Genomic DNA, 144179 nt, shown 5'->3' on the forward strand with positions numbered 1-144179 from the left:
GAAGCTATGTCGCCGAGTTAAGGCACTTTGCAGAACATTGCGAATTTGAAGGACATTTGGAGCACATGCTCAGGGACTTCTTTGTACTTGGCGTTGGCCATGAAGTGATACTTCGCAAACTGTTGACTGTAGAGACCCCAACCTTGAGTAAAGCCATAGCGATAGCCCAGGCTTTCATCGCCACCAGTGACAATACCAAACAAATTTCTCAGCACACGAGTGCTGCTACAAGTACTGTGAACAAAGTAATGTTGTTTTCGAATCGTAACGTACAGGGCAGGCCTCACATGCCTGCAGCTGCACGTTCGCAGATGTCTCAGAGTGCACCATCAAGTGTGATGAATGCTAGGCCATTAACACCTTGTTGGCGCTGCGAGGGTGATCATCGTTTCCATTCATGCCGCTTCAAAGGATACGTTTGCAAGGACTGTGTAACAATGAGACACCTCCAACGTATGTGCAGGCGAGCTGAAAATCCTGCTAATCCTGCAAACCACCATGTTGCAGGGGAAGACAGATCCACGGTGGATCACGACGAACCAGAGCCTCAGACCGAGGAGACAGAGGTATATGGAGTGCACACATTTATCACAAAGTGTCCCCTGATAACGCTGAAGGTTGAACTAAATGAACTCCCGGTGTCAATGGAGCTGGACATGGGCGCGAACCAGTCCATAATGAGCAATAAGACTTTCGATAAATTATGGTGCAGCAAGGCCTCAAGGCCAGTCCTGATTCCAATTCACACTAAACTGAGAACTTACACAAAGGAACTGATTCCCGTAATCGGCAGTGCTACTGTAAACGTCTCCTACGATGGAGAGGTGCACAAGTTACCAGCCTGGGTGGTTACGGGCGATAGTCCCAGGCTGCGCGACAGGAGCTGGCTGGGGAAGATACGCTGGAACTGGGATGAGGTCCGGGCGCTTTCGACCGTCGACGACACTTCATGTTCCCATGTCCTAAACAAGTTCCCCTCGCTCTTCGAACCGGGCATCGGGAAGTTCCAGGGAGCAAAAGTGCAGATCCACCTGATTCCAGGGGCGCAACCCATCCATCACATGTCGAGAGCAGTACCGTACATGATGAGAGACAGGGTAGAGATTGAACTGGACCAGCTGCAACGAGAGGGCATCATTTCGTCGATCGAATTCAATGAGTGGGCCAGTCCGATTGTTCCAGTCCTCAAGGAAAACAGCAGCGTCAGAATCTGTGGTGATTACAAAGTAACTACAATCATTTCTTCCTGCAGGATCAATACCTACTACCAAAGGCAGACAATCTATTTGCAACGCTGGCGGGAGGAAAAACGTTCACGAAGCTGGATTTGACCTCTGCCTACATGACACAGGAGCTGGAAGAATCATCGAAGAACCTCACCTGCATCAACACGCATAAAGGGTGCATAAAGGTATCTTCATTTACAACAGATGCCGCTTGGGATTCGATCAGCTGTGCCGATTTGACAGAGGAAAATGGAAAGCTTACTGAAGTTGGTCCCGTGCACCGTAGTCTTCCAGGACGACATCTTGGTTACATGTCGGGACACCATCGAGCATCTGCAGAACCTGGAGGAGGTTCTTAGTCGGTTTAATCGAATGGGGCTCAGGTTAAAACCCTTGGAGTGCGTTTCCCTGGCACCTGAAGTGGAGTTCCTGGGGAGAAGAATCGTGGCATATGGCATCAGACCCACTGATTCGAAAATGGAGGCAATCACGAACGTATCGAGACCACAGAACATTGATGGAGCTGCGGTCGTTTATAGGACTCCTGAACTATTTTGGTAACTTCTTACTGTGTCTTAACTCACTGTTAGAACCATTGCACTCGTTGCTGTGTAAAGGAGATGAATGGGTATGGTGCAAAAGCCAAGAAAATGCTTTGTAAAAGTTAGAAAACTGTTATGCTCAAACAAATTGCTTGTGTTTTATGATCCATGTAAGCGTTTGGTACTAGCATGTGATGCGTCGTCATACGGTGCCAGGTGTGTATTGCAACAAGCTAATAAATCTGGGAAATTGGAATCAGTTGCTTATGCATCCAGGAGTCTGTCTAAGACTAAGAGAGCCTACAGCATGATCGAAAAAGAAGCGTTAGCATGTGTTTATGGGGTAAAGAAAATGCATCAATACCTATTTGGGCTAAAATTTAAATTGGAAACCGACCATAAGCCGCTTAAATCCCTCTTTTATGAAATTAAGGGGATGCATCGGCCAGCATCCAGAGATGGGCGCTCACATTGTCCGCATACAACTACACCATCCGCCAAAGGCCAGGCACAGAAAACTGCCAATACTCTCAGTAGGCTGCCATTGCCCACCACGGGAGTGGAAATGGCACAGCCCACAGATTTAGTTAAGGTAATGGAAGCATTCGAGAGTGAGCAATCACCTGTTACCCCCCGACAGATTAGAACCTGGACGAGCCAGGACCCCTTACTGTCCTTAGTAAAAAAAACTGTGTGCTCCACGGGAGTTGGTCTAATGTCTCATTAGAAATGCAGGAAGAAATAAAGCTGTACCAGCGGCGTAAACATGAAATGTCGATACAGGCAGACTGCCTTCTATGGGGTAACTGGGTAGTGGTACCAAAAAAGGGCAGGATCATTAGTGATCCACAGTATCCACCCAGGCATTGTAATGATGAAAGCGATAGCCAGATCCCTGGTGTGGTGGCACAGTATCGATGTAGACTTAGATTCCCGCGTGCACAAATGTAACACATGTTCACAGTAAAGCAATGTACCAAGGGAGGCGCCGCTAAGTTTATGCTCTTGGCCCTCCAAACCGTGGTCTTGGGTCCATGTCGAGTATGCAGGCCCATTCTTGGAAAAAATGTTCCCAGTGGTTGAAGATGCTTACTCCAAATGGATTGAATGTGAGATAATGTCGGCTAGCACGTCCGCTGCCACCATTGAAAGGCTGCGGGCCATATTTGCCTTGCATGGCCTGCCTGACGTCCTTGTGAGTGATAATGGCCATGCTTCACCAGCGCCGTAATGAGATCAAACATGTCACATCTGCCCCATTTAAACCAGCAGTGCCAGTGCAAACAATCAAGCTGAGCTTGAAGAGGGTAACTGAAGGCTCACTGCAGATTCGCCTATCCCGCGTCCTGCTTAGTTACCGCCCGAGACCCCACTCGCTCACTGGGGTTCCCCCCGCTGAACTGCTCATGAAAAGGGTACTTAAGACAAGGCTCTCGTCAGTCCACCCTGATCTACCCGAACAGGTAGAGAGCAGGCGGCTTCAACAGAATACACATCATGATCGCACAAATGTGTCACGCAAAATCGAGATTAATGATCCTGTATTTGTGTTGAACTATGGACAAGGTCCCAAGTGGCTTCCCGGCATTGTCGTGGCCAAAGATGGGAGTAAGGTTTTTCTGGTCAAACTTTCAAATGGACTTACCTACAGGAAACACTTGGACCAAACCAAACTCAAATTCACGGACTATCCAGAACAACCCACAATAGACTCTACTTTTTTCAACCCTCCAACATACAATCCAGTGGCAACCGACCCAGTGGTTGACCATGAAGCAGAACCCATCACCCGCAGCAGCCCAGCACGACTCACCATTCCCAGCAGTCCAGTAAGGCCAGCTGAGCAGCAGCCCAGCAAAGGCCCAACAAACGACTCACCAAAACCAGGATTCACACCAAGACGATCAACCAGGGAAAGGAAGGCCCAAAATCAACTCACCTTGTAAATAGTTACACTATTGACTTTGGGGGGAGTGTTGTTATGTATGTAAACCTGTAAATACCTTGTTTAAACACCATTGGAGTCCCAAGGGATCCCACAATCCCTTGGGAGCTCCTGTGCATAAGGAGGCCTCACAGGCTGGAGAGACACTCTGGAGACCCATAATAAAGGACTATGGTCACGCCTTACTTTGAGCTCAAAGTATCTGGTCAGACTCTTCATTCAATACATAACAACTTCTATACATGGTCCATGTCTCTGAGCCATACAGGAGGGCGGGTATTACTACAGCCCTGTAGACCATGAGTTTGGTGGTAGATTTGAGGGCCTGCTCTTCGAACATCTTTTCCTCAGGCAGCCGAAGGTTGCACTGGTGCACTGGAAATAGGAGCAGGAGTCGGCCATTCGGCCCCTCGAGCCTACACCGCCATTCAATAAGATCACGGCTGATCATCGACCTCAACTCCACTTTCCTGCCTGATCTCCATAACCCTTGACTCCCCTAGATCCCAAAAATCTATCCATCTCAGCCTTGAATATAGTCAGAGACTTAGCCTCCACAGCCCTCTGGGGCACAGAATTCCAAAGATTCATACCTTCTGAGAGAAGAAATTCCTCCTCATCTCAATCCTCAATGGCCGACCCCTTATTCTGAGACTGTGACCCCTGGTTCGAGACTCCACAGCCTAGGGGAAACATCCTCTGTGCATCTACCCTGTCAAGCCACCTAAGAATATTGTATGTTTCAATGAGTTCACCTCTAGAGAGTATGGGCCCATTCTACAAAATCTCTCACAAGACAGTCCTCTCATCCCAGGAATCAATCTAGTGAACCTCCATTGTACTGTCTCCAAGGCAAGTATATTCTTCCTCAGATAAGGAGACCGAGACTGTGCACATTATTCCAGATGTGGTATCACCAAGAACCTGTACAGTTGGAGCAAGACTCCTTTGGGAGGCCATCCTAGACTGGGTGATGTGTAATGAGAAAGGACGAATTAGCAATCTTGCTATGCAAGGCCCCTTGGGGAAGAGTGACCATAATGTGGTAGAATTCTTTATTAAGATGGAGAGTTACACAGTTAATTTAGAGACAAGGGTACTGAACGTAAGGAAAGATAACTTCAACGGTATGAGATGTGAATTGGTTAAAATAGACTGGCGAATGATACTTAAAGCATTGACGGTGGATAGAAAATGGCAAACATTTAAAGATCACATGGATGAACTTCAACAATTATAGATCTCTGTCTGGAGTAAAAATAAAACGGGGAAGGTGGCTCAACCGTGACTAACAAGAGAAATTAGGGATAATGTTAAATCCAAGGAAGAGGCATATAAATTGGCCAGGAAAAGCAGCAAACCTGAGGACTGGGAACAATTTAGTCTTCAGCAGAGGACAAAGGATTTAATTAGGAGTGGGACAATAGAGTATGAGAGGAAGCTTGATGGGAACATAAAAACTGACTGCAAACGCTTCTATAAATATGTGAAGAGAAAAAGATTAGTGAAAACAAATGTAGGTCTCTTGCAGTCAAAATCAGCTGAATTTATAATGGAGAACAAAGAAATGGCAAACCAATTGAACAAATACTTTGGTTCTGTCTTCACAAAGAAAGACACAAATAACCTTCTGGAAATATTTGGGGACCAAGGGTCTAGCGAGAAGGAGGAACTGAAGGAAACCCTTATTAGTCAGGAAAAGGTGTTGGAGAAATTGATGGGATTGAAGGCCGATAAATCACCAGGGCCTGATAGTCTGCATCCCAGAGTACTTAAGGGAGTGGCCCTAGAAATAGTGGATGCATTGGTGATCATTTTCCAACATTCTATAGACTCTGGATCAGTCCCTATGGACTGGAGGGTAGCTAATGTAACAACACTTGTTAAAAAAGGAGGGAGAGTGAAAATGGGAAATTATACACCGGTTAGCCTGACATCGGTAGTGGGGAAAATGTTGGAATCAGTTATTACAGATGAAATACCAGCGCATTTGCAAAGCAGTGACAGAATCGGTCCAAGTCAGCATGGATTTATGAAAGGGAAATCATGCTTGACAAATCTTCTGGAATTTTTTGAGGATGTAACTAGTAGAGTGGACAAGGGAGAACCAGTGGATGCGGTGTATTTGGATTTCAAAACGCTTTTGACAAGATCCCACACAAGAGATTGGTGTGCAAAATTAATGCACATGGTATTGGGGGTAATGTATTGACGTGGATAGAGAACTGGTTGACAGACAGGAAGCAGAGATTCGGAATAAACGGGTCCTTTTCAGAATAGCAGGCAGTGACTAGTGGGGTGCCGCAGGGCTCAGTGATGGGACCCCAGCCATTTACAATATACATTAATGATTTAGATGAAAGAATTGAGCGTACTATCTCCACGTTTGCAGATAACACTAAGCTGGGTGGCGGTGTGAGCTGTGAGGAGGATGCTAAGAGGCTGCAGGGTGACTGGGACAGGTTAGGTGAGTGGGCAAATGCATAGCAGATGCAGTATAATGTGGATAAATGTGAGGTTATCCACTTTTGGGGCAAAAACACGAAGGCAGAATATTATCTGAATGGTGGCAGATTGGGAAAAGGGGAGGTGCAACGAGAGCTGGGTGTCATGGTACATCAGTCATTGAAAGTTGTCATGTAGGTACAGCAGGCGGTGAAGAAGATAAATTGTATGTTCGCCTTCATAGCAAGGGGATTTGAATATAGGAGCTCGGAGGTCTTACTGCAGTTGTACAGGGCCTTGGTGAGGCCTCACCTGGAATATTGTGTCCAGTTTTGGTCTCGTAATCTGAGGAAGGCCGTTCTTGCTATTGAGAGAGTGCAGCGAAGGTTCACCAGACTGATTCCTGGGATGTCAGGACTGACATATGGGGAGAGACTGGATCGACTGGGCCTATATTCACTGGAGTTTAGAAGGATGAGAGGGGATCTCATAGAAACGTGTAAAATTCTGACGATACTGGACAGGTTAGATGCAAGAAGAATGTTTCCAATGTTGGGGAAGATCAGAACCAGGGGACACAGTCTAAGGATAAGGGGTAAGACATTTAGGACCGAGATGAGGAGAAACTTCTTCACTCAGAAAGTTGTTAACCTGTGGAATTCCCTACCGCAGAGAGTTGTTGATGCCAGGTCATTGGATATATTCAAGAGGAGGTTAGATACGGACCTTACGTTTAAAGGGATCAAGGTGTATGGAGAGAAAGCAGGAAAGGGATACCGAGGGAATGATCAGCCATGAACTTATTGAATGATGGAGCAGGCTCAAAGGGCCGAATGGCCTACTCCTGCACCTATTTTCTATGTTTCTATGATACACACCTCCCTATCTCTATAACCCCCTCCAGCCTCTACACCCCTCCCTATCTGTATAATCTCCTCCAGCCCCTACACCCCTCCCTATTTCTGTAACCTCCTCCAGCCCCTGCACGCATTCCTATCTTTGTAATCTCCTCCAGTGCTTATGCCTGTCTCTAACTCTGTAACTTCCTCCAGCCCCTACACACCTCCATATTTCTATAACCGCCTCCAGCCCCTACACCCCTCCCTATCTCTGTAATTTCCTGCCACCCACACATCCCTCCCGATCTCTGTAACCTCGTCCAGACCAACACTCCCTTTCTCTGCAACCTCCCCCAGCCCCTACACCCCTCCCTATCTCTTTAACACGCTCCAGCCCCGACAGCCCTCCCTATCTCTGTATTCTCCTCCACCACTACACCGCTCCCTATCTCTGTTACATCCTCCAGCCTCTACACCCCACCTATCCCTGTAATCTCCTCCAGCCCCTATAACCCTCCGTATCTCTATAACCTCCTCCACCCGCTATACACCTCCCTATCGCTGCAACCTCCTCCAGCCCCTACACCCCAGCCTATCTCTGTATCCTTTTCCAGCCCCTAGAACCCTCCCTATCTGTGTAACATCCTCCAGCCGCGACACACCTCGCTAACTCTGTAAACCACTCCAGCCCCGACACCCCTCCCTACCTCTGTAATCTCCTCCAGCCCCTACAATTCTCCCTGTCCCTGTAATCTCATCCAGTCCCTACAGCCCTCTCTATCTCAGTAACCTCCTCCAGCCCCTACACCTATCACTTTCTATGTAACCACCTCCAGTTCCTCACCCCGCCTACCTCTCTAATCTCCTCCAGCCCCTACTCCCCTCCCTTTATCTGTAAATTCCTCCAGCCCGACGTCCCTCCCTATCTCTCTAACCTTCTCCAGCCACTACACTCCTCTCTATCTATGTAACCTCCTCCAGCCCTTACACCCCTCCCTTTCTCAGTAACCTCCTCCAGCCCTCACACCACTCCCTTTCTCTGTAACCTCCTGCAGCCCATACACAACTCCTTATATCTGTAACCTCCTCCAGCCCCTACTCCCTTCATTATCTCTGTAACACCTTCCAGCCCGTACACCCCTCCGCAAGCTCTGTAACCTCCTCCAGCCCTTACACCACTCCGTATCTCTGTATCCACCTGCAGCCCCTACACAGCTCCCTATCTCTGTAACATCCTCACGCCCCTAAACCCTTCCCTATCTCTGTAGCCACCTCCAGCCTCTACACCCCTCCCTATTTCTGTAACCTCCTGCAGCCACTACAACCCTCCTGATCTCTGTAACCCCTTCCAGCCTCTACACCCCTCCCTATCTCTGTAACCGTTTCCAGCCCCTACAACCCTCCCTATCTCTGTAACCTCCCCCAGTCCCTACAACACTCCGTCTCTCTGTAACCCCCTCCAGCCCCTACACTCCTCCCCATTCCTGTAACCTCCTGCAGCCCCTACACAGCTCCCTGTCTTTGTAACCTCCTGAAGCCCCTAAACCCCACCCTATCTCTGTAACCTCGTCCGGCCCCTATACCCCTCCCTATCTCTGTAACCATCTCCAGCCCCTACACCACGCCCTACTTCTGTTACCTCATGCAGCCCCTACAAGCCTCCCTATCTCTGTAACTTCTCCAGCCCCTACACCCTTCCCTATCTCTGTAATGCGTTCCAGCGCCTACACCCTTCCCTATCTCTGTAACCCCTTCACTCCTACAACCCTCCGTATCTCTGTAACCTCCTCCAGCCTCTACACCCCTCCCTATCTCTGTAACCTCCTCCAGCCCCTACACCCCTCCCTATCTCTGTAATCTTCTCCAGTCCCACAACCCCCCGAGATATCTGCGATCCTCTTATTCTGCTCTCCTGACTATCCCTGATTATAATCGCTCCACCATCGGTAGCCGTGTCATTTTTGACTGGGCCCCAAGCTCTGGAACTCCCTCCCTGAACCTCTCCGCATCTCCACCTCGCTTTCCTCCTTCAAGATGCTCCTTTAAACCGTTGTCTTCTCCCAGCTTTTGTTTACCTGCGCTAATTTCTCCTAGAATGATTGGCCTGCTTCTTTGCTCTTTCAATTTCAGCAACCACTTGCATTGAAATAGCGCCTTTAGCCGAATAGTACATCCCAAGGCATTTCACACAGGGTGATTATCAAACAATATTATAATCAGGGATGCTAAAGAGGCTGGAATTGGCAGGGGGCGGGGGGGGGCGCGGTTGTGGGGCTGGAGGAGATTACAGAGATAGGGAAGTGTGTAGAAGTTGGAAGAGGTTACAGAGATAGGGAGGGCTAAAGGCCTTAGAGGGATTTCTAAACATGGAGGAGAATTTTGAAATCGAGGCGTTGATTAATTACACCCGGGAGGTGGAACGAGACTGCCTCCTGTTGGTGAGTTATTAAATTACACCCAGGATATGGAGCGAGGCTGCCTCCTGGTGGTGAGTTACTGAATTACACCCAGGACATAGAGCGAGGTTGCCTCCTGTAGGTGAGTTACTGATTTACACACGGGACATGAAGCGAGGCTGCCTCCTGGTGGTGAGTTGTTGAATTACACAAGGGACATGAAGCGAGGCTGCCTCCTGGTGGTGAGTTGTTGAATTACACAAGGGACATGGAGCAAGGCTGCCTCCTGGTGGTGAGTTACTAAATTACATCCAGGACATAGAGTGAGGCTGCCTCCTGGTGGTGAGTTACAGAATTATACCCAGGACACAGAGCGAGGCTGCCTCCTGGTAGTGAGTTACCAGAGGTGAGAGGAGAGGGGAAAAATACGCAGCAAAATGTTGTGATTGGGAATGGGCTGCCTTAAAGGGCAGTGGAAACAGATTCAACAGGAAGTTTCAAAAGACAATTGGAAAGTACTTGAAAAGGAAATAATTGCAGGGCAATGGTGAAAGCGCCGTGCGTGAGGGTGATGGGGCTAATTGGAGAGCTCCACCAAAAGGAGCATAGGTGTAGTACAATAGCTCACCACCAGGAGGCGGAATTCATCCAAGTTCTGGGTGTAATGCAATAACTTACCACCAGACGGCAGCATTAAACTACGTTCTGGGTGTAATACAATAACTCACCATCAGGAGGCAGTATTAATCCAAGTTCGGGAGCAGCGTGAGTGCGATGGAGAGGCCTATAAAAAGGCCGTGAGGTCGGGAGCTGCGTCGCTGAGTCGGGAGTCCGTGAGTCGGAGAGGCCTATAAAGGCGTGGGTGCTTGTGCAGCTACAGGGAGATGGCAAAAAAGAAGTAGAAAGAAATAGAAAAGTGATGTCAAAGCCAAGGGGGTAAGTGATTGGCTGGTGATTGGTAAGTAGTTATTTATTTTTTCTCTTCGATATCAGTGAGTAACTTTTTACACTGGTGTTGCCAATTTAAGTTAATCCAAGGGTTAAGTCATGGCAGGAGAGCTTGGACACGTGTTACGCTCCTCCTAAACCATGTGGGAAATCAGGGACACCTCCGGTGTCCCTGAAGACTATATGTGCGGGAAGTGTATCCGCCTCCAGCTCCTGACGGACCGCATTGTGGAATTGGAGCTGAAGGTGGATTCACTCTGGAGCATATACGATGCTGAGAATGATGTGAATAGCACGTTTAGTGAGTTGGGCTTACCGCAGGTAAAGGGTCCACAGCCAGAGAGGGAATGGAAGACCAACAGGAAGAGCAGTGCAAAGAAGGTAGTGCAGGGGTCCCCTGCGGTCATCCCCCTGCAAAACAGATACACTGCTTTGAGTACTGTTGAGGCGGATGACTCATCAGGGGAGCGCAGCAGCAGCCAAGTTCATGGCACCGTCGCTGGCTCTGCTGCACAGGAGGGCAGGAAAAAGAGTGGGAGAGCGATAGTGATAGGGGTTTCAATTGTAAGGGGAATAGATAGGCGTTTCTGCGGCCGCAACCAAGACTCCAGGATGGTATGCTGCCTTCCTGGTGCAAGGGTCATGGATGGCTCGGAGCGGGTGCAGGACATTCTGAAAAGGGAGTATGAACAGCCAGTTGTCGTGGTGCACATTGGTACCAACGATATAGATAAAAAACGGGGTGAGGTCCTACGAGACGAATTTAAGGAGCTAGATGCTAAATTAAAAAGTAGGACCTCAAAAGTAGAAATCTCAGGATTGCTATCAGTGCCATGTGCTAGTCAGAGTAGGAATCGCAGGATATCTCAGATGAATACGTGGCTTGAGCAGTGGTGCAGCAGGGAGTGATTCAAATTCCTGGGGCATTTGAACCGGTTCTGGGGGAGGTGGGACTAGTACAAACCGGACGGTCTGCACCTAGGCAGGACCGGTACCAATGTCTCAGGAGGAGTGTTTGCTAGTGCTGTTGGAGAGGAGTTAAACTAATATGGCAGGGGGATGGGAACCAATGCAGGGAGACAGAGGGAAACAAATTGGAGACAGAAGCAAAAGACAGAAAGGTAATAAATAAAAGTGGAGGGCAGAGAAACACAAGGTGAAAAACAAAAAGGGCCACTATGCAGCAAAATTCTAAAGGGTCTAAGTGTGTTAAAAAGGCAAGCCTGAAGGCTCTGTGCCTCAATGCGAGGAGTATTCGGAATAAGGTGGATGAATTAACTGTGCAAATAGCAGTTAACGGATACGATGTGGTTGGCATCACGCAGACATGGCTCCCGGGTGACCAAGGCTGGGAACTCAACATCCAAGGGTATTCAACATTTAGGAAGGATAGACAGAAAGGAAAAGGAGGCGAGGTGGCGTTGCTGGTTAAAGAGGAAATTAATACAATTGTAAGGAAAGACATTAGCTTGGATGATGTGGAATCGGTATGGGTGGAGCTACGAAATACCAAGGGGCAGAAAACGTTAGTGGGAGTTGTGTACAGACCACCCAACAGTAGTAGCGATGTTGGGGAGTGCATCAAACAGGAAATTAGGGGTGCATGCAATAAAGGTGCAGCAGTTATCATGGGTGACTTTAATATGCATATAGATTGGGCTAACCAAACTGGAAACAATACGGCGGATGAGGATTTCTTAGAGTGCATAAGGGATGGTTTTCTAGACCAATATGTCGAGGAACCAACTTAGGGGGAGGCCATCTTAGACTGGGTGTTGTGTAATGAGAGGATTAATTAGCAATCTCGTTGTGTGAGGCCCCTTGGGGAAGAGTGAACATAGTAGAGTGCAATTCTACATTAGGATGGAGAATGAAACAGTTAATTCAGAGAACATGGTCCAGAAGTTAAAGAAGGGTAACTTTGAAGGTATGAGGCATGAATTGGCTAAGATAGATTGGCGAATGATGCTTAAGGGGTTGACAGTGGATGGGCAATGTCAGACATTTAGAGACCGCATGGATGAACTACAACCCTGTACATCCCTGTCTGGCGTAAAAATAAAAAAGGGAAGGTGGCTCAACCGTGGCTATCAACGGAAATCAGGGATAGTGTTAAAGCCAAGGAAGTGGCATACAAATTGGTCAGAAATAGCAGCGAGCCCGGGGACTGGGCGAAATTTAGAACTCAGCAGAGGAGAACAATGGGTTTGATTAGGGCCAAGAAAATAGAGTACGAGAGGAAGCTTGCAGTGAACATTAAAACGGATTGCAAAAGCTTCTATAGATATGTAGAGGAAAAGGTTAGTAAAGACAAACGTAGGTCCCCTGCAGTCAGAATCAGGGGAAGTCATAACTGGGAACAAAGAAATGGCAGACCAATTGAACAAGTACTTTGGTTCGGTATTCACTAAGGAGGACACAAACAACCTTCTGGATATAAAAGGGGTCAGAGGGTCGAGTAACTGAGGGAAACCCTTATTAGTCGGGAAATTGTGTTGTGGAAATTGATGGGATTGAAGACCGATAAATCCTCAGGGCCTGATGGTCTGCATCCCAGAGTACTTAAAGAAGTGGCCGTGGAAATAGCGGATGCATTGACAGTCATTTTCCAACATTCCATAGACTCTGGATCAGTTCCTATGGAGTGGAGGGTAGCCAATGTTACCCCACCTTTTAAAAAAGGAGGGAGAGAGAAAACAGGGAATTATAGACCGATCAGCCTGACATCGGTAGTGGGTAAAATGATGGAATCAATTAATAAGGATGTCATAGCAGCGCATTTGGAAAGAGGTGACATGATAGGTCCAAGTCAGCATGGATTTGTGAAAGGGAAATCATGCTTGACAAATCTTCTGGAATTTTTTGAGGATGTTTCAAGTAGAGTGGACAAGGGAGAACCATTGGATGTGGTGTATTTGGACTTTCAGAAGGCTTTCGACAAGGTCCCACACAAGAGATTAATGTGCAAAGTTAAAGCACATGGGATTGGAGGTAGTGTGCTGACGTGGATTGAGAACTGCTTGGCAGACAGGAAGCAAAGAGTAGGAGTAAATGGGTACATTTCAGAATGGCAGGCAGTGACTAGTGGGGTACCGTAAGGTTCTGTGCTGGGGCCCCAGCTGTTTACATTGTACATTAATGGTTTAGACGAGGGGATTAATTGTAATATCTCCAAATTTGCGGATAACGCTATGTTGGGTGGCAGTGTGATCTGCGAGGAGAATGCTACGAGGCTGCAGAGTGACTTGGATAGGTTAGGTGAATGGGCAAATGCATGGCAGATGCAGTATAATGTGGATAATTGTGAGGTTGTCCACTTTGGTGGTAAAAACAGAGAGACAGACTATTATCTAAATGGTGACAGATTAGGAAAAGGGGAGGTGCAACGAGACCTGGGTGTCATGGTACATCAGTCATTGAAGGTTGACATGCAGTTACAGCAGGCGGTTAAGAAATCAAATGGCATGTTGGCCTTCATAGCGAGGGGATTTGAGTACAGGGGCAGGGAGGTCTTACTGCAGTTGTACAGGGCCTTGGTGAGGCCACACCTGCAGTATTGTTTACAGTTTTGGTCACCTAGCTTGAGGAAGGACGAAAGGTGAGGAAGAAAGACTGGATCAACTGGGCTTGTATTCACTGGAGTTCAGATATATGAGAGGGAATCTCATAGAAACGTTTAAAATTCTGACGGTTTTAGACAGGGTAAATGCAGGAAGAATGTTCCCAATGCTGGGGAAGTCCAGAACCAGGGCTCATAGCCTAAGGATAAGGGGTAAGCCATTTAGGACCGAGATGAGGAGAAACTTCTTCACCCAGAGAGTTGTGAACCTGTGGAATTCTCTACCACAGAAAGTTGTTGAGGCCAATTCACTAAATATATTCAAAAAGGAGTTAGATGTAGTCCTTACTACTGGGGGATCAATCAAGGGGTATGGCGAGAAAGCAGGAATGGGGTACTGAAGTTGCATGTTCAGCCATGAACTCATTGAATGGCGGTGCAGGCTCGAAGGGCCGAATGGCCGACTCCTGCACCTATTTTCTATGTTTTTATGTTTCTATGTTTCTGGGTGTAATGCAATACTTCTCCACCAGGAGGCAGCATTAATCCCAGTTCCGGGTGTAATACAGTAACTCACCACCAGGAGGCAGGATTCATCCATGTTTTGGGTGTAATACAATAACTAACCCATGCTGTACTTGCCCTGTCAGCCGTGTCACAATGGGTAGCACCCTCGCTTCTGAGTCAGAAAATTGACGGTTGAATTCCCACTCCAGGGACTTGAACATAAAAATCCTGGCTGACACGCCCAGTGCAGTTCTGAGGGAGAATCACACTGTCGGAGGGGCAGTACTGAGAGAGTCCTGCACTGTCGGAGGGGCAGTACTGAGGGAACGCTGCACTGTTGGAGGGGCAATACTGAGGGAGCGCCGCACTGTTGGAGGGGTGGTACTGAGCGAGCGCTGCACTGTCAGAGGGGCAGAACTGAGGGAGCACCGCACAGTCAGAGTGGAAGTACTGAGAGAGTGTTGCACTTTCGGAGGGGCAGTACTGATGGAACGCCACACTGTCGGAGCGGCAGTACTGAGGGAGTGCCGCACTGTCGGAGGTGCCGTCTTTTGGATGCGACGTTAAACATAAGGCCCCGTCTGCCCTCTCAGGTGGATGTAAAAGATACCAGGGCACTATTTGGAAGAGCAGAGGAGTTTTCCCCGGTGTCCTGGGACCAATATTTATCCCTCGATCAACATCACAAGAACAGATGATCTGGTCATTGTCACATGGCTGTGTGTGGGATCTTGCTGTGCACAAATTGGCTGCCGCGTTTCCCTCAATACAGTTGTACAGGGCCTTAGTGAGGCCACACCTGCAGTATTGTTTCCAGTTTTGGTCACCTAACTTGAGGAAGGACGAAAGGTGAGGAAGAAAGATTGGATCAATGGGCTTGTATTCACTGGAGTTCAGAAGAATGAGAGGGAATCTCATAGAAACGTTTAAAATTCTGACGGGTTTAGACAGGGTAAACCTGAACACACCCCAAAAGTACGTCATAGTCCGTAAAGTGATTAAGACGTCCGGTGGCCGTGAAAGGCCCTATATAAATGCACGTCTTTCTTTCTTCTTGTATCTAACCCGTGCTGGACCTGCCCTGGGAGTGTACGGTAAAGGTGTATATAAATGTAATTTGTTGTTGTGTTTGATGGGAGCCTGTAATACTCTCCCTCGCCCCGTAGGCGGCGCTTTATACTGCATCCATCGCCTCAACCAACGGCAGCAGGTCCTCAGCTTGATGGGCAGCCGTCTCAGCCAATGGCGAGCGCCGCCGGCAGTGAGGGACTCCGCCCACTCGGCTGGGTGATGGACAGCTCCCGCCAGCCAATCACAGGGCTGCTCCAGCACCCAATACGCCCCCGTTCCAGCGTCATTGCGCTTATGGCCATAGCGTCCGGTCTCTGGAATCGACCTGAAAGCGGAGCCGCACATACGCGCAAATTATGGTTGCACAACTATAATTCAATCCAGGCCTCATTAAAGCGGGAACGGGATTGTGGAAAGTCAGTGGTGGGAGAGAAGGTGAAAGGGGACAAAGAAATGCAGGGCTAGGACGATAGAAGATGGAAAAGGGAGAAGTTAGTAAGGAAGAAGGAAAGAGTTGTGTTTAGATAGCACCTTTCACTACCAGCGGACGTCACAAAGCGCTTTGCAGCCAAAGAAATACTTTTGGAGTGTGGTCACTGTTGTAATGTGGGAAATGGAGAAACGGAGGAAAGGAAGAAATACGTCACAGAATTTCTTTCTATCGCAAAATGATCATAGGCGGACCCTCCTATCAAGGATGACAGGTGTTTCAATGAAGGAACTAATATTCCGGATCCCGAACTACATTCTGAAGGGTGGAAGATACTTGTGTGTCGATTGTACACCAGCCACCACGCGGGCTTGACAGAGCGAGGTCTTGGTTCAGTGGCAAGGATTAACCAGGACCATTGGAGACCTGCTCTGCTGCACCGATAAATCCCTCCATGACCCTCGCCCCTCCCTATCTTTGTAACCTCATCCATGACTCTGCCCCTCCCTATCTGTGTAACCCCCTCCAAAACCTACACTCTCCCTATCTCTGTAACCATCTCGAGCCCCCACACCCCTCCATATCTCTGTAACTTCCTCCAGCCCCTACACCCCTCCCTATCTCTGAAACCTCCTCTCGCGCTTACACCCCTCCCTAGCTCTGTAACCTTCTCCAGGCCCTGCACCCCTCCCTATCTCCGTAAACTCCTCCAGCCCCTACACCTCTCCCAATCTCTGTAACCTCCTCCAGCCCCTACAACTCTCCCTATCTCTGTAACCTTCTCCAGACCCTACACCCCTCCCTATCTCCGTAAACTCCTCCAGCCCCAACACCTCTCCCTATCTCTGTAACCTCCTCCAGCCTCTACACCCCTCCCTATCTCTGTAATCTTCTCCAGTCCCATAACCCCCCGAGATATCTGCGATCCTCTTATTCTGCTCTCCTGACTATCCCTGATTATAATCGCTCCACCATCGGTAGCCGTGTCATTGTTGCCTGGGCCACAAGCTCTAGAACTCCCTCCCTGAACCTCTCCGCCTCTCCACCTCCCTTTCCTCCTTCAAGATGCTCCTTTAAACCGTTGTCTTCTCCCAGCTTTTGTTTACCTGCGCTAATTTCTCCTAGAATGATTGGCCTGCTTCTGTGCTCTTTCAATCTCAGCAACCACTTGCATTGAAATAGCGCCTTTAGCCGAATAGTGCATCCCAAGGCATTTCACACAGGGTGATTATCAAACAATATTATAATCAGGGATGCTAAAGAGGCTGGACTTGGCAGGGGGCGGGGGGGGGCGCGGTTGTGGGGCTGGAGGAGATTACAGAGATAGGGAAGGGTGAAGAAGTTGGAGGAGGTTACAGAGATAGGGAGGGCTAAAGGCCTTAGAGGGATTTCTAAACATGGAGGAGAATTTTGAAATCGAGGCGTTGATTAATTACACCCGTGAGGTGGAGCGAGACTGCCTCCTGTTGGTGAGTTACTAAATTACACCCAGGACATGGAGCGAGGCTGCCTCCTGGTGGTGAGTTACTGAATTACACCCAGGACATAGAGCGAGGTTGCCTCCTGTAGGTGAGTTACTGATTTACACACGGGACATGAAGCGAGGCTGCCTCCTGGTGGTGAGTTGTTGAATTACACAAGGGACATGAAGCGAGGCTGCCTCCTGGTGGTGAGTTGTTGAATTACACAAGGGACATGGAGCAAGGCTGCCTCCTGGTGGTGAGTTACTAAATTACATCCAGGACATAGAGTGAGGCTGCCTCCTGGTGGTGAGTTACAGAATTATACCCAGGACACAGAGCGAGGCTGCCTCCTGGTAGTGAGTTACCAGAGGTGAGAGGGTAGGGGAAAAATATGCAGCAAAATGTTGTGATTGGGAATGGGCTGCCTTAAAGGGCAGTGGAAACAGATTCAACAGGAAGTTTCAAAAGACAATTGGAAAGTACTTGAAAAGGAAATAATTGCAGGGCAATGGTGAAAGCGCCGTGCGTGAGGGTGATGGGACTAATTGGAGAGCTCCACCAAAAGGAGCATAGGTGTAATACAATAGCTCACCACCAGGAGGCGGAATTCATCCAAGTTCTGGGTGTAATGCAATAACTCACCACCAGACGGCAGCATTAAACTACGTTCTGGGTGTAATACAATAGCTCACCATCAGGAGGCAGTATTAATCCAAGTTCGGGAGCAGCGTGAGGGCGATGGAGAGGCCTATAAAAAGGCCGTGAGGTCGGGAGGTGCGTTGCTGAGTCGGGAGTCCGTGAGTCGGAGAGGCCTATAAAGGCGTGGGTGCTTGTGCAGCTACAGGGATATGGCAAAAAAGAAGTAGAAAGAAATAGAAAAGTGATGTCAAAGCCAAGGGGGTAAGTGATTGGCTGGTGATTGGTAAGTAGTTATTTATTTTTTCTCTTCGATATCAGTGAGTAACTTTTTACACTGGTGTTGCCAATTTAAGTTAATCCAAGGGTTAAGTCATGGCAGGAGAGCTTGGACACGTGTTACGCTCCTCCTATACTATGTGGGAAATCAGGGACGCCTCCGGTGTCCCTGAAGACGATGTGTGCGGGAAGTGTATCCGCCTCCAGCTCCTGACGGACCGCATTGTGGAATTGGAGCTGAAGGTGGATTCACTCTGGAGCATACACGATGCTGAGAATGATGTGAATAGCACGTTGTGAGTTGGTCTTACCGCAGGTAAAGGGTCCACAGCCAGAGAGGGAATGGAAGACCAACAGGAAGAGCAGTGCAAAGAAGGTAGTGCAGGGGTCCCCTGCGGTCATCCGCCTGCAAAACAGATACACTGCTTTGAGTACTGTTGAGGCGGATGACTCATCAGGGGAGCGCAGCAGCAGCCAAGTTCATGGCACCGTCGCTGGCTCTGCTGCACAGGAGGGCAGGAAAAAGAGTGGGAGAGCGATAGTGATAGGGGATTCAATTGTAAGGGGAATAGATAGGCGTTTCTGCGGCCGCAACCAAGACTCCAGGATGGTATGCTGCCTTCCTGGTGCAAGGGTCATGGATGGCTCGGAGCGGGTGCAGGACATTCTGAAAAGGGATGGTGAACAGCCAGTTGTCGTGGTGCACATTGGTACCAACGATATAGATAAAAAAACGGGGTGAGGTCCTACGAGACGAATTTAAGGAGCTAGGAGCTAAATTAAAAAGTAGGACCTCAAAAGTAGTAATCTCAGGATTGCTATCAGTGCCATGTGCTAGTCAGAGTAGGAATCGCAGGATAGCTCAGATGAATACGTGGCTTGAGCAGTGGTGCAGCAGGGAGTGATTCAAATTCCTGGGGCATTTGAACCGGTTCTGGGGGAGGTGGGACCAGTACAAACCGGACGGTCTGCACCTAGGCAGGACCGGTACCAATGTCTCAGCAGGAGTGTTTGCTAGTGCTGTTGGAGAGGAGTTAAACTAATATGGCAGGGGGATGGGAACCAATGCAGGGAGACAGAGGGAAACAAATTGGAGACAGAAGCAAAAGACAGAAAGGTGATAAATAAAAGTGGAGGGCAGAGAAACACAAGGTGAAAAACAAAAAGGGCCACTATGCAGCAAAATTCTAAAGGGTTTAAGTGTGTTAAAAAGGCAAGCCTGAAGGCTCTGTGCCTCAATGCGAGGAGTATTCGGAATAAGGTGGATGAATTAACTGTGCAAATAGCAGTTAACGGATACGATGTGGTTGGCATCACGCAGACATGGCTCCCGGGTGACCAAGACTGGGAACTCAACATCCAAGGGTATTCAACATTTAGGAAGGATAGACAGAAAGGAAAAGGAGGCGAGGTGGCGTTGCTGGTTAAAGAGGAAATTAATACAATTGTAAGGAAAGACATTAGCTTGGATGATGTGGAATCGGTACGGGTGGAGCTACGAAATACCAAGGGGCAGAAAACGTTAGTGGGAGTTGTGTACAGACCACCCAACAGTAGTAGCGATGTTGGGGAGTGCATCAAACAGGAAATTAGGGGTGCATGCAATAAAGGTGCAGCAGTTATCATGGGTGACTTTAATATGCATATAGATTGGGCTAACCAAACTGGAAACAATACGGTGGAGGAGGATTTCTTAGAGTGCATAAGGGATGGTTTTCTAGACCAATATGTCGAGGAACAAACTTAGGGGGAGGCCATCTTAGACTGGGTGTTGTGTAATGAGAGGATTAATTCGCAATCTCGTTGTGTGAGGCCCCTTGGGGAAGAGTGAACATAGTAGAGTGCAATTCTACATTAGGATGGAGAATGAAACAGTTAATTCAGAGAACATGGTCCAGAACTTAAAGAAGGGTAACTTTGAAGGTATGAGGCATGAATTGGCTAAGATAGATTGGCGAATGATGCTTAAGGGGTTGACAGTGGATGGGCAATGTCAGACATTTAGAGACCGCATGGATGAACTACAACCCTGTACATCCCTGTCTGGCGTAAAAATAAAAAAGGGAAGGTGGCTCAACCGTGGCTATCAACGGAAATCAGGGATAGTGTTAAAGCCAAGGAAGTGGCATACAAATTGGTCAGAAATAGCAGCGAGCCCGGAGACTGGGCGAAATTTAGAACTCAGCAGAGGAGAACAAAGGGTTTGATTAGGGCCAAGAAAATAGAGTACGAGAGGAAGCTTGCAGTGAACATTAAAATGGATTGCAAAAGCTTCTATAGATATGTAGAGGAAAAGGTTAGTAAAGACAAACGTAGGTCCCCTGCAGTCAGAATCAGGGGAAGTCATAACTGGGAACAAAGAAATGGCAGACCAATTGAACAAGTACTTTGGTTCGGTATTCACTAAGGAGGACACAAACAACCTTCTGGATATAAAAGGGGTCAGAAGGAGGAACTGAGAGAAATCCTTATTAGTCGGGAAATTGTGTTGGGGAAATTGATGGGATTGAAGGCCGATAAATCCTCAGGGCCTGATGGTCTGCATCCCAGAGTACTTAAAGAAGTGGCCTTGGAAATAGCCGATGCATTGACAGTCATTTTCCAACATTCCATAGACTCTGGATCAGTTCCTATGGAGTGGAGGGTAGCCAATGTTACCCCACCTTTTAAAAAAGGAGGGAGAGAGAAAACAGGGAATTATAGACCGATCAGCCTGACATCGGTAGTGGGTAAAATGATGGAATCAATTAATAAGGATGTCATAGCAGCGCATTTGGAAAGAGGTGACATGATAGGTCCAAGTCAGCATGGATTTGTGAAAGGGAAATCATGCTTGACAAATCTTCTGGAATTTTTTGAGGATGTTTCAAGTAGAGTGGACAAGGGAGAACCATTGGATGTGGTGTATTTGGACTTTCAGAAGGCTTTCGACAAGGTCCCACACAAGAGATTAATGTGCAAAGTTAAAGCACATGGGATTGGAGGTAGTGTGCTGACGTGGATTGAGAACTGCTTGGCAGACAGGAAGCAAAGAGTAGGAGTAAATGGGTACATTTCAGAATGGCAGGCAGTGACTAGTGGGGTACCGTAAGGTTCTGTGCTGGGGCCCCAGCTGTTTACATTGTACATTAATGGTTTAGACGAGGGGATTAATTGTAATATCTCCAAATTTGCGGATAACGCTATGTTGGGTGGCAGTGTGATCTGCGAGGAGAATGCTACGAGGCTGCAGAGTGACTTGGATAGGTTAGGTGAATGGGCAAATGCATGGCAGATGCAGTATAATGTGGATAATTGTGAGGTTGTCCACTTTGGTGGTAAAAACAGAGAGACAGACTATTATCTAAATGGTGACAGATTAGGAAAAGGGGAGGTGCAACGAGACCTGGGTGTCATGGTACATCAGTCATTGAAGGTTGACATGCAGTTACAGCAGGCGGTTAAGAAATCAAATGGCATGTTGGCCTTCATAGCGAGGGGATTTGAGTACAGGGGCAGGGAGGTCTTACTGCAGTTGTACAGGGCCTTGGTGAGGCCACACCTGCAGTATTGTTTACAGTTTTGGTCACCTAGCTTGAGGAAGGACGAAAGGTGAGGAAGAAAGACTGGATCAACTGGGCTTGTATTCACTGGAGTTCAGATATATGAGAGGGAATCTCATAGAAACGTTTAAAATTCTGACGGTTTTAGACAGGGTAAATGCAGGAAGAATGTTCCCAATGCTGGGGAAGTCCAGAACCAGGGCTCATAGCCTAAGGATAAGGGGTAAGCCATTTAGGACCGAGATGAGGAGAAACTTCTTCACCCAGAGAGTTGTGAACCTGTGGAATTCTCTACCACAGAAAGTTGTTGAGGCCAATTCACTAAATATATTCAAAAAGGAGTTAGATGTAGTCCTTACTACTGGGGGATCAATCAAGGGGTATGGCGAGAAAGCAGGAATGGGGTACTGAAGTTGCATGTTCAGCCATGAACTCATTGAATGGCGGTGCAGGCTCGAAGGGCCGAATGGCCGACTCCTGCACCTATTTTCTATGTTTTTATGTTTCTATGTTTCTGGGTGTAATGCAATACTTCTCCACCAGGAGGCAGCATTAATCCCAGTTCCGGGTGTAATACAGTAACTCACCACCAGGAGGCAGGATTCATCCATGTTTTGGGTGTAATACAATAACTAACCCATGCTGTACTTGCCCTGTCAGCCGTGTCACAATGGGTAGCACCCTCGCTTCTGAGTCAGAAAATTGACGGTTGAATTCCCACTCCAGGGACTTGAACATAAAAATCCTGGCTGACACGCCCAGTGCAGTTCTGAGGGAGAATCACACTGTCGGAGGGGCAGTACTGAGAGAGTCCTGCACTGTCGGAGGGGCAGTACTGAGGGAACGCTGCACTGTTGGAGGGGCAATACTGAGGGAGCGCCGCACTGTTGGAGGGGTGGTACTGAGCGAGCGCTGCACTGTCAGAGGGGCAGAACTGAGGGAGCACCGCACAGTCAGAGTGGAAGTACTGAGAGAGTGTTGCACTTTCGGAGGGGCAGTACTGATGGAACGCCACACTGTCGGAGCGGCAGTACTGAGGGAGTGCCGCACTGTCGGAGGTGCCGTCTTTTGGATGCGACGTTAAACATAAGGCCCCGTCTGCCCTCTCAGGTGGATGTAAAAGATACCAGGGCACTATTTGGAAGAGCAGAGGAGTTTTCCCCGGTGTCCTGGGACCAATATTTATCCCTCGATCAACATCACAAGAACAGATGATCTGGTCATTGTCACATGGCTGTGTGTGGGATCTTGCTGTGCACAAATTGGCTGCCGCGTTTCCCTCAATACAGTTGTACAGGGCCTTAGTGAGGCCACACCTGCAGTATTGTTTCCAGTTTTGGTCACCTAACTTGAGGAAGGACGAAAGGTGAGGAAGAAAGATTGGATCAATGGGCTTGTATTCACTGGAGTTCAGAAGAATGAGAGGGAATCTCATAGAAACGTTTAAAATTCTGACGGGTTTAGACAGAGTAAACCTGAACACACCCCAAAAGTACGTCATAGTCCGTAAAGTGATTAAGACGTCCGGTGGCCGTGAAAGGCCCTATATAAATGCACGTCTTTCTTTCTTCTTGTATCTAACCCGTGCTGGACCTGCCCTGGGAGTGTACGGTAAAGGTGTATATAAATGTAATTTGTTGTTGTGTTTGATGGGACCCTGTAATACTCTCCCTCGCCCCGTAGGCGGCGCTTTATACTGCATCCATCGCCTCAACCAACGGCAGCAGGTCCTCAGCTTGATGGGCAGCCGTCTCAGCCAATGGCGAGCGCCGCCGGCAGTGAGGGACTCCGCTCACTCGGCTGGGTGATGGACAGCTCCCGCCAGCCAATCACAGGGCTGCTCCAGCACCCAATACGCCCCCGTTCCAGCGTCATTGCGCTTATGGCCATAGCGTCCGGTCTCTGGAATCGACCTGAAAGCGGAGCCGCACATACGCGCAAATTATGGTTGCACAACTATAATTCAATCCAGGCCTCATTAAAGCGGGAACGGGATTGTGGAAAGTCAGTGGTGGGAGAGAAGGTGAAAGGGGACAAAGAAATGCAGGGCTAGGACGATAGAAGATGGAAAAGGGAGAAGTTAGTAAGGAAGAAGGAAAGAGTTGTGTTTAGATAGCACCTTTCACTACCAGCGGACGTCACAAAGCGCTTTGCAGCCAAAGAAATACTTTTGGAGTGTGGTCACTGTTGTAATGTGGGAAATGGAGAAACGGAGGAAAGGAAGAAATACGTCACAGAATTTCTTTCTATCGCAAAATGATCATAGGCGGACCCTCCTATCAAGGATGACAGGTGTTTCAATGAAGGAACTAATATTCCGGATCCCGAACTACATTCTGAAGGGTGGAAGATACTTGTGTGTCGATTGTACACCAGCCACCACGCGGGCTTGACAGAGCGAGGTCTTGGTTCAGTGGCAAGGATTAACCAGGACCATTGGAGACCTGCTCTGCTGCACCGATAAATCCCTCCATGACCCTCGCCCCTCCCTATCTTTGTAACCTCATCCATGACTCTGCCCCTCCCTATCTGTGTAACCCCCTCCAAAACCTACACTCTCCCTATCTCTGTAACCATCTCGAGCCCCCACACCCCTCCATATCTCTGTAACTTCCTCCAGCCCCTACACCCCTCCCTATCTCTGAAACCTCCTCTCGCGCTTACACCCCTCCCTAGCTCTGTAACCTTCTCCAGGCCCTGCACCCCTCCCTATCTCCGTAAACTCCTCCAGCCCCTACACCTCTCCCAATCTCTGTAACCTCCTCCAGCCCCTACAACTCTCCCTATCTCTGTAACCTTCTCCAGGCCCTACACCCCTCCCTATCTCCGTAAACTCCTCCAGCCCCAACACCTCTCCCTATCTCTGTAACCTCCTCCAGCCTCTACACCCCTCCCTATCTCTGTAATCTTCTCCAGTCCCATAACCCCCCGAGATATCTGCGATCCTCTTATTCTGCTCTCCTGACTATCCCTGATTATAATCGCTCCACCATCGGTAGCCGTGTCATTGTTGCCTGGGCCCCAAGCTCTAGAACTCCCTCCCTGAACCTCTCCGCCTCTCCACCTCCCTTTCCTCCTTCAAGATGCTCCTTTAAACCGTTGTCTTCTCCCAGCTTTTGTTTACCTGCGCTAATTTCTCCTAGAATGATTGGCCTGCTTCTGTGCTCTTTCAATCTCAGCAACCACTTGCATTGAAATAGCGCCTTTAGCCGAATAGTGCATCCCAAGGCATTTCACACAGGGTGATTATCAAACAATATTATAATCAGGGATGCTAAAGAGGCTGGTCTTGGCAGGGGGCGGGGGGGGGGCGCGGTTGTGGGGCTGGAGGAGATTACAGAGATAGGGAAGGGTGAAGAAGTTGGAGGAGGTTACAGAGATAGGGAGGGCTAAAGGCCTTAGAGGGATTTCTAAACATGGAGGAGAATTTTGAAATCGAGGCGTTGATTAATTACACCCGTGAGGTGGAGCGAGACTGCCTCCTGTTGGTGAGTTACTAAATTACACCCAGGACATGGAGCGAGGCTGCCTCCTGGTGGTGAGTTACTGAATTACACCCAGGACATAGAGCGAGGTTGCCTCCTGTAGGTGAGTTACTGATTTACACACGGGACATGAAGCGAGGCTGCCTCCTGGTGGTGAGTTGTTGAATTACACAAGGGACATGAAGCGAGGCTGCCTCCTGGTGGTGAGTTGTTGAATTACACAAGGGACATGGAGCAAGGCTGCCTCCTGGTGGTGAGTTACTAAATTACATCCAGGACATAGAGTGAGGCTGCCTCCTGGTGGTGAGTTACAGAATTATACCCAGGACACAGAGCGAGGCTGCCTCCTGGTAGTGAGTTACCAGAGGTGAGAGGGTAGGGGAAAAATATGCAGCAAAATGTTGTGATTGGGAATGGGCTGCCTTAAAGGGCAGTGGAAACAGATTCAACAGGAAGTTTCAAAAGACAATTGGAAAGTACTTGAAAAGGAAATAATTGCAGGGCAATGGTGAAAGCGCCGTGCGTGAGGGTGATGGGACTAATTGGAGAGCTCCACCAAAAGGAGCATAGGTGTAATACAATAGCTCACCACCAGGAGGTGGAATTCATCCAAGTTCTGGGTGTAATGCAATAACTCACCACCAGACGGCAGCATTAAACTACGTTCTGGGTGTAATACAATAGCTCACCATCAGGAGGCAGTATTAATCCAAGTTCGGGAGCAGCGTGAGGGCGATGGAGAGGCCTATAAAAAGGCCGTGAGGTCGGGAGGTGCGTTGCTGAGTCGGGAGTCCGTGAGTCGGAGAGGCCTATAAAGGCGTGGGTGCTTGTGCAGCTACAGGGATATGGCAAAAAAGAAGTAGAAAGAAATAGAAAAGTGATGTCAAAGCCAAGGGGGTAAGTGATTGGCTGGTGATTGGTAAGTAGTTATTTATTTTTTCTCTTCGATATCAGTGAGTAACTTTTTACACTGGTGTTGCCAATTTAAGTTAATCCAAGGGTTAAGTCATGGCAGGAGAGCTTGGACACGTGTTACGCTCCTCCTATACTATGTGGGAAATCAGGGACGCCTCCGGTGTCCCTGAAGACGATGTGTGCGGGAAGTGTATCCGCCTCCAGCTCCTGACGGACCGCATTGTGGAATTGGAGCTGAAGGTGGATTCACTCTGGAGCATACACGATGCTGAGAATGATGTGAATAGCACGTTGTGAGTTGGTCTTACCGCAGGTAAAGGGTCCATAGCCAGAGAGGGAATGGAAGACCAACAGGAAGAGCAGTGCAAAGAAGGTAGTGCAGGGGTCCCCTGCGGTCATCCGCCTGCAAAACAGATACACTGCTTTGAGTACTGTTGAGGCGGATGACTCATCAGGGGAGCGCAGCAGCAGCCAAGTTCATGGCACCGTCGCTGGCTCTGCTGCACAGGAGGGCAGGAAAAAGAGTGGGAGAGCGATAGTGATAGGGGATTCAATTGTAAGGGGAATAGATAGGCGTTTCTGCGGCCGCAACCAAGACTCCAGGATGGTATGCTGCCTTCCTGGTGCAAGGGTCATGGATGGCTCGGAGCGGGTGCAGGACATTCTGAAAAGGGATGGTGAACAGCCAGTTGTCGTGGTGCACATTGGTACCAACGATATAGATAAAAAAAACGGGGTGAGGTCCTACGAGACGAATTTAAGGAGCTAGGAGCTAAATTAAAAAGTAGGACCTCAAAAGTAGTAATCTCAGGATTGCTATCAGTGCCATGTGCTAGTCAGAGTAGGAATCGCAGGATAGCTCAGATGAATACGTGGCTTGAGCAGTGGTGCAGCAGGGAGTGATTCAAATTCCTGGGGCATTTGAACCGGTTCTGGGGGAGGTGGGACCAGTACAAACCGGACGGTCTGCACCTAGGCAGGACCGGTACCAATGTCTCAGCAGGAGTGTTTGCTAGTGCTGTTGGAGAGGAGTTAAACTAATATGGCAGGGGGATGGGAACCAATGCAGGGAGACAGAGGGAAACAAATTGGAGACAGAAGCAAAAGACAGAAAGGTGATAAATAAAAGTGGAGGGCAGAGAAACACAAGGTGAAAAACAAAAAGGGCCACTATGCAGCAAAATTCTAAAGGGTTTAAGTGTGTTAAAAAGGCAAGCCTGAAGGCTCTGTGCCTCAATGCGAGGAGTATTCGGAATAAGGTGGATGAATTAACTGTGCAAATAGCAGTTAACGGATACGATGTGGTTGGCATCACGCAGACATGGCTCCCGGGTTACCAAGACTGGGAACTCAACATCCAAGGGTATTCAACATTTAGGAAGGATAGACAGAAAGGAAAAGGAGGCGAGGTGGCGTTGCTGGTTAAAGAGGAAATTAATACAATTGTAAGGAAAGACATTAGCTTGGATGATGTGGAATCGGTATGGGTGGAGCTACGAAATACCAAGGGGCAGAAAACGTTAGTGGGAGTTGTGTACAGACCACCCAACAGTAGTAGCGATGTTGGGGAGTGCATCAAACAGGAAATTAGGGGTGCATGCAATAAAGGTGCAGCAGTTATCATGGGTGACTTTAATATGCATATAGATTGGGCTAACCAAACTGGAAACAATACGGTGGAGGAGGATTTCTTAGAGTGCATAAGGGATGGTTTTCTAGACCAATATGTCGAGGAACAAACTTAGGGGGAGGCCATCTTAGACTGGGTGTTGTGTAATGGGAGGATTAATTCGCAATCTCGTTGTGTGAGGCCCCTTGGGGAAGAGTGAACATAGTAGAGTGCAATTCTACATTAGGATGGAGAATGAAACAGTTAATTCAGAGAACATGGTCCAGAACTTAAAGAAGGGTAACTTTGAAGGTATGAGGCATGAATTGGCTAAGATAGATTGGCGAATGATGCTTAAGGGGTTGACAGTGGATGGGCAATGTCAGACATTTAGAGACCGCATGGATGAACTACAACCCTGTACATCCCTGTCTGGCGTAAAAATAAAAAAGGGAAGGTGGCTCAACCGTGGCTATCAACGGAAATCAGGGATAGTGTTAAAGCCAAGGAAGTGGCATACAAATTGGTCAGAAATAGCAGCGAGCCCGGAGACTGGGCGAAATTTAGAACTCAGCAGAGGAGAACAAAGGGTTTGATTAGGGCCAAGAAAATAGAGTACGAGAGGAAGCTTGCAGTGAACATTAAAATGGATTGCAAAAGCTTCTATAGATATGTAGAGGAAAAGGTTAGTAAAGACAAACGTAGGTCCCCTGCAGTCAGAATCAGGGGAAGTCATAACTGGGAACAAAGAAATGGCAGACCAATTGAACAAGTACTTTGGTTCGGTATTCACTAAGGAGGACACAAACAACCTTCTGGATATAAAAGGGGTCAGAGGGTCGAGTAAGAAGGAGGAACTGAGGGAAATCCTTATTAGTCGGGAAATTGTGTTGGGGAAATTGATGGGATTGAAGGCCGATAAATCCTCAGGGCCTGATGGTCTGCATCCCAGAGTACTTAAAGAAGTGGCCTTGGAAATAGCCGATGCATTGACAGTCATTTTCCAACATTCCATAGACTCTGGATCAGTTCCTATGGAGTGGAGGGTAGCCAATGTTACCCCACCTTTTAAAAAAGGAGGGAGAGAGAAAACAGGGAATTATAGACCGATCAGCCTGACATCGGTAGTGGGTAAAATGATGGAATCAATTAATAAGGATGTCATAGCAGCGCATTTGGAAAGAGGTGACATGATAGGTCCAAGTCAGCATGGATTTGTGAAAGGGAAATCATGCTTGACAAATCTTCTGGAATTTTTTGAGGATGTTTCAAGTAGAGTGGACAAGGGAGAACCATTGGATGTGGTGTATTTGGACTTTCAGAAGGCTTTCGACAAAGTCCCACACAAGAGATTAATGTGCAAAGTTAAAGCACATGGGATTGGAGGTAGTGTGCTGACGTGGATTGAGAACTGCTTGCCAGACAGGAAGCAAAGAGTAGGAGTAAATGGGTACATTTCAGAATGGCAGGCAGTGACTAGTGGGGTACCGTAAGGTTCTGTGCTGGGGCCCCAGCTGTTTACATTGTACATTAATGGTTTAGACGAGGGGATTAATTGTAATATCTCCAAATTTGCGGATAACGCTATGTTGGGTGGCAGTGTGATCTGCGAGGAGAATGCTACGAGGCTGCAGAGTGACTTGGATAGGTTAGGTGAATGGGCAAATGCATGGCAGATGCAGTATAATGTGGATAATTGTGAGGTTGTCCACTTTGGTGGTAAAAACAGAGAGACAGACTATTATCTAAATGGTGACAGATTAGGAAAAGGGGAGGTGCAACGAGACCTGGGTGTCATGGTACATCAGTCATTGAAGGTTGACATGCAGTTACAGCAGGCGGTTAAGAAATCAAATGGCATGTTGGCCTTCATAGCGAGGGGATTTGAGTACAGGGGCAGGGAGGTCTTACTGCAGTTGTACAGGGCCTTGGTGAGGCCACACCTGCAGTATTGTTTACAGTTTTGGTCACCTAGCTTGAGGAAGGACGAAAGGTGAGGAAGAAAGACTGGATCAACTGGGCTTGTATTCACTGGAGTTCAGATATATGAGAGGGAATCTCATAGAAACGTTTAAAATTCTGACGGTTTTAGACAGGGTAAATGCAGGAAGAATGTTCCCAATGCTGGGGAAGTCCAGAACCAGGGCTCATAGCCTAAGGATAAGGGGTAAGCCATTTAGGACCGAGATGAGGAGAAACTTCTTCACCCAGAGAGTTGTGAACCTGTGGAATTCTCTACCACAGAAAGTTGTTGAGGCCAATTCACTAAATATATTCAAAAAGGAGTTAGATGTAGTCCTTACTACTGGGGGATCAATCAAGGGGTATGGCGAGAAAGCAGGAATGGGGTACTGAAGTTGCATGTTCAGCCATGAACTCATTGAATGGCGGTGCAGGCTCGAAGGGCCGAATGGCCGACTCCTGCACCTATTTTCTATGTTTTTATGTTTCTATTTTTCTGGGTGTAATGCAATACTTCTCCACCAGGAGGCAGCATTAATCCCAGTTCCGGGTGTAATACAGTAACTCACCACCAGGAGGCAGGATTCATCCATGTTTTGGGTGTAATACAATAACTAACCCATGCTGTACTTGCCCTGTCAGCCGTGTCACAATGGGTAGCACCCTCGCTTCTGAGTCAGAAAATTGACGGTTGAATTCCCACTCCAGGGACTTGAACATATAAATCCTAGCTGACATGCCCAGTGCAGTACTGAGGGAGCATCACACTGTCGGAGGGGCAGTACTGAGAGAGTCCTGCACTGTCGGAGGGGCAGTACTGAGGGAACGCTGCACTGTTGGAGGGGCAATACTGAGGGAGCGCCGCACTGTTGGAGGGGTGGTACTGAGCGAGCGCTGCACTGTCAGAGGGGCAGAACTGAGGGAGCACCGCACAGTCAGAGTGGAAGTACTGAGAGAGTGTTGCACTTTCGGAGGGGCAGTACTGATGGAACGCCACACTGTCGGAGCGGCAGTACTGAGGGAGTGCCGCACTGTCGGAAGTGCTGTCTTTTGGATGCGATGTTAAACATAAGGCCCCGTCTGCCCTCTCAGGTGGATGTAAAAGATCCCAGGGCACTATTTAGAAGAGCAGAGGAGTTTTCCCCGGTGTCCTGGGACCAATATTTATCCCTCGATCAACATCACAAGAACAGATGATCTGGTCATTGTCACATGGCAGTGTGTAGGATCTTGCTGTGAACAAATTGGCTGCCGCGTTTCCCTCAATACAGTTGTACAGGGCCTTAGTGAGGCCACACCTGCACTATTGTTTACAGTTTTGGTCACCTAACTTGAGGAAGGACGAAAGGTGAGGAAGAAAGATTGGATCAAATGGGCTTGTAGTCACTGGAGTTCAGAAGAATGAGAGGGAATCTCATAGAAACGTTTAAAATTCTGACGGGTTTAGACAGGGTAAACCTGAACACACCCCAAAAGTACGTCATTGTCCGTAAAGTGATTAAGATGGCCGTGAAAGATGCTATATAAATGCATGTCTTTCTTTCTTCTTGTATCTAGCCCGTGCTGGACCTGCCCTGGGAGTGTACGGTAAAGGTGTATATAAATGTAAGTTGTTGTTGTGTTTGATGGGACCCTGTAATACTCTCCTTCGCCCCGTAGGCGGCGCTTTACACTGCATCCATCGCCTCAACCAACGGCAGCAGGTCCTCAGCTTGATGGGCAGCCGTCTCAGCCAATGGCGAGCGCAGCCGGCAGTGAGGGACTCCGCCCACTCGGTTGGGTGATGGACAGCTCCCGCCAACCAATCACAGGGCTGGTCCAGCACCCAATACGTCCCCGCCCCAGCGTCATTGCGCTTATGGCCACAGCGGCCGGTCTCTGGAATCGACCTGAAAGCGGAGCCGCACATACGCGCAAATTATGGTTGCACAACTATAATTCAATCCAGGCCTCATTAAAGCGGGAACGGGATTGTGGAAAGTCAGTGGTGGGAGAGAAGGTGAAAGGAGACAAAGAAATGCAGGGCTAGGACGATAGAAGATGGAAAAGGGAGAAGTTAGTAAGGAAGAAGGAAAGAGTTGTGTTTAGATAGCACCTTTCACTACCAGCGGACGTCACAAAGCGCTTTGCAGCCAAAGAAATACTTTTGGAGTGTGGCCACTATTGTAATGTGGGAAATGGAGAAACGGAGGAAAGAAAGAAATACGTCACAGAATTTCTTTCTATCGCAAAATGATCTTAGGCGGACCCTCGTATCATGGATGACAGGTGTTTCAATGAAGGAACTAATATTCCGGATCCCGAACTACATCCTGAAGGGTGGAAGATGCTTATGTGTGGATTGTACACCAGTCACCACACGGGCTTGACAGAGCGAGGTCTTGGTTCAGTGGCAAGGGTTAACCAGGACCATTGGAGACCTGCTCTGCTGCACCGATAAATCCCTCCATGACCCTCGCCCCTCCCTATCTTTGTAACCTCATCCATGACTCCGCCCCTCCCTATCTGTGTAACCCCCTCCAAAACCTACACTCTCCCTATCTCTGTAACCATCTCGAGCCCCCACACCCCTCCATATCTCTGTAACTTCCTCCAGCCCCTACACCCCTCCCTATCTCTGAAACCTCCTCTCGCGCTTACACCCCTCCCTAGCTCTGTAACCTTCTCCAGGCCCTTCACCCCTCCCTATCTCCGTAAACTCCTCCAGCCCCTACACGTCTCCCTATCTCTGTAACCTCCTCCAGCCCCTACAACTCTCCCTATCTCTGTAACCTCCTCCAGCCCCTACACCCCTCCCTAGCTCTGTAACCTCCTCCACCCTCTGCAACCCTCCCTATCTCTGTTACCTCCTCCACCCCTACACTCCTCCCTATTTCTGTAACCCCCTCCAGTCCCTACACCCCTCCCTATCTCTGTAACCTCCTGTAGCCTCTACAACCCTCACTATCTCTGTACCCTCCTCCAGCCCCCACACCCCTTCCTATCTCTGTAACCTCCTCCACCCCCACACTCCTCCCTATCTCTGTAACCCCCTCCAGCCCCTACACCCCTCCCAATCTCTGTAACCTCCTGTAGCCGCTACAACACTCCCTATCTCTGTAACCTCCTCCAGCCCCCACACCCCTCCCTATCTCTGTAACCTCCTCCAGCACCTACAGCACTCCCTATCTCTGTAACCTCCTCCAGCCTCTACACCCCTCCCTATCTCTGTAACCTCCTCCAGCTCCTAAACCCCTCACTACCTCTGTAACTGGTTACTGATTACCAAACCGAGAATAAACCATTTATTCCGACTCTCTGTTTTCCGTTCGTTACCAATCCTCTATGCATGCTAATATATTACCCCCACCCACATGAACATTTATCTTGTGCAGAAAACTTTTATGTGGCACCTTGTCAAATGCCTTCTGGAAGTCCAAGTACTCCACATTCACTGGTTCTCTATCCAACTTGTTTGTTACATCCTCAAAGATTTCTAGCAAATTTGTCAAACATGGAGATAGGGAGGGGTGTAGGGGCTAGAGGAGGTTACAGAAATAGTAAGGTGTGTAGGGGCTGGGACAGGTTAGAGGTAGGGTGCGGTGTAGTGGCTGGAGGAGGTTACAGAGAAAAGGCGAGGTTTAAAGGCTGGAGGAGGTTACAGCAAAAGGGAGGATTGCAGGCCTTAGAGGGGGTTACAGAAATAGGGAGGGCTGTAGGCCTTGGAGGAGGTAACAGAGATAGAAAGTGTTGGAATGCTGGAGGAGGTTACTGAGATAGGGAGGGGTGTATGGGCTGGAGGAGGTTATAGAGATAGGGAAAGCTTTAGGGGCTGGAGGAGGTTGCAGAGATAGGGACGGGTGTAGGGGCTGGAGGAGGTTACAGAGATAGGGAGGGTTGTAGGGACTGCAGGACGTTACCGAGATAGGAAGGGGTGTAGTGTTGCAGGAGTTTATGGAGGGGTGTAGGGGCTGGGAGAGGTTACAGACAGGGAGGGGTGTAGGGTCTGGAGGAGGGTACAGAGCTGGAGAGGGGTGTAGGTTTGGATGAGGTTAGGGAGGGGTGTAGGGGCTGGAGCTGGTTACAGAGATAGGAAAATGTGTAGGGCTGGAGGTTACAGAGATAGGGAGGAGTGGAGGGGCTGCAGGTCGTTACAGAGATAGGGAGGGATTTGGAGCTGGAGGAGATTACAGAGACAGAGGAGTGTAGGGGCTGAAGGATGTTACAGAGATGGGGAGGGCTTGAGGGCTGGGTGAAGTTATAGAGATAGGGAGGTATGTAGGGGCTGGAGGAGGTTACAGAGATAGGGAGTGGTGTAGGGTTAGAGGTGATTACAGTGATAGGGAGGGGTGTAGGGGCTGGAGGAGGTTACAGAGATAGGGAGTGGCGTAGGGCTGGAGGTGATTACAGAGATAGGGAGGGGTGTAGGGGCTGGAGGACGTTACAGAGATAGGGATGGGTGTAATTCTGGAGGTGCTTCCAGAAATAGGGAGGTGTTTAGGGCAGGAGGAGCTCATAGAGAAAGGGAGGGTGTGTAAGGGCTGGAGGAGGTTACAGAGATAGGGAGGATTGTAGGGACTGGAGGTTCATTATAGGCGGTCCCTCGAGCGAGGATGACTTGCTGCCACAAGAGTTCACAGATGTTCCAGTGCTGAACTCCAATTGAGGCGGGTGGGAGATGCCTGTGCGTGAATTTTTTTAACGTGTGGTGACCGTTGCTCATCAGCCACTACACTGGCTCGACAGAGCTAGACCTTTATCCAGGGGCAAGGGTTAACCAGGACGAATGGAGATCTGCACTGCTCACGGACCTAGTGTGTAACATATTGCAGTGTGGGCTGGACCGTGCTGCTCTGGGCCCCGAACCCTCATTCGCCGCAACTTTGCCCATGATGTTCCAGGAGGGGTGTATGCCTTGGAGGAGGTTACAGAGATAGAGAGGAGTGCAGGGGCTGGTGGAGTTTACAGAGATAGGGAGGGGTGTTGGTGCTGGCGGTTACAGAGATAAGGGGGGGGGGGTGTAGGGGCAGGAGGTTACAGAGATAGGGAGGCGTGTAGGGGCTGGAGGAGGTTGAAGAGGTAGGGAGTGATGTCGGAGCTGGAGGACGTTACAGAGATAGGGAGGCTTACAGGCTTTAGAGGAGGTTACAGAGATAGGGAGGGTTCTATTGTAAGGGCGATAGGTAGGCGTTTCTGCGGTCGCAATCGAGACTCCAGGATGGTATGTTGCCTCCCTGGTGCAAGTGTCAAGGATGTCCCGGAGCGGCTGCAGGGCATTCTGTATGGGTAGGGTCAACAGCCAATTGTCGTGGTGCATATAGGTACCAACGATATAGGTACAAAAATGGGTGAGATCCTATAAGCTGAACTTAGGGAGCTAGGAGTTAAATTAAAAGTAGGACCTCAAAGGTAGCAATCTCAGGATTGCTACCAGTGTCACGTGCTAGTCAGATCCGGAATCGCAGGACAGCTCAGATGAATACGTGGCTTGAGGAGTCGTGCAACAGGGAAGGAGTCAAATTCTTGGGACATTGGAACCGGTTCTGGGGAAGGTGGGACCAGTACAAACTGGACGGTCTGCATCTGGGCAGGACCGGAACCAATGTCCTAAGGGGAGCGTTTGCTCGTGCTGTTGGGGAGGGTTTAAACTAATATTGCAGGGGTATGGGAAACTATGCAGGGAGACAGAGGGATATAAAATGGGGGCAGAAGGAACAGATAGAAAGGAGATTAGTAAAAGTGGAGGACAGAAAATCCCAAGGCAAAAATCAAAAAGGGCCATATTACAGCAAAATTCTAAAGGGAATGTTTTGGATCGATAATAATAGACACAGGTTAGGGATCTGGATGAATGTTAAATAAAAGACAGGACAAATGAAGTAAAGATAAAACACCGTTTACTGAGAGAAAAGAAACATAATACAGTTTACGAAGAATGGAGAAGTATGATAAGATGCAACAAAGCTCACAGCCTTCGGCCCGTCGGGAACTCCGCAACGACGGCTGGTCAGGAGCCTTGCGGTTCCCGGCACCGCTCGCGAATCAAGGTCCAAGGTGAAGTTCAAGGAGCTACTGGACAGTTCCGTTCTTTTATACTATTGAACAAACATAGGTGCATGTGGCTTATGGCCAACTCCTAATCAGTAAGGCCCCAGCTGTTCTTCCACAAAGTATGAGACCTCGAGGCGCCGACCATCCCATAAACAAGATGGTGTGTGCATCAAGGTATCTCTCTCTCTTTCTCTGCAGCAACAACATTCCACGAGGCATGAAGCAGAAAATAAACTGTCAATGTCAGAATATCATAATTAACCCTATGTGATTAACCCTATACAATACAGTCCACCCTTGATATTTAGTCATTCTAAGTAATATAATCGAGTTGAAGGCGTAATGCATCAGTTACATATTGAGTATGCACAAGCAACACTCTCAATCTACACCAAAGAATACATGCGAGCAGTAATATCAGTAATAACACGATGAGTAAAACAACGATAGGATGTTTTAACAGCTTCAAAGCGGCGGATGTTTTTGGGGACCATCCGCGAAAGATGCCCCACCAATGGTGTACTGTAAGGTCAGTGACCGTTATCGCAACTCTGACCAAGGTGCCTTCACTGTAACTCGTAGCAACTTGCAGAGTATGAAGAGTACGCCCTCGTTTGCTCAATTCGTCAGTGACCTTTTGGTTATCTTTTAGAAATTGAGCTCAACGAGTTAGGTCTACAGTGGGAGGAAGGTTAGTAATGCCTAGGATGGTGCGATGGCGCACAACATTTTTCCATCGTCCCAATCGATATGACCTGTTAGAATAATATAATTGCTTGATGTAATGTTGCAGGCCCAACTCCTTATCCATGTGACGTTGTGCAATAACGACACATTGGCGTGCACATTGCATATCATTGTCATATCTTTTGCCACTTGATTGATAACGTGACGCTGGCCCCCGTGCTTACTGTTAATAGCACCTATCCTGAGTAATGCTCCAGTGTCCTATAGTGCAGGCTTGCCCGGAAGGACAGGTAAAATTTTCTTGCGTAAAATCAGTGTTAGATAACCGCCACCCTATATGGCCATCCCATACTGTGTTTGAGAATGGAAGTAGAAGTCACAGATAACGAGATACAGCGACTTGCCAGCACGAGTTGGTAAGTCGCCATTTTGGGCAGAATTCCTGTGGGAGGAAGCATAATTATATTAATTCAGCCCCGTTTAGTCAATTTACCCTTGTCAACACAGAGAGGAATATCTTGACCAGTCAGGAGCACCCAATAAGTGTTTCCTTCTGCTTTCGCTAAGGTTTCCCCTGCTTGTAAGGGTTTCTGGGGGTACTGCACACACACTTGTCCTCCTTCACAAACTGTGTCCCGAGTCTGATTTTCTTTTTCAATAGTAGGGACACTAACTATGCCTAACATGTGGTTTATGGGAGTTCCCCCCCGCAATGGTCGGTGATTCAGATTGCGCACTGCTTGTGGTAAGACCTTTAACCATCTTTGCAATGTGTTAGAGGGAGTTAATATTTTAATCTGTTGCTTAAGTAGTCCATTCATGCGTTCTACTAACCCTGCAGCTTGCGGACAGTAAGGTATCTGAAACATCCATTAGATCCCGTTGTCTACCGCCCACTGTTGCACTGTTTGACCTGTGAAGTGCGACCCATTATCAGACTGTACTTCTGCTGGCTCACCATAGTATGTGATTAAATTCTCCAGTCCATTAATCGTACTTTGTTGATTCGCTTTTGTCACTGGATAAGCTATCAAAAGTCCAGTGAGCAAATATTGGAACCGTTGTTGCAATGGTAAAGATCCTACATAAACAACTTGCCATATTTGTGCTGGTTGAGTCACTCTCTTAATATGGGCACCGGGTTGTCGTTGTAGGGGAAAATGCATCACCGTTTGACAAATTTCACAGGGGTTTATGATCTGTTTAACACCGTCCATAGTCAAATGTAACCCCCTATTTCGTGCCCATTGTATCGTACCCTGAATGCCCAAATGTCCAGATTTGTGGTGGGCCCACTTGCCTATGCCATCTTCTTCCTCTTCCGCCTCTTTGACAGCCCGTACTCCGGCTATATTATCAATGGTGTTATTATGTTCAGATGTCTTTGAAGTGTTTTTCATGTGAGCGTCCACATGATATGGTTCTTTTCATATTCTGGCCTTTGGACCATATTTGTTCCCATCGATGCTTTCCCCAGAAGTCTTTCCCAGTTATGTTCATGCCAGTTTCGCATCCAGCTCGCCATGCCATTGGCTACTGCCCATGAGTCAGTATATATGTGTACTTGTTGCTATTCCTCTTCTAACCCAAACGCTACCGCTGCTAATTCTGCTAGCTGGCTGGAGCCCCCCACGCCCTCATCATGAACAATTGTCTGGGTTTTTGGATTGAAGGCAGCGGCTCGCCATCACCGAAGGCCGTTTCGCCAGATCGCTGAGCCATCTGTGAAACAGGCATGGCTACGTTCTTCAGGTGTTAACTGTTCAAAAGACAAGCCGCAGGAGATCGGTGACTCTTTGGTTAAACTGACAGACGACTGCGCAAGTTCACTCTCAGCTGTTTGTGGGTATTCAGCCACATGCTCAGGTAGTCGGGTGATTCCTTCTTTTCCTTTACTTGCTCTGTCTGTGATATACCATTTACAGCACACTATGGAGCTTTGCTGCTCTCGCCCGACCTTGTGTGTCTCATTTTCTGAGAGAACCCAGGATAATATGGGTAGGTCTGGTCTTAAACTGCCTTTGTCGTCCCCTGTCTGTCCTTCTGTTTCTGTTAGGGCCCAATATCATGCTAATAATTGTTTCTCAAATGGTGTGTAATGAGTAGCAGCATCTGTCAATTTTCTAGACCAGAACCCTAACGGTATTCGAATGCGATGTTGAACCTGCCACAAACTCCATACTGCAGTATCATTGGTAATGGATACTGTAGCTCAAAAGGCTGCCCAGGCACTCACAGGGCTAGAGGTAAAGCTTGAGCTATGGCTTCTTTGGCTGCATCAAAAGCCACCTGCTGTTCCTTTCCCCACTCGAGCCCTTTTTCGTGTTACGGCATACAGCGGTTTTAATAACATCGTGAGGTGAGGTATGTGTCTCCTCCAGTAACCCAATAGTCCCACAAATTGTTGTGTCTCAGTTATATTCGTGGGGGTTGCCATTTCTTGAATTTTATTCTTCACAGGCTCGGGTATGATGCGCTCACCCCGAGACCATTGGATCCCCAGAAACTGTACAGTCTGGCTAGGACCTTGCACCTTCTTCGGATGTATTCCCCAGCCCCTGTCTCGCATGTGTTGGACTAAAGTAGCTAGGGCTTCTGACACCACTGCCTCAGTGGGACCCCTTATTTGTACATCATCGATGAAGTGTGCCAGTGAGACATTAGGAGCCAACGTGCACATGTCCAGGTCCCGGGCCAGCAATCCGTGGCATAGGGTAGGGCTATGAAGGTAACCTTGAGGTAGGCGTTCAAACATTTATTGCCTCCCTTCCCAAGTGAATGCAAACTAGTCATGGGATTCTTTCGCTATTGGAATGAAGAAAAAGGCATTGGCCAGGTCGATTGCCGCATACCACTCCGTACCTTCTTCAGACTGCCGCTCTGTTATAGTTACAACATCTGGGACAGCGGTTGCCAGGGGAGGGGCAAATTTGTTCAGTTGTCGGTAGTCCACAGTCATCCTCCAACTTTTGTCGGGTTTCTGCGCAGGCCAAACAGGGCTATTATAGGGGGACATAGAAAATAGAAACATAGAAACATAGAGAATAGGTGCAGGAGTAGGCCATTCGGCCCTTCGAGCCTGCACCGCCATTCAATGAGTTAATGGCTGAACATGCAACTTCAGTACCCCATTCCTGCTTTCTCGCCATACCCCTTGATCCCTCTAGTAATAAGACTACATTTAACTCCTTTGTGAATATATTTAGTGAATTGGCCTCAACAACTTTCTGTGGTAGAGAATTCCACAGGTTCATCACTCTCTTGGTGAAGAAGTTTCTCCTCATCTCGATCCGAAATGGCTTACCCCTTATCCTTAGGCTGTGACCCCTGGTTCTGGACTTCCCCAACATTGGGAACATTCTTCCTGCATCTAACCTGTCTGAACCCATCAGAACTTTAAACGTTTCTATGATGTCCCCTCTCATTCTTCTGCACTCCAGTGAATACATGCCCAGTTGATCCAGTCTTTCTTCATTTGTCAGTCCCGCCATCCCAGGAATCAGTCTGGTGAACCTTCGCTGCACTCCCTCAATAGCAAGAATGTCGTTCCTCAAGTTAGGAGAACAAAACTGTACACAATACTCCAGGTGTGGCCTCACCAAGGCCCTGTACAACTGTAGCAAAACCTCCCTGCCCCAGTACTCAAATCCCCTTGCTATGAAGGCTTTTGCTTTCTTAACTGCCTGCTGTACCTGCATGCCAACCTTCAATGACTGATGTACCATGACATCCATGTCTCGTTGCACCTCCCCTTTTCCTAATCTGGCACCATTTATATAATAGTCTGTCTCTCAGTTTTTACCACCAAAGTCGATAACCTCACATTTATCCACATTATGCTTCATCTGCCATGCATTTGCCCACTCATGTAACCTATCCAAGTCACTCTGCAGCTTCATAGCATCCTCCTCGCAGCTCACACTGCCACCCAACTTAGTGTCATCCGAAAAGTTAGAGATACTACATTTAATCCCCCCGTCTAAATCATTAATGTACAGTGTAAACAGCTGGGGCCACAGCACAGAACCTTGCGGTACCCCACTAGTCACTGCCTGCCATTCTGAAAAGTACCCATTTATTCCGACTCTTTGCTTCCTGTCTGACAACCAGTTCTCAATCCATTTCAGCACACTACCCCCAATCCCATCTGCTTTAACTTTGCACATTACTCTCTTGTGTGGGACCTTGTCGAAAGCCTTCTGAAAGTCCAAATATACCACATCAACTGGTTCTCCCTTGTCCACTCTACTGGAAACATCCTCAAAAAGTTCCAGAAGATTTGTCGAGCATGATTTCTCTTTCATAAATCCATGCTGACTTGGACCTATCATGTCACCTCTTTCCAAATGTGCTGCTATGACATCCTTAATAATTGATTCCATCATTTTGTCCACTACTAAGGTCAGGCTGACCGGTCTATGATTCCCTGTTTTTTCTCTCCCTCCTTTTTTAAAAAGTGGGGTTACATTGGCTACCCTCCACTCGATAGGAACTGATCCAGAGTCAATGGAATGTTGGAAAATGACTGTCAATGCATCGCTATTTCCAAGGCCACCTCCTTAAGTACTCTGGGATGCAGTCCATCAGGCCCTGGGGATTTATCGGCCTTCAATCCCATCAATTTCCCCAACACAATTTCCCAACTAATAAGGATTTCCCTCAGTTCCTCTTCCTTACTCGACCCTCCGACCCCTTTTATATCCGGAAGGTTGTTTGTGTCCTCCTTAGTGAATACTGAACCAAAGTACTTGTTCAATTGGTCTGCGATTTCTTTGTTCCCCGTTATGACTTCCCCTGATTCTGACTGCAGGGGACCTACGTTTGTCTTTACTAACCTTTTTCTCTTTACTTATCTATTGAAACTTTTGCAATCCGTCTTAATGTTCCCTGAAAGCTTCTTCTTGTACTCCATTTTCCCTGTCCTAATCAAACCCTTTGTTCTCCTCTGCTGAGTTCTAAATTTCTCCCAGTCCCCAGGTTCGCTGCTATCTCTGGACAATTTGTATGCCACTTCCTTGGCTTTAATACTATCCCTGATTTCCCTTGATATCCACGGTTGAGCCATCTTCCCTTTTGTATTTTTACGCCAGACAGGAATGTACAATTGTTGTAGTTCATCCATGCGGTCTCTAAATGTCTGCCATTGCCCATCCACAGTCAACCCCTTAAGTATCATTCGCCAATCTATCCTAGCCAATTCACGCCTCATACCTTCAAAGTTAGCCTTCTTTTAGTTCTGGACCATGGTCTCTGAATTAACTGTTTAATTCTCCATACTAATGCAGAATTCCACCATGTTATGGTCACTCTTCCCCAAGGGGCCTCGCACAACGAGATTGCTAATTAATCCTCTCTCATTACACAACACCCAGTCGAAGATGGCCTCCCCCCTAGCTGGTTCCTCGACATATTGGTCTAGAAAACCATCCCTTATGCACTCCAGGAAATCCTCCTCCACCGTATTGCTTCCAGTTTGGGTAGCCCAATCTATGTGCATATTAAAGTCTTGCATTATAACTGCTGCACCTTTATTGCATGCACCCCTAATTTCCTGTGTGATGCCCTCCCCAACCTCACTACTACTATTGGAGGTCTGTACACAACTCCCACTAAAGTTTTTTGCTATTTGGTGTTCTGCAGCTCTACCCATATAGATTCCACATCATCCAAGCTAATGTCCTTCCAAACTATTGCATTAATCTCCTCTTTAACCAGCAATGCTACCCCAGCTCCTTTTCCTTTTATTCTATCCTTCCTGAATGTTGAATACCCCTGGATGTTGTGTTCCCAGCCCTGATCATCCTGGAGCCATGTCTCTGTAATCCCAATCTCATCATATTTGTTAAGCGAATGTGCTAAGGTTTGGCAAATGGAATACAATGTCGGAAATTGTGAGTTCATCCACCTTGTTTAGAAAGTGATGTCACACTGACCATTCCGTTACCAAGGTGACCATGTCCGTCCACAGTATTCAGTGGGAAAGGGGATTAAATCTCACCGAGGATAATGAGCAATCACCCACCGGTCTCTGCAGTTTATTGCCGAGTGATCACCTCACCGTCACACAGAAGCTCCTCAGATTTACCTCCAGTGTGGATGATTCGTGTCAGTGATGTTTAAAATGAAAGTGTAGGGATGAAAGAGGAGTTGAAGTGAGGGGTTTGGAGAGTAGGGTTGAAAGAGGTGTTGGGGTGAGGTTTTGAATGAAATAGAGTGATTGAGGAGTTGGTGTGAGGGGTTGGAGAGTAGGGGTGAAAGAGTAGTTCGGGAGGGGAAGTTGGAGAGTAGGGGTGAAGGAAATTTATGAGTGAGCGCGATTTACTTCCCATTAATTGCGTCTGTTTGAACTATGATGTGGTTAATTTCTCCTTTAAAATGTTTTGTGTTGTGTGTTTCTAGACGTGGGGCTGCACTTCCTTGCAGGCACCTGGCTGGTTCTGGTGAATTAATGTGGGCAGTGTTAATTGGGAATAAAGTTACGTGGGATCATTCTGTGCTGGACGCGTTGCTGTGCTCGGGTTTGCACTCAGTCGCAGTGATGAGGTTCTGATGACAACAAATCCAGGGACTACTTGCATTGTGACATTAAATCTAGGGACTACTTGCACTGTGACCCCAAATCCAGGGACCACTTACATTGAGACTCTAAATCTAGGGACCTCTTGCACTGTGACACCAAATCCAGAGACCACATAGACTATGTCACCAAATCCAGGAACCACTTACATTGAGAAACCAGATTTAGAAACCACTTATATTGTGACACCAAACCAGCGACTACTTACACTGAGGCATCAAATCCAGGGACCCCTGACATGGTGACCCCAATTCCAGGGATCAAATCCAGAAATAGTTATACCGTGACACCTAATCCAGAGACCATTTAAAATGAGACACCAAATCCAGAACGAATTAGATCATGACACCAAATTGAGGGATTACTAATACTGTGACAACAAATCCAGGGACCACTTACACTGAGACACCAAATCCTTGGACCACTTACACTGGGACTATAAAATTACACAGAATATACGGCACATAAATGGGCCATTTGGACTAAGCAATCCATGCCAGTGTTTATGTTCTGCTCAAAAATTAGAGAGCCTCAGTATGGGGAATGGTCATGCTGATGAAACCAGCTCGAGTTAGGGCGAAAGGTGGGTAATAAATGAAGATATGATGGTGGAATCACATGGTGTGGCCTGGTGACAGATTATTGCCAGAAGCCCTTTTCAGGCAGGCTGATGATTATTTGTAACCAGGACAACAATTGTATCTGTCTGTTCTTGTCCCAAATTTCCCAAATCTAATGTTCCTTTTTTTTTCTGTGAGAAATGTAGAGATGTGTAAGAAGGGACGAAATGAGGCTTGCACAGGACAAAAGATTCCTTGAATGAACACATTGTAATCTGTTTTGTGACTCGTCTGTGTGAGGTTAAAAACATTAAATGGAAAAGGACACGTCCAGTGACACTAATATTGCCAATCGTGCTTTCTAAGTTAAACACTCTATACTCACCCTTATATCGTATTGACGATACCAACCACTAACCCCAATTCTAACAACGAACCACACACCACAAACACTAACCCCTAAACCTACACCTAAAAATAGCCCATAACCAAGGCTAAGAAGATAAGAAACAGGAGCAGAAGTAGGCCATCTGGCCACTTGAGCCCACTTCATCATTCAATAAGATCATGGCTGATCTGATCTTGGCCAAAATTCCATTTCCCTGCCCTCTCCCCATAAACCTTGACTCCCTTATCTACAACTTAAATATATTCAATGACCCAGCCTCCACTGTGGTAGAGAATTTCAAAGACTCACGACCCTCTGGGAGAAGAAATTCCTCCTCATTTCCTTTTTAAATGGGTGACCCCTTATTCTCAGACACTACCACCTAGTTCTAGATTCCCCCACAAGAGGAAACAGAGATCAGTGGAGGTAAAGACCTAAATGAAGGTATGTAAACAAATATTTTGATGCAAGAAATAATGCAATGTATTTTAGTAACAATAAATTATAATGAACTAACCAATCAAAATTAGCAAAGTAAATTACAAAAATCAGAACATTTCAAAGCGATCACTATAAAGTATATGTGGAGTTCTGCTAACCGCACTCAAAAAGCGTTAAACAATACAGAAAATAAACAGATTTCCTGTCATAAGCAAGATAGTTCTTTCAAGCATTGGTTGAAAGGAACATCAAATGAGTGCAAAGTGAGACACTCCGGTTCAGTCTATGACACCCACAAGCCGTAAACTTAAACGAAACAAGCTTGGGATTTGATGTGGCAAAAGATGAACTGCGTGAGAAGTGAAACAATCTAGAGTAAGAAAAGGCCCAAAATGCAAGGGTAGTGAACATTAATTAGTCTCCTCTTATTATGGAGAAATCAAGTATTTGACACACGGTGTTTGAAACAAGCTTATTTATTCAATATTTATACAGAACATTAATCTCCACCTCAGGTTTCGGGGAGATGAAGAGCGGTAGAAATAAAGTCTAACTGCCAGAATGAACATGGTTCATTGCCCAATGCAATCCCAGTAAATTCTGTTCAACACGTTAACGTGGCCTTTCCATGGCGACGAATTCACCCAGCATTCTCCACGCCGGAGAATGTGCCAAACGCATACTGTAGGGGTCCAGTGCGCACGCGTGAAACCTGGATGTGTTTGGAGCATGCGCGGTGTGTGTAATGGCGGAGCGGGCACGTTGAACATGTGCTCTGCACAAGAGCCTGTTTTCAGCTGCCCGGAGAGGAGTAATGGACCAGCGGTAGCCGGAGAGGCTTCATAAACAACTGGTGCCCACCGGAAGCCCGGAATATCGGCGACTGCAGCCTCGAGCCTTTCTTCCCGGTCACAGGCCCAGGGTAGCGGCGGCCATCTTTGTACAGAAAGGCAAGGTTAGCGCTCCGCCATCTTGATTCAGTGAGCAGCAAAACGCATGCGCGGCCATCTTGGTGCAGGAGCATGGTGTGTTGCATCAGTGTCTGTTTTCAACCGGTCCTCCTGACTAAAACAACAACTTGGTTATTTTATTCTCACTCAACACCTCGGATTTTTCACTATCTCTCCTAAAGGCGCTGCTCAGTGCTATGCTTACGGTTTACGTCCCAGACAATTGTAACAGGAAAGCCCCAGAGCTGGTAACTCCCAGTTTTCGAATCGTGTGGCTGTACAGAGGCGAAGAGAAAAATTGGGGCCTTGAATCTGAGTTGAGAACAATCATAGAAACATGATTCAATTTGTATACTAAACTATTTGTAATCAAATCAAATGAATTGTTGCATGTATCATATTCCTTTCATGCCAAATAGGAAAGAAGTGATGCGTGGGCTGTGCAGGGGTGTTTGTGCCTGGTTACACAGCCTGTCCTTGGATCTCCAATCCAAATGCGCTCTATTAGGTTCACAGTCTCTATGACTCATCCAACTGACTGGATGGACCTCGCCCTTAAAACCCCATCAGATAAATATCAGCATTTGTTGTTCCGTTATGCTAAACCTTTAGAAAACACTGGTTCGGCCACAGCTGGAGTATTGCGTTCAATTCTGAGCTCTAAATTTTAGGAACGGTGCCAAGTTTTAGAGAGGTTGCAAAAGGAGTGGTGGCAGAATGAGGAATTTAAGTTACGTGGAGCGACTGAAGAAGGTTTTCATTGGAGAGCAGAAAAGGATAAAAGGAGATTTGATAGAGATGTACAAAATCATGAGCGATTTTGATAGAGTAAATATGGAGAATATGTTTCCAGTGGGATTAGGGTAGGTAACCAGAGGAGGCAGACTTCCGATGACTGGCTAAGAACCAGAGGTGAGATGTGGGATCATTTGTTACCCAGCAAGTTGTTATCATCTGGAATGCACTGTCTGAAAGGGTGGTGGAAGCAGATTCAATAGTAACTTTCAAAAGGATAAATACTGGAAGGGAAAAATATACCGAGCTATGGGTAAAGAGCAGAACAGAGGAGTGAGACTCTTTGAACAACCCCACGAAAGAGCCGACACAGACACGATGGGCCAAATGGCCTCCTGTGCTGTACCACTCCCCGACAATGGCAGATGATCGTACCCAGATTGCTGCACGCGGGAGAATATGCCTTATCTCCATTAGCATGGGGTAGCATCTGGGTTCAGGAAGGGCTGTTCCCCTGAGAGTGCCTCCCTGTGTGGATCGGCTCCCGGAGACTGAGCGGAGCGAGCGTGGGCTCAGCAACACCGAGTGCGGCTCTCAGGCCCCGGGCCACACCGAGTGCGGCTCACGGGCCCCAGGCAACACCGAGTGTGGCTCTCGGGGCCCAGGCAACACCGAGTGCGGCTCTCAGGCCCCGGGCAACATCGAGTGTGGCTCTCGGGGTCCCGGGCCACACCGAGTGCGGCTCTCTGGGCCCCGGGCCACACCGAGTGCGGCTCTCCGGCCCTGAGCAACACCGTGTGCGGCTCTCGAGCCCCGAGTATGAGTCTGCAGGCCCTACAACGGCAAACCCCGGGGTCAGCGCCTCCCCCACACCAGGAAAGCAACAACTTTCATTGATACAGCAGGTCCAACAATTCCCAGCCGCTCTGTATTGGGTGGGCACTGGAAGTGGAAGTCACTTCCTGGCCTCCTGTGTGTGTCTGTTTGTTGCATCAGTTTGAGCAGGAATGGAGAGGGGGGGAGAAGCTGCTGGGTTTCACCCCCAATACTTCTAGGCCCAGTGGGACTAACAATTTCCCATGTGGCACTGTTAAGGGAGGTGGGATCCCTTCCCTGAAGGACAGTAGTGACCCAGATGTGTTTTTACGGCAATGCGGCAGCTTTCCTGGTCACTTTTTTCTAGTGTCGGCCCCACAAATGAACAGATTCATTGAGCTCAATTTCACAACATGCCTTTGTGTTTTTGTGGGCTCTCTCTCACACTTCCTTTTTCCTGTTTGAAATTCACTTTACAGGGTGTTACAATTGGAGGATTTTAGACTGGAAGTTCAAACCAAACATCACCCCAAGATCTGACAGTCATTCAATATATCGGGACTGGAATATCATCAGCCTTTGACCATGGAAGCAGAAGGCACCGTTCACAGTGGGGAGAAACGGTACACGTGCTCTGTGTGTGGACAAGGATTCAGCCAATCATCCAACCTGGAGAGACACAAGCGCAGTCACACTGGGGAAGAACCGTGTAAATGTGACGACTGTGAGAAATGATTCAACTACCCGTCCCAGCTGGAAACACATCGGCGAGGTCACACCGGGGAGAGGCCGTTCACCTGCTCCCACTGTGGGAAGGGATTTACTCAGCCATCCGACCTGCTGACACACCAGCGAGTTCACACTGGGGAGAGACCATTCACCTGCTCTGAGTGTGGGAAGGGATTCACTCTTCCATCCGACCTACTGATACACCAACGAGTTCACACTGGGGAGAGGCCGTTCACCTGCTCTGGATGTGGGAAGGGATTCACTACCTCATCCAACCTACTGACACACCAGCGAGTTCACACTGGGGAGAGGCCATTCACTTGCTGTGAGTGTGAGAAGGGATTCACTCAGTTATCCCACCTCACTGGACACCAGCGAGTTCACACCGGGGAGAAACCATTCAACTGCTCTGAGTGCGGGAGGGATTCACTCTATCATCCAAACTGCTGAGACACCAGCAAATTCACGCCGGGGAGAGGCCATTCACCTGCTCTGAGTGTGGGAAGGGATTGACTACATCATCCCACCGGCAGACGCACCAGCGAGTTCACACTGCGGTGAGACCATTTAAATTTTCTGACTGTGAGAAGAGTTTTAAAAGCAAACAGTACCTGCTGAGCCACCAGCGAGTTCACAAGTGACTGCAGCGGTGGAATTCTACTGTTATTGCTGCTGTTATTCAAATCCCGACTGAACCATGTTCATTCTGACAATTGGGGTTTATAAATCCTGTATCGTTGATGTTAATAACTCCTGTAACTGGACTGGAGTTTAATATTTGGGATATAGTCAAATAAATTAGTGTTGCTTTCAACACATTGCTGTGGATTTTTGTCTTTGCCACCTGAGTGTTTAGCATCACCTGGCTGGATCTGAGAAAGGACAATCTGGGGGGAGGATCTTACGGAGGGAACAGAACTTCAGCCTGGACACAGTCCTTCAGGGCCACACTGAGAGGGGCAAATAACACTTTGGCCTTTCTCGTCTCTCTTCACTGACAACAAAGTCGCTGTGCGGGTTAATCCGGACACGTGTAAGGTCCCGATGATACCCACCCAAGGGTAATTAAAGAGATGGGATGGGTGCTCTGTCAGCCCCTTGCCCATATCTCCAAAAGCTCAATAGAGTCATAGATTCCTTCCCTGAGATTGGAAGGCAGCACACGTCGTTCCCATTTTCCAAATTGGGGACAAATCTGAGCCAAGGAACTAAAGGCCCATTAACATGACCGCTATCACTGGGAAGATACTTGAAGGGATCCTGAGAGATACTATTTTCGATCATGTGGAAAGGGAATGGGCCATTACAGGTACTGAACACGGCTTCCTCAAAACAAGATCATGCCCTACAAACTAGCTTGAGTTAGTGAAGAAGTTGTTAGGTTGGTGGATGGGGGGAATCCGGTTGACATTGTTATTTATTATTTATTCAGCCGTTCTTTGCTGGCTTTCAAAAGATTCCCAATCCTCAGGCCTCCAACTGGTCTTGGCCACATTGTATGTCCTTGTTTTCAATTTGGTACCATCCCTTATTTCATTAGTTAGCTGTGGATGGTTATCTCTTCTCCTACAGTCTTTCCTTCTCATAGGGATATAATTTTGTTGCGAGTTCTTAAATATCTCCTTAAATGTCTGCCACTGCTCATCAACCGTCCCATACTTTAATCTATTTTCCCAGTCCAATTTAGCCAACTCTGCCCTCATACCTTTGTAGTTTCCTTTATTTAACCTTAGAACACTGGTTTGACCTTCTAACTGAATTTTAAATTCAACCATGTTATGGTCACTCATTCCTAGAGAATCCTTTACTACGAGATAATTTCTTAATCCTGTCTCATTACACAGTACCACGTATAAGATAGCCTGCTCCCTGGTTGGTTCCACAATGTTCCGTTCAAGGACACTATCCCGGATGCACTTTATGAGCTCTTCCTCAAAGCTACCCTGGTCAATTTGCTTTGTCCAAACAATATGAAGGTTAAAATCGCCCTTGATTATCGCCATTCCTTTATTACAAGCCTTCATTATTTCTTGATTTATAGTCCGACCAACAGTGTAGCTACTGTTAGGGGGCCTATAGATCACTCCCACCAGTGACTTTTTCCCCTTTATTATTCTTTATCTCCACCCAAAATGATTTAACATCTTGCTAAACCGGTATTGTTTCTCACTAATGCACTGATCTCACCCCTTAGTAACAGTGATACCCCACGTCCTTTTCCTTTCTGTCTGTCCTTCCAAATTGTCAAACACCCCTGAATATTTAGTTCCCAGTACTGGTCACCTTTCAACCACACCACTGTAATGGCTATCAGATCATAACCAATTGTGCCGTCAACTCATCTATTTTGTTACAAATGCTACGTGCATTCAGATAAAGAGCTTTTAAATTTATATTTTTTTTACAATTTTTTCTGGTTCACCTTTATGTTTATATATTCTGTCCCTTCCTGGCACGCAGAGGTTTCCATTTTCCCAGTGCTACCCAGATCTATTGCGTTCTCCTTATTTTTGACTTGTTACATTTTTGCTCACCTGAATCTCCTCCCCCTTCCCCCCCCCCTGCCTGCCCCACACACTAATTAGTTTAAATCCCTCTCTACAGCCCGAGTTATTTGATTCGCCAGGACCCTAGTCCCAGCATGGTCGAAGTGGAGCCCGTCCGAATGGAACAGCTGCCTCTTACCCCAGTACTGGTGCCAGTGTCCCACGAACCAAAACACATTGCTCCCACACCAATCTTTGCGCCACGTGTTTAACTCTCTGATCATATTTACCCTGTACAAACTTGCTCGTTGATCATGTAGTAATCTAGAGATTATTACCTTTGTGGTTCTGCTTTTTAATTTGGCACCTAGCTGCTCATACTCCATCAGCAGAACCTGTTTCTTTGTCCGACCTATATCGTTGGTACATATGTGGACTATTACAACTGGATCTTTCCCCTCCAAGATCCTCTCCAGCACAAAGGAGATATCCTTAATCCTGGCACCGTGTAGGCAACACAGCCTTCGGGATTCATGCTCTCGGCGGTAGAGAACAGTATCTATACCCCTTATTATACTGCCTTCTATTAATATAACATTTATTTTTACTTCCCCCACTTGAATAGCCCCCATACCACGGCGCTGTGGGCAGTTTGATCATCATCCCTGCAGTCCCTGCTCTCGTCCACATAGGGAGTAAGAGCCTCGAACCTGTTGGACAAGTGCAAGGACTGAGGCTCTTCCATCACTACCTCCTGGGTCCCCATACCTTCCCAACTCGTAGTCACACCCTCCTGTCCCTGACCATGGATTGAATTTGAACTAATTAATCTAAGAGGTGTGACTGCCTCCTGGAACACAGCGTCCCGGTAACTCTCCCCCTCCCTGATGTGTCGCAGTGTTTACAGCTCATAATCCAGATCATCAACACGGAGCCGAAGTTCTTTGAGCTGCAGACACTTGCTGCAGATGTGGTCGCTGTGGAGCTCAATGGGGTCAACCAGCTCCCACATGCAACAACAGAAACACATCTAAAGAGTCCCAACTCTTTTAATCTCTCTTGATAACTAAGATGCTTTAGACTTGGAATTAGTCTAGTAGTCCTGTTCTGCACCTTTTCCAGAGCCTCAATATCACCCACCATGTGAGGAGACCATATGAGGGGGTGTGGCAGGAGGTTGGGGTGGGGGGATTGTTCTCCTCCCACCGCTGGAGGCGCTGCACTGAGACAGTGTCCCGCGGTGAATCCCCGTATCCCAGTGGGCGGGCTCTGTGTGTTGTGTCCCGCTGGGCGGTGTGTGAGTGACGGGCAGGCACAGGATGGTTGCCCGGGTTACAGGGGCAGGGCCGGTGTGTGAGTGACGGGCAGACACACGATGGTTGCCCGGGTTACAGGGGCGGCGCCAAAGTGTGAGTGACGGGCAGAGACAGGATGATTGCCCGGGTTACAGGGGCAGGGCCGGTGTGTGAGTGACGGGCAGGCACAGGATGGTTGCCCGGGTTACAGGGGCGGGGCCGGTGTGTGAGTGACAGGCAGAGACAGGATGGTTGCCTGGCTTACAGGGGCAGGGCCGGTGTGTGAGTGACGGGCAGACACAGGATGGTTGCCCGGGTTACAGGGGCGGGGCCTGTGTGTGAGTGACGGGTAGACACAGGATGGTTGCCCGGGTTACAGGGGCGGGGCCGGTCTGTGAGTGACAGGCAGACACAGGATGGTTGCCCGGGTTATAGGGGCGGGGCTCTGAGCTCACAGAAGGTGGGCGGTCCGTCTTCAGATGTGGCGGATACTCAGACAGGAATTGACAGAGAGTTGGATCTTCATTGTTGGCTCTCCGGACACAGAGAGAGCCCCAGATAGTGGGGGGTAGAAACCCGTCATTAATCAGTGTCATTAAAGCTGGCTAAGGTTCCAGGAAAGTTGCTGAGTTGTCTGAGCTGAATATGTTGTCTGTCAGCTCTCTCTCTGCCTGAGAGGTGTCACTGAGAGAAAGCAAAACACGAGGGAAAGAAAGAGAGTTGGAGACTGGGCGGGTGTGTCCTGGATGGGCTTCAGCCAAGAATGTAAAGGAATGGGCAGTGATTACAGATAGCGGAGAAAGTCCCCAAAAATGAGCTACTCCTGGAAAATATGTGGGCGGTATATGAGGAATCTCTAACTGCAGATTATGGAATTATTTGGGGAGAAAGGTCAGAGAGAGTCCAATTCACTCAGGTACACACTGGTCCTGGGGATTGCCTGGGGAGAAGGGTCAGAGAGTCCAATTGACTCAGGTACACACTGGTCCTGGGGATTGACTGGGGAGTAAGGTCAGAGAGAGTCCCATTGGCTCAGATACACACTGGTCCTGGGGGACTGAGGAGAAAGGTCAGAAAGTCCCATTGGCTCAGATATACACTGGTCCTGTGGATTGATGGGGATAATCGCCCTTCTCCTCTCTTAGCAAGCACGAATTTAACAGACAGATACCTTAGATACGTTTCAACGACCTTTATTCCAACACGCGCAGGGGGAGCATCTCACTGCTCAGCCACCCGAGAGAGGATCTCCACCGAGCTGTTCAAATTACAGCTTCATTATACAGGTTTTGGCACGTGAGTGTCCTCGTGGACAGACCTTAACAGAGACATGATTGGTTGTATCAACGCATGATCCCATATCCATTTGTTCTCTTCTTTCAGGCGTCACTCGCCTTATATTGTTATATGGTAATATTAGTTCTTCTTTGGATTTTCTTTATTGCTCCCTTGTGCCCGAGGTCAATGAGTGGTCATCTTGTGGCTCTATTGTGTTTTATGCGTACGTGTGGTTTTAAGGATACCTCTTGTTTTGCCAGCTTAGGGCCTCCACAATAGCCAAATAACAAATAACATCTTTGGTAATCAATCTTGCTCTTGTAATCCCCCATTTTGGCCCTTGGCTATATACCCCAAGATTGGCCAATGTGCTGTCCTCTCATCATTTTATCCAAAGGGTCAGTGATATTGTCAGCTTAATCCGTCCGTCTGGGTGGCCAAGTCCTTACTTTCGGATGGCTTCTCGTATCTCCTTCCCTTTACAAACCATTTATCCGTTTTACAGATTTTTCCTTGCATACTAAAGGTTTAGTTTCTTCTAGGGCTTTTATGGGGCTCTGAGCTATGGCTTTCCTCGCCCATCATTTACATCTCCAACATAATTCGATCAACAATACAATTAAAATCACATATTGCACAATCACCAATACATGGGATATTATTCTTATCTAGGGGTGCACCTGCACATTTAGACCAAAGTTCCAAAGCCTTGTATTACCAGGGTTGGTTTGCCAACATTTCTTTTGTGTCCTTCTGGAGTTTGTCGATCTTCATCAGGATGATGTACTTCTGCCATTGTTCATGGATATTCTGTTCCAACTTAGTTTGTTTTTCACTAAGTTTGGATATATCTCGTCCTTATGGTTTCTCAAAACCTTTATACCCCGCTTTGATAGTGTCCACCGCCGTCCCATTGACAGACTCTCCTTTCAATTCCGAATATATGATATATCCCTTAATATCGACGAGTTCATTTGGCGCAAAAGAGAAGTCGGTGGCCGTGATAGGGCAGTAGGTAACTTCCCCTCCCGTCATGTTCACTGCCGTGGTGCTCACACACCATCCTCCCTTTCCTTGTGAGGCTGCGGTCGTCTCGGAGTCCAGTGTCAGCGGTGTGACACGCAATACACATCCTTCCGTTTGGCCATATCCACTGTCGTTGTTGTCAAGGTCTGGGTGTTCTCGGCATAAAACAACTTGATTATTCTTATAACAATTTTAATATAGACACCTTTGCTATTGTTTCCCATTTTAATTACATACTGGTGCAATTTGTAATACTGCACACGGGTCTGATTCCTTATTTCCCCTATTTTGCTGATTTGGTACAATGTGTTTCCCTTTGTCACGTCGTATTGTGGTATTGATAACACAAATCCTATTATATTCTGAGGTCTGGTTACACACCTATTCTTAGGGAGCCAGGCATGGCTATTCCTCTGAAGCTCTCAGGCTTGAGTGTCATTCTTGCCCAATGTCCATTCAGCAAATACATCATTGTTTATCCAATCCCATTCTGGAGTTGTTCTAGATTATGTTCTACCATATTGAGCATCCAAGCCCCATATCCCGCACAAACCATCTCGGCCTCCATTCTTTTACCTATAGTTTGTCCAGACTATTTTAACAAATTAATCATTTTTGCGTGGTCCCGCATTGTATGGGCAACCTGTAGCAGTTCCTGTTCTGCCCCGTCCCCTAGCTGGGCCTGCATTTTCCCGTTATCATCTCCCCTTTCCAGCCGTCCTTTTAAGGTCTATGTGAGGGTGATGACTTGCTCTTCTATTGTTTGAAGATCTATTGCATTAACCTTCGCATCGCACGCCGCGTATCCCGCACCCACCATTTCTAATATTCCCCACTTTCTCCTCCCGCCTGTCCCGTTTTTGTTCGGCTTTTTTACGCTGAACTTCAACGGCTTGGATTCAGCCCCTCAAGGGCTCTTAGAGTAATGTTTTTATATCAGTTTATAGTTTCCTTACCGTAAAACAATGGGATCGTTATATCCGTTAGGTTTAACAGTACCGTAATTACCCTTAGGCATACACCAAAGTAGATTTTGTCTTTAGTTCTTTTCATTACTAATCCTCTGCTTGCCCCCTGTATCATGGGGGTTCTGGGTCATTATAGTTGGGGGCTCTCATGGTGGTTGGGATCTCTAACTTAAACACGAACATTCCCTTTAAGGAACCATTACCACATTGTGATTCTCCAATGGGTTTGGGGGAAGTCCCCTCTGCCTCTCTGATGACGTTACATCTTACCCACACACACTCGTGTGGATTTCCTTGGTCCGAGCTATTCATTCATGTCCATGATTGCTTCTGCCATGAGTGTCCCTTATCCGGACTTGTCTATTCCACTTCAAGTTGCCCGCTTGGCATTTGCCATGAACGATTGAGTTTGTAGTGGAAATATTTCCTTGATAGCCATCTAGGCAACTTACTGCTGGGTCATGGTATAAGATTGGGTTACCCATTATTCCTTCTACTAGGACTAGGTTTCTGTAAAACACAACATGGTTTCCTGGTCGTCACCAGTCAGTTAGGGTCTCATGTTACGTATAATGTTTTAACTGTGTCCAATGTTTCCACTGTCCGGTTCCGCCTATCACCATGCATGCGCACGTGTCGCTTACCATTATTACCTGCTGAGGGCCTGTCCACTTTGGTGAGAATCCTGGCTTTTCGGGGTTTATTTTTACCATTACCTTGCTCCCAACCTGTGGTATCTGAGCCTTTTGTTCCTTGGTGCCAGATTCCAAGTCTTTGATCACTTGCTGATCCCTGGCGTGTGCCTTCAGATCGTGTAATTGTTTACATAATGCCATCACAAATCTCCTTACTCGGTCCCGGTAGGGTCCAACGTCATCACTCACAGTCACTAGAACCTCAGGTAATCTCATTGCCCTTCCTGTCATTAGTTCGAAAGGTGTAAGTCTGGTGGTCCACTTTGGCGTTGCCCTTAACTTCATTAAAATCCGGGACAGCATATCTACCCATCCCTTTCCGGTCTCGTTGAACACCTTGGCTAATGCCTTCTTTAGGGTCCAATTTGTTCGTTCTACTAATCCGGACGATTCCAGATGATGGGAATATGGAATTTCTGCCTGATTCCCAGTTTGCACATGTTAAGCACTTCCTGCAGTAATTTTCTAAATCTCTTCCCATTCCCTTCCACCACCAGCATCGGGATATTGAACTCATCATGCTGGTCTTACATGTCTGCACATACCTGTGGTATATACTCAATAGGTTTTTTCGTATGCACACTGGGGCTACCACATTACAATCTTTCCTACAGATTCCGTCCACGCTTTGTTTAGATCCATGTCCTTTTCATTCATCTTTATACCGCTGTAGCGTTGCTTCCTGTACTTTCACCATATTTACTTCTTCCGGCCCAAGCTCACAGGTGGTTATTTTATCCCGTAGGCCCCCTGATTCTGCCACTCGCTTAGCTGCCTTATCCGCCCATGCATTCCCTTGCTGATGTCTGTCAGTGATTTTCTTATGGGCTTTGATCTTTATAATTGCACATTCCTGGGGCTGGAGGAAAGCCTTTACCAGTTCCTTAACTATGTTCTGGTGTCGAATTGGTCATCCCCTCGATATCATTTAACCTCGCCGACTCCAGGCTATCATATAATCGTGGACCATCCCAAACATGTATCGGCTGTCTGTATATATATTTATTCTTTTTTATCTTTGCTTGTTTGAGGTCTTCCGTCAGGGCGACTAATTTGGCCACTTGGGCCAAGAGGCCCCCTTCCAACTGTTCTACTCCCCGTGTTTGCCCTTTATCATCTACTACTGCCCACCCCGTTCAGGCCTTTCCATCGATGTGCCGACGGGACCCGTCTACATAAAGGTCCATGTCCGCTCCCTCGAGTGGCTCTTCCTTTATTGAGCTACTTTGCCTTGCCCCCTCTATCGGGTTACATTCATGATCCTGGCCTTCCGTAATGATCCATCCTGTGGGGTTGTTACCGCTATCTTTTACTGTCATTACTATGCCACTTGTGGGTATTAGTACCGCCTCCCGCGTCCCCCTTCTTGCATCTGACACTGTCCTGTGTTTAGTAGCTCTACTGTCTCCCATGTTTAATAGCTCTACCAGGGTATGTTGCGTATATAGGATAATTTGTCCTGACATTAATATGGGTTGACTAATTCTGACTGTTAGGTCGAGAGCAGCTACACATCTAGATAATCCTGCAGCTACAGGTTGTTGCTTAGTGGAGTACTAGGTCACTGGTCGTTGCCTGTCCCCATGTTGCTGGGTCACCATCGCATTATAATGGTTTTTGCTGTGGTGATTATAAATGTGGAAGGGCTTATTCCGGTCCGGTAATCCCAGAGCCGGGCCTATTTCAGCTGTTGAAATGCTGCTTCTTGTTCGAAGCCCCAGTCTACCGGCTCTTGGCGGGGGCCTTTCCCCATTTTACCAAATCTTGTTTGGGCTGAGCCATTTCTGCATATCCCAGAATAAAGTTCCGACAATAATTAACCAGTCCTAATACCTGTCTGACTCCCTTTACGCTCCCTGGCTTTGGCATCGTCCTAATGGCTTCCTTCCTATCCTCTGGCATCTGCCATTTCCCTTGTGTTACTACATACCCTAGGTCCGTGACTTCCCTATCTGGGCCTTTTTTGGGTTAGATTTCAGCCCTGCCTGTTGTAGGACCCAAAGCACCGTGGTCAATGCCAGAACATGCTGTTTCTCCGTGGTGGATGCTATAAGAATATCGTCCACATATTGCAAGAGGGTACTTCCTTCCCCTACATCTATTGGCTCCAGGACCCCAGCCAGTGTCCGGTGGAATATACTCGGGCTGTTATGGAATCCTTGGGGCACTCGAGTCCATGTTACTGTTTTCCTCTTACAGTGAAGGCGAACTTCCCTTGTGACTCCTCGTTTAAGGGTATGGCCCAAAATCCATTTTCTATATCCAATACGGTGAATATATTTTGTTCCGGGTCCAGGCCATTGAAAATCGTTGTCGGGCTGGCCACTATCAGGTGCTCCTGAGGTGTAACTTTATTCAAGGTGGTTTAATCTATAGTCAGCCTATATGAGGCGTCTGGTTTATTTACTGGCCATACTGGTGAGTTGATCGTAGCTATTGTTTGCCTCACCACCCCTTGCCTTTCCAATTCTTTCACTATCTGAAGGACAGCTGCTTCAGCGTTGGGCTTCAGTGGGTATTGCTGGTGGGCTTAATGTTCTGGGCCTGGGATCTTGACTGTTTCGGGACCTACCAACCCACAGTCCTGTTTGTGTTGGGCCCATAGGGCATGGTATAACTGACAGATACTTCCCCAGGCTTCCTTTGTTTCCCACTTGGGATCTATTGGACGTATCCCAGCCACCCGCTACTGCTGATGGCCCAGGTGGTTAAATTTACACTGAGTTTGGTGCTTGTCTCCCCAGATTACTCGGTTACGCTGGGGGTCTATTAGTACCCCTATTTCCCTTAATGTTTCTATTCCTAATGTGGTGCCTTCGGGATAGGGGCAGCACCAAAACTGGGTGGGTAGTATTATCCCCTGTACTTACAATAGTACAATTTCACTTAAAGTTGCCTCTCTGTTACCACCTCCCACTCCTTGTACGCTGATCATTTCCTTGGTAAGGGGTAAGTCTAGATTAGTTATGGATATTGACGCTCCCGTGTCTATCAGCATCTCGCACTGCCGGCCCCCTAACACTGTGTTAACAAACATTGTTGGGTCTTCTCTTTGTGGTCCCACATCTTCCCCGGGGGTCGGTAACCCCTATTGAATGGCTGCCAACTGTAGCGTACTTATGATGTCCTCGTTAGAAAGCGTCTCTTGCCGGGGTCGAGAATGGCCACGGAGTCCACTGAGCTTCTCTAAGGAGCACTACCACTTCTCCACTGGTCAGGGATGGTTCTCCTCCTGGGACTTCTCTAATCTGTCCGGGTCCCTATCCTTCTACACCTCCCCCTTAGCCCAACAGTTCCTCGCTGTGTGGCCTACTTTGTCACAGTTCTGGCACTTCGGCCTTGATTGTCCACCCCTCCTTTGAGCCCCTTTTTTCTGCTGGCACTCTCTACTAAAGTGGCTGCCTTTTCCACAATTAAACAAGTCAAGGGGGCTGTGCGTAGTTTTCCTTCCTCACTCGTTTCTTCCGCAGCTGCTGCCACTGCGGTCACGTGCGCTTCGAGGCAGCTACTTTCCTTTTCTGAGTAGCATCCAGCTCAGACGCCCATCTGGACAAGTCGTCATAGTTTTGCATTGTGACTAGCCCGTGGAGTCTTAATACGTCTTGGTGTGCAGTACTCAACCGGTCTTTGTATATTTTTAGGAATGCTTGATCATCCCTGGTGGGGTTCAGTATTCCCGATTACGCTTGGAAGCTCAACCATTTCCGCTCTGCATAGTCATGTGTGGATTCCCCCTTCTTTTGAGTGACTCCCCATGATTATGCCCCAGTTTATGGGTATTGTTCCTGCTACCCGAGTTACATCTGCTTCAAGCGCCTGATATTCTGCCTCCGATTGCGCAACAGTGGAGGCTATCATCGCACACCAAATGCCGTCCCTGTATTATTGTCCCAACTTTTGCCACATTCCTTTCGTCATTTTTCCTCTTAATAACGCTTCCACATCTCGGTTGTGAATAATATAGCATATTCTTATTTCCCGTATTTTTTGCCAAAACTCTTCAGTACTTCGTATCCTCTCTAACTTGGGTAACATTTGTAATAACTTCAATGTGTCCCCGGATGTCAGTGACACATCGGTGGTTTTAATCCAAGATGCCACGGTGGGTATTGTGGGCGTGTCCGGGTTGCCTCTGGCAGCCGGTACTGCTGGGACAGCTGGGGTGCCGGGTACAGATTCTACCTTGATCATAACTGCCCGTACCTTCTGGTATGTGGGAGACCCGCCTTCTCTTCCCCAATCATCATCGTCTGGATTATATTTGCGAGCCGCTTCAGCCAACTTATCTGGCTCTGGTCTCCCACTATTCTCGATTTCTTCAGTTAAAATTTCCAGTGGGGGATATATTTGTACCGGTGCATGCAGTGCAGTAGGTGACACTGTAGATCGCCCAGTTACTGCTGCACATTTTGTACCATTCCTACTGCTCACTTCCACCTCTTCCATCTTCTTTTTTATTTTAGGTTTTAATTCCTGTATTACCTGATCCTTTCTTTCCATCTCTTTATTTTGTTCCCGATAGCAGGCTAATACTACCATATGAGCCCGGTCCCCTTTATTTCTTGGCTGGTACTCCCACCTCTTTGCCTGCCTCTGCGGTGGGTCATCTGGTTGCCATCCCTTTTACTTTATTTCCTCAATTAGTTTCATGTTTTTATCTGCGATAATTTTCCCTATAGATCCCTCGGGTCCCCAGTCATATTCGCCGGCCATTTCTAAGATCGCTAAGGGGCTATCTTTCCCTTAGTGGGCTAGTCTTGTACCTCTGTCGCGTCTCCTGATCAATACTGGTTTGTTAGTACCGCGCCCCGGTTGACCACGTTAGAGACTTTCATACCCCAAGTCATCTTTATTGCTTGGTCTCCGTCCTCTCCGTGGCTCGTTTATTTGTTCTTTCTACAGAATTCCTCCTTTCCTGTAAACAATGAACAACTCTAACTTGTAGGTGGTATTTAAAACGTACTCACCCCAACAACTGGCACATAGTCCCTGGTCAGCGAGTCTGTATCCTGCAAAACTGCACCAGTTGATGGGGAGAATTGCCCTTCTGCTCTCTTAACAAGCCCAGATTCAACAGACGGACACCTTGGATAAGTTTCAATGACTTTAATTCCAACACGTGAAGGGGGAGCATCTCACTTCTCAGCCCCTGAGAGAGGATCTCCAACGAGCTGTTCAAACTGCACCTTAATTATACAGGGTTTAGCACATGGGTGTCCTCGTGGACAGACCTTAACAGTGGCGTGATTGGTTGTACCAACACATGATCAAATACTCATTTGTTCCCTTTTTCCAAGTGTCACTCGCCTTATATTTTATTGCTCCCTTGAGCCCGAGGTCAAAGAGTGGTCATTTTGTGTATGTTCAGTCTTAAGCATACCTTCTGTTTAGCCAGCTCATGGCCTACATAATAGTCAGATAACATCTTTCATAATCAATCTTGCTCTTGCAGTCCTACCATTTAATCTGTAATCCCTTTCCTTGTTAGCCCTCCCCAATGCATTACCTCATACTTCTCCGCATTAAATTCCATTTGCCACTGTACTGCCCACCTGACCAGTAGATTGATATCTTCCTGCAGTCCGCAGCTTTCTACTTCATTGTCAACCACACAGTCAATTTTTGTATCATCTGCAAACTTCGTAATCATACCGTCTATATTCAACTCTAGATCATTGATGTATACCAGAAAAACAAATATTGGGGTTACATCCGCTACCCTCCAATCCACGGGGACTCTTTTAGAATCTATGGAATTATGGAAGATGAAAACCAATGCACCCACTATTTCGAAAGCAAACTCTTTCAAAACCCTAGAATGTAGGCCATCAGGTCCAGGGGATTTATCGGCTTTGAGTCCCATTCATTATTGCAGTATCATTTTTTTTTACTAATACCAATATCTTTCAGTACCTCATTCTCACTAGTGCCCTGATACTTCACTATTTCCAGGAGGTTTTTTTGAGCCATCCTTTTTGAACATAGGCAGAAAGTAGTTGTTTTATTAACTGGCATTCCCTTATTCTCCATTATAATTTCTCTTGTCTCAGCCTGTAAGGGACCCACATTTACTTCCTCCAACCTTTTCTTTTTACATACCTATAAAAGTTTGTTTTTATGTCTAGTTTATTCTCGTATTCTATTTTACCTTTCTTTATCAATTTTGTATTCCTCCTTTGCTGAATTCTAAAATCCTCCCAATCCTCAGGCTTACTACTATTTTTTGCTTCATTATTATGGTCACTCTTCCCTAAAAGTGCCTTTACTACAAGCTTATTAATTACCGTTTTCTCATTGCACAATACTAGATGTAAAGCAGCCTGTTCCCTAGTTGGTTCCTCAACATACTGATCTGGTAAACTATCTTGTACACATGACATGAAATTGTCCTCCACATTATGACTGCAAATTTGGTTTGCCCAGCCTATATGTAGATTACTGATTTATACTCTGCCCTACTTTACAAATACTGTTTGGGGGATCTTATAAATAACTCCCACCCATGTCTTCTGTCCCTTGCTGTTTCTTAGCTCCACCCAAACTGATCCTATTTCTTGATTTTCCAAGCTAAGATCCTTTCTCTCTGCTGTTTTTATCCCATCCTTTATTATAAGGGCTACCCCTCCTCCTTTTCCACTTTGCCCATCTCTTCTAACTGTTAAGTATTCTGGAATATTTAGTTCCAACCACGTCTCCTTAATGGCTAGTAGATCAAACCTATTAAATTCATCAATACAGCGATTGAAGAAGGCAGCTCACCACCATCCTCTCAAGGGCAATAACTGCTGGCCTTCCCAGCAACGCCCATATCCCATGAACAAATAAAAAATGCTTTGCGTACAGATATAGTGCCTTTAGATTTGACTTATTTCTATTCTTCCCTGATGTCACCTTAGTCACTGAAGCCTTATTACCTTTGTTAATTTCTCTGTCCCGTCCTGACCCACTCTGCTTATTTTTACCCAAAACTCTGCTCTACAGACTTGACATTTCTCTTGCTGCTTTTAAATTTACTCTTTCCTGAAACCTCCCATCCCGCCCCTTCATTATTTTAAAGCCCGGTCTACTGCCCTAGGTATTCGGTTCGCCAGGACACTGGAGCCCATTGGAACAGTTCACTCTTTCCCAAGGACTGGTGCCAGTGTCCCATGAACTGAAACCCCTTCCATCCACACCACTCTTTGAGCCATGCATTTAAACCTCGAACATGTTTGTCCCTATGCCAATTTGCTCATGACTCAGGTCACAATGCAGAGATTATTACCTTTAAGGTTCTGCTTATTTGGATCCTAGCTTCTCAAATGCCGTCAACAGAACTCATAGGGGAAACTAAAACTAGGGGGCATAGTCTCAGAATAAGGGGCCGCCCATTTAAAACTGAGATGAGGGGGAATTTCTTCTCTGAGATTTTTAAATCTGTGGAATTCTCTGCCCCAGAGAGCTGTGGAGGCTGGGTCACTGAATATGTTTAACGCGGAGATAGACAGATTTTTGAGTGATAGGGAATAAAGGGTTATGGGTATCGGGCAGGGAAGTGGAGCTGAGTCCACGATCAAATCAGCCACGATCTTATTAAATGGCGGAGCAGGCTCAAGGGGACAAATGGCCTTCTCATGCTCCTATTTATTAACCTCATTCGTGGTTCTACCTCGGTCATTGGTTCCTCCGTGGACAATGGATCCTCTCCTTCCTACTTGAAGTTCTTCCCCAGCCACGAGGAGATATCCTTAACCATGGCACTGGACAGGAAACGCAATGGTGCTATGGTCAGTTTGGACATCTTCCCTGCAGTCCTTTTCCTCATTTTTACAGGCAGCAAGTACTTCATACCTGTTGTACAATGTCAAGGGTTGAGGCTCCTCCATCACTACATCCTGTGTCCCCATACCTGACACCCGTCCCTGACCTTTGACAAACTCTAAAGTACTTCTTAACCTAAGTGGTGTAACAGCCTCCAAGAATAAAGTATTCAGGTAACTCTCCCCCTCCCTGATGCCCTGCAATGTCTGCACCTCTTACTCCAGCTCAACAACTCTAAGCCAAAGTTCCTCGAGCTGCAGACACTCACAACAGACGTGGGTGCTCGTGATCGCCATGCTCTCCACAAACTCCCATATACTGCAGTTACGGCAAACTACCTACCCTGCCATGTCTATCTAACCTTCTTTCTTCAACAGCTCTTGGACACCAACGGCTCTTCGGAAGCTTCTTCCCTTTCACTTCCCTCTGATCCCATCCCGTCTTCCAATCTCAACCCTGCCGTATTTACACTATTCCCTCTGACCTTCCCCTCTCTAACCCCAAACGATCAGTCCTCAGCAAAGGCCTGAGCTTCATATCGCTATGCCCCCACCTCAATTAATTCCGAGCTTGGCACGATGCTGAGCTCTTTTTCTGCCGCCTTTGCCTCTGTGCCGATTGCTTCAGCCAGGTGTCTTCCCCCTGCACAGCTGATCCTTTCTCCCATTTTCAGAATTCTCCCACTACTTGGACCCCTCCCTCTGACCTCTTGTCGTCTCTTGCTCCTTTCATTGCGAACTTCCAATAGGACATCGGCCGTCTCAATTTATCTGCTCCCTCACTCACTTCAACCTACCTCCCTCTGAACTTGCATCACTCCGCTCTCTCAGATCCAACCCCTACATTGTCAATACACCTGCTGACAAGGGTGGCGCTTGTTGTTGTTTGGCAAACCGACCTCTACCTTGCAGAGGATGATCGCCAACTCTTTGACACTTACTCCTACCTCCCCTTGGACCATGACCCCCACCACCGAACATGAAGCCATCATTTCCCAAAACGTCATTGACCTCATCTCCTCTGGAGATCTTCACTCTACATCCACCACCCGCATAGATCCCCAACCCCGCACAGCCCACTTCTATCTCCTTCCCAAGATCCACAAAAAGACTGCCCCGGTAGACCCATCGTTTCAGCCTGTTCCTGCCCGAAAAAACTTGTTTCTTCCTATCTTGATTCTATTTTTTCTCCGATTGTCCAGTGACTCTTCCGATGCCTTCCCCACTTTAACAGTTTTCTGCAGCCAACCGTCTCCTTTTCACCATGGACGTTCAATCCCTCTACACTTCCATCTCCCACCAGGATGGCCTGAGGGCGCTCCGCTCCTTCCTCGAACAGAGGCTTAACCAGTCCCCATCCATGACTACCCTTCTCCGCCTGGCTGAACTTGTTCTCACATTCAAAAACTTCTCTTTTATCTCCAAACTAACGGTGTTTCTATCGGAACCTAAATGGGTCCTAGCTATGCCAGCCTTTTCGATAGGGGTATGTGGAATATTCTTTGCTGCAGTCCTACTCGGGTCCCCTCCCTCACCTCTTTTTCCAGTACATTGATGACTGTACCAGTGCCGTCTCCTGCTTTCGCCCTAAACTAGCAAATATCATTCACTTTGCATCCACTTTCCACCCTTCCCTCACCTTCACATGGTCCATCTCCTACCTTTCCCTTCTCCTCCTCGACTTCTGTGTCACCATTTCTGAGGATAGACTATTGACAAACATTCACTATAAGCCCACCTACTCCCACAGCTACCTGGACTAGACTTCCTCCCACCTGCATGCTGTAAGGACTCCATTCTATTCTCTCAGTTTCTCTGTCTCTGTCGTATCTGTTCTGACGACGCCACCTTCTGAAATGTTTTCCTTTTTCCTCATCCGAGGATTGCCCTCCGCCATGTTTAACACGGTCCTCGACATGAACACCTCCGTTCAGTCCGCAAGTGTGACACTGAGCTTCCGGTCGCCTGTCACTTTAATTCTTCACTCCACTCCCACTCTGACCTCTCAATCCTCGCCCTCCTACACTGTTCTAATGCAGCTCGACGCAAGCTCGAGGAACAGTACCTCATCTTTCGTTTAGGCACTTTACAGCTTTCCGGACTCAACATCATGCCCAACAATTTCAGACCATAATCTCTGCCCATACTTTGTTCCCTTTCCAGTCCTTTTTTTTTTACAAATTCTCCTAGTTTCCCATGGCATCTGGTAATTATTCAGGCATTCACACCCTATCTAGACTCATCTTTTGTTCAACAACTTGTGCCATTACAATATCAGTTTGGCCCACCATCGTTGTTTTTGTCTCTTAAATCTCTTCTGCCTCCTACCCGATCACAGATATTCCCTTTTGTTCATTCATCCGCTCATCCTTTCAGGGCCCCAGCACTTCCTTAAGAACTTTTGAAACTTTTGCCTGTTCTGACGAAGGGTCACAGACCCGAACCGTTGGCTCTGCTTCTCTCCACAGATGCTGCCTGACCCGCTGAGATTTCCAGCTTTTTTTGCTTTTATTAACCTTCTTTCTTTATTTGATTAGTTAATTCATTATTTTTATTATTTAAATTTTATTACTTAATTATTTTATCTAGTTTAGTTCCAGATCACCGCGACCTCAGGTAAGAACCTCTCCCTCACAGGCAGCGGCTCGCTATTCCAGGGAGCAGGGAGAGGGGCTCTATACTCCGGGGAGCAGGAGCAGGGCTCGATACTGCGGGGAGGGGGCCCCGATACTCCGGGGGGGGGTCGATCGTCCGGGGGGTGGGGGGGAATGGCTAGATTTTAGTTTTATTATATAATTGTTTTATCTAGTTTAGTTCTTAATTAATGAAGTAATTATAAATTGGATTGTTTGTCCGACATCCAGTACTGGATGAGCAGAAATGTTCTCCAAATATTGGGAAGACCAAAGCCATTATCTTTGGTCCCCGCCACAAGCTGCGTTCCTTAACCACTGACTCCATCCTTCACCCGAGTAACAATCAGAGAGAAAAAGACTGTCCGCAAACTAGGTCTCATATTTGACCCTGAATTGAGTTGAGCCACATATCCTCGGCATAACTAAAACTGCCTTTTTCCAACTCCGTAACATTGCCCGCTTCAGCCCCTGCCTCAGCTCTTCTGCTGCTGAAACCCTCATTCATGCCTTTAGACCTGTAGACTTGACTATTCCAACTCACTCCTGGCCGGCATCCCACATTCTACAATACATAAATTTGAGGTCATCCAAAACCCAGCAGCTTGTGTCCTAACTCGCACCAAGTCACGATCACCATCACTCCTGTGTTCGCTGACCTATGTTGGCTCCTGGTTAAACAACACCTCGATTTCAAAATTCTAGTCCGTTTACAAATCACTCTTTTTCAGCCTCACAACTCCACGAAAGGTTTGCACTCCTCAAATTCTGCCCTCGTGAACATCCTTCATTATAACTGCTCAACCAGCGGTGGCCGTGCCCTCAGCTGCCTGGGCCCCAAGCTCTGGAACTCCCTCCCTAAACCTCTCCCTCTCTTTCCTCCTTTAAGACACTCCTTAAAACCTGCCATTTAACCAAGCTTTTGGACATCTGCCTTAATTTCCCCTGTTGTGTCTGGGTGTTAGATGTATGTGTTGTGTCTGTAACGCTGCTCTGAAGCCCTTGGGACGTGTTGCTCTGTTAAAGGCGCTATATAAATACAAGTTGTGATTCCAGCAATGGACAGTTTGTCAGCCCGCGGAAGGACAAAGCCTGTCCGACTCACCCACCAATCAGCATTCTGCAGAGCCGTGACATCATTACCACTCAGCAGATTCTGCCCCAAGATGGCAGCCGTTACCCCGGGCCTGTCACCGGGAGAAAGCCCCGCAGCTGACCCCCGGGGACCCCGCTCGGGGCAAACGCCGGAGACGAAGGTTTTGGTTTAGGGCCTGAGGCCAACCCCGGGTGTTTAGAAAGCCTTCCCCCCCGTTCCAGGGCTCTCCCCCGGCCGCCGCTTCCTCCTCCTCCCCGGTCCGGAATCTTCTCCCCGCCTCCGGCCGATGGGCGGCGCGCGTCGAGGGGCACGTGACCGGGGTTGCTTTTTGTGGTAAATATCAATGATTTAGACTTTAATGTAGGGGGTATGATTAAGAACTTTGCAGATGATACTAAAATCGACTGTGTGGTTGATAATGAAGAAGAAAGCTGTCGGCTGCAGGAAGGTATGAATGAACCGATCAGGTGGACAGAACAGTGGCAAATGGAATTCAATCTGGAGAAGTGTGAGGTAATACATTTGGGGAGGGCGAACAAGGCGAGGGAATAACACATTAACCGATTGGACACTGAGAAGTGTAGAGGAACAAAGGGACCTTGGAGGGCATGTTCACAAATCCCTGAATGTAGCAGGACAGGTAGATAAGGTGATTAAGAAGGTATACAGAATACTTGCCTTTATTAGCCGAGGCATAGAATACAAGAGCAGAGAGGTTATGCTTGAACTGTATGAAACACTAGTTAGGCCACAGCTAGAGTACTGCGACAGTTCTGGTCACCACATTACAGGAAAGATATGATTGCACTAGAGAGGGTACAGAGGAGATTTACGAGGATGTTGCCTGGACTGGACAACTTTAACTGAGGATAGATTGGATAGGCTGGAACAGAGGAATCTGAGGGGAGACCTAATTGAGGTGTATAAAATTATGAGGGGCCTGGATGGAGTAGATAGGAAGGACCTATTCCTCTTAGCAGAGGGTCAGCAACTAGAGGACGTAGATTTAAAGTGGTAGGAAGTTTAGAGGGTGGTGGGTGTCTGGAACCCACTGCCTGAAAGGGGAGTTGCGGCAGAACCACTTGTAGCATTTAAAACGAACTTGGATATGCACTGGAAGTGCCGTGACCTACAAGGCCATGGACCAAGAGCTGTAAAGTGGGATTTGGCTCCATAGCTCTTTGTCGGCCGAAAAGGACACCATGGGCTGAATGGCCTCCTTCAATGTTGTAAACATCTGTGATTTTATGATCCTATACTTAAAGTGATGGAGGTTGTAAATTAAGAGAAATATAGAAGATTAAAAGGTGATCTAATTGAGCGGTTTAAATGATTAAAGGACTTGATAGGGTGGATGGAGAGAAACGATTTCTTCTGGCGGAGGAGTCCACAACAAGGGGACAGAACCTGGAAATCAGAGCCAGGCCGTTCAGGGTGATGTCAGGAAGCACTTCCTCACACAAATGCTGATTGGCTGTTTCTCTTGGTTGGAGAGTTTAGAATTAGGGGTCATAGTCTCAGGATAACGGACGGCCATTTAGGACTGAGATGGGGAGAAATGTCTTCACTCAAAGGGTTGTGAATCTTTGGAGTTCTCTGCCCCAAAGAGCTGTGGATGCTCAGCGTTGAGTGTATTCAGGGCTGAGATCCATAGATATTTGGACACTAAAGAAATCCAGGGATATGGGGATAGTGCGGGAAAGTGGAGCTGAGGTAGAAGATCAGCCTTGATCTTATTGAATGGCAGAGCAGGCTCGAGGGGCTGTTTAGTCTACTCCTGCTCCTAGTTCTTATGCTCTTGAAGTGTACTGGAAATCTGGAACTCTGTTCTCTATAAAACGGAGGCAGGGGGCCAATTGAAAATCCCAAAACTGAAATTGATAGATTGTTCTTAGGCAAGGGTATTAAGGGCGATGGAACCAAGGCATGTAGACGGAGTTAAATTACTGATCAGCCACAATCTAATTGAATGACGGAACAGGCTCAAGGGGATGAATGGTCTTTTGCTGTTCCTATGTTCCTACTTACAGGGATGACTTTTGTAAACAGCTTTTACAGGGGATTAGAAGGGGAGGATATGCAGACAGGATAAAACCTGGGTCCTCCTGTTCCTATGACTCAGTTACACTGGGCGTTACCTTTACCCACTGAGCCATTGGGAGGGTCCAGTGACCCTGCTGGAAAATGCACGTGTGAGGCCTCAGGTGAGGACAGTGGAATAGCCTATTGACACTCACTGTCGAGGTTCACACATGGAGATTGGGCACATGGGTCACATATTGCAGAGAAGCTGGTGAGTGCAGAACTGAACCCAGCCAGAGTCAGCACCTTCAGGGGAGGGGAACCAGTGAGTGTAGAACTGAACCCAGCCAGAGTCAGCACCTTCAGGGGAGGGGAACCAGTGAGTGTAGAACTGAACCCAGCCAGAGTCTGCACATTCAGGGGAGGGGAACCAGTGAGTGTAGAACTGAACACAGCCAGAGTCAGTACCATCCGGGGAGGAAAGGAGAGGATGATAAAATAGTAAGAATTTGTGCCTTGTTCTCTCCCTGGATCTTGAAACTACTGAACTCGCTCTTCCCCTCCTGAAGTATACAGGCTCTAAAGCTGAAGCTTGGTGGTCCTCAGTCCCTACTCCATGATTTACCTCCCCTTCTCTCCTCCTCTTTTCCCCTGGGTTGTGTTCCACACTCTGGGCCTTGGGCCTTCCCCGGGGATTCTCAGTATGAACAGGGGGATGTGTATTGAGACAGGATGTCCCAGCTCTCCACCTTTAAAGGGACACAGAGAGGACCCGCTGGGCTGAATAACCCTGCTTTATGACATCACTACAGTGCCTAGCAACACCCTCCCTGGGCCCTGCTCATTATGGGCTGGATTTAGCCTTTGATGGGACAGTGTAGAGTGAGCTTTACTCTGTATCTAACCCGTGCTGTACCTGCCCTGGGAGTGTTTGATGGGACAGTGTAGAGGGAGCTTTACTCTCTATCTAACCCCTGCTGTTCCTGCCCTGGGAGTGTTTGATGGGACAGTGTAGAGGGAGCTTTACTCTCTATCTAAAACCGTGCTATGCCTGCCCTGGGAGTGTTTGATGGGACAGTGTAGAGGGAGCTTTACTCTGTATCTAACCTGCTGTATCTGCCCTGGGAGTGTTTAAGAACATAAGAAGCATAGAAATTAGGTGCAGGAGTAGGCCATTCAGCCCTTCGAGCCTGCACTGCCATTCAATAAGATCATGGCTGATCATTCAACCTGAGTATCCCTTTCCTGCTTTCTCTCCATACCCCTTAATGCCTTTGGCCGTAAAGGCCATATCTAACTCTCTTTTGAATATATCTAACGAACTGGCCTCAACAACTTTCTGCGGTAGAGAATTCCACAGTTTAATCACTCTGAGTGAAGAAGTTTCTCCTCATCTCGGTCCTAAATGGCTTACCCCTTATACTTAGACTGTTGTGGAACTCCTCAGCAACGGGAACATTCTTCCTGCCTCTAACCTGTCCAATCCCATCAGAATTTTATATGTTTCTATGAGATCCCCTCTCATTCTTCTAAACTCCAATCGATATAAGCCCAGTTAATTCAGTCTATCCTCATATGTCAGTCCTGCCATCCCTGAAATCAGTCTGGTGAACCTTCGCTGCACTCCCTCAATAGCAAGAATGCCCTTCCTCAGATTAGAAGATCAAAACTGAAGACAATATTCCAGATGTGGCCTCACCAAGGCTCTGTACAACTGCAGTAAGACCTCCCTGCTCCTATACTCAAATCCTCTAGCTATGAAGGCCTACATGCCTTCTTCACGGCCTGCTGTACCTGCATGCCAAACTTCAATGACTGATGTACCATGACACCCAGGTCTCGTTGCAACTCCCCTTTTCCTAATCTGTCACCATTCAGATAATATTCTGTCTTCCTGCTTTTGCCATCAAAGTGGATAACCTCACATTTATCCACATTATACTGCATCTGCCATGTATTTGCCCACTCACCGAACCTTTCCAAGTCACCCTGCAGCCTCTGAGCATCCTCCTCACAGCTCACACTGCAACCCAAGCTTAGTGTCATCTGCAAACTTGGAGATATTACATTCAATTCCTTCATCTAAATCATTGATGGATATTGTAAATAGCTGGGGTCCCAGCACTGAACCCTGCGACACCCCACGGGTCACTGCCTGGCATTCTGAAAAGGACCCGTTTATTCCCACTCTCTGCTTCCTGTCTGCCAACCAGTTCTCGATTCATGTCAGTACATTACCCCCAACACCATGTGCTTTAATTTTTCACACTAATCTCTTGTGTGGGACCTTGTTAGAAGCATTTTGAATGTCCAGATATACAACATCAACTGGTTCTCCCTTGTCCACTCTACTGGTTACATCCTCAAAAAATTCTCGGAGATTTGTCAAGCATGATTTTGCTTTCATAAATCCATGCTGACTTGGACCGATCCTATCACTGTTTTCCAAATGCGCTGCTATTTCATTTTTAATAATTTATTCCAACATTTTCCCCACTACTGATGTCAGGCTAACCGGTTTGTAATTACCTGTTTTCTTTCTCCCTCCTTTTTTAAAAAGTGGTGTTACATTAGCTACCCTCCAGTCCATAGGGACTGATCCAGAGTCAATAGACTATTGGAAAATGATCACCAATGCATCCACTATTTCTAGGGCCATTTCCTTAAGTACTCTGGGATGTGGACTATCAGGCGCTGGCGATTTATTGGCCTTCAATCCCATCAATTCCTCTAACAATTTCCTGACTAATAAGGATTCACTTCAATTCCTCCTTTTTGCTAGACTCTCAAACCTCTAGTATTTCCAGAATGTTATTTGTGTCTTCTTTAGTGAAGACAGAACCAAAGTATTTGTTCAATTGGTCTGCCATTTCTTTGTTCCCCATTATAAATTCACCTGATTCTGACTGCAAGCAACGTACGTTGGTCTTCACGAATCTTTTTCCCTTCACATATCTATAGAAGCTTTAGCAGTCAGTTTTTATGTTTCCTGTAAGCTTCCTCTCATAAGAACATAAGAAATAGGAGCAGGAGTAGACCATTTTGTCCCTTGAGTCTGCTCCGCATTCAATATCATTGCTGATATGATCATGGACTCAGCTCCACTTCCATGCCCGCTTTCCATAACTCTTTATTCCCTTATCACTCAAAAATCTGTCTATATCCAACTTAAATATATTCAATTACCCAGCCTCCACAGCTCTCTGGGGCAGAGAATTCCATGGATTCACAACCCACAGAAGAAATTTCTCCTCATCTCAGTTTTAAAAGGGCGGCCCCTTATTTTAAGACTCTGTCCCCTAGTTTTAGTTTCCCCTATGAATGGAATTATCCTCTCTGCATCCACCTTGTCGATCCCCCTCATTATCTTATAAGTTTCAATAAGATCACCTCTCGTTCTTTTGAATTCCAATGAGTAGAGGCCCAACCGACTCAACCTATCCTGATAAATCATCCCCTTAATCTCCGGAATCAACCTAGTGAACATTCTCTGAACAGCCCCCAATGCAAGTATATCCTTCCTTAAATACAGAGACCAAAACATATGAAGGTTAAAATGACCCATGATTATTGCCGTTCCTTTTTTACAAGTCTCCATTATTACTTGGTTTATACTCCGTCCAATCGTGTAGCTACTGTTAGGGGGCCTATAGACTATGCCCACCAGCGACGTTTTCCCTTCATTATTCCTTATCACCACCCAAACTGATTCAACCTCTTGATCCTCTGAGCCAATATCATTTCTCACTGACTCACTGATCCCATCGTTTATTAACAGTGCTACCCCACCTCATTTTCCTTTCTGTCTGTCCTTCCGAATTGTCAAATACCCCTGAATATTGTGTTCCCAGTCCTGCTCACCTTTCAACCATGTCTCTGTAATGGCTATCAGATCTATTTGTGCCGTCAACTCATCTATTTTGTTACGAATGCTCTGTGCATTTCGACAAAGAGCTTTTCAATTATTTTTTTTACCCTTTTTTCCTGCTTCTTTCCTCTGACTTCAAACTCACTTTCTACATGTTTGATGGGACAGTGTAGAGGAAGCTTTACTCTGTACCTGACCGGAACGTGTTTCAGGCACACACTCGGTGTTCAGAATACCTGTAGAATACAGTGTAGACTTGAACCCAGCCAGAAGCAGCACCTTCAGGGGAGGAGAGGGAGGGGTACTACTGAGTGGCTGGGTTCAGTCCATTCAGGTAGACTGCCTATTGTGGGGTAACCACGTAGTGCTACCCAAAAAGGGCAGGCAGACGTTCGTCTCGGATCTCCATAGCACACACCCGGGTATAGCAATGATGAAAGCGATACCCATATCCCACGTGTGGTGGCCCGGTATCGACTCTGACTTAGACTCCTGTGTACAGCAATGCAGCGTGTGTGCTCAAGTGAGCAACGCGTCCAGAGAGGCACCCCTAAGTTTGTGGTCCTGGCCCTCCAGACGATGGTCGAGGATCCATGTCGACTATGCGGGGCCCATTGCTTGGTAAAATGTCCCTGGTGGTGGTGGATGCTTTTTCAAAATGGATTGAACGTGAAATAATGTCGGGAAGTACCGCCACCGCCAACATTGAAAGACTGAGGGCCATGTTTGCCACCCACGGTCTGCCTGACATGCTGGTCAGTGACAACGGGCCATGTTTCACCAGTGCCGAATTTCAAGAATGCGTGACCCACAATGAGATCAAACATGTCACCTCGGCCCCGTTTAAACCAACCCACCAATGGGCAGGCATAGCAGCCAGTACAAACAATCAAACAGAGCCTTAAATGAGCCACATGAGGCTCACTCCAAAGCTGCCTGTCCCGAGTACTGCTCAGCTACCGCACGAGACCCCACTCGCTTACAGGGGTGCCCCCGGCTGAGTTACTCATGAAAAGGATACTTAAAACCAGACTCTCGCTGGTTTACCCCAACCTGCATAATCAGGTAGAGAGCAGGCGGTAACAACAATATGTAAACGATGGTCGCGCCACTGTGTCACGGGAAATTGATCTGAATGGCCATGCTAAACTATGGACATGGTCCCAAGTGGATCGCTAAAGAAGGCAATAGGGTGTTTGTAGTCAAACTAGACAATCGACAAATTTGCAGAAAATATCTGGACCAAACGAGGCTGCGGTTCACAGTCTGCCCTGAACACAGCAGACACTACCTTTTTCGAGCCCACAACACACACCCAAAGGATCAACGATACCACCCCAGACCAGGAAATCGAACCCATCACGCCCAACAGCCCAGCAGGGCCAGGCTCACCCAGCAGCCCTGCAGGGCCAACAACATGCCAGCCCAGCGAGGGCGCAGCCAACACACCAAAACAGACATGTGTACCAACGTGGTCCACCAGGGAATGAAAGGCTCTCAACCGCCTCCCCTTGTAAATAGTTTTCACTTTGACTTTGGCAGGGAGTGATGTAGTATATCTGTAAAGCATGCACTCCCATGTCCCTCCACCAGGAAGCTCATCCTCTGAAGGCCCAAGGGAACCCAGCATCCCTTGGGAGCACTGTATATAAGCCGGCCCCTAAGGCCTGTTCCTCACTCTGGAGTGGCTTATTAAAGACTGAGGTCACTGTTACTTTAACCTCCCTGTGTGCAGTCTCATCTGTGTTAGGAACACAATAATTTTAACCTCCATATTGATTTGACAAATCAGATTGGTCAGGGTTGCCTTGAGGAAGTGTTCATAGATGCATACGGGCCAGGTTCCTTGAACAGTATGTAATGGAACCAACCAGGGGACAGGCTATCGTAGATCTGGTCCTGTGTAATGAGACAGGATTAATACACAATCTCCTAGTAAAGGATCCCCTGGGAATGAGGGATCATAGCATGGTTGAATTTCAAATTCACATGAAGGGTGGGAAAGTTGGATCTCAGACCAGCGTGCTAAGCTTAAATAAAGGAGACTACAAAGGTGTGAGGGCAGAGTTGGCCAAAGTAGACTGGGAAAATAGATTAAAATGTAGGTGGTTGATGATCAGTGACATACATTTACGAAGATATTTCACAACTCTCAAGAAAAATATTTCCAGTGAGGAAGAAAGGGTGTAAAAAAAAAGATAGCAATCCGTGGCTAACTAAAGAAATAAAGGACGGTATCCAATTAAAAACAAGGGTATACACAGTGGCCAAAACTAGTGGGAGGACAGAAGATTGGGAAGCTTTTAAAAGCCAGCAAAGAATGACTAAAAAAATTATTAAGAAAGCGAAGATAGACTATAAAAGTAAACCAGTACAAAATATAGACACAGATAGCAAGAGTTTCTATAGGTATATAAAAAGGAAAAGAGTGGCTAAAGTAAATGTTGGTCCCTTAGAGGACGAAACCGGGGAATTAGTAATGGGGAACGTGGAGATGGTAGAAACTCTGAACAAATATTTTGTATCAGTCTTTACAGTAGGAGACACTAACAATATCCAAACTTTGGATAGTCAAGGGGTTATATAGAGGGGCAAGAATTTACCACAATCGCAATCACGAAGGAAGTGGTACTCAGTAGGATAATGGGACTAAAGGCGGATAAATCTCCTGGACCTGATGGCTTGCATCCTAGGGTCTTAAGAGAAGTAGCGGCAGGGATAGTGAATGCATTGGTTGTAATATACCAAAATTCCCTGTATCGTGGCAGATTGGAAAACTGCAAATTTAACACCCCTATTTAAAAAAGGAGGCAGACAAAAAGCAGGAAACTATGGACATTTGGAAAAACATAATTCAGTCAGGCAGAGTCAGCATGGATTTATGAAGGGGCAGTCATGTTTGTCAAATTTTCTGGAATTCTTTGAGGATGTAACGAACAGGGTGGATAAAGGAGAACCAGTGGATGTGGTGTATTTGGATTTCCAGAAGGCATTTGACAAGGTGCCACATAAAAGGTTACTGCAGAAGATAAAAGTTCACGGGGTTGGGGGTAATATATTAGCATGGATAGAGGATTGGCTAACTAACAGAAAACAGAGATTCAGAATAAATGGTTCATTCTCTGGTTGGCAACCAGTAACTAGTGGGGTGCTGCAGGGATCAGTGCTGCGAAACCAACTATTTACAATCTATATTAACGACTTGGATGAATGAACCGAGTGTAACATAGCCACGTTTGTTGACGATACAAAGATGGGAGGAAAAGCAATGTGTGAGGAGGGCACAAAAAAACCTGCAAAAGGACATACACAGGCTAAGTGAGTGGGCAACAATTTGGCAGATGGAGTATAATGTTGGAAAGTGTGACGTTTTGCACTTTAGCAGAAAGAATCGAAGAGCAAGTTATTATTTAAATGGAGAAAAATTGCACACTGCTGCAGTACAATGGGAGCTGGGGGTACTTGTGCATGAAACACAAAAGGTTAATATGCAGGTATAGCAAGTGATCAGGAAGGCCAATGGAATCTTTGCCTTTATTGCAAAGGGGATGGACTATAAAATCAGAGAAGTCTTGTTCCAGTTATACAGGGTATTGGTGAGGCCACACCTGGAATACTGCGTGCAGTTTTGGTTTCCGTATTTTAGAAAGGTTATACTTGCTTTGAAGGCAGCTCAGAGAAGATTCACTAGATTGATTCCGGGGATGAGGGGGATGACTTATGAGGAAAGGTTGAGTAGTTTGGGCCTCTACTCATTGGAATTCAGAAGAATGAGAGGTGATCTTATCGAAACATATAAGATTATGAGTGGGCTTGACAAGGTGGATGCAGAGAGAATGTTTCCACTGATAGGGGAGACTATGACTAGGAGGCATAATCTTAGAATAAGGGGTTGCCCACTTAAAACCGAGATGAGGATAAATTTCTTCTCTCAGAGGGCTGTAAATCTGTACAATTCACTGCACCAGAGAGCTGTGGCAGCTGGGTCATTGAATACATTTAAGGCGGAGGGAGATAGAAGTTTCTTAACCAATAAAGGAATAAGTGGTTATGGAGAGCGGGCAGGGAAGTGGACCTGAGTACATGATCGGATCAGCCATGATCGTATTAAATGGTGGAGCAGGCTCGAGGGGCCATATGGCCTACTCCTGCTCCTATTTCTTATGTTCTTATGTTGCAAGTAGAGAACTGAATCCAGCCAGTGTCAGCATATTGAGGGGAGGAGAGGAAGGGGAACCAGAGAGTCTACATTGGGACCCAGCCGGAGTCAGCACCTACAGGGGAGGGAGGGGAATCAGTGAGTGTTGAACTGAACTCAGCCACAGTCAGCATCATTGGGGAGGAGAGGGAGGGGAAACAGTGAGTACAGAACTGAACCTAGACAGATCCAGCACCTTCAGGGGCGGGGAACCAGTGAGTGTAGAACTGAACCCAGCCAGAATTGATGGTGAAAACTGGGAGTGGAGGAGAAACAGTCTAGAAATGTGTGTTGATTTGGATTTCAGCACAGCAGGAGGGACAATGTGTGGGACAGGGATTTACAGCTTTGGATGAACAAGAGAGGAAAGAATGTTCCATGGAAACGAGATGTGTCTATCCTGAATTCCTGTCTTGCACTGATGGTGATGAGTTTTGTTATCTCCTTTTACAGCATATTAGAAGGGGAGATTTTCAGACAGAAAACACAAACCAAACAACACGTCAAGATCTGACGGAGTCAATCGATTCTTCAGGATCTGAATATCATCGGCCTTTGAAAGTGGAAGGAGAAATGTTTGCCTGTTCTGCCCGTGGGAATACATTTCAAACATCAGTGTGACTGGAAAAGCACCGAGACACACACCTGAGAGAGTGTTCCAGTGCACTGCCTGTGGAAAGAGCATTAACCAGTTACACACCCTGAAAAAACATCGCACCATTCACAGCGGGGAGAAACCGTAAACTGTGTGTGGGCGAGGCTTCAACTGATCATCCAACCATGGGGAGAGTCATAAGGATACCCGCATCATAATGAAAAACCGTGGGAATGTGGTTTCTGTGGGAAGGGATTCAGATCACCATTTAAGCTGGAAATTCATTGACGCAATCACGCTGGGGAGAAGCAGTTCTCCTGCCCTGAGTGTGGGAAGGGATTCACTCATTCATCCCACCTGCTGAGACACCAGCGAGTTCACAGTGGGGAGAGGCCGTTCACCTGCTCTAAGTGTGGGAAGGAATTCACTCGGTCATCCACCCTGCTGAAACATCAGCGAGTTCATACTGGGGAGAGGCCGTTCACCTGCTCTAAGTGTGGGAAGGGATTCACTCGGTCATCCACCCTACTGATACACCAGCGAGTTCACACTGGGGAGAGACCGTTCACCTGCTCTAAGTGTGGGAAGGGATTCACTCAGACATCCACCCTGCTGAGACACCAGCGAGTTCATACTGGGGAGAGACCGTTCACCTGCTCTGAGTGTGGGAAGGGATTCAATCGGTCATCCAACCTGCTGAAGCACCAGCGAGTTCACAAGTGACTGCAGGGGTTGGAATCTGCTGTTATTGCTGCTGTTAATCACATTCCAACTGAACGATGTCCATTTTGACAGTTGGGGTTTGTTTCTGCTGATATTAATAACCCTATAACTGGGCTGGACTTTAATATTCTGGATATATTGCTGATTGTGTTCTTGGGGCTGCAGTGTCCATTTAAGAAACGCTGTGTGTTATCTTTCCCCTTAATTCAGCAACTCAACAGAAATTAAGTTTTGAATAAAATTATGAACTTTTACTTTAATTCTAAATTAATCTTTGGTACAAAATCTACAATAGTGTATGAAAGTTTCTACTGAATAAAATCTCCAATTAGAAAGAGCTTACTGACAATTCTTACTGACTTGCACGTTACACACAGTGCCCCCTCCATTATCCACCAGAAAGAAGGGGAATGGGCATTGGTGGGGAATCCGTGTCCCCAAATGTTGCCCCTCCCGTCTGGTGCAGCGATGGGAATGGAGACAAGTCCAGACCAAAACTGTGCTTCAGGTGTGATCTTACCAACGCCCTGTACAGTTGTAGCAGGACGTCACTACTTTTATAATCCATCCCCCTTGCATTAAAGGCCAACATTCCATTTGCCTTCCTGGTTTCTTGCTGCAACTGCATACTGACTTTTTGAGTTTCATGTACAAGAACCCCCAGCATTTTGTAATAGTCACATTTAAATGATAATTTTCTTTTTATTTTTCCTCCCAAAGGGGATAACCTGATATTTTACCACATTATAGTCCATCTGCCAGATTTTTGCCATCTCATTGAGCCTATCTATATCCCTTTGTAGATTATTTGTGTCCTCCTTACAACTTGCTTTCCCACCCACCTTTGTATCATCAGCAAATTTGGCCACGTTACATTAAGTCTCTTCATCCATGTCATTAATATAAATTGTAAATAGTTGAGGCCCCAGCACTGATCCCTGCGGCACCCCACTAGTTACTGATGGCCAACCAGAGAATGAATCAGTTATCCAGCCTCTCTGTTTTCTGTTGGTTAGCCAATCCTCTATCCATGCTGACATATTACCCCCAATCCCGTGAATTTTTATCTTATAAGAACATAAGAATATAAGAATTAGGAACAGGAGTAGGCCATCTAGCTCCTAGAGCCTGCTCCGCCATTCAACAAGATCATGGCTGATCTTGCCGTGGACTCAGCTCCACTTACCGGCCTGCTGCCCATAACCTTAATTCCCTTATTGGTTAAAAATCTATCTATTTGTGATTTGAATACATTCAATGAGCTAGCCTCTACTGCTTCCTTGGGCAGAGAATTGCACAGATTCACAACCCTCTTGGAGAAGAAATTCCTTCTCATCTCGTTTTAAATTGGCTCCCCTGTATTTTGAGGCTGTGCCCCCAAGTTCTAGTCTCCCCGACCAGTGGAATCAACCTCTCTGCCTCAATGTTGTCTATCCCTTTCATTGTTTTAAATGTTTCTATAAGATCACCCCTCATCCTTCTGAACTTCAACGAGTAAAGACCCAGTCTACTCAATCTATCATCATAAGATCACCCCTCATCTTCGGAATCAGCCTAGTGAATCGTCTCTGTACCCCCTCCAAAGCTAGTATATCCTTCCTTAAGAAAGGTGACCAAAACTGCACGCAGTAACCTTTTGTGCAGTAACCTTTTATGTGGCACCTTGTCAAATGCTTTCTGGAAGTCCAAATACACCACATCCACTGGTTCCCCTTTATCCACCCTGTTCGTTACATCCTCAAAGAATTCCATCAAATTTGTCAAACATGACTTCCCTTTCATAAATCCATGCTGACTCTGTCTGATCGAATTATGCTTTTCCAAATGCCCTGCGACTGCTTTTTTAATATTGGACTCCAACATCTTCCCAACCGCAATGTTCAGCAAACTCGTTTCCTGTTTTTTGTCTGCATCCTTTTTTAAATAGGGGCGTTACATTTGCAATTTTCCAATCTGCTGGGATCTCCCCAGAAGCCAGGGAATTTTGGTAAATTACAACCGGTGCACCCACTATCCCTGCCGCTACCTCTCAAGACCCTAGGATGCAAGCCACGCCACTGCTCTTGCCTCATAACCGTGAAAATCTTTCCAACTCAAATATTTATCTCTTTTGAAAGTGACATGTGAATCTGCTTCCATCACCCTTACAGGCAGTGCGTTCCAGGCCATAACATCTGGCTGCTTAATTGTTTTCCCTTGTGTAACATCTGGTTCATTTGCCAATCACCTTAAATTGCAGGAGTAGGCCATTCGGCCCTTTGAGCCTGCACTACCATTCAATAAGATCATGGCTGATCATTCACCTCTGCAACCCTTTCCTGCTTTCTCTCCATACCCCTTGATCCATTTAGCTGTTAGGGCCATATCTAACTCCCTCTTGAATATATCCAATGAACTGGCATCAACAACTCTCTGAGGTAGGGTATTCCGCAGGTTAACAACTCTCTGAGTGAAGAAGTTTCTCCTCATCTCAGTCCTAAATGACTTACCCCTTATCCTTAGACTATGTCCCCTGGTTTTGGACTTGCCCAACATCGGGAACATTCTTCCAGCATCTAACCTGTCCAGTCCTGCCAGAATTTTATATGTTTCTATGAGATCCCCTCTCATCCTAAACTCCAGTGAATACAGGCCCAGTCGATCTAGTGTCTCCTCATATGACAGTCCTGCCATCCCGGGAACCAGTCTGGTGAACCTTTGCTGCACTCCCTCAATAGCAAGAACGTCCTTCTTCAGATTAGGAGACCAAAACTGAACACAGTATTCCAGGTGAGGCCTCACGAAGGCGCTGTACAACTGTAGTAAGACCTCCCTGCTACTCTACTCAAATCCCCTAGCTATGAAGGCCAACATACCATTTGCCTTCTTCACCGCCTGCTGTACCTGCAGGCCAACTTTCAATGACTGATGAACCATGACACACAAGTCTCGCTGCACCTCCCCTTTTCCTAATCTGTCGCCACTCAGATAATATTCTGCCTTTGTGTTTTTGCCACCAAAGTGGATAACCTCACATTTATCCACATTATGCTGCATCTGACATGCGTTTGCCCACTCACCTAACCTGTCCAAGTCACCCTGCAGCCTTTTAGCGTCCTCCTCACAGCTCACACCGCCACCCAGCTTAGTGTCATCTGCAAACTTGGAGATATTACACTGAATTCCCTCATCCAAATCATTAATGTATATTGTAAATAGCTGGGGTCCCAGCACTGAATCCTGCTGCACCCCACAAGTCACTGCCTGCTATTCTGAAAAGGACCCATTTATCCCGACTATCTGCTTCCTGTCTACCAACCAGTTCTCTATCCACGTCAGTACATTACCCGCAATATCGTGAGCTTTGATTTTGCACACCAATCTCTCGTGCAGGACCTTGTCAAATGCCTTTTCAAAGTCCAAATACATCACATCCAATGGTTCTCCCTTGTCCACACTGGTAGTTAAAGAAGATTCGTCAAGCATGATTTCCCTTTCATAAATCCATGCTGACTTGGTCCGATCCTGTCACTGCTTTCCAAATGCGCTGCTATTTCATCCTTAATGATTGATTCCAACATTTTCCCCACTACTGTTGACAGGCTAACCGGTCTGTAATTACCCATTTTCTCTCTCCCTCCTGTTATAAAAAGTGATGTTACATTAGCTACCCTCCAGTCTATCGGAACTGATCCAGAATCGATAGACTGTTGGAAAATGATCACCAATGCATCCACTATTTCTAAGGCCACTTCCTTAAGTACTCTGGGATGCAGACTATCAGGCCCCGGGGATTTATCGGCCTTCAATCCCATCAATTTTCCTAACACAATTTCCTGCCTAATAAGGTTTCCTTCAGTCCCTCCTTCTCACTAGACCCTCGGTCCACTAGTATTTCAGGAAGATTGTTTTATGTCTTTCTTCGTGCAGACAGAACCAAAGTATTTTTTCAACTGGTCTGCTATTTCTTTGTTCCCCATTATAAATTCACCTGAATCTGACTGCAAAGGACCTACGTTTGTCTTCACTAATCTTTTTCTCTTCACATATCTATAGAAGCTTTTGCAGTCAGTTTTTATGTTCCCGGCAAGCTTCCGCTCATACTCTATTTTCCACCTGCTAATTAAACCCTTTGTGCTCCTCTGCTGAATTCTAAATTGCTCCCAGTCCTCAGGTTTGCTACTTTTTCTGACCAATTTATATGCCTCTTCCTTGGCTTTAGCACTATCCTTAATTTCCCTTGTTAGCCATGGTTGAGCCACCTTCTCCGTTTTATTTTTACTCCAGACAGGGATGTACAATCGCTGAGGTTCATCCATGTGATCTTTAAATGTTTGCCATTGCTTATCCATTGTCAACCCTTTAAGTATCATTTGCCAGTCTATTCTAGCCAATTGATGCCTCATACCGTCGAAGTTACCTTTCCTTCTGTTCAGGGCCCTTGCTTCTGAATTAACTTTTTCACTCTACATCTTAATAAAGAATTCCACCACATTATGGTTACTCTTCCCCAAGGAGCCTCGCACAACAAGATTGCTAATTAGTGCCTTCTCATTACACATCACCCAGTCTAGGATGGACAGTTCTCTAGTTGGTTCCTTGACATATTAGTCTTGAAAACCATCTCTAATACACTCTCTGAAATCTACCGCATTGCTACCAGTTTGGTTAGCCCAAGATTAAAGTCGCCCATGATAGCTGCTGTACCTTTATTGCACACATCCCTTATTTCTTCTTTGATGCTGTCCCCAACCTCACTACTACTGTTTGGTGGTCTGTACACAACTCCCACTAGCGTTTTCTGTCCTTTGGAATTCCGCAGCTCCACTCATATCGATTCCACATCATCCAGGTTAATCTCCCTCCTTACTATTGCATTAATTTCCTCCTTAACCAGCAACGCCACCCCGCCGCCGTTTCCTCTCTGCCTATCTTTCCTAAATGTTGAATACGCCGGGATGTTGAGTTCCTAGCCTTGGTCACCCTGGAGCCATGTCTCCGTGATGCCAATTACATCATAGGGAGACGACTGGGTATGAGGGAAATCAGACGAGGCTGCTTTTGAGAAAGCCAGAAATCTATTATGTTCTAACAAACTGCTTGTCTTGCAGAACCCATGTAAACGTTTAGTGCTAGCTTGTGATGTGCCTTCATATGGGGTCGGGTGTGTGTTACAACAAGCTAACGAATCGGGAACATTGCAACCGGTCACCTATGCATCCAGGAGTTTGTCCAAGGCTGAAAGGGCCTATAGCATGATTGAAAAAGAAGCTCTGACATGCGCTTACAGGGTGAAAAAAAATGCACCAGTTTCTGTTTGGTCGCAAGTTTGAGCTAGAATCTGACCATAAGCCATTTATGTCGCTATTCTCAAAGAGCAAAGGGATTAATACCACTGCCTCTGCCCACATCCAAAGATGGGCACTCATGGTAGCTGCATACAACTATATAATCCATCACAGACCAGGCGCAGAGAACTGCGCTGATGCTCCCAGGGTGGAAATGGCACAGCCTGCAGACTTGCTCTTGGTGATGAACGCATTCGAAAATGAAAAGTCACCCTTTACTGCCCACCAGATCAGGACCTGGACTAGCCAGGATCCTTTACTATCCCTTGTAAAAAATTGTATCCTCCATGGGATTTGGTCCAGCATCCCAGAAGAGATGCATGAAGAGATCAAGCCATTCCAGTGGTGAAAGATGAAATGTCCATACAGGTGGACTGTCTTTTGTGAGGTAATCGTATGTTTTTGCCTAAGAAAGGCAGGGAAATGTTAATTCGCGACCTACCTACACCCAGGCATAGTAATGATGAAAGCTATAGCCAGATCCCATGTGTGGTGGCCCGGCATCGACGCAGACTTAGAGTGATGTGGGCCCCAATGCAACACTTGTTCTCAACTGGGCAATGCAACCCAGAGATACCGCTAAGTTTGTGGTCATGGCCCTCCAAACCGTGGTCGAGGATCCACGTTGACTTTTCAGGTCCGATCCGAAGCAAAATGTTTTTGGTTGTTGTGGATGCTTATTCAAAATGGATTGAATGTGTAACAATGTCTGTAAGCACGTCCACTGCCACCATCGAAAGCCTACGAGCCATGTTTGCCACGCACGACCTGCCTGATGTCCTTGTTGGCGACAATGGGCCGTACTTCACCAGTGCTGAATTCAAGGAATTCATGACGCACAATGAGATCAAGCACGTAACATCTGCCCCGTTCAAACCTGCATCAGAGCGTTGTAAATCTATGGAATTCTCTGCCCCAGAATATATTTAAGACGGAGATAGACAGATTTTTGAGCGATAAGGCAGTAAAGGGTTCTGGGGAGCGTGCAAGGAAGAGGAGCTGAGTCTATAATCAGACCAGCCATGATCTTATTGAATGGGCAGCAGGCTTGGGGGCCGGGTGGCGCACTCCTGCTTCAATTTCTCATGGTCTTATGTACCCAGCATATCGCGCGAGGGAGAATGTGCCACACCCAGACTACTGGAGCTCAGTGCGCAGGCGCGGGCCCTGGCTGTGTTTGGAGCATGCGCAGTGCGTGTAATGGCGGAAGCAATATGTTTTGGACAGGCTCCACAGAAGGGTCCTTTTTAGCGGGATGTAGGGAAGTAATGGACCAGCGGGGAGCTGGGGAGGCTTCCTAAACAATCGGTGCCTGCCACAAGCCCGGGATAATAACCGGAATATCGGTGGTTGCAACTTCGGGGCTTTCTACCGGTCACAGGCCCAGGCTAACGGCGGCCATCTTGGTGCAGGAAGGCAGGTTCCACGCTCCGCCATCTTGATTCAGTCAGTAGCACGGGGCATGCGCGGCCTTCTTGGTACAGGAACCAGGAAATATAGAACTGAACCCAGCCAGAGTCAGCATCTTCAGGGGAGGGGAACCAGTGAGTGTAGAATTGAACCCAGCCAGAGTCAGTACCTTCAGGGGAGGGGAACCAGTGAGTGTAGAACTGAACCCAGCCAGAGTCAATACCTTCAGGGGAGGGGAACCAGTGAGTGTAGAACTGAACCCAGTCAGAGTCAGCACCTTCAGTGGAGGGGAACCAGTGAGTATAGAAATGAACGCAGCCAGAAACAGCATAAGAAGGAGGAACAGGAGTAGGCCATACGGCCCCTCGAACCTGCTCCACCTTTGAATACGATAATAGGCTGATCCGATCATGGACTCAGGTCCACCTCCCTGCCGGATTTCCATAACACCTTATTTCCTTATTGGTTAAGAAAGTGTCTATCTGTGTCTTAAATTTATTCAATGTGCCGGCTTCCACAGCTCTCTGAGGCAGCAAATTCCACAGATTTACAACCCTCAGAGCGAAGAAATTCCTCCTCATCTCAGTTTTAAATAGACGGCTCCTTATTAGAAGATTATGCTCCCTAGTTCTAGTCTCCCACATCAGTGGAAACATCCTCTCTGCATCCGCACTGTCAAGAAGTGAACCTTCTCTGAACTGCCTCCAAAGCAAGTATATCCTTTCTTAAATATGGAAACAAAAACTGCACACAGTATGCCAGGTGTGGCCTCACCAATACCCTGTATATCTTTAGCAAGACTTCCTTGCTTATATACTCCATCTCCTTTGCAATAAAGGCCAATATTTCATTGGCCTTCCTGATCACTTGCTGTACCTGCATACTAACCTTTTGCATTTCCAGGTCCCGCTGTACTGCAGCACTATGCAATTTTTCTCCATTTAAATAATAACTTGCTCCTCTCTTTTTTTTCTGCCAAATTGCATAACCTCACTTTCCAACATTATACTCCATCTCCCAAATTTGTACCCACTCACTTAGCGTGTTTATGAGCTTTTGCAGGTATTTTGTATCCTCCTCACACATTGTTTTTCCTCCCATCTTTGTATCATCAGAAAACTTGACTACATTACACTCGGTCTCTTCATCCAAGTCGTTAATATAGGTTGTAAATAGTCGGGGTCCCAGCACTGATCCCTGCGGCACCCCACTAGTTACTGATTGCCAATCCGAGAATTAACCATTTACCCCGACTCTCTGTTTTCTGTTAGTTAGTCACCCCGTTCATCACATCCTCAAAGAACTCCAGCAAATTTGTCAAACATGACTTACCCTTCATAAATCAATACTGACTCTGCCTGACTGAATTATGCTTTTCCAAATATCCTGCTACTGCTTCTTTAATGATGGACTCCAATATTTTTCCAACCACAGATGTTAGGCTAACTGGTCTATAGTTTCTGCTTTTTGTCTGTCTCCTTTTTAAATAGGGCCGTTACATTTGCAGTTTTCCAATCTGCTGGAACATCCCCAGAATCCAAGGAATTTTGGTAAATTAAACCAATGAATCCACTACCCCTGCTGATACATTTCTTAAGATCCTAGGATTGCAAGCCACCAGGTCCAGAGGATTATTCGCCTTTAGTCCCATTATCTTACTGAGTACTACCTCTTAATTGATTGTGATTGTTGGACGTTCCTCTCCCCCCCCCCTCCCCCCAGCCCCCTTGACTAGCCACAGATATTCTTTTCTGGCTTTTATAAGCTTCCCAATCTTCTGTCCTCCGTGTAGTTTTGGCCACGTTGTATGCCCTGTTTTTAATTAGATACCATCGTTTATTTCTTTAGTTCGACACGGATGGCTATTTTTTCTTTTACACCCTTTCCTCCTCACTGGAATATATTTTTCTTGAGAGTTATGAAATATCTCCAAAATGTACACCACTGCTCATCAAATGTCCTACACTTCAATGTATTTTCCCAATCCACTTTAACCAACTCTGCCGTCATACCTTTGTAGTCTCCTTTATTTAATTCAGTACGCTGGTTTGAGATGCAATTTTCTCACCCTTCATTTGAATATGAAATTCAACCAGGCTATGATCACTCATTCCAAGGGGATCCTTTATTAGGAGATTGTTAATTAATTCTGTCTCATTACACAGGACCAGATCAAACATAGCCAGCACCTTCAGAGGAGGAGAGGGAGAGAAACCAGACATTTACAGTAGAAATGGGAGAATTTGTAATGGAGAACAAGGAATTAAATCAATACTTCGGTTCTGTCTTCACGGAAATAATGTCCCAGGGAACCAAGGGTCTAGTGAGCAAGAGGAATTAAAGGAAATGATTATTAGTAAGAAAATAATGCTGCAGAAACTAATGGGACTGAAGGTAGATAAATCTCCAGGGCCTGATGATCTGCATCCCAGAGTATAAAAAGAGGCAGCCATGGAAATAGTAGATGCATTGGTTGTCATCTTCCAAAATTCTATAGATTATGGAACAGAAAGCACATGGGATTGGCATGGATTGAAAATTGATTAACTGACAGGAAACAGATAGTAGGAAAAAATGGGTCTTTTTCAGGGTGGTGGGCAGTGACTAGTGGGGTACCACAGGGATCAGTGCTTGGGTCCCAGCTATTCACATTATAAATGATTTTGGATGAGGGAACCAAATGTAATAATTCCAAGTTTGCTGACGACACAAAACTAGATGGGATTGTTAGTTGTGAGGAGGATGCAAAGACGCTGCAAGGCGATTTAGATTTTCTAGAATTCTTTGAGGATGTATCAGACAGGGTGGATAAAGGGAACCAGGGGATGTCGTGTGTTTGGACTTCCAAAAGGCATTTGACAAGGTGCTAGAATAAACTGGCGAATGATACTTAAAGGGTTGACGCTGGATACGCAATGGCAAACATTTAAAGATCAAATGGATGAACTTCAACAATTGTACATCCCTGTCTGAAGTAAAAATAAAACGGGGAAGGTGGCTTAACCGTGGCTAACAAGGGAAATTAAGGATAGTGTTTAATCCAAGGGAAGAGGCATATAAATTAGCCAGTAAAAGCAGCAAACCTGAGGACTGGGAGAAATTTAGAATTCAGCAGAGGAGGACAAAGTGTTTAATTAGGAGGGGGGAAATAGCGTATGAGAGGACGCTTGCAGGGAACATAAAAACTGTTTGCAAAAGCTTCTATAGATACGTGAAGCGAAAAAGATTAGTGAAGACAAACGTAAGTCCCTTGCAGTCGGATTCGGGTGAATTTATAATGGAGAACAAAGAAATGGCAGACAAGTTGAATAAATACTTTGGTTCTGTCTTCATGAAGGAAGAAACTAATAACCTTCCAGAAATACTAGGGGACCGAGGGTCTAGTGAGAAGGAGGAACTGAATGAAATCCTTATTAGGCAGGTAATTGTGTTAGGAAAATTGATGGGATTGAAGGCCGATAAATCCCCTGGGCCTGATAGTCTACATCTCAGAATACTTAAGGAATTGGCCCTAGAAATAGTAGATGCATTGGTGATCATTCTCCAAAAGTCTATCGACTCTGGATCAGTTCCTATGGACTGGAAAGTAGCTAATGTAACACCACCCTTTTAAAAAAGGAGGGAGGGAGAGAGAAAACAGGTAATTATAGACTGGTTAGCCTGACATCAGTAGTGGGGAAAATGTTGGAATCAATTATTAAAGATGAAATTGCAGCGCATTTGGAAAGCAGTGACAGGATCAGTCCAAGTGAGCATGGATTTATGAAAGGGAAATTATGCTTAACAAATCTTCTAGAATTTTTTGAAGATGTAACTAGTAGAGTGTACAAGGGAGAACCAGTGGATGTGGTGTATTTGGACTTTCAAAAGGCTTTTGACAAGATCCCACACAAGAGATTGGTGTGCACAATTAAAGCACATGGTATCGGGGGTAATGTACTGACGTGGATAAAGAACGGTTGGCAGACAGGAAACAGAGAGTCGGGATAAACGAGTCCTTTTCAGAATGTCAGGTAGTGACTGGTGGTGTGCCGCAGAGCTCAGTGCTGGGACCCCAGCTGTTTACAATATACATTAATGATTTATATGAAGGAATTGAATGTAATATCTCCAAGTTTGCAGATGACACTAAGCTGGGCGGCGGTGTGAGCTGTGAGGAGGACGCTTAGAGGCTGCAGGGTGATTTGGACAGGTTAGGTGAGTGGGCAAATGCATGGCAGATGCAGTATAATGTGGATAAATGTGAGGTTATCCACTTTGGTGGCAAAAACACAAAGGCAGAATATTATCTGAATGGCGGCAGATTAGGAAAGGGGGAGGCACAACGAGACCTGGTTGTCATGGTGCATCAGTCATTGAAAGTTGGCATGCAGGTACAGCAGGCGGTGAAGAAGGCAATTGGTCTGCTGGTCTTCATAGCTAGGGGATTTGAGTATAGGAGCAGGGAGGTCTTTATGCAGTTGTACAGGGCCTTGGTGAGGCCACACCTGGAATATTGTGTTCAGTTTTGATCTCCTAATCTGAGGAAGGACATTCTTGCTATTGAGGCAGTGCAGCAAAAGTTCACCAGACTGATTCCCGGGATGGCAGAACTGACATATGAGGAGAGACTGGATCGACTGGGCCTGTATTCACTGGAGTTAACAAGGATGAGAGGGGATCTCATAGAAACATATAAAATTCTGACAGGACTGGACAGGTTAGATGCAGGAAGAATGTTCCTGATGTTGGGGAAGTCCAGAACCAGGGGACACAGTCTATGGATAAGGGGTAAGCCATTTAGGACCGAGATGAGGAGAAACTTCTTCACTCAGAAAGTTGTTAACCTGTGGAATTCTCTACCGCAGAGAGTTGTTGATGCCAGTTTATTAGATATATTCAAGAGGGAGTTAGATATGGCCCTTACAGCTAAAGGGATCAACGGGTATGGAGAGAAAGCAGGAAAGGCGTACTGAGGTGAATGATCAGCCATGATCTTATTGTGTGGTGGTGCAGGCTCGAAGGGCCAAATGGCCTACTCTTGCACCTATTTTCTATGTTTCTGTATGCCACATAAAAGGTTACTGCACAAGATAAAAGTTCACGGGGTTGGGGGTAATATATTCGCATGGATAGAGGATTGGCTTACGAACAGAAAACAGAGAGTAGGGCTAAATGGTTAATTCTCGGGTTGGCAATCAGTAATCAGTGGGGTGCCGCAGCGATCAGTGCTGGGACCCCAACTATTTACAAGCTATATTAACAGCTTGGAGGAAGGGACTGAGTTTATCGTAGCCAAGTTTGATGATGCTACAAAGATGGGAAGAAAAGCAATGTGTGAGGAGGACACACAAAATCTGCAAAAGGACCTAGACAAGCTAAGTGAGTGGGCAACAATTTGGGAGATGGAGTATAATGTTGGGAAGTGTGAGGTCATTCACTTTGGCAAAAAAAATCAAGGACGAAGAATAAGTAATTATTCAAATGGCAAAAGATTGCAAAGTGCTGCAGTACAGCGGGACCTGGGGGTACGTGTGCATGAAACACAAAAGTTTAGTATGCAGGTACAGCAAGTGATCAGGAAGGCCAATGGAATCTTGGCCTTTATTGTAAAGGAGATGGAGTATAAAAGCAGGGAAGTCTTGCTACAGTTATACAGGGTATTGGTGGGGCCACACCTGGAATACTGCGTGCAGTTTTGGTTTTCATATTTACGAAAGGATTTATTTGCTTTGGAGACAGTTCAGAGAAGGTTCATTAGGTTGATCCCGGCGATGAGGGGATTGACTTATGAGGAAAGGTTGAGTAGGTTGGGCCTCTACTCACTCGAATTCAGAAGAATGAGAGGTGATCTTCTCGAAACGTATAAGGTTATGAGGGGGCTTGACAAGGTGGATACAGAGAGAATGTTTCCACTGATGGGGTAGACTTGAACTAGAGGGCATAATCTGAGGATAAGGGGCCGCCCATTTAAAACTGAGATGAGGAGAAGTTTCTTCTCTGAGGGTTGTGGATCTGTGGAATTCGCTGCCTCAGAGAGCTGTGGAAGCTGGGACATTGAATAAATTTAAGACAGAAATAGACAGTTTCTTAAATGACAAGGGAACAATGGGTTTATGGGGAGTGGGCAGGAAAGTGGACCTGAGTCCATGATCAGATCAGCCATGATCGTATTAAATGGTGGAGCAGGCTCGAGGGGCCATATGGCCTACTCCCATTCCTATTTCTTATGTTCTTATGTAGATAGGTTGAGTGAGTGGGAAAACACATGGCAGATGCAGTATAACGTGGATAAATGTGAAATTATCCTCTTTGGTAGGGAAAAACATAAGAAGAAAGTATTATTTAAATCATGATGGCTTGGGAAGTGTCGATGTACAGAGGGACCTGGGTGTCCTTGTACACCAGTCATTGAAAGCAAACATGCAGGTGCAGCAAGCAGTTAGGAAGGCAAATGGTATGTTGGCCTTCATTTCAAGAGGATTTGAGTACAGGAGCAAGGATGTCCTACTACACTTATACAGGGCCCTGGTGAGACCGCACCTGGAGTATTTTGTGCAGTTTGATCTCCTTACCTAAGAAAGGATATCCTTGCCATAGAGGGAGTGCAGCGAAGGATCACCAGACTGATTCCTGGGATGGCAGGACTGTCGTATGAGGAGAGATTGGGTCAACTAGGCCTGTATTGATTAGAGTTTAGAAGAATGAGAGGGGATCTCATTGAAACGTATAAAATTCTGACTGGTTTGGATAGACTGGATGCAGAGAGGATCTTTCCACTGGCTAGGAAGTCTAGAACAAGGGTCACAGTCTCAGGATACGAAGTAGGAAATTTAGGACCTAGATGGAGATAAATGTTCTCACTCAGAGGGTGATGAACCTGTGGAATTCACAGAAGGCTGGAGGCCAAGTCACTGAATATATTTAAGAGGGAGTGAGATAGATTTCTAGACACAAAAGGCATCAAGGGGTATGGGGAGAAAGCGGGAATATGGTGTTGAGATAGAGGGTCAGCCATGATCATATTGAATGGCGGTGCAGGCGCGAAGGGCCGAATGGCCCACTCCTGCTCCTTTTTTCTATGTTTCTATTCGGCCCGTCGAGCCCTTGCTGGCTCCCAGCTAGTTCCACTGCCCCGCTCTTTCCCCCCTGCCCTGTAAATGATCTCTTTCAGATATTTATCCAACTCCCTTTTGAAAGCTGTGATTGAGTCTGCCTCCACCAACCTTTCAGGCCGTGCATTCCGGATCCTAACCACTCTGCGTCAAAAATATTTTTGTTACATCACCTTTGGTTCTTCTGCCTTAAATCCATCTCCTCTGGTTCTCGACCCTTCCACCAGTGGGAGCAGTATCTCTCTAATCTGTCTGGATCCCTCATGATTTTGAACACCTCTATCAATTCTGCTCTCAACCTTCTCTGCTCCAAGGAGAACAACCCCAGCTTCTCCAGTCAATCCACGGAACTGAAGTCCCTCACCTCGTGAATCATTCTTGTCAATCTTTTCTGCACCCTCTCTAAGGCCGTCACATCCTAATGTGCGGTGCCCGGAATTGGACACAATACTCCAGTTGAGGCCGAACCAGTGTTTTATAAAGCTTCATCATAACCTCCTTTCTTTTGTGCTCTGTGATGCCCAGGATCCTGAAAGTTTTTTTAACTGCTTTCTCAACCTGTCCTGCCACCTTCAGTGATTTGTGCACATATACCCGCAGGTCTCACTGTTCATGCACCCTCTTTAGGATTGCACCATTTAGTTTATATTGCCTCTCCTCGTTCATTTAATCATGCTTCTCCAATTTTATTTCTTAACTCAGATTCACGGCCTCATATTATTTCTTACTCCGAGCCCCTCAACTTAATCTGGCAGCGTAGTGTTGGTGAGTGGTGATTGATTGCCCTGGGAACCAACAGGAAGTGAGCTCAGAGGCCGTGAGGGCCCAGGGAGCAGCGTTTTCTGCAACCAATCACGATGCTTGAGGGGTGGATCCTGAGTCGGCCAGTCAGGTGAGTCTGTGTGAACTCCTGTTAAACAATTTATCTTTTAAAAGTTAAATCAAGATTTGTTTTGTCAAGAAAACAGTTTAAGATCTGTCAGTATTTTATTTCCCTGGAGATCCTATTATGAGTTTCAGACTCTTCAGTGCCAAGTGGACCAGGTGTTTAAAGATCATTTATTTCCCTCTTTCCATGTCGCTGTTAGTTAAAGGGACAGAGATTGATTTCCCCTCATTATGCATTCGTTAAAGTAACATCCTTCCTGTTGGTAGTGAGTCACATTCTGTGCTGGGCAAGATGGCTGGTGGCTTCAGCCTTTAAAATACGCATCCTCTTGTTCAAATCTCTCCAGGGCCTCACCCCTTCCCTATCTCTGTAACCTCCTCCTGCCCACCAACCCTCTTAATACCTTGTTTTCTTTGGAACAGAGGAGGCTGAGGGGAAACCTTAATGAGGTGTATAAAATTATGAGGGGGCCTAGATAGAGTGGATAGGAAGGACCTATTTCCCTTCGCAGAGGGGTCAGTAACCAGCAGAACATTTTAGCCAGTACGTAGCAAACTCAATAAGCGAGGGATAAGTTCTGGATTTAGTATTAGGGACTGAAGCTGGGCAGGTGGAAGGGGTATCAGTGGGAGAGCGTTTTGTTGCTAGTGATCATAATTCACTTAGATTCAGGGTAGTTATGGAAAAGGCCAAAGATAGACCAGGAATAAAAGTTCTCAATTGGGGAAAAGCCAATTTTACTAAGCTGAGATGTGATTTAGCCAAAGTGGACTGGAAACAGCTACTTGAGAGATTGGAAAATGTTGGTGTTCAGAGGGACCTGGATGTCCTTGTACATGAATCACTGAGAGTTAGTATGCAGGTACAGCAAGCAATGAAGAAAGCAAATGGTATGTCGGCCTTTATTAAAAGAGGATTTGAGTACAAGAGTAAAGACATCTTACTGCAATTATATAGGGCCCTGGTGAGACTGCACCTGGAGTATTGTGTACAGTTTTGGCTGCTTACCTAAGGAAGGATGGACTTGCCATTGAGGATGGCAACGAAGGTTCACCAGACTGATTCCTGGGATGGGATGATTGTCCTATGAGGAGAGATTGAGTAGACTAGGCCTATATTCTCTAGAGTTTAGAAGAATGAGGGGTGATCTCATTGAAACATACAAAAAACTTACAGGGCTGGACAGTGTAGATCAGGAAGTGTCAAACATACGGCCCGTGGACGGACATGGCCCCAAGCCCCTTCCTCCGGCCCGCCACATATTCTATTTTTTACATGCCCCCCGCCCCCGATCTTTCGCTGCCTGAATCATCCACAACCTGAATTTGTCAGCCGTCACGGAAAAGGAAGAGGGCGGCGGAGGCACAGGGAAGGTCAGTCGGTGTACACGTAGAGCAATTCTGGGACAACAAGGGCCCTCACACGGACTGTCAATGGGAGATAAGCTTTGTTTGAGGCAGTGAGTCGATAAATGCCGAGAGAGAGAGGGGGAGGAGTGTTGCTGGAACACCAGGTGATTTAACAGATGATGGGGTTAGTGCAGGGTAGGTAGTGTGGGGGTTGTGTTCCTGCACAGGTCCCAGCGAGACGCTGATTTAAATATCTCAGCCTTGTGTTCAAATCCCTCGATGGCCCCGCCCCTCCCTATCTCCCTAACCTCCTCCAGTCCTATACCACTCCCTATCTCTGTAAACCCCTCCATCACTAAACTCCTCCCGATCTCTGTAACCTCCTCCAGCACGACAAGCCTCCTCCTTCATAACCTCCTCGAGCCCGTGCAAACCCCCAATCTCAGTAATCTCCTCCAGCCCCTACAACCCTCCCTCTCTCTGTAACCTCCTCCAGCCCGTGCACCCCTCCCTATCTCTGTAATCTCCTCCAGCCCTACACCCCTCCCTCTCTCTGTACCCTCCTCCAGCTCCTACACCCCTCCTTCTCTCTGTAACCTCCTCCAGCCCCTACACCCGTCCCTATTTCTGTAACCAACAGTCCCTACAGCCCTGCTTATTTCTGTAACCGCATCCAGCCCCTACACCTCTCCCTATCTCTGTAATCTCCTCCAGTCCCTACACCCTTCCCTATCTCCGTAACCTCCTCCAGCCCCTACACTCCACCCTATCTCTGTAACCTCAGGGCCGTAGTAATACCCGCCCTCATCTATGGCTCAGAGACGTGGACCATGTACAGTAGACAACTCAAGTCGCTGCAGAAATACCATCATCGATGTCTGCGCAAGATCCTGCAAATCCCCTGGGAGGACAGACGCATAAACATTAGTGTCCACGTCCAGGCCAACATCCCCAGCATTGAAGCACGGACCACACTTGATCAGCTCCACTGGGCAGGCAACATAGTTCGCATGCCAGACACGAGACTCCAAAAGCAAGCGCTCTACTCAGAACTCCTTCACGGCAAACAAGCCAAATGTGGGCAGAGGAAACGTTAACAGACACCCTCAAAGCCTCCCTGATAAAGTGCAACATCCCCACCAACACTTGGGAGTCCCTGGTCACAGACTGCCCGAAGTGGAGGAATTGCATTCGGGAGGGCGCTGAGCTCCTCGAGTATCGTCGCCGAGAGCATGCAGAAATCAAGCGCAGGCAGCGGAAAGAGCGAGCGGCAAACCAGGTTCCCTACCCACCCCTTCCCTCAACGACTATCTGTCCCACCTGTGACAGACTGTGGTTCTCGTATTGGACTGTACAGCTACCTAAGAACTCATGCTAAGAGTGGAAGCAAGTCTTCCTCGATTCCGAGGGACTGCTTATGATGCTGATGAACCTCCTCCAGCCCCGACACCCCTCGCCTTCTCTGTAACCTCCTCCAGCTCCTACACCCCTCCCTATCTCTGTAACCTCCTCCAGCACCACAACCCTCTCCCTCTGTAACCTCCACCAGCCCCTACACCCCTCCCTATGTCTGTAACTTCCCCTAGTCGTCCCGACAGACTTGACGATGTCTGTAACCTCCTCCAGCCCCAACACCCCTCCCTATCTCTGTAACCTCCTCCAGCCGCTACATCCCTCCCTATCTCTGTAACCTACACCCTGCTTATTTCTGCAAATTCCTTCAGCCCTTACACCCCTCCCCACCTCAGTAATCTCCTCCAGCCTCAACACTCTCCCTATCTCTGTAAGCTCGTCTAGCCACTCATTCTCTCAAATCTCCTCCAGCCCCTACACCCCTCACTATCTCTAAGCTCCTCCAGCCCGTACAACCCTGCCTATCTCTCTAACCACTTCCAGCCCTACACATCTCCCGATCACTGTAATCTCCTCCAGCCCCTACACCCCTCCCTATCTCTGTAACCTCTTCCAGCCCCTACACCGCTCGCTATCTCTGTAACCTCCTCCAGTCCCTACACCCCTCCCTATCTCTGTAACCTCCTCCAGCACCACAACCCTCTCCCTCTGCAACCTCCACCAGACCCTACACCCCTCCCTATGTCTGTAACTTCCCCTAGTCCCGACAGGCTTCACGATGTCTGTAACCTCCTCCAGCCCCTACACCCCTCCCTATCTCTGTAACTTCATCCAGCCCCTACACTCCTCCGATCTCTGTAACCTGCTCCAGCCTCTACACTCCTCCCTATCCCTGTATCATCCTCCATCCCCTGCAACTCTCACTATCTTTGTAACCTCCTCCAGCCACTATAACCCTCACTCTCTCTGTAACCTCCTCCAGCCCCGGCAGCCCTCCCTATCTCTGTAACCTCCAGTCCCTACACCCCTCCATGTCGCTGTAACCTGCTCCAGCCCTTACACTCCTCTCTATCTCTGTAACCTCCTCCAGTCCTACAGCCCTCCTTATCTCTGTAACCTCCAGCCCCTACACCCCTCCTTATCTCTGTAACCTCCCCAAGCCACTACACCCTCCCTATTTCTGTAACCTCCTCCAGCACTGCAACACTCCCCCTCTGTAACCTCCTCCAGACACCACATCCTTCGCCATCCCTTTAACCTCCTCCAGCGCCTACAACCCTCCCCAACTCTGTAACCTGCTCCAGCCCCTACACACCTCCCTATCTCTGTAACCGCCAGTCCCTACACCCCTCCCAATCTGATGTCCTCCTGCCCCGACACTCCTCCCTATCTCTGTAACCTCCTCCAAACCCTACACCCCTCCCTATCTCTGGAAACTCCCTCAGTCCTCACACCCCTCTCTATCTCCGAAACCACCTGCAGCCCGACAACTCTCCCTATCTCTGTAACATCCTCCAGCCCCAACAACCCAACCTATCTCTGTAACCTCCTCCAGCAGTACAACCCTCCCGCTCGGTAACCTCCAACAGTCCATACACCCCTCCTTATGTCTGTAACCTCCTCGAGTCCCTACAACCCTCGATATCTCTAAACCCCTCCAGCCCCTACACCCCTCCCTATCTCTGTAACCTCCAGCTCCGACAACCCTCCCTATCTCTGTAACCTCCTCAAGCCCTACACCATTGCCTATCTCTGTGACGTCCTCCAGCCCCTACACCCCTCCCTATCTCTGTAACCTCAGGGACGTAGTAATACCCGCCCTCTTGTATGGCTCAGAGAGGTGGACCATGTACAGTAGACTCAAGTCGCTGGAGAAATACCACCATCGATTTCTCCGCAAGATCCTGAAAATCTCCTGGGAGGACAGACGCAGAAATATTAGTGTCCTCGTGCAGACCAACAACCCCAGCATCGAAGTACTGACCACACTTGATCAGCTCCACTGGGCAGGTCACATAGTTTGCATGCCAGACACGAGAATCCCAAAGCAAGCGCTCTACTCGGAACTCGTCCACGGCAAACGAACCAAAGGTGGGCAGAGGAAACGTTACCAGACACCCTGAAAGCCTCACTGATAAAGTGCAACATCCCCACTGAAACCTGTGAGTCCCTGGCCAGAGACCGCCCTAAGTGGAGGAAGTGCATCCGGGAGGGCGCTGAGCTCCTCGAATATCATCGCCGAGAGCATACAGAAATCAAGCGCAGGCAGCGGAAGGAGTGTGCAGCAAACCAGGCTCCCTGCCCAACTCTTCCCTCAACGACTATCTGTCCCACCTGTGACAGACTGTGGTTCTCGTATTGGACTGTACAGCCACCTAAGAACTCATGCTAAGAGTGGAAGCAATTCTTCCTCGATTCCGACGGACAGCCTATGATGCTGATGAACCTCCTCCAGGCCCTACACTCCTTGCTATCTCTAACCCCCTCGAGCCCCTACATGCCTCCCTATCTCCGTAACCTTCTCCAGCAACGACACCCCTCCCTATCTCTGTAAACGCCTCCAGCCCCTAAAACCGTCCCTCTCTCTGTAACCTGCTCCAGCCCCTACAACCCTCCCAGTCTCTAATCTCCTCCAGCCCCTACACCCCTCCCAAGCTCTGTAACTTCCTCCAGCCATACACCCCTCCCTATCCCTGTAACCTCCCCCAGTCCCTACAGGCTTCCCCATATCCGTAGCCTTCTCCAGCCCCAACAATCTTCCCTATCTCTGCAACCGCCAGTCCCTACACCCCTCCTTATCCCTGTAACCTCCTCAAGACCTACACCCTTCCCTATCTCGAACATCCTCCAGTCCCTACACCCCTCCCTATCTCTGTAACCTCCTCCAGCACCACAACCCTCTCCCTCTGTAACCTCCCACAGCCCCTACACACCTCCCTATGTCTGTAACTTCCCCTAGTCCCGACAGGTTTCACGATGTCTGTAACCTCCTCCAGCCCCTACACCCCTCCCTATCTCTGTAACTTCATCCAACCCCGACACTCCTCCGATCTCTGTAACCTGCTCCAGCCTCTACACTCCTCCCTATCCCTGTATCATCCTCCATCCCCTGCAACTCTCACTATCTTTGTAACCTCCTCCAGCCCCTATACCCCTCACTCTCTCTGTAAACTCCTCCAGCCACGGCAGCCCTCCCTATCTCAGTAATCTCCAGTCCCTACACCCCTCCATGTCGCTGTAACCTGCTCCAGCCCTTACACGCCTCGCTATCTCTGTAACCTCCTCCAGCCCTACAGCCCTCCTTATCTCTGTAACCTCCAGCCCCGACACCCCTCCCTATCTCTGTAACATCCCCCAGCCACTACACCCTCCCTATTTCTGTAACCTCCTCCAGCACTGCATCACTCCCCCTCTGTAACCTCCTCCAGACACCACATCCTTCGCCATCCCTTTAACCTCCTCCAGCGCCTACAACCCTCCCCATCTCTGTAACCTGCTCCAGCCCCTACACACCTCCCTTTCTCTGTAACCGCCAGTCCCTACACCCCTCCCAATCTGATGTCCTCCTGTCCCGACACTCCCCCCTTCTTTGTAACCTCCTCCAAACCCTACACCCCTCCCTATCTCTGGAAACTCCCTCAGTCCTCACACCCCTCTCTATCTCCGAAACCACCTGCAGCCCGACAACTCTCCCTATCTCTGTAACATCCTCCAGCCCCAAAAACCCAACCTATCTCTGTAACCTCCTCCAGCAGTACAACACTCCCGCTTGGTAACCTCCAACAGTCCATACACCCCTCCTTATGTCTGTAATCTCCTCGAGTCCCTAAAACCCTCGATATCTCTAACCCCCTCCAGCTCCTACACCCCTCCGTATCTCTTTAACCTCCAGCTCCGACAACCCTCCCTATCTCTGTAACCTCCTCAAGCCCTACACCATTGCCTATCTCTGTGATGTCCTCCAGCCCCTACACCCCTCCATATCTTTGTAACCTCAGGGACGTAGTAATACCCGCCATCCTGCCTAGCTCAGAGACGTGGACCATGTACAGTAGACTCAAGTCGCTGGAGAAATACCACCATCGATGTCTCCGCAAGATCCTGCAAATCTCCTGGGAGGACAGACGCACAAACATTAGTGTCCTCGTGCAGACCAACATCCCCAGCATGCAAGTACTGACCACACTTGATCAGCTCCACTGGGCAGGTCACATAGTTTGCATGCCAGACACGAGAATCCCAAAGCAAGCGCTCGACTCGGAACTCGTCCACGGCAAACGAACCAAAGGTGGGCAGAGGCAACGTTACCAGACACGCTGAAAGCCTCGCTGATAAAGTGCAACATCCCCACTGAAACCTGGGAGTCCCTGGCCAGAGACCGCCCAAAGTGGAGGAAGTGCATCCTGGAGGGCGTTGAGCTCCTCGAGTATCGTCGCCGAGAGCATGCAGAAATCAAGCGTAGGCAGCGGAAGGAGTGTGCAGCAAACCAGACTCCCTGCCCAACCCTTCCCTCAACGACTATCTGTCCCACCTGTGACAGACTGTGGTTCTCGTATTGGACTGTACAGCCACCTAAGAACTCATGCTAAGAGTGGAAGCAAGTCTTCCGCGATTCCGACGGACTGCCTATGCTGCTGATGAACCTCCTCTAGCCCCTACACTCCTCGCTATCTCTAACCCCCTCGAGCCCCGACATGCCTCCCTATCTCTGTAACCTTCTCCAGCCACGACACCCCTCCCTATCTCTGTAAACTCCTCCAGCCCCTAAAACCCTCCCTCTCTCTGTAACCTGCTCCAGCCCCTACAACCCTCCCAGTCCCTAATCTCCTCCAGCCCCTACACCCCTCCCAAGCTCTGTAACTTCCTCCAGCCATACACCCTTCCCTATCTCTGTAACCTCCCCCAGTCCCTACAGGCTTCCCCATATCCGTAGCCTTCTCCAGCCCCAACACCCTTCCCTATCTCTGTAACCGCCAGTCCCTACACCCCTCCTTATCCCTGTAACCTCCTCAAGACCTACACCCTTTCCTATCTCGAACCTCCTCGAGCCCCTACAGCCCTCCCTATCTCTGTACCCTTCCCAGCTGCTACACTCCTCCATATCTCTGTAACCTCCTCCAGTCCCTACACCCATCTCGATCTCTTACCTCCTCCAGCCTCTCTACTCTTCCCTCTCTCTGTAAACTCCTCTAGCCACTACACCCCTGGCTATCTCTAACCTCCTCGAGCCCCTACAACCCTCCCTATCTCTAACCACCTCCATCGCCTACACCCCTCCCTATCTCTGTAAACTCCCCCAGCAGCTACACTCCTACCTATTTCTGTAACCTCCTCCAGCACTGCAATATTCCCCTTCTGTTACCTCCTCCAGACCCTACGCCCCACTCTATTTCTTTAACCTCTTCCAGCCCCTACACCCCTCCGTATCTCTGTAGCCTCCTCCAGCCCCTAAATCCCTGCCTATTTCTAACCTCCAACCCCACACCACTCCCCATTTCTGTAACCTCCTCCAGCCCCGACAACCCTCCCTATCTCTGTAACCTCCTCCAACCCAGACAACCCGCCCTATCTCTGTAACCTCCTCCAATCCCGACAAGCCACCCTATCTCTGTGACCTCCTCCAGCCCTACAATCCTCCCTATCTCTGTAACTTCCACCAACCATACACCCCTCCCTGTCTCTGTAACCTCCTCGAGCCCCAACAACCCTCCCTATCTGTAACCTCCTCCGGCCCCGACACAACCTCCCTATCTCTATACCCTCCTCCAGCACGAACAACACTCCCTATTACTAACCTCCTCCAGCCCCTGCAACCCTCCCAGTCTCCAATCTCCTCCAGCCCATACACCCCTCCTTATCTCTGTAACCTCCCCCAGTCCCAACATGCATCCCTATGGCCGTAACCTTCTCCGGCCCCGACAGCATTCCCTATCTCTGTAACCTCCAGTTCCTACAGCCCTCCCTTTCCCTGTAGCCTCCTCAAGACCTACACACTTCCCTATCTTGAACCTCCTCGAACCCCTACTGCCCTCCCTATCTCTGCAACAACCCCCAGCTGTTATACTCCTCCGTATCTCTGTAACGTCCCCTAGCCACTACACCACTCTTTATTTCTGTAACCTCCTCCAACCCGACACGCCTCCCTATCTCTGTAACCTGCTCCAGACCCTACACCCCTCCCTATCTCTGTAATCTCCTCCAGCCCCTACAACCGTCTCTATCTCTCTAACCTCCTCCAGACCCTACACCCCTCCCGATCTCTGTAACCTCCTCCAGCTCCTACACATCTCCCTAACTCTGCAACCTCCTCCAGCCCTACACACCTCCCTATCTCTGTAACCTCCTCCAGCCCCTACAAAGCTCTCTATCTCTGTTACCTCCTCCAGCCCCGACAACCCTGCCTATCTCTGTATCTGCCTCCAACCCCGACAACCCTCCCTATCTCTTTAACCTCCTCCAGCCCTACAACCCTCCCTATCTCTGTAACCTCCACCAACCATACACCCCTCCCTATCTCTGTAACCTCGTCGAGCCCCTACAGCCCGCCCTATCTGTAACAAACTCTGGCACCGACACACCTCCCTATCTCTATACACTCCTCCAGCCCGAACACCACTCCCTATCTCTGTAACCTCCTCCAGCCCCTACAAACCTCCCTATCTCTGTTACCTCCTCCAGCCCCTACAACCCTCCCTATCTCTGCTGCCTCCTCCAGCCCCGACAACTCTCCCAATCTCTGTAACCTCCTCCAGCCCCTATACCTTTCCCTATCTCTATACCCTCCTCCAGCCCGAACACCACTCCCTATCTCTGTAACCTCCTCCAGCCCCTACAAACCTCCCTATCTCTGTTACCTCCTCCAGCCCCTACAACCCTCCCTATCTCTGTAACCTCCTCCAGCCCCGACAACTCTCCCTTTCTCTGTAACCTCCTCCAGCCCCTATACCTGTCCCTATCTTGGTAACCTGCTCCAGCCCATACACCCCTCCCTATCTCTGTAACCTCCTCTAGTCCCTACATCCCTCCCTATCTCTGTAATCTCCCCCAGGATCTACACCCCTTCCTATTTCTGTAACTTCCTCCAGCCTCTACAACCCTACCTATCTTTGCAACCTCATCCAGTGCTACACACCTCCTGATCTGTAATCTCCGCCCGCCCTGACACACCTCCCTATCTCTGTAACCTCCTCCAGTCCCGATACCCCTCCCTATCTGTGTAACCTCCCCCAGACCTTACACTCCTATATCTGTAATATCCTTCAGCCCCTACACCCCTTGCTATCTGTGTAACCTCCTCAAGCCCCTACAATCCTTGCTATCTCTGTAACCTCCTCCAGCACCTACAGCCCTCCCTATATCTGCTCCTACATCCCCCCATATCTCTGTAACCTCCTCCAGCACCTACATCCCTCCCTATCTCTGTGCACGCCTCCAGCGACTACACCCGTTTATATCTCTGTAACCTACTCCAGCCCCTACTTCCCTCCCTATGTCTGTAACCTTATCCAGCCCGAACACCACTCCGTCTCTGTGTAACCTCTTCCAGCACGTACAAACCTCCATATCTCTGTTAACTGCTACAGCCCCGACAACCCTCCCTATCTCTGTAACCTCCTCCAGCCCCTACATCCTTCCCTATTTCTGTAAACTCCACCACTCCCGACAATCCTCCCTATCTCTGTACCCTTTTCCAGCCCCTACACCCCTCCCTATCTGTGTAACCTCCTCCTGCCCCTACAACCCTCCCTTACTCTGTAACTTCCTCCAGCCCCGAAACGCCGCCCTATCTCTGTAACCTCCTCCACCCCTTACAACCCTCCATATCTCTGTAACCTCCTCCAGCACCGACATCCCTCCCTGTCTCTGCAACCTAGTCCAACCCCTACTCCCCTCCCTATCTCTGTTACCTCCTCCAGCCCCGACAACACTCCCTATCTGTGTAACCTACTCCAGCCCCTACAACCCTCCCTATCTCTGTAACCTTCTCGAGCCCCGATACCCTTCCCTGTTTCTGTAACCTCCTCCAGCCCTTAAACTCCTCCCTATCTCTGTAACCTCCTCCAGCCCTTACAACCCTCCATATCTGTAACCTCCTACCGCCCCTACACATCTCCCTATCTGTATACCCTGCTCCAGCCCGAACATCACTCCCTATCTCTGTCACCTCCTCCAGCCCCTACACACCTCCCAGCTCAGTTACCTCCTCCAGCCCTACATCCCTCCCTATCTCTGTAACCTCCCCCAGTCCCTACAGGTTTCCCTATGGCCGTAACCTCCTCCAGCCCCAACACCCCTCGCTATCTCTAACCACCTCGAGCCCCTACATGACTCCCTATCTCTGTAACCTCCTCCTGGCCCGACATGCTTCCCTATCTCTGTAACCCCCTCCAACCCCAACACGCCTCCCTATATCTGTAACCTTCTCCAGCCACTACACCCCTCCCTATCACTAACCTCCTCGAGCCCCTGCAACCCTCCCAGTCTCTAATCTTCTCCAGCCCTTACACCCCTCCCATGCTCAGTAACCTCCTCCAGCCCTACACCCCTCCCTATCTCTGTAACCTCCCCCAGTCCCTACAGGCTACCCGATGTCCGTAGCCTTCTCCAGCCCCAACACCCTTCCCTATCTCTGTAACCTCCAATCCCTACACCCCTCCCTATCCCTGTAACCTTTTCAAGACCGAAACCCTTCCCTATCTCGAACCTCCTCGAGCCCCTACAGCCCTCCCTATCTCTGTAACCTTCCCAGCTGCTACACTCCTCCGTATCTCTGTAACCTCCTCCAGCCTCTCTACCCTTCGCTCTCTCTGTAACCTCCTCTAGCCACTACACCCCTGGCTATCTCTAACCTCCTCGAGCCCCTACAACCCTCCCTATCTGTAACCTCCTCCGGCCCCGACACACCTCCCTATCTCTATACCCTCCTCCAGCCCGAACACCACTCACTATCTCTGTAACCTCCTCCAGTCCCTACAACCTTCCCTGTCTCTGTAACCTCCTCCAGCTCTGACACCCCTCCCTATCACTAAGCTCCTCCAGCCCCTGCAACCCCCCCAGTCTCTAATCTGCTCCAGCCCCTACACCCCTCCTTATCTCTGTAACCTCCCCCAGTCCCTACAGGCTTCCCTATGGCCATAACCTTTTCCGGCCCCTACACCCTTCCCTACCTCTGTAACCACCAGTCCCGACACCCTTCCCTATCCCTGTAACCTCCTCAAGACCTACACCCTTCCCTATTTCGAACCTCCTCGAGCCACTACAGCCCTCCCTATCTCTGTAACAACCCGCAGCAGCTACACTCCTCTGTATCTCTGTAGCCTCCCCTAGCCACTACACCACTCTTCAATTCTGTTACCTCCTCCAGCCGCTACACGCCTCCCTATCTCTGTAACCTGCTGCAGACCCTCCACCCTGTCTATGTCTCTGTAATCTCCTCCAGCCCCTACAACCGTCTCTTTCTCTGTAACCTCCTCCAGACCCTACACCCCTCCGTATCTCTGTAACCTCCTCCAGTCCCTACACCCGTCTCTATCTCTGTAACCACTTCCAGCCTCACTACCCCTCCCTCTCTCTGAAAACTCCTCTAGCCATTACACCACTGGCTATCTCTAACCTTCTCGAGCCACTACAGCCCTCCCGATCTCTGTAACAACCCGCAGCGGCTGCACTCCTCTGTATCTCTGTAGCCTCCCCTAGCCACTACACCACTCTTCAATTCTGTTACCTCCTCCAGCCGCTACATGCCTCCCTATCTCTGTAACCTGCTGCAGACCCTACACCCTGCCCATGTCTCTGTAATCTCCTCCAGCCCCTACAACCGTCTCTTTCTCTGTAACCTCCTCCAGACCCTACACCCCTCCGTAACTCTGTAACCTCCTCCAGTCCCTACACCCGTCTCTATCTCTGTAACCTCTTCCAGCCTCACTACCCCTCCCTCTCTCTGAAAACTCCTCTAGCCATTACACCACTGGCTATCTCTAACCTCCTCGAGCCCCTACAACCCTCCCTATCTCTAACCCCCTCCATCCCCTACATCCCTCCCTATCTCTTTAAACTCCCCCAGCAGCTACACCCAGAACTATTTCTGTAACCTCCTCCAGAACTGCAACATTCCCCCTCTGTTACCACCTCCAGACCCTACGCCCCTCTCTATGTCTTTAACATCCTCCAGCCCCGACACCCCTCCGTATCTCTGTAGCCTTATCCAGCCCCTACACCCCACCCTATCTCTGCAACCTCCTCAAGCCCTACACCCCTCCCTATCGCTGAGCTCCTCCAGCCCTACACTCCTCCCTATCTCTGTAACCTCCTCCAGCTCCTACAAACCTCCCTATCTCTGTTATCTCCTCCAGCCCTACGATCCGCCCTATCTCTGTAACCTCCACCAACCATACACCCCTCCCTGTCTCTGTAACCTCCTTGAGCCCCTACAACCCTCCCTATCTGTAACAACCTCCGGCCCTGACACACCTCCCTATCTCTATACCCTCCTCCAGCACGAACACTACTCCCTATCTCTGTAACCTCCTCCAGCTCATACACCACTCCCTATCTCTGTAATCTCCTCCAGTGCTACAACCCTCCCTGGCTCTGAATTCTTCTCGAGCCCCGATAGCCCTCCCTATATCTGCAAACTCCTCCAGGCACTACACCCCTCCCTATCTCTGTAACCATCTCCAGCCCTATACCTGCCCCTATCTCGGTAACATCCTCCAACCCCTACACCCTTCCCTATCTCTGTAACCTCCTACAGCCCTACACCCTTCCCTATCTCTGTAACCTCCTCCAGCCCTTACACCACTCCATATCTCTGGAACCTCCTCCATCCCCTACAAACTTCCTTATCTCTGTAACCTCCTCCCGCCCTACACCCCTCCCTCTCTCTGTAACTTACTCCAGTCCCGACAAGTCTCTCTATCTCTGTAAATTCCTCCAGAACCTACAACCCTCCCTATCTCTGTAACATTCTCCAGCCACTATACCCTTCCCTATCTCTGTAACCTCCTCCAGCCCTGAAATTCCTCCCTATCTCTGTAACCTCCTCCAGTCGCTACAACGCTCCCTATCTCTGTAACCTCCTCCAGCACCGACAACCCTCCCTATCTCTGTAACCTCCTCCAGTCGCTACAACACTCTCTATCTCTGTGATCTCCTCCAGACCTACAATCCTCCCTATCTCTGTAACCTCCACCAGCCATACACCCCGCCCTGTCTCTGTAACCTCCTTCAGCCCCGACACCCCTCCATGTCTCTGTAACCTCCTCCAGCCCCGATACCCCTCCCGATCTGTGTAACCTCCTCCAGCCCTTACGCTCCTATGTCTGTAACATCCTCCAGGCCCTACACCGCTCCCTATTTGTGTAACCTCCTCCAGCCCCTACAATTCTCGCTATCTCTGTAACCTCCTCCAGCCCCTACGCCCCTCCCTATATCTGCTCCTACATCCCTCCATATCTCTGTAACCTCCTCCGGCACCGACATCCCTCCCTGTCTCTGCAACCTACTCCAACCCCTACTCCCCTCCCTATCTCTGATAACTCCTCCAGCCCCGACAACCCTCCCTATCTGTGTAACCTCCTCCAGCCCGTACAACCTTCCCTATCCCTGTAACCTTCTCGAGCCCCGATACCCTTCCCTGTCTCTGTAACCTCCTCCAGCCCTTAAACTCCTCCCTATCTCTGTAACCTCCTCCAGCCCTTAAACTCCTCCCTATCTCTGTAACCTCCTCCAGCCCTTACATACCTCCCTATCTGTAACCTCCTTCAGCCTCTACACCCCTCCCTATCTGTATACGCTCCTCCAGCCCGAACAACACTCCCTATCTCTGTAACCTCCTCCAGCCCTACACCCCTCCCAGCTCAGTAACCTCCTCCAGCCTTCACCCCTCCCTATCTATCTATGTAACCCCCTCCAGTCCTACATCGCTCCCCATATCTGCAACCTCCTCCAGCCCTACATCCCTCCCGATCTCTGTAAATTCCTCCAGCCGCTGCACACCTCCCTATCTCTGTAACCAACTCCCGCCCTACACCTCTCCCTGTCTCTATAAACTCCTCGAGCTCCAAAACCCCTCCCTATCTCTGCAATCTCCTCCAGTCCTACAACCCTCCCTATCAGTGTAACCTCCTCCAGCCCCTAACCCACCCGATCTCTGTAACATCCTCCAGCCCCTTCATCCCTCCCTGTCTCTGTAACCTACTCCAGCCCCTACTCCCCTCCATATCTCTGTAACCTCTTACTGCCCCAGCAACCCTCCCTATCTGTATCCTCCTCCAGCCCATACACCCCTCCCTATCTCTGTAACATCCTCCAGCCTCTACAACTTTCCCTATCTCTGTAACCTCCTACAGCCCTTACAAAGATTCCAATCTCTGTTACCTCCTCCAGCTCAGACAACTCTCCCTATCTGTGTAACCTCCTCTAGCCCCTACAACTCTCGCTATCTCTGTAACCTCCTCCAGCCCCGAAATCCCTCGCTATCTCGAACCACCTCGAGCACCTACATGCCTCCCTATTTCTGTAACCGCCTCCAGGCCCGACACGCCTCCCTATCTCTGTAACCCCTCCAACTCCTACACCCTACCTATCTCGAACCTCCAAACCCAACACCACTCCCTATTTCTGTAACCTCCTCCAGCCCCGACAACCCTCCCTATCTCTGTAACCTCCTCCAACCCCGACAACACTTCCTATCTCTGTAACCTCCTCCAGTCCCGACAAGCCACCCTATCTCTGTGACCTCCTCCAGCCCCGACAACCCTCCATATCTCTGTAACCTCCTTCAGTCGCTACAACGCTCCCTATTTTTTTAACCTCCTCTTGACCTACAATCCTCCCTATCTCTGTAAACTCCACCAACCATACACCGCTCCCTGTCTCTGTAACTTCCTCGAGCCCCTACAACACTCGCAGTCTCTAATCTCCACCAGCATCTACACCCCTCCCTATCTCTGTAACCTCCCCCAGTCCCTACAGGCATCCCTATGACCGTAACCTCCTCCAGCCTCAACACCCCTCGCTATCTCTAACCACCTAGAGCCCCTACATGCCTCCCTATCTCTGTAACCTTATCCAGGCCCGACATGCCTCCCATTCTCTGCAACCCCCTCCAGCCCCTACACACCTCCCTATCTCTGTTACCTTCTATAGCCACTACACCCCTCCCTATCACTAACCTCCTACAGCCCCTACAACCATCCCAGTCTCTAATCTTCTCCAGCCCCTACACCCCTCCCAAGCTCTGTAACCTCCTCCAGCCCTACACCCCTCGCTATCTCTGTAGCCTCCTCCAGACCCTACACCCCTCCCTATCTCTAACCTCCAACCCCAACACCACTCCCATTTCTGTAACCTCCTTCAGCCCCGACAACCCTCCCTATCTCTGTTATCTCCTCCAATCCCGACAAGCCACACTATCTCTGTGACCTCCTCCAGCCCTACAATCCTCCCTATCTCTGTAACCTCCACCAACCATACACCCCTCCCTGTCTCTCTAACCTCCTCGCGCCCCAACTATCCTCCCTATTTGTAACTTCCTCCGGCCCCAACACACCTCCCTAACTCGATACCCTCCTCCAGCCCGAACACCACTCCCGATCTCTGTTACCTCCTCCAGCTCTGACAACCCTCCCTATCACTTACCTCCTCCAGCCCCTGCAACCCTCCCAGTCTCTAATCTGCTCCAGCCCCTACACCCCTCCTTATCTCTGTAACCTTCCCCAGACCATACAGGCTTCCCTATGTCCATAACCTTCTCTGGCCACGACACCCTTCCCTATCTCTGTAACCTCCAGTCCCTACACCCTTCCCTATCCCTGTAACCTCCTCAAGACATACACCTTTCCCTATCTCGAACCTCTTCGAGCCCCTACAGCCCTCCCTATCTCTGTAACAACGCCCAGCTGCTACGCTCCTCCATATCTCTGTAATCTCCCCTAGCCACTACACCAACTTGATTTCTGTAACCTCCTCCAACTCATACACGCCTCCCTAACTCTGTAATCTGCTGCAGACCCTACACCCCTTTTATCTCTGTAATCTCCTCCAGCCCCTACAACCGTCTCTTTCTCTGTAACCTCCTCCAGACCCTACACCCCTCCGTATATCTGTAGCCTCCTCCAGCCCCTACACCCCACCCTATCTCTAAACTCCAACCCCTGCTCCACTCCCTATTTCTGTAACCTCCTCCAGCCCCGACAACCCTCCCTATCTCTGTAACCTCCTCCAACCCCAACAACACTTCCTATTTCTGTAACCTCCTCCAGCCCTACACTCCTCCCTATCTCTGTAACCTCCTCCATCCCCTACAAACCTCCCTATCTCTGTTAACTCCTCCAGCCCCGACAACCCTCCCTATCTCTGTAACCTCCTCCAACCCCGACAACCCTCCCAGTCTCTTTAACCTCCTCCAGCCCTACACTCCTCCCTATCTCTGTAACCTCCTCCAGCCCTACAATCCTCCCTATCTCTGTACCCTTTTCCAGCCCCTACACCCCTCCCTACTGTGTATCCTCCTCCTGCCCCTACAAGCCTCCCTATCTGTAACAACCTACGGCCCCGACACACTGCCCTATCTCTATACCCTCCTCCAGCCCGAACACCACTCACTATCTCTGTAACCTACTCCAGCCCCTACAAACCTCCCTATCTCTGTTACCTCCTCCAGCCCCGACAACACTCCCTATCTCTGTAATCTCCTACAGCACCAACAACCCTCCCTATCTGTAACCTCCTACCGCCCCTACACACCTCCCTATCTGTATACCCTGCTCCAGCCCGAACATCACTCCCTATCTCTGTCACCTCCTCCAGCCACTACACCCCTCCCAGCTCAGTTACCTCCTCCAGCCCTACATCCCTCCCTATCTCTGTAACCTCCCCCAGTCCCTACAGGTTTCCCTATGGCCGTAACCTCCTCCAGCCCCAACACCCCTCGCTATCTCTAACCACCTCGAGCCCCGACATGACTCCCTATCTCTGTAACCTCCTCCAGGCCCGACATGCTTCCCTATCTCTGTAACCCCCTCCAACCCCAACACGCCTCCCTATCTCTGTAACATTCTCCAGCCACTACACCCCTCCCTATCACTAACCTCCTCGAGCCCCTGCAACCCTCCCAGTCTCTAATCTTCTCCAGCCCTTACACCCCTCCCATGCTCAGTAACCTCCTCCAGCCCTACACCCCTCCCTATCTCTGTAACCTCCCCCAGTCCCTACAGGCTACCCGATGTCCGTAGCCTTCTCCAGCCCCAACACCCTTCCCTATCTCTGTAACCTCCAATCCCTACACCCCTCCCTATCCCTGTAACCTTTTCAAGACCGAAACCCTTCCCTATCTCGAACTTCCTCGAGCCCCTACAGCCCTCCCTATCTTTGTAACCTTCCCAGCTGCTATACTCCTCCGTATCTCTGTAACCTCCTCCAGCCTCTCTACCCTTCGCTCTCTCTGTAACCTTCTCTAGCCACTACACCCCTGGCTATCTCTAACCTCCTCGAGCCCCTACAACCCTCCCTATCTGTAACCTCCTCCGGCCCCGACACACCTCCCTATCTCTATACCCTCCTCCAGCCCGAACACCACTCACTATCTCTGTAACCTCCTCCAGTCCCTACAACCTTCCCTGTCTCTGTAACGTCCTCCAGCTCTGACACCCCTCCCTATCACTAACCTCCTCTAGCCACTGCAACCCCCCCAGTCTCTAATCTGCTCCAGCCCCTACACCCCTCCTTATCTCTGTAACCTCCCCCAGTCCCTACAGGCTTCCCTATGGCCGTAACCTTTTCCGGCCCCTACACCCTTCCCTACCTCTGTAACCACCAGTCCCGACACCCTTCCCTATCCCTGTAACCTCCTCAAGACCTACACCCTTCCCTATTTCGAACCTCCTCGAGCCACTACAGCCCTCCCGATCTCTGCAACAACCCGCAGCGGCTACACTCCTCTGTATCTCTGTAGCCTCCCCTAGCCACTACACCACTCTTCAATTCTGTTACCTCCTCCAGCCGCTACACGCCTACCTATTTCTGTAACCTGCTGCAGACCCTACACCCTGTTCATGTCTCTGTAATCTCCTCCAGCCCCTACAACCGTCTCTTTCTCTGTAACCTCCTCCAGACCCTACACCCCTCCGTATCTCTGTAACCTCCTCCAGTCCCTACACCCGTCTCTATCTCTGTAACCTCTTCCAGCCTCAGTACCCCTCCCTCTCTCTGAAAACTCCTCTAGCCATTACACCACTGGCTATCTCTAACCTCCTCGAGCCTCTACAACCCTCCCTATCTCTAAACCCCTCCATCCACTACATCCCACCCTATCTCTTTAAACTCCCCCAGCAGCTACACCCAGAACTATTTCTGTAACCTCCTCCAGAACTGCAACATTCCCCCTCTGTTACCACCTCCAGACCCTACGCCCCTCTCTATGTCTTTAACATCCTCCAGCCCCGACACCCCTCCGTATCTCTGTAGCCTCCTCCAGCCCCTACACCACACCCTATCTCTGCAACCTCCTCAAGCCCTACACCCCTCCCTATCGCTAAGCTCCTCCAGCCCTACACTCCTCCCTATCTCTGTAACCTCCTCCAGCCCCTACAAACCTCCCTATCTCTGTTATCTCCTCCAGCCCTACGATCCGCCCTATCTCTGTAACCTCCACCAACCATACACCCCTCCCTGTCTCTGTAACCTCCTCGAGCCCCTACAACCCTCCCTATCTGTAACAACCTCCGGCCCTGACAAACCTCCCGATCTCTATACCCTTCTCCAGCACGAACACTACTCCCTATCTCTGTAACCCCCTCCAGCCCATACACCCCTCCCTATCTCTGTAATCTCCTCCAGTGCTACACCCCTCCCTGGCTCTGAATTCTTCTCGAGCCCCGATAGCCCTCCCTATCTCTGCAAACTCCTCCAGGCACTACACCCCTCCCTATCTCTGTAACCTTCTCCAGCCCTATACCTGCCCCTATCTCGGTAACATCCTCCAACCCCTACACCCTTCCCTATCTCTGTAACCTCCTACAGCCCTACACCCTTCCCTATCTCTGTAACCTCCTCCAGCCCTTACACCACTCCATATCTCTGGAACCTCCTCCATCCCCTACAAACTTCCCTATCTCTGTAACCTCCTCCCGCCCTACACCCCTCCCTATCTCTGTAACTTACTCCAGTCCCGACAAGCCTCTCTATCTCTGTAAATTCCTCCAGACCCTACAACCCTCCCTATCTCTGTAACATTCTCCAGCCACTATACCCTTCCCTATCTCTGTAACCTCCTCCAGCCCTTAAACTCCTCCCTATCTCTGTAACATCCTCCAGTCGCTACAACGCTCCCTATCTCTGTAACCTGCTCCAGCACCGACAACCCTCCCTATCTCTGTAACCTCCTCCAGTCGCTACAACACTCTCTATCTCTGTGATCTCCTCCAGCCCTACAATCCTCCCCATCTCTGTAACCTCCATCAGCCATACACCCCGCCCTGTCTCTGTAACCTCCTCCAGCCCCGACACCCCTCCATGTCTCTGTAACCTTCTCCAGCCCCGATACCCCTCCCGATCTGTATAACCTCCTCCAGCCCTTACGCTCCTATGTCTGTAATATCCTCCGTGCCCTACACCGCTCCCTATTTGTGTAACCTCCTCCAGCCCCTACAATTCTCGCTATCTCTGTAACCTCTTCCAGCCCCTACGCCCCTCCCTATATCTGCTCCTACATCCCTCCATATCTCTGTAACCTCCTCCGGCACCTACATCCCTCCCTGTCTCTGCAACCTACTCCTACCCCTATTCCCCTCCCTATCTCTGATAACTCCTCCAGCCCCGACAACCCTCCCTATCTGTGTAACCTCCTCCAGCCCCTACAACCTTCCCTATCCCTGTAACCTTCTCGAGCCCCGATACCCTTCCCTGTCTCTGTAACCTCCTCCAGCCCTTAAACTCCTCCCTATCTCTGTAACCTCCTCCAGCCCTTAAACTCCTCCCTATCTCTGTAACCACCTCCAGCCCTTACACACCTCCCTATCTGTAACCTCCTTCAGCCTCTACACCCCTCCCTATCTGTATACCCTCCTCCAGCCCGAACAACACTCCCTATCTCTGTAACCTCTTCCAGCCCTACACCCCTCCCAGCTCAGTAACCTCCTCCAGCCTTCACCCCTCCCTATCTATCTATGTAACCCCCTCCAGTCCTACATCGCTCCCCATATCTGCAACCTCCTCCAGCCCTACATCCCTCCCGATCTCTGTAAATTCCTCCAGCCGCTGCACACCTCCCTATCTCTGTAACCAACTCCCACCCTACACCTCTCCCTGTCTCTATAACCTCCTCGAGCTCCAAAACCCCTCCCTATCTCTGCAATCTCCTCCAGTCTTACAACCCTCCCTATCAGTGTAACCTCCTCCAGCCCCTACCCCACCCGATCTCTGTAACATCCTCCAGCCCCTTCATCCCTCCCTGTCTCTGTAACCTACTCCAGCCCCTACTCCCCTCCATATCTCTGTAACCTCTTACAGCCCAAGCAACCCTCCCTATCTGTAACCTCCTCCAGCCCATACACCCCTCCCTATCTCTGTAACATCCTCCAGCCTCTACAACTTACCCTATCTCTGTAACCTCCTACAGCCCCTACAAAGATTCCAATCTCTGTTACCTCCTCCAGCTCTGACAACCCTCCCTATCTGTGTAACCTCCTCTAGCCCCTACAACCCTCGCTATCTCTGTAACATCCTCCAGCCCCGAAATCCCTCGCTATCTCGAACCACCTCGAGCACCTACATGCCTCCCTATCTCTGTAACCGCCTCCAGACCCGACAAGCCTCCCTATCTCTGTAGCCCCCTACAACCCCTACACCCTACCTATCTCGAACCTCCAACCCCCAACACCACTCCCTATTTCTGTACCTCCTCCAGCCCCGACAACACTCCCTATCTCTGTAACATCCTCCAACCCCGACAACACTTCCTATCTCTGTAACCTCCTCCAGTCCCGACAAGCCACCCTATCTCTGTGACCTCCTCCAGCCCCGACAACCCTCCATATCTCTGTAACCTCCTTCAGTCGCTTTAACGCTCCCTATTTTTTTAACCTCCTCTTGACCTACAATCCTCCCTATCTCTGTAAACTCCACCAACCATACACCGCTCCCTGTCTCTGTAACTTCCTCGAGCCCCTACAACCCTCGCAGTCTCTAATCTCCACCAGCACCTACACCCCTCCCTATCTCTGTAACCTCCCCCAGTCCCTACAGGTTTCCCTATGACCGTAACCTCCTCCAGCCTCAACACCCCTCGCTATCTCTAACCACCTAGAGCCCCTACATGCCTCCCTATCTCTGTAACCTCCTCCAGGCCCGACATGCCTCCCATTCTCTGTAACCCCCTCCAGCCCCGACACACCTCCCTATCTCTGTAACCTTCTATAGCCACTACACCCCTCCCTATCACTAACCTCCTACAGCCCCTACAACCGTCCCAGTCTCTAATCTTCTCCAGCCCCTACACCCCTCCCAAGCTCTGTAACCTCCTCCAGCCCTACACCCCTCCCTATCTCTGCAACCTCCCCCAGTCCCTACAGGCTTCCCTATGTCCGTAGCCTTCTCCAGACCCAATACCCTTCACTATCTCTGTAACCTCCAGTCCCTACACCCCTCCCTATCCCTATAACCTCCTCAAGACCTACACCCTTCCCTATCTCGAACCTCCTCGAGCCCCTACAGCCCTCCCTATCTCTGTAACCTTCCCAGCTGCTACACTCCTCCGTATCTCTGTAACCTCCTCCAGCCTCTCTACCATTCCCTCTCTCTGTAACCTCCTCTAGCAACTACACCCCTGGCTATCTCTAACCTCCTCGAGCCCCTACAACCCTCCCTATCGCTAACCCCCTCCATCCCCTACACCTCTCCCTATCTCTGTAACCTCCCTCAGCAGCTACACCCCTAACTACTTCTGTAACCTCCTCCAGCACTGCAGCATTCCCCTTCTGTTACCTCCTCCAGACCCTACGCCCCTCTTCTATCTCTTTAATCTCCTCCAGCCCCTACACCCCTCCGTATCTCTGTAGCCTCCTCCAGACACTACACCCCTCCCTATCTCTAACCTCCAACCCCAACACCACTCCCATTTCTGTAACCTCTTTCAGCCCCGACAACCCTCCCTATCTCTGTAACCTCCTCCAACCCCGACAACCCTGCCTATCTCTGTAACCACCTCCAATCCCGACAAGCCACACTATCTCTGTGACCTCCTCCAGCCCTACAATCCTCCCTATCTCTGTAACCTCCACCAACCATACACCCCTCCCTGTCTCTCTAACCTCCTCGCGCCCCAACTATCCTCCCTATTTGTAACTTCCTCCGCCCCAACACACCTCCCTAACTCTATACCCTCCTCCAGCACGAACACCACTCCCGATCTCTGTTACCTCCTCCAGTCCCTATAACCTTCCCGATCTCTGTAACGTCCTCCAGCTCTGACACCCCTCCCTATCACTAACCTCCTCCAGCCCCTGCAACCCTCCCAGTCTCTAATCTGCTCCAGCCCCTACACCCCTCCTTATCTCTGTAACCTTCCCCAGACCCTACAGGCTTCCCTATGTCCATAACCTTCTCCGGCCACGACACCCTTCCCTATTTCTGTAACCTCCAGTCCCTACACCCTGCCCTATCCCTGTAACCTCCTCAAGACCTACACCCTTCACTATCTCGCACCTCTTCGAGCCCCTACAGCCCTCCCTATCTCTGTAACAACGCCCAGCTGCTACACTCCTCCATATCTCTGTAATCTCCCCTAGCCACTACACCACTCTTTATTTCTGTAACCTCCTCCAACTCCTACACGCCTCCCTAACTCTGTAATCTGCTGCAGACCCTACACCCCTTTTATCTCTGTAATCTCCTCCAGCCCCTACAACCGTCTCTTTCTCTGTAACCTCCTCCAGACCCTTCACCCCTCCGTATATCTGTAGCCTCCTCCAGCCCCTACACCCCACCCTATCTCTAAACTCCAACCCCTACACCACTCCCTATTTCTGTAACCTCCACCAGCCCCGACAACCCTCCCTATCTCTGTAACCTCCTCCAACCCCAACAACACTTCCTATTTCTGTAACCTCCTCCAGCCCTACACTCCTCCCTATCTCTGTAACCTCCTCCAGCCCCTACAAACCTCCCTATCTCTGTTAACTCCTCCAGCCCCGACAACCCTCCCTATCTCTGTATCCTCCTCCAACCCCGACAACCCTTCCATTCTCTTTAACCTACTCCAGCCCTACACTCCTCCCTATCTCTGTAACCTCCTCCAGCCCTACAATCCTCCCTATCTCTGTACACTTTTCCAGCCCCTACACCCCTCCCTATCTGTGTATCGTCCTACTGCCCCTACAAGCCTCCCTATCTGTAACAACCTCCGGCCCCGACACACTGCCCTATCTCTATACCCTCCTCCAGCACGAACACCACTCTCTATCTCTGTAACCTACTCCAGCCCCTACAAACCTCCCTATCTCTGTTACCTCCTCCAGCCCCGACAACCCTCCCTATCTCTGTAACCTCCTACAGCCCCAACAACCCTCCCTATCTGTAACCTCCTCCAGCCCATACAACCCTCCCTATCTGTGTAATCTCCTCTAGCCCCTACAACCCTCGCTATCTCTGTAACATACTCCAGCCCCTACAACTTTTCCTATCTCTGCAACCTCCTACAGCCCCAACAATCCTCCCTATCTGTAACCTCCTCCATCCCCTACACCCCTTCCTGTCTCTGTTACCTCCTCTAGCCCCTACAAAGATTCCAATCTCTGTTACCTCCTCCAGTCCTGACAACCCTCCCTATCTGTGTAACCTCCTCTAGCCCCTACAACCCTCACTATCTCTGTAACCTCCTCCAGCCCCGAAATCCCTCCATATCTCTGTAACCTTCCCCAGTCCTTACAGGCTTCCCTATGAGCGTAATTTCCTCCAGCCCCAACACCCCTCGCTATCTCGAATCATCTCGAGCACCTAAATGCCTCTCTATCTCTGTAACCTCCTCCAGGCCCGACACGCCTCCCTATCTCTGTAACCCCCTCCAGCCCCTACACGCCTCCCTATCTCTGAAAACTTCAACAGCCACTACACCCCTCCCTATCACTAACCCCCTCCAGCCTCTACAACCCTCCCAGTCCCTAATCTTCTCCAGCCCCTACACCCCTCCCAAGCTCTGCAACCTCCTCCAGCCCCGAAACCCCTCCCTATCTTTGTAACGTCCTCAAGCCCCTACACCCTACCAATCTCGAAACTCCAACCCCAACACCACTCCCTATTTCTGTAACCTCCTCCAGCCCCGACAACCCTCCCTATCTCTGTAACCTCCTCCAACCCCAACAACACTTCCTATTTCTGTAACCTCCTCCAGTCCCGACAAGCCACCCTATCTCTGTGACCTCCTCCAGCTCCGACAACCCTCCATATCTCTGTAACCTCCTTCAGTCGCTACAACGCTCCCTATCTTTTTAACCTCCTCTTGACCTACAATCCTCCCTATCTCTGTAAACTCCACCAACCATACACCGCTCCCTGTCTCTGTAACCTCCTCGACCCCTACAAACCTCGCAGTCTCTAATCTCCGCCAGCCCCTACACCCCTCCCTATCTCGATAACCTCCCCCAGTCCCTACAGGCTTCCCTATGGCCGTAACCTCCTCCAGCCCCAACACCCCTCGCTATCTCTAACCACCTCGAGCCCCTACATGACTCCCTATCTCTGTAACCTCCTCCAGGCCCGACATGCTTCCCTATCTCTAACCCCTCCAACCCCTCCCTGGCTCTGGCTCTGAAATCTTCTCGAGCCCCGATAGCCCTCCCTATCACCACACTTGATCAGCTCCACTGGGCAGGTCACATAGTTTGCATACCAGACACGAGAATCCCAAAGCAAGCGCTCTACTCGGAACTCGTCCACGGCAAACGAACTAATGGTGGGCAGAGGCAACGTTCCCAGACACCCTGAAAGCCTCGCTGATAAAGTGCAACATCCCCACTGAAACCTGGGAGTCCCTGGCCAGAGACCGCCCAAAGTGGAGGAAGTGCATCCGGGAGGGCGCTGAGCTCCTCGAGTATCGTCGCCGAGAGCATGCAGAAATCAAGCATAGGCAGCGGAAGGAGTGTGCAGCAAACCAGGCTCCCTGCCCAACCCTTCCCTCAACGACTATCTGTCCCACCTGTGACAGACTGTGGTTCTCGTATTGGACTGTACAGCCACCTAAGAACTCATGCTAAGAGTGGAAGCAAGTCTTCCGCGATTCCGACGGACTGCCTATGATGCTGATGAACCTCCTCTAGCCCCTACACTCCTCGCTATCTCTAATCCCCTCGAGCCCCTACATGCCTCCCTATCTCTGTAACCTTCTCCAGCCACGACACCCCTCCCTATCTCTGTAAACTCCTCCAGCCCCTAAAACCCTCCCTCTCTCTGTAACCTGCTCCAGCCCCTACAACCCTCCCAGTCCCTAATCTCCTCCAGCCCCTACACCCCTCCCAAGCTCTGTAACGTCCTCCAGCCATACACCCCTCCCTATCTCTGTAACCTCCCCCAGTCCCTACAGGCTTCCCCATATCCGTAGCCTTCTCCAGCCCCAACACCCTTCCCTATCTCTGTAACCGCCAGTCCCTACACCCCTCCTTATCCCTGTAACCTCCTCAAGACCTACACCCTTTCCTATCTCGAACCTCCTCGAGCCCCTACAGCCCTCCCTATCTCTGTAACCTTCCCAGCTGCTACACTCCTCCATATCTCTGTAACCTCCTCCAGTCCCTACACCCATCTCGATCTCTAACCTCCTCCAGCCTCTCTACTCTTCCCTCTCTCTGTAAACTCCTCTAGCCACTACACCCCTGGCTATCTCTAACCTCCTCGAGCACCTACAACCCTCCCTATCTCTTACCACCTCCATCGCCTACACCCCTCCCTATCTCTATAACCTCCCCCAGCAGCTACACACCTACCTATTTCTGTAACCTCCTCCAGCACTGCAATATTCCCCTTCTGTTACCTCCTCCAGACCCTACGCCCCACTCTATTTCTTTAACCTCTTCCAGCCCCTACACCCCTCCGTATCTCTGTAGCCTCCTCCAGCCCCTAAATCCCTGCCTATTTCTAACCTCTAACCCCAACACCACTCCCCATTTCTGTAACCTCCTCCAGCCCCGACAACCCTCCCTATCTCTGTAACCTCCTCCAACCCAGACAACACTCCCTCTCTCTGTAACCTCCTCCAATCCCGACAAGCCACCCTATCTCTGTGACCTGTTTCAGCCCTATAATCCTCCCTATCTCTGTAACTTCCACCAACCATACACCCCTCCCTGTCTCTGTTACCTCCTCGAGCCCCAACAACCATCCCTATCTGTAACCTCCTCCGGCCCCGACACACCTCCCTATCTCTATACCCTCCTCCAGCCCGAACACCACTCACTATCTCTGCAACCTCCTCCGGTCCCTACAAACTTCCCTATCTCTGTAACGTCCTCCAGCCCTGACACCCCTCCCTATCACTAACCTCCTCCAGCCCCTGCAACCCTCCCAGTCTCCAATCTCCTCCAGCCCCTACACCCCCCCTTATCTCTGTAACCTACCCCAGTCCCAACATGCTTCCCTATGGTCGTAACCTTCTCCGGCCCCGACACCATTCCCTATCTCTGTAACCTCCAGTTCCTACAGCCCTCCCTTTCCCTGTAGCCTCCTCAAGACCTACACCCTTCCGTATCTTGAACCTCCTCGAACCCCTACTGCCCTCCCTATCTCTGTAACAACCCCCAGCTGTTATACTCCTCCGTATCTCTGTAACCTCCCCTAGCCACTACACCACTCTTTATTTCTATAACCTCCTCCAACCCGACACGCCTCCCTATCTCTGTAACCTGCTCCAGACCCTACACCCCTCCCTATCTCTGTAATCTCCTCCAGCCCCTACAACCGTCTCTATCTCTCTAACCTCCTCCAGACCCTACACCCCTGCCGATCTCTGTAACCTCCTCCAGCTCCGACACATCTCCCTATCTCTGCAACCTCCTCCAGCCCTACACTCCTCCCTATCTCTGTAACCTCCTCCAGCCCCTACAAAGCTCTCTATCTCTGTTACCTCCTCCAGCCCCGACAACCCTCCCTATCTCTGCAACCTCCTTCAGCCCCGACAACTCTCCCAATCTCTGTAACCTCCTCCAGCCCCTATACCTTTCCCTATCTCTATACCCTCCTCCAGCCCGAACACTACTCCCTATCTCTGTAACCTCCTCCAGCCCCTACAAACCGCCCTATCTCTGTTACCTCCTCCAGCCCCTACAACCCTCCCTATCTCTGTAACCTCCTCCAGCCCCGACAACTTTCCCTTTCTCTGTAACCTCCTCCAGCCCCTATACCTTTCCCTATCTTGGTAACCTGCTCCAGCCTATACACCCCTCCCTATCTCTGTAACCTCCTCTAGTCCCTACATCCCTCCCTATCTCTGTAATCTCCCACAGGATCTACACCCCTTCCTATTTCTGTAACTTCCTCCAGCCTCTACAACCCTACCTATCTTTGTAACCTCCTCCAGTGCTACACCCCTCCTGATCTGTAATCTCCGCCGCCCTGACACACCTCCCTATCTCTGTAACCTCCTCCAGTCCCGATACCCCTCCCTATCTGTGTAACCTCCCCCAGCCCTTACACTCCTATGTCTGTAATATCCTTCAGCCCCTACACCCCTTGCTATCAGTATAACCTCCTCAAGCCCCTACAATCCTCGCTATCTCTGTAACCTCCTCCAGCCCCTACAGCCCTCCCTATATCTGCTCCTACATCCCTCCATATCTCTGTAACCTCCTCCAGCACCTACATCCCTCCCTATCTCTGTGCACGCCTCCAGCGACTACACCCGTTTATATCTCTGTAACCTACTCCAGCCCCTACTTCCCTCCCTATGTCTGTAACCTTATCCAGCCCGAACACCACTCCGTCTCTGTGTAACCTCTTCCAGCCTGTACAAACCTCCATATCTCTGTTAACTCCTACAGCCCCGACAACCCTCCCTATCTCTGTAACCTCCTCCAGCCCCTACATCCTTCCCTATTTCTGTAACCTCCACCACTCCCGACAATCCACCCTATCTCTGTACCCTTTTCCAGCCCCTACACCCCTCCCTATCTGTGTAACCTCCTCCTGCCGCTACAACCCTCCCTTACTCTGTAACTTCCTCCAGCCCCGAAACGCCGCCCTATCTCTGTAACCTCCTCCACCCCTTACAACCCTCCATATCTCTGTAACCTCCTCCAGCACCGACATCCCTCCCTGTCTCTGCAACCTACTCCAACCCCTACTCCCCTCCCTATCTCTGTTACCTCCTCCAGCCCCGACAACACTCCCTATCTGTGTAACCTACTCCAGCCCCTACAACCCTCCCTATCTCTGTAACCTTCTCGAGCTCCGATACCCTTCCCTGTTTCTGTAACCTCCTCCAGCCCTTAAACTCCTCCCTATCTCTGGAACCTCCTCCAGCCCTTACAACCCTCCATATCTGTAACCTCCTACCGCCCCTACACCCCTCCCTATCTGTATACTCTGCTCCAGCCCGAACATCACTCCCTATCTCTGTCGCCTCCTCCAGCCACTACACCCCTCCCAGCTCAGTTACCTCCTCCAGCCCTACATCCCTCCCTATCTCTGTAACCTCCCCCAGTCCCTACAGGTTTCCCTATGGCCGTAACCTCCTCCAGCCCCAACACCCCTCGCTATCTCTAACCACCTCGAGCCCCTACATGACTCCCTATCTCTGTAACCTCCTCCAGGCCCGACATGCTTCCCTATCTCTGTAACCCCCTCCAACCCCAACACGCCTCCCTATCTCTGTAACCTTCTGCAGCCACTACACCCCTCCCTATCACTAACCTCCTCGAGCCCCTGCAACCCTCCCAGTCTCTAATCTCCTCCAGCCCTTACACCCCTCCCATGCTCAGTAACCTCCTCCAGCCCTACACCCCTCCCTATCTCTGTAACCTCCCCTAGCCACTACACCACTCTTTATTTCTATAACCTCCTCCAACCCGACACGCCTCCCTATCTCTGTAACCTGCTCCAGACCCTACACCCCTCCCTATCTCTGTAATCTCCTCCAGCCCCTACAACCGTCTCTATCTCTCTAACCTCCTCCAGACCCTACACCCCTGCCGATCTCTGTAACCTCCTCCAGCTCCGACACATCTCCCTATCTCTGCAACCTCCTCCAGCCCTACACTCCTCCCTATCTCTGTAACCTCCTCCAGCCCCTACAAAGCTCTCTATCTCTGTTACCTCCTCCAGCCCCGACAACCCTCCCTATCTCTGCAACCTCCTTCAGCCCCGACAACTCTCCCAATCTCTGTAACCTCCTCCAGCCCCTATACCTTTCCCTATCTCTATACCCTCCTCCAGCCCGAACACTACTCCCTATCTCTGTAACCTCCTCCAGCCCCTACAAACCTCCCTATCTCTGTTACCTCCTCCAGCCCCTACAACCCTCCCTATCTCTGTAACCTCCTCCAGCCCCGACAACTTTCCCTTTCTCTGTAACCTCCTCCAGCCCCTATACCTTTCCCTATCTTGGTAACCTGCTCCAGCCTATACACCCCTCCCTATCTCTGTAACCTCCTCTAGTCCCTACATCCCTCCCTATCTCTGTAATCTCCCACAGGATCTACACCCCTTCCTATTTCTGTAACTTCCTCCAGCCTCTACAACCCTACCTATCTTTGTAACCTCCTCCAGTGCTACACCCCTCCTGATCTGTAATCTCCGCCGCCCTGACACACCTCCCTATCTCTGTAACCTCCTCCAGTCCCGATACCCCTCCCTATCTGTGTAACCTCCCCCAGCCCTTACACTCCTATGTCTGTAATATCCTTCAGCCCCTACACCCCTTGCTATCAGTATAACCTCCTCAAGCCCCTACAATCCTCGCTATCTCTGTAACCTCCTCCAGCCCCTACAGCCCTCCCTATATCTGCTCCTACATCCCTCCATATCTCTGTAACCTCCTCCAGCACCTACATCCCTCCCTATCTCTGTGCACGCCTCCAGCGACTACACCCGTTTATATCTCTGTAACCTACTCCAGCCCCTACTTCCCTCCCTATGTCTGTAACCTTATCCAGCCCGAACACCACTCCGTCTCTGTGTAACCTCTTCCAGCCTGTACAAACCTCCATATCTCTGTTAACTCCTACAGCCCCGACAACCCTCCCTATCTCTGTAACCTCCTCCAGCCCCTACATCCTTCCCTATTTCTGTAACCTCCACCACTCCCGACAATCCACCCTATCTCTGTACCCTTTTCCAGCCCCTACACCCCTCCCTATCTGTGTAACCTCCTCCTGCCGCTACAACCCTCCCTTACTCTGTAACTTCCTCCAGCCCCGAAACGCCGCCCTATCTCTGTAACCTCCTCCACCCCTTACAACCCTCCATATCTCTGTAACCTCCTCCAGCACCGACATCCCTCCCTGTCTCTGCAACCTACTCCAACCCCTACTCCCCTCCCTATCTCTGTTACCTCCTCCAGCCCCGACAACACTCCCTATCTGTGTAACCTACTCCAGCCCCTACAACCCTCCCTATCTCTGTAACCTTCTCGAGCTCCGATACCCTTCCCTGTTTCTGTAACCTCCTCCAGCCCTTAAACTCCTCCCTATCTCTGGAACCTCCTCCAGCCCTTACAACCCTCCATATCTGTAACCTCCTACCGCCCCTACACCCCTCCCTATCTGTATACTCTGCTCCAGCCCGAACATCACTCCCTATCTCTGTCGCCTCCTCCAGCCACTACACCCCTCCCAGCTCAGTTACCTCCTCCAGCCCTACATCCCTCCCTATCTCTGTAACCTCCCCCAGTCCCTACAGGTTTCCCTATGGCCGTAACCTCCTCCAGCCCCAACACCCCTCGCTATCTCTAACCACCTCGAGCCCCTACATGACTCCCTATCTCTGTAACCTCCTCCAGGCCCGACATGCTTCCCTATCTCTGTAACCCCCTCCAACCCCAACACGCCTCCCTATCTCTGTAACCTTCTGCAGCCACTACACCCCTCCCTATCACTAACCTCCTCGAGCCCCTGCAACCCTCCCAGTCTCTAATCTCCTCCAGCCCTTACACCCCTCCCATGCTCAGTAACCTCCTCCAGCCCTACACCCCTCCCTATCTCTGTAAGCTCCCCCAGTCCGTACAGACTACCCGATGTCCGTAGCCTTCTCCAGCCCCAACACCCTTCCCTATCTCTGTAACCTCCAATCCCTACACCCCTCCCTATCCCTGTAACCTTTTCAAGACCGAAACCCTTCCCTATCTCGAACTTCCTCGAGCCCCTACAGCCCTCCCTATCTTTGTAACCTTCCCAGCTGCTATACTCCTCCGTATCTCTGTAACCTCCTCCAGCCTCTCTACCCTTCGCTCTCTCTGTAACCTTCTCTAGCCACTACACCCCTGGCTATCTCTAACCTCCTCGAGCCCCTACAACCCTCCCTATCTGTAACCTCCTCCGGCCCCGACACACCTCCCTATCTCTATACCCTCCTCCAGCCCGAACACCACTCACTATCTCTGTAACCTCCTCCAGTCCCTACAACCTTCCCTGTCTCTGTAACGTCCTCCAGCTCTGACACCCCTCCCTATCACTAACCTCCTCTAGCCACTGCAACCCCCCCAGTCTCTAATCTGCTCCAGCCCCTACACCCCTCCTTATCTCTGTAACCTCCCCCAGTCCCTACAGGCTTCCCTATGGCCGTAACCTTTTCCGGTCCCTACACCCTTCCCTACCTCTGTAACCACCAGTCCCGACACCCTTCCCTATCCCTGTAACCTCCTCAAGACCTACACCCTTCCCTATTTCGAACCTCCTCGAGCCACTACAGCCCTCCCGATCTCTGCAACAACCCGCAGCGGCTACACTCCTCTGTATCTCTGTAGCCTCCCCTAGCCACTACACCACTCTTCAATTCTGTTACCTCCTCCAGCCGCTACACGCCTCCCTATTTCTGTAACCTGCTGCAGACCCTACACCCTGTTCATGTCTCTGTAATCTCCTCCAGCCCCTACAACCGTCTCTTTCTCTGTAACCTCCTCCAGACCCTACACCCCTCCGTATCTCTGTAACCTCCTCCAGTCCCTACACCCGTCTCTATCTCTGTAACCTCTTCCAGCCTCAGTACCCCTCCCTCTCTCTGAAAACTCCTCTAGCCATTACACCACTGGCTATCTCTAACCTCCTCGAGCCTCTACAACCCTCCCTATCTCTAAACCCCTCCATCCACTACATCCCACCCTATCTCTTTAAACTCCCCCAGCAGCTACACCCAGAACTATTTCTGTAACCTCCTCCAGAACTGCAACATTCCCCCTCTGTTACCACCTCCAGACCCTACGCCCCTCTCTATGTCTTTAACATCCTCCAGCCCCGACACCCCTCCGTATCTCTGTAGCCTCCTCCAGCCCCTACACCACACCCTATCTCTGCAACCTCCTCAAGCCCTACACCCCTCCCTATCGCTAAGCTCCTCCAGCCCTACACTCCTCCCTATCTCTGTAACCTCCTCCAGCCCCTACAAACCTCCCTATCTCTGTTATCTCCTCCAGCCCTACGATCCGCCCTATCTCTGTAACCTCCACCAACCATACACCCCTCCCTGTCTCTGTAACCTCCTCGAGCCCCTACAACCCTCCCTATCTGTAACAACCTCCGGCCCTGACAAACCTCCCGATCTCTATACCCTTCTCCAGCACGAACACTACTCCCTATCTCTGTAACCCCCTCCAGCCCATACACCCCTCCCTATCTCTGTAATCTCCTCCAGTGCTACACCCCTCCCTGGCTCTGAATTCTTCTCGAGCCCCGATAGCCCTCCCTATCTCTGCAAACTCCTCCAGGCACTACACCCCTCCCTATCTCTGTAACCTTCTCCAGCCCTATACCTGCCCCTATCTCGGTAACATCCTCCAACCCCTACACCCTTCCCTATCTCTGTAACATCCTACAGCCCTACACCCTTCCCTATCTCTGTAACCTCCTCCAGCCCTTACACCACTCCATATCTCTGGAACCTCCTCCATCCCCTACAAACTTCCCTATCTCTGTAACCTCCTCCCGCCCTACACCCCTCCCTATCTCTGTAACTTACTCCAGTCCCGACAAGCCTCTCTATCTCTGTAAATTCCTCCAGACCCTACAACCCTCCCTATCTCTGTAACATTCTCCAGCCACTATACCCTTCCCTATCTCTGTAACCTCCTCCAGCCCTTAAACTCCTCCCTATCTCTGTAACATCCTCCAGTCGCTACAACGCTCCCTATCTCTGTAACCTGCTCCAGCACCGACAACCCTCCCTATCTCTGTAACCTCCTCCAGTCGCTACAACACTCTCTATCTCTGTGATCTCCTCCAGCCCTACAATCCTCCCCATCTCTGTAACCTCCATCAGCCATACACCCCGCCCTGTCTCTGTAACCTCCTCCAGCCCCGACACCCCTCCATGTCTCTGTAACCTTCTCCAGCCCCGATACCCCTCCCGATCTGTATAACCTCCTCCAGCCCTTACGCTCCTATGTCTGTAATATCCTCCGTGCCCTACACCGCTCCCTATTTGTGTAACCTCCTCCAGCCCCTACAATTCTCGCTATCTCTGTAACCTCTTCCAGCCCCTACGCCCCTCCCTATATCTGCTCCTACATCCCTCCATATCTCTGTAACCTCCTCCGGCACCTACATCCCTCCCTGTCTCTGCAACCTACTCCTACCCCTATTCCCCTCCCTATCTCTGATAACTCCTCCAGCCCCGACAACCCTCCCTATCTGTGTAACCTCCTCCAGCCCCTACAACCTTCCCTATCCCTGTAACCTTCTCGAGCCCCGATACCATTCCCTGTCTCTGTAACCTCCTCCAGCCCTTAAACTCCTCCCTATCTCTGTAACCTCCTCCAGCCCTTAAACTCCTCCCTATCTCTGTAACCACCTCCAGCCCTTACACACCTCCCTATCTGTAACCTCCTTCAGCCTCTACACCCCTCCCTATCTGTATACCCTCCTCCAGCCCGAACAACACTCCCTATCTCTGTAACCTCTTCCAGCCCTACACCCCTCCCAGCTCAGTAACCTCCTCCAGCCTTCACCCCTCCCTATCTATCTATGTAACCCCCTCCAGTCCTACATCGCTCCCCATATCTGCAACCTCCTCCAGCCCTACATCCCTCCCGATCTCTGTAAATTCCTCCAGCCGCTGCACACCTCCCTATCTCTGTAACCAACTCCCACCCTACACCTCTCCCTGTCTCTATAACCTCCTCGAGCTCCAAAACCCCTCCCTATCTCTGCAATCTCCTCCAGTCTTACAACCCTCCCTATCAGTGTAACCTCCTCCAGCCCCTACCCCACCCGATCTCTGTAACATCCTCCAGCCCCTTCATCCCTCCCTGTCTCTGTAACCTACTCCAGCCCCTACTCCCCTCCATATCTCTGTAACCTCTTACAGCCCAAGCAACCCTCCCTATCTGTAACCTCCTCCAGCCCATACACCCCTCCCTATCTCTGTAACATCCTCCAGCCTCTACAACTTACCCTATCTCTGTAACCTCCTACAGCCCCTACAAAGATTCCAATCTCTGTTACCTCCTCCAGCTCTGACAACCCTCCCTATCTGTGTAACCTCCTCTAGCCCCTACAACCCTCGCTATCTCTGTAACATCCTCCAGCCCCGAAATCCCTCGCTATCTCGAACCACCTCGAGCACCTACATGCCTCCCTATCTCTGTAACCGCCTCCAGACCCGACAAGCCTCCCTATCTCTGTAGCCCCCTACAACCCCTACACCCTACCTATCTCGAACCTCCAACCCCCAACACCACTCCCTATTTCTGTAACCTCCTCCAGCCCCGACAACACTCCCTATCTCTGTAACATCCTCCAACCCCGACAACACTTCCTATCTCTGTAACCTCCTCCAGTCCCGACAAGCCACCCTATCTCTGTGACCTCCTCCAGCCCCGACAACCCTCCATATCTCTGTAACCTCCTTCAGTCGCTTTAACGCTCCCTATTTTTTTAACCTCCTCTTGACCTACAATCCTCCCTATCTCTGTAAACTCCACCAACCATACACCGCTCCCTGTCTCTGTAACTTCCTCGAGCCCCTACAACCCTCGCAGTCTCTAATCTCCACCAGCACCTACACCCCTCCCTATCTCTGTAACCTCCCCCAGTCCCTACAGGTTTCCCTATGACCGTAACCTCCTCCAGCCTCAACACCCCTCGCTATCTCTAACCACCTAGAGCCCCTACATGCCTCCCTATCTCTGTAACCTCCTCCAGGCCCGACATGCCTCCCATTCTCTGTAACCCCCTCCAGCCCCGACACACCTCCCTATCTCTGTAACCTTCTATAGCCACTACACCCCTCCCTATCACTAACCTCCTACAGCCCCTACAACCGTCCCAGTCTCTAATCTTCTCCAGCCCCTACACCCCTCCCAAGCTCTGTAACCTCCTCCAGCCCTACACCCCTCCCTATCTCTGCAACCTCCCCCAGTCCCTACAGGCTTCCCTATGTCCGTAGCCTTCTCCAGACCCAATACCCTTCACTATCTCTGTAACCTCCAGTCCCTACACCCCTCCCTATCCCTATAACCTCCTCAAGACCTACACCCTTCCCTATCTCGAACCTCCTCCAGCCTCTCTACCATTCCCTCTCTCTGTAACCTACTCTAGCAACTACACCCCTGGCTATCTCTAACCTCCTCGAGCCCCTACAACCCTCCCTATCGCTAACCCCCTCCATCCCCTACACCTCTCCCTATCTCTGTAACCTCCCTCAGCAGCTACACCCCTAACTACTTCTGTAACCTCCTCCAGCACTGCAGCATTCCCCTTCTGTTACCTCCTCCAGACCCTACGCCCCTCTTCTATCTCTTTAATCTCCTCCAGCCCCTACACCCCTCCGTATCTCTGTAGCCTCCTCCAGACACTACACCCCTCCCTATCTCTAACCTCCAACCCCAACACCACTCCCATTTCTATAACCTCTTTCAGCCCCGACAACCCTCCCTATCTCTGTAACCTCCTCCAACCCCGACAACCCTGCCTATCTCTGTAACCACCTCCAATCCCGACAAGCCACACTATCTCTGTGACCTCCTCCAGCCCTACAATCCTCCCTATCTCTGTAACCTCCACCAACCATACACCCCTCCCTGTCTCTCTAACCTCCTCGCGCCCCAACTATCCTCCCTATTTGTAACTTCCTCCGCCCCAACACACCTCCCTAACTCTATACCCTCCTCCAGCACGAACACCACTCCCGATCTCTGTTACCTCCTCCAGTCCCTATAACCTTCCCGATCTCTGTAACGTCCTCCAGCTCTGACACCCCTCCCTATCACTAACCTCCTCCAGCCCCTGCAACCCTCCCAGTCTCTAATCTGCTCCAGCCCCTACACCCCTCCTTATCTCTGTAACCTTCCCCAGACCCTACAGGCTTCCCTATGTCCATAACCTTCTCCGGCCACGACACCCTTCCCTATTTCTGTAACCTCCAGTCCCTACACCCTTCCCTATCCCTGTAACCTCCTCAAGACCTACACCCTTCACTATCTCGCACCTCTTCGAGCCCCTACAGCCCTCCCTATCTCTGTAACAACGCCCAGCTGCTACACTCCTCCATATCTCTGTAATCTCCCCTAGCCACTACACCACTCTTTATTTCTGTAACCTCCTCCAACTCCTACACGCCTCCCTAACTCTGTAATCTGCTGCAGACCCTACACCCCTTTTATCTCTGTAATCTCCTCCAGCCCCTACAACCGTCTCTTTCTCTGTAACCTCCTCCAGACCCTTCACCCCTCCGTATATCTGTAGCCTCCTCCAGCCCCTACACCCCACCCTATCTCTAAACTCCAACCCCTACACCACTCCCTATTTCTGTAACCTCCTCCAGCCCCGACAACCCTCCCTATCTCTGTAACCTCCTCCAACCCCAACAACACTTCCTATTTCTGTAACCTCCTCCAGCCCTACACTCCTCCCTATCTCTGTAACCTCCTCCAGCCCCTACAAACCTCCCTATCTCTGTTAACTCCTCCAGCCCCGACAACCCTCCCTATCTCTGTATCCTCCTCCAACCCCGACAACCCTTCCATTCTCTTTAACCTCCTCCAGCCCTACACTCCTCCCTATCTCTGTAACCTCCTCCAGCCCTACAATCCTCCCTATCTCTGTACACTTTTCCAGCCCCTACACCCCTCCCTATCTGTGTATCGTCCTACTGCCCCTACAAGCCTCCCTATCTGTAACAACCTCCGGCCCCGACACACTGCCCTATCTCTATACCCTCCTCCAGCACGAACACCACTCTCTATCTCTGTAACCTACTCCAGCCCCTACAAACCTCCCTATCTCTGTTACCTCCTCCAGCCCCGACAACCCTCCCTATCTCTGTAACCTCCTACAGCCCCAACAACCCTCCCTATCTGTAACCTCCTCCAGCCCATACAACCCTCCTTATCTGTGTAATCTCCTCTAGCCCCTACAACCCTCGCTATCTCTGTAACATACTCCAGCCCCTACAACTTTTCCTATCTCTGCAACCTCCTACAGCCCCAACAATCCTCCCTATCTGTAACCTCCTCCATCCCCTACACCCCTTCCTGTCTCTGTTACCTCCTCTAGCCCCTACAAAGATTCCAATCTCTGTTACCTCCTCCAGTCCTGACAACCCTCCCTATCTGTGTAACCTCCTCTAGCCCCTACAACCCTCACTATCTCTGTAACCTCCTCCAGCCCCGAAATCCCTCCATATCTCTGTAACCTTCCCCAGTCCTTACAGGCTTCCCTATGAGCGTAATTTCCTCCAGCCCCAACACCCCTCGCTATCTCGAATCATCTCGAGCACCTAAATGCCTCTCTATCTCTGTAACCTCCTCCAGGCCCGACACGCCTCCCTATCTCTGTAACCCCCTCCAGCCCCTACACGCCTCCCTATCTCTGAAAACTTCAACAGCCACTACACCCCTCCCTATCACTAACCCCCTCCAGCCTCTACAACCCTCCCAGTCCCTAATCTTCTCCAGCCCCTACACCCCTCCCAAGCTCTGCAACCTCCTCCAGCCCCGAAACCCCTCCCTATCTTTGTAACGTCCTCAAGCCCCTACACCCTACCAATCTCGAAACTCCAACCCCAACACCACTCCCTATTTCTGTAACCTCCTCCAGCCCCGACAACCCTCCCTATCTCTGTAACCTCCTCCAACCCCAACAACACTTCCTATTTCTGTAACCTCCTCCAGTCCCGACAAGCCACCCTATCTCTGTGACCTCCTCCAGCTCCGACAACCCTCCATATCTCTATAACCTCCTTCAGTCGCTACAACGCTCCCTATCTTTTTAACCTCCTCTTGACCTACAATCCTCCCTATCTCTGTAAACTCCACCAACCATACACCGCTCCCTGTCTCTGTAACCTCCTCGACCCCTACAAACCTCGCAGTCTCTAATCTCCGCCAGCCCCTACACCCCTCCCTATCTCGATAACCTCCCCCAGTCCCTACAGGCTTCCCTATGGCCGTAACCTCCTCCAGCCCCAACACCCCTCGCTATCTCTAACCACCTCGAGCCCCTACATGACTCCCTATCTCTGTAACCTCCTCCAGGCCCGACATGCTTCCCTATCTCTAACCCCTCCAACCCCTCCCTGGCTCTGGCTCTGAAATCTTCTCGAGCCCCGATAGCCCTCCCTATCACCACACTTGATCAGCTCCACTGGGCAGGTCACATAGTTTGCATACCAGACACGAGAATCCCAAAGCAAGCGCTCTACTCGGAACTCGTCCACGGCAAACGAACTAATGGTGGGCAGAGGCAACGTTCCCAGACACCCTGAAAGCCTCGCTGATAAAGTGCAACATCCCCACTGAAACCTGGGAGTCCCTGGCCAGAGACCGCCCAAAGTGGAGGAAGTGCATCCGGGAGGGCGCTGAGCTCCTCGAGTATCGTCGCCGAGAGCATGCAGAAATCAATCAAGGAAGGAGTGTGCAGCAAACCAGGCTCCCTGCCCAACCCTTCCCTCAACGACTATCTGTCCCACCTGTGACAGACTGTGGTTCTCGTATTGGACTGTACAGCCACCTAAGAACTCATGCTAAGAGTGGAAGCAAGTCTTCCGCGATTCCGACGGACTGCCTATGATGCTGATGAACCTCCTCTAGCCCCTACACTCCTCGCTATCTCTAATCCCCTCGAGCCCCTACATGCCTCCCTATCTCTGTAACCTTCTCCAGCCACGACACCCCTCCCTATCTCTGTAAACTCCTCCAGCCCCTAAAACCCTCCCTCTCTCTGTAACCTGCTCCAGCCCCTACAACCCTCCCAGTCCCTAATCTCCTCCAGCCCCTACACCCCTCCCAAGCTCTGTAACGTCCTCCAGCCATACACCCCTCCCTATCTCTGTAACCTCCCCCAGTCCCTACAGGCTTCCCCATATCCGTAGCCTTCTCCAGCCCCAACACCCTTCCCTATCTCTGTAACCGCCAGTCCCTACACCCCTCCTTATCCCTGTAACCTCCTCAAGACCTACACCCTTTCCTATCTCGAACCTCCTCGAGCCCCTACAGCCCTCCCTATCTCTGTAACCTTCCCAGCTGCTACACTCCTCCATATCTCTGTAACCTCCTCCAGTCCCTACACCCATCTCGATCTCTAACCTCCTCCAGCCTCTCTACTCTTCCCTCTCTCTGTAAACTCCTCTAGCCACTACACCCCTGGCTATCTCTAACCTCCTCGAGCACCTACAACCCTCCCTATCTCTTACCACCTCCATCGCCTACACCCCTCCCTATCTCTATAACCTCCCCCAGCAGCTACACCCCTACCTATTTCTGTAACCTCCTCCAGCACTGCAATATTCCCCTTCTGTTACCTCCTCCAGACCCTACGCCCCACTCTATTTCTTTAACCTCTTCCAGCCCCTACACCCCTCCGTATCTCTGTAGCCTCCTCCAGCCCCTAAATCCCTGCCTATTTCTAACCTCTAACCCCAACACCACTCCCCATTTCTGTAACCTCCTCCAGCCCCGACAACCCTCCCTATCTCTGTAACCTCCTCCAACCCAGACAACACTCCCTCTCTCTGTAACCTCCTCCAATCCCGACAAGCCACCCTATCTCTGTGACCTGTTTCAGCCCTATAATCCTCCCTATCTCTGTAACTTCCACCAACCATACACCCCTCCCTGTCTCTGTTACCTCCTCGAGCCCCAACAACCATCCCTATCTGTAACCTCCTCCGGCCCCGACACACCTCCCTATCTCTATACCCTCCTCCAGCCCGAACACCACTCCCTATCTCTGCAACCTCCTCCGGTCCCTACAAACTTCCCTATCTCTGTAACGTCCTCCAGCCCTGACACCCCTCCCTATCACTAACCTCCTCCAGCCCCTGCAACCCTCCCAGTCTCCAATCTCCTCCAGCCCCTACACCCCCCCTTATCTCTGTAACCTACCCCAGTCCCAACATGCTTCCCTATGGTCGTAACCTTCTCCGGCCCCGACACCATTCCCTATCTCTGTAACCTCCAGTTCCTACAGCCCTCCCTTTCCCTGTAGCCTCCTCAAGACCTACACCCTTCCGTATCTTGAACCTCCTCGAACCCCTACTGCCCTCCCTATCTCTGTAACAACCCCCAGCTGTTATACTCCTCCGTATCTCTGTAACCTCCCCTAGCCACTACACCACTCTTTATTTCTATAACCTCCTCCAACCCGACACGCCTCCCTATCTCTGTAACCTGCTCCAGACCCTACACCCCTCCCTATCTCTGTAATCTCCTCCAGCCCCTACAACCGTCTCTATCTCTCTAACCTCCTCCAGACCCTACACCCCTGCCGATCTCTGTAACCTCCTCCAGCTCCGACACATCTCCCTATCTCTGCAACCTCCTCCAGCCCTACACTCCTCCCTATCTCTGTAACCTCCTCCAGCCCCTACAAAGCTCTCTATCTCTGTTACCTCCTCCAGCCCCGACAACCCTCCCTATCTCTGCAACCTCCTTCAGCCCCGACAACTCTCCCAATCTCTGTAACCTCCTCCAGCCCCTATACCTTTCCCTATCTCTATACCCTCCTCCAGCCCGAACACTACTCCCTATCTCTGTAACCTCCTCCAGCCCCTACAAACCTCCCTATCTCTGTTACCTCCTCCAGCCCCTACAACCCTCCCTATCTCTGTAACCTCCTCCAGCCCCGACAACTTTCCCTTTCTCTGTAACCTCCTCCAGCCCCTATACCTTTCCCTATCTTGGTAACCTGCTCCAGCCTATACACCCCTCCCTATCTCTGTAACCTCCTCTAGTCCCTACATCCCTCCCTATCTCTGTAATCTCCCACAGGATCTACACCCCTTCCTATTTCTGTAACTTCCTCCAGCCTCTACAACCCTACCTATCTTTGTAACCTCCTCCAGTGCTACACCCCTCCTGATCTGTAATCTCCGCCGCCCTGACACACCTCCCTATCTCTGTAACCTCCTCCAGTCCCGATACCCCTCCCTATCTGTGTAACCTCCCCCAGCCCTTACACTCCTATGTCTGTAATATCCTTCAGCCCCTACACCCCTTGCTATCAGGATAACCTCCTCAAGCCCCTACAATCCTCGCTATCTCTGTAACCTCCTCCAGCCCCTACAGCCCTCCCTATATCTGCTCCTACATCCCTCCATATCTCTGTAACCTCCTCCAGCACCTACATCCCTCCCTATCTCTGTGCACGCCTCCAGCGACTACACCCGTTTATATCTCTGTAACCTACTCCAGCCCCTACTTCCCTCCCTATGTCTGTAACCTTATCCAGCCCGAACACCACTCCGTCTCTGTGTAACCTCTTCCAGCCTGTACAAACCTCCATATCTCTGTTAACTCCTACAGCCCCGACAACCCTCCCTATCTCTGTAACCTCCTCCAGCCCCTACATCCTTCCCTATTTCTGTAACCTCCACCACTCCCGACAATCCACCCTATCTCTGTACCCTTTTCCAGCCCCTACACCCCTCCCTATCTGTGTAACCTCCTCCTGCCGCTACAACCCTCCCTTACTCTGTAACTTCCTCCAGCCCCGAAACGCCGCCCTATCTCTGTAACCTCCTCCACCCCTTACAACCCTCCATATCTCTGTAACCTCCTCCAGCACCGACATCCCTCCCTGTCTCTGCAACCTACTCCAACCCCTACTCCCCTCCCTATCTCTGTTACCTCCTCCAGCCCCGACAACACTCCCTATCTGTGTAACCTACTCCAGCCCCTACAACCCTCCCTATCTCTGTAACCTTCTCGAGCTCCGATACCCTTCCCTGTTTCTGTAACCTCCTCCAGCCCTTAAACTCCTCCCTATCTCTGGAACCTCCTCCAGCCCTTACAACCCTCCATATCTGTAACCAGCTACCGCCCCTACACCCCTCCCTATCTGTATACTCTGCTCCAGCCCGAACATCACTCCCTATCTCTGTCGCCTCCTCCAGCCACTACACCCCTCCCAGCTCAGTTACCTCCTCCAGCCCTACATCCCTCCCTATCTCTGTAACCTCCCCCAGTCCCTACAGGTTTCCCTATGGCCGTAACCTCCTCCAGCCCCAACACCCCTCGCTATCTCTAACCACCTCGAGCCCCTACATGACTCCCTATCTCTGTAACCTCCTCCAGGCCCGACATGCTTCCCTATCTCTGTAACCCCCTCCAACCCCAACACGCCTCCCTATCTCTGTAACCTTCTGCAGCCACTACACCCCTTCCTATCACTAACCTCCTCGAGCCCCTGCAACCCTCCCAGTCTCTAATCTCCTCCAGCCCTTACACCCCTCCCATGCTCAGTAACCTCCTCCAGCCCTACACCCCTCCCTATCTCTGTAAGCTCCCCCAGTCCGTACAGACTACCCGATGTCCGTAGCCTTCTCCAGCCCCAACACCCTTCCCTATCTCTGTAACCTCCAATCCCTACACCCCTCCCTATCCCTGTAACCTTTTCAAGACCTAAACCCTTCCCTATCTCGAACCTCCTCGAGCCCATACAGCCCTCCCTATATCTGTAACCTTCCCAGCTGCTACACTCCTCCGTATCTCTGTAACCTCCTCCAGCCTCTCTACCCTTCGCTCTCTCTGTAACCTCCTCTAGCCACTGCACCCCTGGCTATCTCTAACCTCCTCGAGCCCCTACAACCCTCCCTATCTGTAACCTCCTCCGGCCCCGACACACCTCCCTATCTCTATACCCTCCTCCAGCCCGAACACCACTCACTATCTCTGTAACCTCCTCCAGCCCATACACCCCTCCCTATCTCTGTAATCTCCTCCAACCCCCACACGCCTCCCAATCTCTGTAACCTTCAATAGCCACTACACCCCTCCCTATCACTAACCTCCTCCAGCCTCTACAACCTTCCCAGTCTCTAATCTTCTCCAGCCCTTACACCCCTCCCAAGCTCTGCAACCTCCTCCAGCCCCGAAACACCTCCCTATCTTTGTAACGTCCTCCAACCCCTACACCCTACCTATCTCGAACCTCCAACCCCAACACCACTCCCTATTTCTGTAACCTCCTCCAGGCCCGACAACCCTCCCTATCATTGTAACCTCCTCCAACCCCGACAACAGTTCCTATCTCTGTAAACTCCTCCAGTCCCGACAAGCCACACTATCTCTGTGACCTCCTCAAGCCCCGACAACCCTCCATATCTCTGTAACCTCCTTCAGTCGCTACAACGCTCCCTATTTTTTTTAACCTCCTCTTGACCTACAATCGCCCTATCTCTGTAAACTCCACCAACCATACACCGCTCCCTGTCTCTGTAACTTCCTCGAGCCCCTACAACCCACGCAGTCTCTAATTTCCACCAGCACCTACACCTCTCCCTATCTCTGTAACCTCCCCCAGTCCCTACATGCTTCCCTATGACCGTAACCTCCTCCAGCCTCAACACCCCTCGCTATCTCTAACCACCTAGAGCATCTACATGCCTCCTTATCTCTGCAACCTCCTCCAGGCCCGACACGCCTCCCTATCTCTGTAACCCCCTCCAGCCCCTACACACCTCCCTATCTCTGTAACCTTCTATAGCCACTACACCCCTCCCTATCACTAACCTCCTACAGCCCCTACAACCGTCCCAGTCTCTAATCTTCTCCAGCCCCTACACCCCTCCCAAGCTCTGTAACCTCCTCCAGCCCTACACCCCTCCCTATCTCTGCAACCTCCCCCAGTCCCTACAGGCTTCCCTATGTCCGTAGCCTTCTCCAGACCCAATACCCTTCACTATCGCTGTAAACTCCAGTCCCTACACCCCTCCCTATCCCTATAACCTCCTCAAGACCTACACCCTTCCCTATCTCGAACCTCCTCGAGCCCCTACAGCCCTCCCTATCTCTGTAACCTTCCCGGCTGCTACATTCCTCCGTATCTCTGTAACCTCCTCCAGCCTCTCTACCATTCCCTCTCTCTGTAACCTCCTCTAGCCACTACACCACTGGCTATCTCTAACCTCCTCGAGCCCCTACAACCCTCCCTATCGCTAACCCCCTCCATCCCCTACACCTCTCCCTATCTCTGTAACCTCCCTCAGCAGCTACACCCCTACCTACTTCTGTAACCTCCTCCAGCACTGCAACATTCCCCTTCTGTTACCTCCTCCAGACCCTACGCCCCTCTCTATCTCTTTAATCTCCTCCAGCCCCTACACCCCTCCGTATCTCTGTAGCCTCCTCCAGACCCTACACCCCTCCCTATCTCTAACCTCCAACCCCAACACCACTTCCATTTCTGTAACCTCCTTCAGCCCCGACAACCCTCCCTATCTCTGTAACCTCCTCCAGCACCGATAACCCTGCCTATCTCTATAACCTCCTCCAATCCATACAAGCCACACTATCTCTGTGACCTCCTCCAGCCCTACAATCCTCCCTATCTCTGTAACCTCCACCAACCATACACCCGTCCCTGTCTCTGTAACCTCCTCGCGCCCCAACAATCCTCCCTATTTGTAACTTCCTCCGTCCCCGACACACCTCCCTAACTCTATACCCTCCTCCAGCCCGAAAACCACTCCCGATCTCTGTAACCTCCTCCAGTCCCTATAACCTTCCCGATCTCTTTAACGTCCTCCAGCTCTGACACCCCTCCCTATCACTAACCTCCTCCAGCCCCTGCAACCCTCCCAGTCTCTAATCTGCTCCAGCCCTGACACCCCTCGTTATCTCTGTAACCTTCCCCAGACCCTACAGGCTTCCCTATGTCCACAACCTTCTCCGGCCACGACACCCTTCCCTATCTCTGTAACCTCCAGTCCCTACACCTTTCCCTATCACTGTAACCTCCTCAAGACCTAGATCCTTCCCAATCGCGAACCTCTTCGAGCCCCTACAGCCCTCCCTATCTCTGTAACAACGCCCAGCTGCTACACTCCTCCGTATCTCTGTAATCTCCCCTAGCCACTACACCACTCTTTATTTCTATAACCTATTCCAGCTGCTACACGCCTCCCTAACTCTGTAATCTGCTGCAGACCCTACACCCCTTCTATCTCTGTAATCTCCTCCAGCCCCGACAACCGTCTCTTTCTCTGTAACCTCCTCCAGACCCTACACCCCTCCGTATATCTGTAGCCTCCTCCAGCCCCTACACCCTACCCTATCTCTAAACTCCAAACCCTATACCACTCCCTATTTCTGCAACCTCCTCCAGCCCCTACACCCTTCCCTATCTCTGTAACCTCCTTCAGCCCCTACATCCCTTCCTATCTCTGCAACCTCCTCAAGCCCTACTTCACTCCCTATCGCAAATCTCCTCCAGCATTACACTCCTCCCTATCTCTGTAACCTCCTCCAGCCCCTACAAACCTCCCTATCTCTGTTAACTCCTCCAGCCCCGATAACCCTCCCTATCTCTGTAACCTCCTCAAACCCCGACAACTCTCCCATTCTCTTTAACCTCCTCCAGCCCTACACTCCTCCCTATCTCTGTAACCTCCTCCAGCCCCTACACACCTTCCTATCTCTGTTACCTCCTCCAGCCACGACAACCCTCCCTATCTCTGTAACCTCCTCCAACACCGACAACCCTCCCTATCTCTTTAACCTCCTCCAGCCCTACAATCCTCCCTATCTCTGTACCCTTTTCCAGCCCCTACACCACTCCCTATCTGTGTATCCTCCTCCTGCCCCTACAAGCCTCCCTATCTGTAACAACCTCCGGCCCCGACACACTGCCCTATCTCTATACCCTCCTCCAGCACGAACACCACTCTCTATCTCTGTAACCTCCTCCAGCCCCTACAAACCTCCCTATCTCTGTTACCTCCTCCAGCCCCGACAACCCTCCCTATCTCTGTAACCTCCTACAGCCCCAACAACCTTCCCTATCTGTAACCTCCTCCAGCCCATACACCCCTCCCTATCTGTGTAACCTCCTCTAGCCCCTGCAACCCTCGCTATCTCTGTAACATACTCCAGCCCCTACAACTTTCCCTATCTCTGTAACCTCCTACAGCCCCTACAATCCTCACTATCTGTAACCTCCTCCATCCCCTACACCCCTTCCTGTCTCTGTAACCTCCTCTAGCCCCTACAAAGATTCCAATCTCTGTTACCTCCTCCAGCCCTGACAACCCTCCCTATCTGTGTAACCTCCTCTAGCCCCTACAACCCTCACTATCTCTGTAACCTCCTCCAGCCCCGAAATCCCTCCCTATCTCTATAACCTCCCACAGTCCTTACAGGCTTCCCTATGAGCGTAACTTCCTCCAGCCCCAACATCCCTCGCTATCTCGAACCACCTCGAGCACCTAAATGCCTCTCTATCTCTGTAACCTACTCCAGGCCCGACACGCCTCCCTATCTCTGTAACACCCTCCAGCCCCTACACACCTCCCTATCTCTGAAACCTTCAACAGCCACTACACCCCTCCCTATCACTAACCACCTCCAGCCTCGACAACCTCCCAGTCTCTAATCTTCTCCAGCCCCTACATCCCTCCCAAGCTCTGCAACCTCCTCCAGCCCCGAAACCCCTCCCTATCTTTGTAAAGTCCTCCAGCCCCTACACCCTACCTATCTCGACCCTCCAACCCCAACACCACTCCCTATTTCTGTAACCTCCTCCAGCCCCGACAACCCTCCCTATCTCTGTAACCTCCTCCAACCCCGACAACACTTCCTATTTCTGTAACCTCCTCCAGTCCCGACAAGCCACCCTATCTCTGTGACCTCCTCCAGCTCCGACAACCCTCCATATCTCTGTCATCTCCTTCAGTCGCTACAACGCTCCCTATCTTTTTAACCTCCTCTTGACCTACAATCCTCCCTATCTCTGTAAACTCCACCAACCATACACCGCTCCCAGTCTCTGTAACCTCCCCCAGTCCCTACAGGCTTCCCTATGACCGTAACGTCCTCCAGCCTCAACACCCCTCGCTATCTCTAACCACCTAGAGCCCCTACATGCCTCCCTATCTCTGTAACCTGCTCCAGGCCCGACACGCCTCACTATCTCTGTAACCCCCTCCAGCCCCTACACGCCTCCCTATCTCTGTAACCTTCTATAGCCACTACACCCCTCCCTATCACTAACCTCCTCCAGCCCCTAAAATCGCCCCAGTCTCTAATCTTCTCCAGCCCCTACACCACTCCCAAGCTCTGTAACCTCCTCCAACCCGACACCCCTCCCTATCTCTGCAACCTCCCCCAGTCCCAACAGGCTTCCCTATGTCCGTAGCCTTCTCCAGACCCAATACCCTTCCCTATCTCTGTAACCTCCATTCCCTACACACCTCTCTATTCCTATAACCTCCTCAAGACCTACACCCTTCCCTATCTCGAACCTCCTCGAGCCCCTACAGCCCTCCCTATCTCTGTAACCTTCCCAGCTGCTACACTCCTCCGTATCTTTGTAACCTCCTCCAGCCTCTCTACCATTCCCTCTCTCTGTAACCTCCTCTAGCCACTACACCCCTGGCTATCTCTAACCTCCTCGAGCCCCTACAACCCTCCCTATCTCTAACCCCCTCAATCCCCTACACCTCTCCCTATCTCTGTAACCTCCCTCAGCAGCTACACCCCTACCTACTTCTGTAACCTCCTCCAGCACTACAACATTCCCCTTTTGTTACCTCCTCCAGACCCTACGCCCCTCTCTATCTCTTTAATCTCCTCCAGCCTCTACGTATCTCTGTAGCCTCCTCCAGATCCTACACCCCTCCTTATCTCTAACCTCCAACCCCAACACCACTCCCCAATTCTGTAACCTCCTTCAGCCCCGACAACCCTCCCTATCTCTGTAACCTCCTCCAACCCCGACAAACATACCTATCTCTGTAACCTCCTCCAATCCCGTCAAGCCACACTATCTCTGTGTCCTCTTCCAGCCCTACAATCCTCCCTATCCCTGTAACCTCCACCAACCATACACCCCTGCCTGTCTCTGTAACCTCCTCGCGCTCCAACAATCCTCCCTACCTGTAACTTCCTCTGGCCCAGACACACCTCTCTAACTCTATACCCTCCTCCAGCCCGAACACCACTCCCGATCTCTGTAACCTCCTCTAGTCCCTATAACCTTCCTGATCTCTGTAACGTCCTCCAGCTCTGACACCCCTCCCTATCACTAACCTCCTCCAGCCCTTGCAAACCTCCCAGTCTCTAATCTGCTCCAGCCCCTACACCCTTCCCTATCCCTGTAACCTCCTCAAGACCTACACGGTTCCCTATCTCGAACCTCTTCGAGCCCCTAAAGCCCTCCCTATCTCTGTAACAACGCCCAGCTGCTACACTCCTCCGTATCTCTGTAATCTCCCCTAGCCACTACACCACTCTTTATTTCTGTAACCTCCTCCAGCTCCTAGACGCCTCCCTAACTCTGTAACCTGCTGCAGACCCTACAACCCTTCTATCTCTGTAATCTCCTCCAGCCCCTACAACCGTCTCTTTCTCTGTAACCTCCTCCAGACCCTACACCCCTCCATATATCTGTAGCCTCCTCCAGCCCCGACACCCCACCCTATCTCTAAACTCCAAACCCTACACCACTCCCTATTTCTGTAACCTCCTCAAGCCCTACACCCCTCCCTATCTCTGTAAGCTCCTTCAGCCCCTACACCCCTCCCTAGCTCTGCAACCTCCTCAAGCCCTACACCCCTCAATATCGCAAACCTCCTCCAGCCCTACACTCCTCCATATCTCTGTAACCTCCTCCAGCCCCTACAAACCTCCCTATCTCTGTTAACTCCTCCAGCCCCGACAACCCTACCTATCTCTGTAACCTCCTCCAACTCCGACAACCCTCCCTATCTCTTTAACCTCCTGCAGCCCTACAATCCTCCCTATCTCTGTACCCTTTTCCAGCTCCTACACCTCTCCCTAACTGTGTAGCCTCCTCCTGCCCCTACAAGCCTCCCTATCTCTGTTAACTCCTCCAGCCTCGACAACCCTCCCTATCTCTGTAACCTCCTCCAACCCCGACAACCCTCCCATTCTCATTAACCTCCTCCTGCCCCTACAAACCTCCCTATCTCTGTTACCTCCTCCAGCCCCGACAACCCTCCCTATCTCTGTAACCTCCTCCAGCCCCGACAACCCTCCCTATCTCTGTAACCTTCTCCAACCCCGACATCTCTCCCTATCTCTGTAACCTCCTCCAGCCCCTATACCTTTCCCTATCTTGGTAACCTGCTCCAGCCCATTCACCCCTCCCTAACTATGTAACCTCCTCCAGCCCCATACCTGCCCCTATCTCTGTAACCCCCTCCAGCCTCTACACCCCTCCCGATCTGTAACCTCCTCCGGCCCCGACACATCTCCCTATCTCTATACCCTCCTCCAGACCCAACACCACTACCTATCTCTGTAACTTCCTCCAGCCCCGACAACTCTCCCGATCTGTGTAACGTCCTACAATCCCGACAACCCTCCCTATCTCTGTAACCTCCGACAGTCCCTACACCTCTCCCTATCTCTGTAACTTCTTACAGCCCTTACACCACTCCCTATCTCTGTAACCTTCTCCATCCCCTAAACTACTTCCCTATCTCTGTAACCTCCTCCCGCCCTACATCACTCCCTATCTCTGTAACCTACTCCAGTCCCGACAAACTTCTCTATCTCTGTAACATCCTCCAGCACCGATAACCCTCCCTATCTCTGTAACCTTCCTCCAGCCCCGATACCCCTCCCGATCTGTGTAACCTCCTCCAGCTCCTACAGTCCTCGCTATCTCTGTAACCTCCTCCAGCCCCTACATCCCTCCCTATATCTGCTCCTACATCCCTCCATATCACTGTAACCTCCTCCAGCACCTACATTCCTCCCTATCTCTGTGC

This window comes from Pristiophorus japonicus, chromosome 9, assembly GCF_044704955.1.
Source record: "Pristiophorus japonicus isolate sPriJap1 chromosome 9, sPriJap1.hap1, whole genome shotgun sequence".
Taxonomy (NCBI): Eukaryota; Metazoa; Chordata; class Chondrichthyes; family Pristiophoridae; genus Pristiophorus; species Pristiophorus japonicus.